We start from the raw sequence: 144179 nt of genomic DNA, 5'->3' as shown, positions 1-144179 counted from the left end.
ATAGTAGCTCTGGGTGGAATGTAGACTGATGCGACAGTGAGGCTCTCACCAGCAATTGTTATATGGCAAGCAACAATTTCTATACCATCAATTGCTGGAAGAGGGATTCGGAAGAATGGGTGGCATTTTTTGATACCAATGAGCACTCCACCATAAGAGTTTCCGCGGTCTAACCGGATGATATTGAAGTTTTGAACGGTTAGTGTTGTATCCGTTGATAACCATGTTTCTGATAGCGCGAAAATATCGCATTTGCTATCGTGAAGCAGGAGTTTAAATTTATTTAATTTGGGGGTCAAGCTCCTACAGTTCCATTGTATGATCCTTGTTGTCGATTCGTCACTTTTGTTGTCTGATTTAGACATCGAAGGATACGAACGCGAGGAGGGGCCATTTGGTGCTTAGTTGCTTACCCAACATGCAAATTGTTGGAAGCCAAGCCGAAATCATACTTTTAAGAGAATCGGATAAACCAAAAGTGGTAAATATCCATTCAACGATCATTTTGAATGAAATACATCAGAGGACGGTTTTTCAGATTCCGATGACAATTTAGCTGTGGGAACAGCTCGTTTCCCTGGGAGCTTAGGGAACTCTTTATCGCAATCAACTTTGAAACCTGGTGGTGATGCTCTAGCATTTTGCTTGGAAGTGGAACCACGAGGGGTATCATTAAGCGCCTTCTTCTGCTCCTTTCTAGGGAGTTTAGGAGAAGAAGCACTTGGCCGTTTTCGTACAGCTCCGGTTGATAGCAGAGGTTGATAATCCTCTTCGTCATCATTTGAATCATCGTTTTCCAAACTGGAGTAACGATTTTCCTCCTGCTGTAACGCTGTCTTCAGCATCTGTGCGAAAGACTGCTTACTGCGTTGTCTGGTCGATTTTTTTAGTGCGTCAGAGCGTAGCTTATACTTTGCGCACTCTTCAATTTTGTGTGGGTTGCCACCACATAAGGAGCATTTTGCTTCCTGTTCGCTACAAGTGTGGTTATTCTCCATTATTTCACCACACTTGCAACATTTAGTCTTATTACTGCAGTAGGCTTTCGTGTGCCCTAACTGCAAACAATTAGTACAGGTCATTACTTTCGGAATGAAAAGTCTAACCGGTAGTTGGAGTTTGAATAGCTCTAAATAATCCGGAAGCACTTTTCCTTCGAACGTCACTCTAAACGAGTCGTTCGGGGAGTATTTGCCCATGTTGTCTTTAGAATACATTCTCCGGCATTCTAGAATTTTTATTTCTGGAAGGTTTGGGGTTTTAAAACGTCCAGTTCCTTCCAGTATCTTTTTCTCTGTAGGATCGGGTTCTGTTATCACGCCCTCGATCTCAATAGCGCGTGCCGGAATATATACCCGGTACTCAATGGTAAAATTTTGATCTTCAACGACCGCATTTGCGTGTTCGAGATCAGAAAATGTCACCTTTAATTTGTCAGCTTTGACTTTATATACCTCGATTAGGCTGGTATATCTCAAGCGCAAAGTTTTACAAATTTGCACCACTTTCAGGGGTTTGTTTTTGGGACGAATATATACAACCCAGCGAAGTCCAGGTTGATTCTTCTGGTACTTCTTTACTCGAATTGGTGCGTCATTGGTGGATGGGATAGGCGAAGCAGTGTGACGAGGTCTCTTACGTTTTTTCTTCACTTCAGAGAAACCGTCCACACTGTTGTTAGGGGTGTCAGAGAAATCCATTACGGACTCTTCTCCCTCTGAACAGGAGGAAAGGTCCGGGGGAATAGACAGTCCACCCACCGCCATTGGGTCGTGAACTGTCTACCGCAGAAAATTTTATAAAAACGAGTTACTTATATACACAAAAGTAATGAAGATGATTTATATAATATAAAGTAGAAATAGGGAAAATAGGAAAAAAAAATATGTATATAAAGATATGCCAACGAGAATTAAATCGTAGTATCACTTATCTTATACATATATCGATGTAAATCCGCAACACTGGATACGCTGTCGCTGTAACCAGCGTTGCCAGGTATCCAGATTTAGCTGGATTATCCAGATTTTTGAACATGTATCCAGGTAGACAGCTTTGTTGTCCAATTATCCAGATTTTTCATGGATGATCTAGATTTTATCCAGATTTTATTTTCTCTGTTCCGCAAAAAGGTCATCACTTCAATTTTGGCGCGAAATTTTGCAATTTTGTCACCTCAAATTTTGCGTACTTCAAGACATTAATCCGAAAAATTAACCTTTCACACCACGATATGACCGCCAGATTTTTTCCAGATTTTTATTTTGCCTTTTCCAGATTTTTAAAAAAATGACCTGGCAACGCTGGCTGTAACTGCGTAGCGGCGGCGCCACTTGCTTCTCCCCAGTCGGGGTTGCCCCACAAGTCACAGCAATTCTCTGTGATGCGGGACGGGCAATCCGAAGTTAAATCTGCACACCTATCAGCATACGCGCCAAGTACACCACTACCACAGCTGCACTCCCCTGCTGCGGGGCAATCCAGACCAACGCAGTATATACGGTTGATCATGCCGCTCTCGTCTGCACGCACAGCGTACCACTACCAAAAAAATTGCACTGCACACGCGAACGCCAGAAAAAAGCGGGAATTAATTCGGTAAACTGCAGAACGCAAGAAACTCGACTTATCTGCTCGGCTGCCGAATAAGCAATGATGCCGAAATTATGTATAGTTTTTCCGAGATCATTTTGCTTTTGATCGATCAAAAGTGTTTTGTCATAGTAAAGTAATCGATTTTATACATATTTATTCATCTCAACACACCTTTATTCATCTCAGCACTCTTATCTGTCTTATTTGTTGTCAAATTTGACTAAATTTTGACGTGGGACTACGTCTTTGTTTTCGGATGCATTTTGTAAAATTGGAAATGAAACTAGCAAATGTTGCGTCAAATTTCGAACGATAATAGCAGCATAACCACATGATGGATAACAATAACCGATATGTTGTTGGATAGATAAAATGTTCAACAATATTATAAAACGCCAATAATGAAATTATTACATGGCTATGCAGAAAAAAATGATGAAAAGTTTCAAAGACAAACTTACGCGAACAATGAACCAATAACATGCGAGCATTCCTAGCACAGACGTGAATGGACAACAACCATTTCGTGATATCCTCTGTATCAATATCAAAAAAGAGATTAACAGAATTTCCCCGTCACCGTCATTTTATGTTTGCTTCTAATGAACTTAGAATAATTTGATGTCTCGAAGGTAAAGACTTTTCGACAAGTTTGAAACAACCCTTCGTCTTGAACAACTTCTAAAGCTGCTGTTAAGCCTGTAGTACACTCTTTGTCTAATGGTATAATATTTGACCTTCTGACATAATGGTCAAATTTATTTGACATCATGGTTGTTGTTTGCCCGTGTTTGCCCCATGTTAAAATTGGAGAGTGACAAATAATTATCTTTGACCAAATTTTTATCTGTCAAAAAGTGACAAATATTTGACGCTCGGTCAAAGAGTGTACTACAGGCTTTAGAGCGTAATAAAAACTAATGTCTTGAAAGAAAACATGCAACATGGTATGAGCAACAGTACCGTACAGTGAATGTGAAGCAGGGCGCCGCAGGTCTCTATTTCACCGGTACCGTAGAACGGGGCGAAACAGTCTGCGATATATCTTGCAGTGTACAAAAAATACTATAATGTATAGAATGAATATAAAAGTTTTAAAACATGGGTCTTGCCTTCCTTTATTAAAGGTGTAACGTCCATTTTGAATAAAATGAAATAAGTAATTCATTGTTTTATTGAAAAAATGTTGCATGTTTCTATTCACCCCGCAATGGGGCGAATAGAAACACTCGCCAATAAAATACGTTTTCCTTGTTCTGATAGAAAATTCTAGTTTTAATTTGAAGAAAACAGAACAATTGCATCATATTTATTGATATGAGAGGCAAGAAAACGATATAAAATATCAAAATAGTGGAAATGTTCGGTTTATTACTTCATGTTTGTTATCTTTTGAATGAATATGTTCTATAAGAGTCCTCATTAGGAACAGAAGGACTCGGGTTGGGTCAAGCATTTCCACCGGTCTGACATTTTCCGGTGTTTCATCTAGGACACGACATCCGGGAACATTTTGTCTTGGTGGAACTGAAACCTTCATGTCATGTCGAGCATCATGCAGCAGATAAATCAGACTTTCATCACGTTTTTTGAAACTAGCGTGGTTGTCTACTGGATTGAAGTCTAAAGGTAACATCCGATTTATCCGAGTAGTTGATTCTATATTTCGTAACCGCTTGACAAAAAAACAGTTTTTTACGCTTTTGGACTTTTTTGTTGGTAAGTCCTGACCATGGGCTGAAAATGCACAAAACATGTTCCACATCATTTTACTTATAAAACATTATAGCATTTCTCAAATCTATATGTTTTGGTACAAAAAATAGCCGCTACGGCGTTGTTTCTATTCGCCCCGTTATTCTGAAAACCGCGAGTTTTCCATGAAACATAGGTAACGTGGTGATGAATACCTTACGGCAATTCCTTAATTCAGCGTAAAAACTTGAAATGCATAACTACCGACCCAGTATATCACACGAACAAGTTCTAAGTGAAGCAGAATGGCTTCCACAGACAAAGTTTTTTAGTACTCGGAAACGTTCAGAATTTGAACCCCCATTTTGCATTTTTTTAAGCAAACCGACAGTAGTGCTGCTAACCCAAAATTGGGTTTGCAGGACTTGTTTACTATTGAACTATATAAGAAAATATTTTTTGCATGGTTTTTAAATGTAATCGAAGACTTAAAATCGCTTTTTTCGAGTTCGGAAGTTTTGTTTCTATTCGCCCCACTGTTTCTTTTCGCCCCGTTTTACGGTACACTTCTATTCTTTCATTCCTATTCATGTGCAATCGAGGAAAAACTGCAATGCTGTTGCTGATGCCCGATCAACCACTTTTTATGCACCTTTATGAAATGACAACAACTGAAATCAATCGATATAGGTTCAAAACTAATTGATAGCGATCGTTCTCGTTTCATGAAGAAACTTAAAGAGTGGTTGGTCGGGTGGCGATTAAAAGTTTATCTCATGAACATGATTACCATAAATTACTCATCATGAATTGAACATTTTTGCAACAGTTATAAGTAATAAGTTATTTTTATTTCATTTCATCTTCGATATTCACTAAACAATTGTGACCGGCATATACTAGTGTAGCGTGGGATGGCGGTCCGCCCCGGATGTCACCCTCTAGGGGGTGACATCCATGAGGAAAATTTTCATACGTATCACCTTCAAAAAGGTGACATCCGTGAGATTAAATATCAATTAGGCGGAGGTCGAGGTAAAACCCTCGAAAATAATATGAATTTGTTCCTAAGAGTATAGTTTCAACCAATTTTTCAAAAATTGGTAAATTGTGTGCAATTGAAAACGAGTGTTCTAACTCTCACACAACTCAAAAAAAAGTAGAAGCCGGCGAATGCTTGTGAATTTTTGGTCCATTTACTAAGGTTTATTTACTGAGATTTTTAACTTAACATTTTTTTGATTTTTAACTTAACAAATATTATAGTAGTATGAGCTGTCTTCGTAGCACAGCGAATTTACCTTTTTTAGAATTGTTGATTGCTGGAACTTGTTGATAGTTTTGTTTAACATAGCTTTATTTGTTGCCTATAGACTATTCTACGAACTGACAGGTGTCACGGATTCTGCTGATATTGAATGTTGCTTTTACGTGCGTTAGGTCAGCGGTTCCGAGTTTCCTGTCAAAATTTCATTCATTAATTGAGTTCAGAAACGTCTCGTAAAATGGTCTATTCCGGCTTCGATATTATTTTCAGAGTAAGATTCATTTAATAAGTTTGATTTAATCAGAGTTAAATAAGACAAAACCATTCAATATGATAACGTATTATTGGATTTATTTATTTATTTATTTATTTTTTTTGAGGAAATAGAGTTAGTTCTGATTAATGCGTCTAATTAGGAGAAATTCTTGGTGCTTCTTCAACAACAACGACACGTTTGTACCTTATCAAATAAATGGTGTTTGCACAAAAAAAGCACTTCCGCCAAGTGTAAACGATATTTTTTCAATTGTTGTTAATTATATTTCAAATAAAATTAGAGGGCGCTTGAGAAAAAAAATACATATGTCACTGCACAAACGAATTGATTCTGTCTGCGGATTCTGTAGCATTTGTAATAAAAAATCTCTTTTATTACAAAATCTCTTTATTTACAGTGTTTAGTCCCACCACGGTGCTCCCACAGACCGTTATTATCAAACAAAAAATACCATCAAAACGGTGAATGCCAGTTTGTTCGTTATGATGTCCTTCATCTGTGGGTAAATTTTTGGAAAAATTGTTGGTGGCATTTTTGAGTTATGTCCATTCTATGTTAAAATGGCCGATATCCTTAGTAAATTCATATCAGTTATTGGTTTTAGTCTCAGATTTCAATGGTAGTTTGTAGGTATAGATGTCTGCCCACCTATAAACAATTTACATAATCTAAAAAACAAGCCTAAGGGCATCTTCAGCGGTGGTCTATTTTTGAAACAACTTTATACTAGATTTACACCAGCGAAACCTAAATAGAACCAGCTAATATAGACCAACTTTTCGTTCTCCGCACCGGTGTTGTATATCTTGTTGTTTTAAACCGCTGACATCTGTTAGGGCATCTTCAGCGGTGGTCTATTTTTGAAACAAATTTATACTAGATTTACTGATGCGCAATGTCACCCCAGCATTTTGAACGTTTTCAGTTCAGTGTCTTCGAGAAACATTTTTCTGGCCTTTCAAGGCCTCCTCTAGTCCCACTACGATTAACAAATAGCCAACATATTTATCATCCTGGTAGCTGATGGTTGCAAACCAACTAGTTGAACCTGCGGTTATGGTCTTCCAGAATTCCCCCTTTTGCTGGTCGGTTTCCTTGAAGCCAAAAACGAAAAACCTGTTCCTTTTCTTCTTCAGAAAAACCACAAAAACATATTGTGAATTGTCATGAAAAATCTTTGTTTTGTTTATTTCTCAACACTCGCAAAACATTTATATGGAAATAGCTAAAATGAGGTATTCAATTAAAATATGACATTTTACCCACCTATTGTTAGCGTACAAAGGGTTTTAGAACGATCTATTTCTTGTTCCAAAAAGTGACAAAAATAGACCAAAACGTATACCAGTTTCAAATTTTTTCAATTTAGATCTGGTATAAAACAAAATTTACACCACCGGTGCAGCAGTGAATTTGAGTTTGTTCCAAAAAAATTAAACAAAACAACGATTTGGACCACCGCTGAAGATGCCCTTACACTGTCAACAATTCAATACCCCATGCTATCAGTTAATGAGACTTGTTATAATAAAAAAACACCCAATATTTAACAAACGGAAATTCGATAATTTTTACGCACATTAAACGATTACTTTGGCAAGACACTTTATATCCACAAGACTTTATGGATTTGACGGTTTGACCCGAGCGTCAATGACATTTCTCAGGATGGATTGGTATGATCTAAAATTTCTGCTACAAGTAGGGTTTCGGAGGATAGCGTAAAATATTTGATCGCGTAGGTCACATACTGCCAGTTATGCTTCAAGCACAGACTAACAGACGTAACACTGGAACCTAGCTCCATCGCCATCAAAAACGATCATTTCAAATTTTCATTCAAATAACAGTCGTCGCGCAACAACGCCGTCTGGGGCGCTGTCATGCAATCTCATACATATTTTGTGGTTCCCCACTTGACACATGCAGTAACGCTAGCGCTGATGTCGAAATACATGACGCAGCGCGAACACGGTACTAGATGGTGCTAGTGTTACTAACGTAAAGTACTAGAATCTTTTGAACGATGATTTTATTGAAAATTTATTTGAAGTGTTATGTCTGTTAGTCTGTGCTTCAAGCTTAAAAGGAGCAGTCATTGTCATTTGCCCTGCGGCTCATCTAACCCGCAAAGTTGAAAAATACGAAAAACGAAACATAACGCCCTCAGCGATCATTTAGTTTTGTTCGAGTTGCTCGAAACGAAATGCGCAATGTCACCCCAGCATTTTGAACGTTTTCAGTTCAGTGTCTTCTAGGAACATTTTTCTGGCCTCTTAAGTTCTCCTCTAGTCCCAATACAATTAAGGCGACGGTTATGGTCTTTCAGAATTCCCCCTTTTGTTGGTCGGTTTCCTTGATGCCAAAAACGACAAACCTGTTCATATTCTGCTTCAGAAAAGCCACAAAAATGAATTGTGACATACTGTCTGCTCAATGAACTTGCGTGTTAACGGAAAAAGCCGTTGTTAAAAAAATAGAAATTCAGTTCGAAAAAATGAATTGTGAGTTGTCATGAAAAATCTTTGTTTTGTTTATTCCCCAACACTCGCAAAACGCTTATATGGAAATAGCCAAAAATGAGGTATTCAATTGAAATATGACATTTTACCCACCTATTGGCAGCGTACAAAGGGTTTTAGAACGATCTATTTCTTGTTCCAAAAAGTGACAAAAATAGACCAAAACGTATACCAGTTTCAAATTTTTTCAATTTAGATCTGGTATAAAACAAAATTCACACCACCGGTGCAGCAGTGAATTTGAGTTTGTTCCAAAAAAATAGAACAAAACAACGATTTGGACCACCGCTGAAGATGCCCTAAGCTTTGGAAAGGACATAATTTTTTCATTTCCATATAAGTTATATGAGTGAAAGGTCGCTCAACCGAATTAAACTCAATGAACACATAAACAATAAACGGTAGATAGATAAATCCTTTTTCAACTTCATTTTACGGTTGTAGGATTCAACTGCTTGTACCGAAGATAAAGTTGAAATGAAGCCATTACCCAAAAATATAACCTTCAACTACGCCACTGTGATACCGACAAATTATTTGCACGGGAATTTACCTCGAATTTGAGAATCATCATTTACAAATTGGCATAATTCTCGAGTTTAGTATTTTGGAGTTTACAAAGAATAAATTCATTCTTGCTCACCCTCTTCCTGCCCACGCTAATCAGATAGACAAAAACTGTTGCTTTAGGGTCTCTATGTACCTAAATAAATATTCGAATTATTAATTAATAAATGATGACATAACTTATACTCCCCTCCTTATTCCATTTTAATACGTCACTGAGATATACCAAAGTCTCAGATGACACAGTAATGCCGCAAAACCCCGCCTCATACCCAAAAATTGCACAGTTATCGTGGAGGATGTTTTTAAGTTAACTAAATACAAATAACCCCCCCCCCCCCTTACCAACGCTAATGAGATAGAGCAATACAGCACTCGTGCGCTAATTGCACGAAAGTTGCAGTGCAACTAGCGGATGGGCTTTTTAATTGCATGAACTCAAAACTGTCAAAAATTTTTAGGGGGTGCGCTAATGTTTGGTTTTCGTGTATCCGTTTACGAATCAATTTCGAACCAGTCAGATTTTTTCATACATTGCAACTTAGTTGGAGTGTAACGAACATTACTGTATTTCAGAGAATCCCACGTTTTCAGAAGCTGTTCAGTGTGTGGACAGCTTAATGCGACATTTCAGTGAGGATTCGACACAAGTGATCAAATTGAAATTAATTAGATCGACTATAATTGAAAACAAATTGGGCAAACGTGCAATGTAATTATGTATATTTGTTATTTAGTACATACAACCGGAATCTAAAATAACAAAATTAAAAATATTGAATTTATTTTCAGTTAATTAAATATTTCGCGCATTCAGTATCCCCTCGCAAAACTTGACAGAGAGACATTAGCTTCAAAAACCACGTGTAGTTTGACGCAAAACTGCTTTTTAATTGCACTTTCGTGCAACTAACGGACGTGCAATTAAAACGCAGTGCAACTAAATCGCGTGCAATTAGCGAACGAGTGCTGTACCTTAATCTAGAGAAACATTTCAAAAGATCCCATCTGCTTTGATCGATTTTGTCAATCTTTTAATTTTGTCAATGGTTCAGCATTAGCAAGTATTCTGAGAGTAGTTTTAATTCAATGGGTTAAATTTGACCCTCCACTATCAAATTGAGCAAAGAATATATCATAAAGAGTGTTCAATGTGATCCAAACTCTCTCTCTCTCTCTCTCTCTCTCTCTCTCTCTCTCTGTCTCTCCCTCCCTCCCTTTCTCTCACTCACTCTCTCTCTCCCTCTCACTCACTCTCTCCCCATCTCTCACTCACTCTCCCTCTCACTCCCCCTCTCTTTCACTCTCTTTCTTTCTATCTCTCTTTCCCTCTCTTTCTTTCTATCTCTCTATCTCACTCCATCTCCCCCTCCTCTCTCTCCCTCCCTCTCTCCGTCCCTCTCTCCCTCTCACCCAATCTATCTTTCACTCTCTATTTCACTCTATCTCTCTCACTCTCTCACTCTTTCACTCTCATTCCCTCTCTCGCTCTCTCACTCTCATTCTCTCTCTCACTCTTATTTTCTCACTTTCATTCTCTCTCTCACACTCTCTCTTTCCCTCTCCCTCTCTCTCGGATTCGAAATTTACGTGATTTTTTGGCGTATTTTTCCCTGAAAAGTAGTTTTTCACACGTTTCACGTTTTTCGCATGGGCGTGTTTTTTATTTTGAGTGTTGTCTTCGTTTCTTCCTCCCAGGTCTACACACTGAAAAAAAATCACATGCTCACACCAAATGCTCTTTACACATGAATACCAATAAACCAACCCAACCGTTTTAACCGGTCGACCCATATCGATTTTTAATGGAATTCACGGTATTTTGAAGTGTTTTGGCATTTGACGGTTTCTACCATTGAAATCTGAGTGTAAAAAGATTGATTTTGGTATGTATGACATGGCAAACCGAAGTGTAAGACACTTGATTTTGTGTTGTGAAGTGAAACGCAAGTGTATTCCACTTAGATATGAAATGTTTCATCTATTAGCACAGAAGTAAGTGGAATCCACTTGGCAGTAACGTGTCGATTTTTATAGTGTATAGATCTATATAGTGTCTATGGAGTTGACCTGCGATAACGCACACATTTATGAAATATGACAACAGTAGATCCAAAGACTAACAGACGTACCACTACATACACAATTTTTAAAAATGTGGTTCTGATTAACTTGCGTGACACTTACTGGACATATTCTGGAAAAGATTAACTTCCGTCATTTCTAGCAACCATACCCTTATCTGTTGTTTCTGGCAGCACGGCGTGCAATAACTGTCAACTGAGTCCAAAGGAAAAAAAGGACAGTGTCACCACTGCTGCGGCTGGAATATTCCGCGTAACTGAAAACCATTTTGACTCCCGGTGTTTTGACCTACGAAAATCAATTTCGTGGTACGTCTGTTCGTCTGTGGTATATTCTGCCTGGATTGTGCCTAACGAAATAACACAGCTGTCATTGATTTTATTTTCGAAAGTATTTAGCAGAAATTATTGAAACTTTTTACAAATATAGGTTTTTAGGTGGATTTCAGAATTTACGCTTTTTTTAACGTGGACTCCGGAATTTACGCGGTTTTCGGTTTTTCACGCACTACGCATTCCTGCGTTAAAAGAGAATGTAACACTAGTAATAATTTTCAAACTATGTAAATCTCTTACAGTGTTCATTAATTCGTTTATTCTAGATTCAACAAATTTGTTCACGCGAAAATCGTTAGTCAAGCATCTGGAACTGGGTGAACACAAAATTCCATCGGTTTCGCTACAGCGCCAGCTATGTGTCAAATAATGATTCTTCATTTGTTTGCAGAACGTTTTTTGTGAATAGCATTTTATTATGAGAGCAAAAAACAGGGATACCAGATGTAAGCATTTGTCTGCATTGCGAATTGCAGCCATTGGAGAGCTTGTTCTTGTATACAAATATCGATTAAACATTGTTTCATTTGAAGTTTTGCATATTTGAACTTAATTTAATCTAGATTCATGCAAATTGTTTAATACTTTGAGTAAATTTGTAAAAGCATGCTTTTCGAAGTGTGATTACTATTTTCTTAAAACTTCTGGCATCTCTGGCGAAATTATGATAAACGTCAGTTTACAGTTGGCGTCAGAGCTAACGTCAAGTGATAGTATTTTTGATCTCGAACTTTACATGAATATAATCAATTGAGGAGCGTGTGCCGGTAAAATTTACATACAACAGCATTTGTATCCTGCTCTTATATTGTACAGTTTATAAAAAATAATAGTTTTAATAGTACTCATGGCCGGACTAGAATCGATGATTGTTGAAGATAAAACTCAACCCCAGAAAGCAGTTGACCGTGAGAAGGTATATTTTTTTAAGTGTTCTCAGCGAAGCCAAACAGGATTTGCTTTTCATACATTAAAACCAAGTTCAGTTGTGGTAGGAATGGGAAAAAGTTCAACAAATCAGTACTGATTGCCGACCAACAATTCATAATAATATACATATAGGTTAAGCGCGAAACTAAAAAAAAAATAATTTTAATTTTTGTTTTTGTTTAGACATGCCCATTGTTACTGCGAGTGTTTTGCTCAACCGGTCGGCATCATTCAGCCAGCGAGTACAATCACGGAAATGTTCCTTCCAATGAACTGCAGATTTATACTTGGATGGACGCCACGCTGCGGGAGCTGACAACTTTAGTCCGTGATGTGAATCCGGAAACTCGACGCAAAGGTACGTACTTTGATTTCGCCATAGTTTCACCTGATCGCGGTTCTCAGTACCGAATGCGTGAAATCGGAGTTACCTGCTCCGGTCAAAAGGGTGCGGATGATGGAAAAACCCTGTTTCATGCTAAGTTCAATATTGGAGATTATATGGATATCAATATCACTCCACCAAATCGTATGCCGCCGCCGTTGAGACGGCCTCGTCATTACTAGGGTCGGCAGAAACCCGATTTTCGTTGGGCCGGAAGCTCGACGATCGGGAGAAATAAATAACAATGCATTTAACACGAGAAAGTTTTTCGCGAGAGTGGAGTTTGTTTCAATTCTTTTCTTTTAATTAGAAAGTTTAAGTCGTACAATTATAATAAATACAATCCTAATGACGAAAATAGCACCCTGACGTGAATCGAACCGCACGAGTAAATTTTTCGAAGAGAAATCCTTACTAGAGTTAGTACTTCGTCGAAGAGGACAGCCTAAAAATATTAGTTTCTATTAAACTGGCCCTGGGCCGGCCGCTTTGTTTTGCCGGCATTGTTCCTGAGCTGTATTTCATCTTCCAACTCCTCTTCATCCTCTTCGTCGCGCTTATTAGGGTCGCACAGGATGCCAGTCTCATAACTGTATTCACGTTTTTCACCGTCGGGATCAACATAACCATAGCGTCCACTAAAAAAATTAAAATAATTAGCTTGACAAATTAAAACAATAATTAAATTAGTCCTACCGAGTAACACAATCGATGCCGATGGTTTCCTCTTTGAAAGAACCGTCGTCGTTTTCAAAGCCCCACGTGATAGAACCATCCTCGTGTTCCTCACGCCACTTACGCAAAATTTGGGCAACTGGCTTGCGTCGGCGTTCGTTATCGGAGTGCTGTCGGCTGTTGTGCGGTCGATTTTCATCATCTAAATGCTGCTGGTGGCGGACTGGGGCGGGCCTTGAGATGACTTGTTGCTGGGCTGGACGGTACTGCTTTGGAGCTGGAACTGGTGCGGATGGGCGCTCGGATGGTACGTTGAATCGCTGCGCATTAGGTAATACCTCCTTGTCCGTTGAAAAGAATCGCTCTGGAATTTGGGCCCGTGGAATGGGGGCAGGTCGGTTGTCCTGTGAGTTGAATCGGGAAAGGATGTTTTGTTGAATTTCACGTTCGTCTAATTCTTCGGGTATGGAGTGCTGTTGGGGAGCAGGAGAGGTATGGATGATTGGAATAAATGGTTGGGAGTTTTCGTGCTCTTCGCGTTCTTCGGTGACGGGTTTATGCGCCGGCTCGAGAAACTTAGGGGTTGAAATTTGAATCGCATTTGGAATCTGGTTTGGACGGATCGAACCCGGCCGGCGTACTCGCAGCACTGGGACCTGGTGGTGGGAAAGCACTCGTTCTTCACGGATCGGCACACCACGTACTATGGGTATCGGAACGGCACCGGGGATGTTGATTCGGGGCGGTTGAGGTCCATATTGTGCACCGGTCAACGATAAAAGCCCTGCGAGAGGGATCTGCAATGAAAAGGGATAAACAGGTTCAATTTGTACAGCATTTCGCAATTGTTGACGGTTCTAAGGAGGATAATGTCATTACCGTTCCGTTAATATCAAATAGGTATGTTAGGATTCATTGAAAAACACACGAAGTGATGAATTTGTTAAACACAACATTCACATGTCAATTTATATTATTTCCTATGTAAATTTCTGAACCACCATTATAATGCAAATAAGTGAAATTTTTGTTATCTACCCAAATTGATCTATTGTTGTCGGGGTTCCCCAAACAAAAGCACACAAGGTGTTGGGTACACATGCTTAGAATACAAGTCACATCCGAAAGCAGTTCATCAGTGCCATGCCCCGCGTGACTTTGTTCCCATTGATTGAAAACAGTTGCATAAAGAGGCGAAATCAATTTCTCACCTGTTGCCGGATTGGTGCTCCGTCGGCAAACATTGTAGCCATGAGCAGTTTATTGGCAAATGAAGATCGCTTTCTATTCATTTTATTCATGTTTTGCATGTCGTGTCGACGTTGTCGATTTGCATTATCCGGTTCGATGGACTGTCAAGGTGTGGAAAATTGCAGCAAATTCGAAGCCAATGCGATCGATCGTCCAATGTTATAAAAAACGAAAGTAATAAGCCGGTTTCACTAGTGCAGTTCACAACTGGCTTTCAGCCTGGTAGTGAGCCCACAAGAAAATTCATACAATTATGCAACTCATCCAGTCGTATTTATTCACCGCAACTAGAGCGCGGGGCACGCTAAAAACAAACGGTTCAATATGTATACCATTCTTCCGAATTTTTACAGTTACCGAATTAAAATGAATTTTCCCATTAGTACAATTTTCCAACAACAGTTTTTGTACGGATACTGCCAGGAAAACAAAACCTAATTAGACAACAACCAACCAATCACTTCATTATTGTTATTCATTTTTCGTACCAATCATGGCCCACATTTTACAGCCCCAGTGAATTGCCGGCCCGACGCGACGACGCGGATCATGCATGGATGGAGATTAAGGTGTAACGTACATAATTCGTTGTGTAATGCAGTATTATGATTTGTTATCAATTACGAAACCGGTCTGGGTTTTTTTTATTTTTTGCTTAAGAACATAATGATTTGATGAATAGAGTAAAATCAATTTGATTTTTTGATAAAATTAGGTTCAAGTATATTTCTAACGAATTCGAAAGTGTGTAGGCCCATGATAAAAACTCAACGGAAATTCCGATTTAGTGTCGTTGTCAGCTATACTTAATTATAATAATTTTGGAATCATTTCTTATGAGCCACTTCCTTGTTTTGAAAAATTTCCTATTAAACTTCTTTATTTTATTCTCGTTAGCAATCAATTTTTGCTTGCCATTTTCTTTTATTCATAAGTTTAGGCTGTAATTGGATCATTTTCCTTTTTGAACTTTTCCTCTCGTTAGAATTCCCTGATTTGTTCAAATCAAATATTATAATCATTTTTTTAAATTTTTTTTCTGGGTTCCAGAAGTATTCACAGTCGTTTTTCTGTTCCCTCGAACGGTTTTTTTAAATTTCTAATTGATTTCTGTTGTAGCTTTTTCGCTGTTTCATGTTTTCAGGCATTTTGACAGTATTTTGATTATGTAATTTTCAGGTCGTTCTGTCTTCTAGAAGTTGGAGATATATTTAAGATCATTTTATTTTTATACTTTCTAAACCGCGTTAGGAGCCATATTCCTTAGCGGTTTGTTTCACCAAGTTATTGAAGTTCTTCCATTTTGTTAAGGGTGCATTTTTTTAGCTTTCAGGAGGCGCTTAAGTTAAGTGTAACCAAATTGAGTAAATTTTAATGTCTTTTCTGATTAATATAGGTGTTTTGAATTTTTGGAGATATTTTGAAAATCAATTTTTAGCTTACTATTGTCTACTTCTGAACAATATCTACAGCTTTTTTGGTTTCTTCTGTTTTTAAGCCACTTTCAGCTAGATTTAGTTTGGCCGATTTTTTTGTCTAGCATTATTTGTTCAGATATTACATCAACTTGCATCACGGAGAAAAAAAATGTTGTAGAAAATTACCTAATTGACCGACCCTTTTCAAACTTTCAGACAATAAAATATAAACCATTAGTATGTTTTTGGCATATTTATTTCATTCAACTTCAATACCATAACCGTACGCTAGCACACACTCAACTTTACTCATAAGGTTTTCTATGCACTAAGGTCGCTTTTTACGCAGGTTATTTTTACGCGGATTCCGGAATTTACCCTTTTTCCCGTGGATTCCGGAAATTATGCGGTTTTTTACGCGGATTCCGGAATTTACGCGGTATTTTTTTGCGTGGATTTCGCTGGATAGTGTATATGCATATTCTGGCTCCCACTTCTTCTGACGGACACACACTTTTTCTTCATGTCTTGGTCAGATTTGACCTTCCTAGGATGTTCTGTAGTGCCTGCTTCATAATAACCCATAGTATTTTTCGATGGGCTTTAGTTCCGATTAGGGTTTGCAATCTCGGGAACGATTTCCCGGGGATTACCTTTTCCCGGGATTCCTGGATCCCGGGAACAGAAATATTGATTCCCGGGATCCCGGGATTCTCGAGTCCCTCGAAAAATTTCGCAATATTTAATATAGTTTCCCACATAATAGTGCAATAAAACTAAATATCGTATCGTAAAGCGAAACTTATGTTGTCAAAGAATATAGCAGCTTTAAAATGGGCACTATGCGAAGTAAATATTTGCTTGAAATGACGGCCAATATTTGCTGGCCGTGTACTAACAAATTATTTGCTCCAATTATTCGACAAAAATATTTGTTGTCTTGTTCAGTGAACGAAAAATTGTCAATTTCAGTGAACGAAAAATGTCCAATGTCGTACTATGCCAGTAAGTTCACTACTAAGTGAATGGTTGCTCGATTTTTTTTCTTCATTGATACAAATTTTCGAATCCTGTAGGTTGATGGAAAAATTTAAAATCCGTAAATCAATGCGACCAGATATAAATAATGTGTGTGTGGAACCTTTCTAGATCCCACTGTCTGGCAGTGATGTAGTGAAAAAAAGACAGTTGCAATTATCTTTCATTTCTGCAACTATCTTTGTTTCGGGATCTAGAAGGTGTTAGCTCTACCGACCTTCCAAAGACCCTTTACAGAATGACTGAGTACTTGCAGTACATTCCGGAGTAATTTTCCAATCGGTAAGCCCCGCCTTAAAATAATATTAGAATCTTGCAGATTTTATTATTATTTTCAGACTTTCAATTCGTTTGATACATTTGTATCAAAAAAATTGACCCGTATTTAATAGCATGTTATATTTATTGACAAGAGGTTGCAGAAATTCAACTGTCGTTCTGCACCAATATTAAACACAATCATAGCGAAATGCTAAGCTAAAAAAGAACGCTCTCACCATTTAAAATCAATCCACATCCTATTCATTGATGCCCATCTGTCGAGTATCATTCAGCCTGGTTGAAGTTGCAGAAAAAATTCGTTGGACATTCAGTATCCTTGGCTTCTGTTGGGTAAATCTCTCCTTATGGCGGCTTCGAGATCTTTCTAGAAGATCTGCAGAATTTTTTTGTTCATGCTCAGATTTTTTTTCCTCAGTTTCAAGAGACACCACTTCTGTCCTAGCCTCATCTTTATGAACCGACCTGCATTGTAACACTTAAATACCTTTACCAAAAACAATAAAGAGAATATTTCCAGCGAGAAAACTGTGACGCAGGAGAAAAATCACGTCCGTTCCGTGCAACACTACCTACTTGTTTACTAATAATAACTGTTTGTAAAGTACGCAACCAATAACTACTGGGTTACCTATAATATCTGTTTTCGTATATAAATACGATTGCACTTCTCCAGAAGTGTTTCTAACAGGTTGCTTTTTGTGAAGATGAATAAAGTTCCAATGCGACCAGATATAAATAATTTAATAAAACTCAGTCAGTGTAACTTGGGTCGTGGCCGCAATTTCACATCAAAAATCATCTTCGCAGGTTGGTTACGTAGGCATTCCAATGCTCTAGAACTGACTTATTTAGGGTCGTATTGAAGTGATTATTTAGTATTCTATCATTTCCTTTCGGTTTGTCTCGATCTTTTACAAAAAAACCGTCACGTGGCCAAATAACATTCTAGTTAAACAATCAAAATTCTTATACGGAATCCTGCTCTTTAATCAATGGTGATACCAATTCCAAAAGGGTTTGAGGTATTTCTCTGTCAACAAAAACTAGATTTGCGACTGTTTTTTTAAATAATTCGCATCGTGTAATGGGATAGCAAATATATTTGATAAAAAATTATCAAAAAGGCTATGTTACCGTTTAAACAAACAAAGTTGTAAGCAAATATTCGTTATAGTGTAATAGTATAGCATACACTAGCCCGAAGAAATATTATGGTTAAAAAAAATCAGTATCAAATAGCAAATGTTTTCCTCGTTTAAGGCCTGCCTAACAATCAGCTAACTCTCCAACAAACTGAAAGTATTGGACAATGGACACTCCAGTTTCTATTGAAATGTAGCAAGAGCTGGAATCGGTGATTTAGAAGTATTATAGAAATCGAACACTAGCGGTGATTCAGTGGACTTAAGTAGAGTTTTACAGAAGGAAAATACATTATTTAGGGTTAAAGGAAATTTTTAGCGGATCTGAAGCGATTGTTTGACGACTTGAAAACCCTGAAAGCCACTCTTCTGCAAATATTTGCAACACAAATCGATGCGAATTTGAATAAGTTTTATTTTTTAACTGATAATTGATAATGAAGTTGTAAACGATTTTTGAATACCTTTTATTAATGAACTTTATTTGAAATTTAATTTCTTCTATGAAACTATTTCTCCATTCCCGGTTTCCGGGAATTCCAGGGAAATGAGATATTTCATTCCCGTTTCCCGGGAATATTGCAAACCCTAGTTCCGATGCGTTGGGGGCGCTTATGTCCTTGGGTACGAAAAAGTCCCCGTTGGCTTCGTATCACTTCTGTTAACGGCCTTTTCGTTAAAATGGAACGGTAACGAATGTGAGACGTTTTGGTGTGGGTTTTGTAAAATTAAATGTTAGATGTACTCCTGGACATAATTTGAGTAGTGGCACGAAGCTAGATCCGGCCAGAAAATCGCAGGACCCATATGCTGCTTCAACAAAGAAGGCAGACGCTTCTGTAGACACTCCTTGAAGTAGAACTACTCGTTTACAGTACCGTATTTTTCGTTCAGCACGATTAGTCATTTTTTTTGTTAAGGAATTAGACTTTCGTTGTCCATTGATGTGAACTTTTGTAATAAGTCATCTATGATAAGGTTTCATTAGCATCTGGGTGTACAGTATCCAAGCATATAAACATATATATCCAGGCATATAAAAAAAGTGACATATTTTTTCCAATCTTCGAAAAATTAACAGCAATTCTTTTTTGACGTAGAATTACGTCTTACGGCAACATATACAGGGGACCAATTTCATTACAGGGATCCAGTTTCAAAAACCAAAAACATCGAAAGCGTCACAAAAATTGTCCATTTTCAACCGTTTTAAGCTCAGTCAGTTTCCAACCGATTTTCATCATTTTTGCAGCAATCGATTGGAAAATCAACCAAGCACCCGTCCAAATGCAGAAAGTTGTAATCTGATTGTTCGAACGACTGTACTATTGAAAATTGTCAAGCCTTGTCGAAACGCAAATGTCGACCTCTGATTGGTCGCACAATGCTTCTTTCCCTAACAAGGTCGACAGAATATACCTAGTTGACTAAGAATGCGCGCTTTGTGTTTTATGTATAATTCATTCCATGATTGTGCCGATACCACACGGACGTTGATTGCTGATCGTGAAGAAGAGAGAAAAGTTTCAATCTCTGGCTGATCGTTCTGGGCGCGTTGATACTTAAGCATCTGTCTATCTGGCGGCTGTTATGGAGTTTTCGGTAGCTGCAGAATTATTGGAAATGGTAGGCAATTCTACTAGAGAAAACGGGAGATCTAGAATCATCGGCGAATCGGCGTTATCCGGAATGATGATAATTGAACAAACTTGCCAGTGTTGTTACTGTTGTGAAATATGATAGCACCTTTTGGAGCTCTTCAACTATGTGATTGAAGTAGTTAAAATTTTTCATCGTGTGTAACAGACGGAAAACCGCGAATTTCAGCATTTGCAAGCGAGGAAAAATTCAACATTGCCTCAAGAACGTGTTGGTGGCCCTGAGAAGGACCAGTTATAATTTATACTTGTTCTCGTGCTGGATGGCAGCAGATAACAGAAATGCAGCACTTACGCTCTTGCGTCTTAAATTAAAACGGTTATATTTTGATATCTCAGCAGAATTTTGACCTTCATACTCATGTCTACCATCGGCAATGTCAAACACGCAATAATCTGCTTTCATACGACACGGGGACGGGAACATTTTCTTCAACCAAGCTGCGCAGCACGACACAAAACATGTTATTTTGTTGAAAATTCAATGAGAATGCTATCGATCCGGCTCGACAGAATGTCCACAATAAATCATTTTTGTACAAACGTGCTACGAAACTGAGAAAAAACTTTAGAAACTGATAGAGGAGGTGGAGCTTATCAAATGATCGCTCTGAGCCAGAATGAAGTCACAAATATTTTTCAAGTTATATCATTCCACCACGTACGAAAAATAATTCATTCCTATTTTCATCCCTATATAAGAGCCTGTTTAGTCGAAGCCGCTCATAATAGTTCAGAACAGCGACAACAGCAGTCCTCCCTTAGTAGCAGCGGGAGCGAGCAGTGGGTACCATCGATAGCGGATAGCGGCCACAACTGTGGCATGGCTGCGGATAAGCGTAGCAGTTTCAGCGGATCTCACCATCGATAGCAGCTGGGCCAGCAGATGCAGGTACAGCGGATACCAATGGCGGCCACAACTGTGGCATGGCTACGGATAGCGTTGCAGTTGCTCAGCAGTTGGGCCAGCGTACAGCGGCCACAACTGTGGCATGGCTATGTATAGCGTAGCTGTTGCAGCGGGTATATCAGCATCGATATTAGCAGGGACAGCTGATGCAACGACACTCCCTTCACTAAAATGCTGTTTCAGTGTGGTAGCGGGAAGCATCAGCAGCAGGCTTTCATGAAGAGAATACATCAGCCAGCAACTTTCTCTAAGGCCTCTGCCATAGTAGACGCGAAAAGCGGCGCGAACCGATACGCTCGGCTGTAGGTTAATGTACAGCTCTACTGATGGCTTAACATTAACCTACTGCCGAGCGAATCGGTTCGCGTCGCTTTTCGCATCTATTATGGCAGAGGCCTAATGGGAAAGTTGTACCATTTTGTTCAGAAGAATATTGTCGGTAATATTACAGAGATGCGATTGCGTGAATCCGATTTTGAATTGAACAATTGTTCTTTTGAGAACAAATAAAACACTTATTTGAAGAGTTAATAGCTTTTGGTACCAATAGCAGTATAGTGACAGCCTCAGCAGTAAATGCAGATGCAGCCGGTACTTCCCTGAGGCCGATGTAAAGGTAAATGGGAGCAGCACGGCGAAACAGTTCGGGTTATGCTTAGACGCGCGTCATTTTTCGTTGTTGATATTCCCCACATGAAATGACGCGCTTTCGTATGAAAGCGGCGGTATTAGCGGTAGATGCATTTGCCAACACTTCCTCCAGTAAAGCCGTGTCTAGTTTTCAATGTGAATACACCTTTCTTATTGTGTTGACCATGCGCCTTAGTCCTCACTGTCAAGGTAACACAGAGATGTAAGATAAACACTACATCCTATGATATATTGAACAAATGTCCTGATAAGGACAACAAATGAATTAATAAAGATTTAATTTTGAAGTAGAATACTTCTCCCAGGAAGTTCGGCTACATAGGGATGTAAAATGAAAATCTAAAACTGAAAAAAGTGAGAAAAATTTCAAATGCTAATAAATCGGTTAGTTTTCGATGGATTTCCTTCGTTTTTGCAGCATTCGATTAGAAAATCTTCTAAGATTCCTACCAAATGCATGAAATTGCAATTTTATCATTCGAACTATTGTACTATTGAAAATTCTTAAGCCTTATCAAAACACAAAATTCGACCTCTGGATGGTCGTTATACGATTGCTTTCCCAAGCACGGTCAGCAGAGTTATGGACCTAGTAAATTGGGATGCATCATTTGGCCTATATAAGAGCTTCATCAGATAAGAAACAGACATTTCATCGGATATTAAATTGAGCAACTGAAATTTGAAGAACACAAATGAATATTTGAAGAGTTTAAGGGTTTTAGAAAAGTCATAACACTTCATTAACAGCAGTATCAAACACGCAATAATCTGCTTCCATTAAAATGATTAACCCTAATCGAGTGTATTTCCAAAGCTATTGCAAAAAATTATTGACATAAGACAGGCTGTCGTAATTCTACGTTAACCTTGCGGTCGTTTCTTGTAAACAACCTCTTCCACTTTCTTTTATTATAGAGACTTTCAGTCTTCAGACTGGTTCGTCTCTTTATACTGACAGCGATAAAATTATAGTGTAAACAATACGCTTCAGATCGCTTCTATCTAAGATTTCAAGAGAAAATACCCAATGGGTGAGTTCCTACAGTATTTTTCCGTGATGCCATTTTAATATGGATTCTTTTGGACGCTTCTGGTCATTTTCAGTTAAACTTGAAATTATGCACTTATATTTTTCGTAAATGCTTAAAAATGGTTCCAACTGAATTCGGAGTTATTCTGTTTTCTTTAATTAAATGTTGAAATGCGTGTGATAATATATATAAAGGACAATTGAAATTCGATTGTAAATTATATGTTGTCTATCGTGAGTCTATTATTATTTAATTATTATTCTATTTATGGCAATAACTAATATGAGATCAACATTTCAGCTCTTTTTTCGAGAAAATAGGGGGACGTGGGGGTTTGGTCGTTGTCTACGACTATTTACTGGGGAGACTTTTTGATAGATTATCGTGAAATTTGGATTTCTGAATATTTCCACACAGAGAATTCACACAATCCTTCTTCTGCATTTATTTTGACGTTGTCAAGTTTATGTAGGACGCTTTGAATAAAACATATGTCGGATTCGTTTTCGCGGTGTAGCTACACCGCTCCGGACTACACTTTGCAACTTGAAAAATTCAAGTGCGTTGGAAGGGGAGGGGTTTGGATTGAAATCGACGTAGCATTTATTTGACAGACTGTTTTTTTTTCGCAGGAAAAATGCATACAAAAAATACACTACAACATTACACAAAGTTTTGCAGCGAGAGCTGTCGGCATCTTTCCGGCTGTAGCATTCTGAAATTTTGTGTAAACACACAATCTGTTTTGAAAACAAAAATCGTTGTTTATTTGTGGTTTTCAATAGCTAAAATAACAAGAAACTCATATCTGTTCAAAACTGGTGATGCAGTGATTAGTTTCTTTTGCGAATTTCAGAATATTTTCTGTTTTTTACAGACATAGATCATACGAAGTTGTATAAACATCTTTCCTCCTCGTACCAAAGCACAATCTCTTTGGAGCAGAAAACATCAATCCATAGCGAAGTTAACATACAAAGGAATGCTGTCTCCAGTGTATAAGTGATAGGGGAACTGCTCCATTATTCATCTCATTAAGCCGATATTCACGAAGAATGCACGGATTAAACACAAAATTTTCACGGAATCATTGAACAAATAAACTAAATATGCTTACGTACTCTTATGGAATCGTTTAGCATTTTATATTTAGTAAAATTAGCTAGATTTCTCCTAAATTTTGTAAAATAAAATTATTTTTACAACGCTTCCATATCCATCTCAAAACTTGAATCACTGCTCAATTATTCATCTCACGACGCCCCCATATTCATCACACTGTTAATGATGAATGAAACACATTATCATGAATGAACGTAGCCGCAGCCCGTCGTAGTAGGTTACCTAGATAGCCGCTGCAGTTGTTTACGTGCAAAACTGGTAACCTAGGTAACCACTACAGTGCTGTAAATTTATATCAATTATGTCGGAATAATTCAATATTTTCAGTATGATTTTTTCGTATTAACAGGAACTGATTTGGCAACTCTTGATTTTCTTCAACGCAGTGAAAACAGATGAAAGTACATACAGTTGAAATTTAGGAATTGTAGAAATTCATCTCATATATTTCTGCTAATTCAAGCTTGTTTTAGGAAATTTGAGGTGAACATTTTAAAGATTAAAGTATTCTTAGTGTAGTGAGTGATTTTGTTTAGTGATTGAAATAAAAAGTGGTCCGCTAGTGATTAAAAAAACTTTGGTTGGCTGCTGAACGAGATCCGTTGTAGCCGTATAGAACAATGCGTGGATTTTGTTTTCTGAGGTAGGTGATTGAATTAAATGAGTTTTCGAGTGCAGATGCCCGACTAAAATATCAAATTTAGTGCTTTTAAGTGAGTTTTTGGGGATTATACTTTATGTGGAATCTAAAGTGAACTAAGAAGAATCCATTCCATGGATTACAGATTGGTTTAAGAAGAAAATATGCGTTTTATCCTGTTTTCAATTGTGTTTACATGTTGAATGAGATGAATATACGGGCTGAGATGAATAATGGAGCAGTTCCCCTAAATAAATTGAATTAGACGCGGTGATTTTTTTTCAAGTATTTTTTCAAGTTGTCACTTGTTTAATTTGACTATATTATGTAAGCGATTTTCACATAGATGTCATGATTGTCACATACGGTATTGGACAGAACATTTGCAACAGGAATCGTTCAGAAAGCATTGGCGACCCCTCCTTTTCTTGGAGTTCAGTTAATTTCAGTTCGATTTCGACAGTAAAATTAATTATGATGAAGATGATACACAAAAAAAATGTTTACGCGTCCTTTGTTGACATCATTCTCTCATAAACTGCCTGAGTTAGATTTTACAAGCCAATTATAGAAAATTTTTCGAGCATTCATGATTAAATTATAAAACTTAAAAATGTTACGCTATTGCGCTATTTTGTTTCAATTCAATTTGCCAAGGATACATTTTATGTCGTGGCATTTGATGTAACACGACCACCTCTCTTCGTTGCTGTTTACATGTGCAAATCATGATGGATTGAACTGTTAATTTTTTTTCCAACGTTTTCACTTAACAACCGGCGTTCACTGCCCATGTTGAATTTCAAATATGACACATTTCCGACATGCTTTAAATAGGGTAATCAATTTTCGACTGCGAACAGCTAGAGGACGCCCAATTGTTTTAGACTTCCTATTGCTGTTGATACAATGGAACAGTTTTGTTGAGTGTTACTTTTTCATTTGTCTGTAAACGGTATGTAGGTACATATCAGAGTGGCGCAGTGTGCAGCCTGCAGTCAATGAACCGTTACGAAAGTGCGCCATGTCCACAAGCGAACTTATTGATGGCCCCGCGCGGCGTGCGTGCTTATGGGAACACACGTGTGCAGGGTCTTTAATTGGTAGATAAACATATAGCACTGAATGGATGGCGTTTGCCGGTTCAACGAATTTGGTTTTCAGTTCACACCGGCGTCAAACGATCATTTCCCGTAAGACACTTATCATGCAGCACCAATCGAGCTTTTAAGTTACCGTTCGCTCACATGGGGCATGACACCTAGTAATCGAGGATTGCAGCTGTGCAATCAACTTTCAGGGGAAATTATCGAAGGAATGCAGCAACCGTTCAATGCCGCTCTACGTCGCCATTGCACCGTTTTCTTTAACTGAATGGTCACGTAACAGGCATGTAATTTATAATCTGACCGGCGCATACCATAACAGCGACTGGATGGAACTTGATTTTAAAAGTGCATTTCGTTGACCATGTTACGAATTGTACAACCCGGTGGCACACGTCGATCGCGCCATATCTTGGGAGATGCATTGTGGCTCGGCCATAGCCGCGCGTACGGGAGTTGCTTTTCTGGATGAAAAAATTACATCGTGAAGAAACCGCACGAAAATCGGACATTCAAAAAAACAAAAAAACAACAAATTGAGGGTAAGAGAATATTTTGAAATATCGTGAGAGCGCAGAGTCAGATTATGAGGCTCTGATCCAGTTGGTTTCGAGAAACGATTATTCGAATCCCGGTTTAAGAGAGATTGCCAGTGTCAGTAGAACCGTAACACTCGCTCCGCAATTTGTCGAATAGTTGCCAGGCAAAATCCGTGTTAAAGTGAGATAACAAAATTAACAGGACTATCAAGGCTACAAGGCATAAAAATTCAACGGGTGTTATCAGCCAAAAATTGTAAACATCGTTTTCGAACACAATTTTCTAAAATATCAGAAAAACTCACACCCACGATGATGAATAAAAAAAAGATAAAAAATTGAAAGGTAAAAAAAAGCGTTCAAAGCGTTGAGGACATCCTATTAACATGCAACGACTAAAAGACTGATGATCATAAAATAACAGCTATTTCGGAGTGGAATGTTTAATGTGATAAAGTGACAGATAAACGATTTATAAATATCAACCCATATAAAATGGTTCCAATTTAGAACAGTAGAATTACAATTAACTCTTTTATAATATTGCATATTGAAACTGATTGAAATGAACGATAGTTTTTGGCAGAGCTAGACAACGGGAAATTTTTCTCGAAATTTTCAAAGGTTGTCGACCTAGATAGCGTTTTTTACGATTCATGCATTTAAAGTGCATGGAAAATAACCACAGTGTAAACGTATTCTGAAAATCCATGCTCCTGATTTTCAGCGAAATCGATAGGCATCATACCTGCCACATTGACGAGTTCCCTAAGGTTGTAGAATGATGTTAATTGCAGTAACTTTTGCAACATTAAATTGTATAACTTTGCCCCTGTATGATGTACCTACATTGATTGTGTGAATTCTTGTTTCAATTGGCAAGGCTCGGCCGAAATCCACCACAGTCAAACATGTCGATTTACTTACCTAGTTCGTTATTTCGAGCTGTCGATACCCATCAAAAAAAAAATGATGTAACACTATCGAGGATCGCATTTCGATACGATCATGTTGGAAGTTCATATTTTGCTGTTCACCTGTGCTATTTTGAAAAATCAAGCTTGATCCGAAAACGAACCAGTGTGAAATTGATTGAAACCCCAAATCAGAGTAGGTTCATACAAAATTAACACTCAATCTCTGATGATAAAGCAAAACTGGAAAATTGCATTTCGTAACTTCTTTCATGTTTCATACCTACTTGAAATGGTTACATTGCTCGTGATTTACAGCTGCTAGCGTAATTACGTTTACATGGTCCAAAGCCTTATAGAATATAAAAAACCACAACATAAAACCTTCGGCCGTCTTGACCAGACGATTCGTGTCACAAACAAACCATGGAATGATTAGGTTTAACAGCTAATTAACAACACAGCTTGCCGTAGCGATCCGTGCGATGGGTACAATACCGAACGTCCACGCGCCGGCCTGCAAATGTGCGGAATACCCGGCATAAACTGCAGCTCCGTTTCATCCCAGCAGCAAGTCCGGTATGATAGGCAGCTGTTAAGCCGTATACTTACCTGTGCATGTTGCAGTCTTCATGATGATCTTCAAGCGCCGCCGTCTCTCGAGCGTCTGCCGACTTCGAGGCTAACGAAGAGGGACAAAAAAGAGGCTTTTCCGGTACTGTAACCTTGGGTTTACGGTGAACTAGCGTTTACCGGTATGTTTATTATGGTTTTTTTTTTCTCAAAGACAAGCCAAACCTGGTTGTTTTTCTCACAGTGCAGGTGATACACATGTTCACAAGTTCCCAGATATGTTTAGAAAGTTGGCCGTTGTTTGTACAATGGAGAAGAGAAAGTGCATTCGCGATAATTATGTAACAGATGTAACGATACTTATATAATGACTTGAATGGAACTAATTAGTTTCCATTTCAATGGACGAGTTATTTGAATGGCTTAAAAATTTAAACTAACTTGGAAGATGGTTTGATTTGTGTTTATAATTGATTTTTAAAAATTACGCATTAAATATGTAAATAGTAGGTATTGTCCGAATAATGTATTCTGATATATTTCGGATGCACACACAATAGTGAGATAGCAAACATCTAAGGTAATGTTTACCGGTATCATTTTGAGTGTTTGTACTAATGTTGGTTCAAGAAAGATTGCTTGTGCAGCTTTGTGCAAAATGAAATAAAAATGTGTGTGAATTATACAGACGCAATGGTTGATTGAGGCTCGGAATTTCGTGTGTACTATTTGGATTGAACTGTGATGAAATAGTCATATGATATCAACACATATCTAAAGTCATCCCAGTATTATGGGCCAACTAATATTATGGGTCAGTCTACACTTTGTATTGGTATTTACCGTATTGGTTTTTACCGTATGTCAAGTCAAATTGAAGATTAATAGACGTTAACAACATTTCTCTATATGTCTTTTGTGCGAAATTCCTGCACTAATTAGGTAAACTCTTAAGTTTTCCAATAAATATCGGTAAACTCCCATCAACTGATAGTTTGTTGTTATTTTTCTTGAAAAAAATTTTTGAGACTTTAAATCATTGGTATGTATTCATCGAATTATGAAATATCCGCTCTATATTTCGTATTTACAACATTATTATACGCTCTTAAACATTGGCCCATAATGCTGATAACAAATCTCGGTTTTCCCAGTATTATGGGCAACCTTGTAATATGGACTAGGCTATATTTTGTATTGGCTTTTAACGTATGCCAATAACCTTTAATAGTCAAATTGAAGTTAAGTGAACGTAAACAACATTACTCCGCAAGCCGTTTGTGCCTTTTATGTGAAACCTTTGTACTAATGAGCTCTTGAATATATTTATGCATCGGCATTAAGTAGTATAGAGACTGGTACTAATGCATGTTCATCCTGAGTTTCCATGACTCTGTCCTATGGTCGATATAAACCCTGTGGGACAGTGATTTCTAACCCTTTCCGACCGAAATTACTCTTCAAAATGTCGTCTGGCTTTAAATAACACTTGGAAAGTCAAAAAGTTGCCCATAATAGTGAGAATCGGATAAACATATCATTTTGTGAATTTTGATTAAATAAGTTGTGTATGAACGGAATTATAGCTTCAAAATCAATTCTGATGTATTTACCAAAAGTTAGTGAAAAAACGAAGGTTTAATAAGATATTAATCAATGGAATTGAATTGAATTGGGTTGTTTAGCTATATCAGTTTTTCGTATCATCTGAAAGAGCTACATTTTCTAGGCAAAACGTGATTTTCAAAATTTTTTTATCGCTGTCCTTCATTTTTTAAATTACGAATTAAATCTGCCCGATATCTGCATATCTGCTCGAATATATATATATATATATATATATATATATATATATATATATATATATATATATATATATATATATATATATATATATATATATATATATATATATATATATATATATATATATATATATATATATATATATATATATATATATATATATATATATATATATATATATATATATATATATATATATATATATATATATACCAACTGTCATTGTAGCGATTTTGGAGCGATTTTTATTCTTCATTTAAAAATCGAAGGACAATGATATAAGATTTTTAAAAATCACGTTTTGCTCAGAAAATTACACTTTTTTAGCTGATGATTTATCCGTATTTTCCGCATCGTATGCTTGCTCGAAATCTTGAAGTTCACGTGAATTTCATGTCATTAACGATTTTAATCTCCTCCTCCCTTCTTCTCCGTGAACAACAAAAGTTATATAAGTTCAAACCCCCCCTCCCCTCTCCCATTCTCACTAAAGCTTTCCACGTGGAATTTGAACGACCCCTTAAAATGTCTCAAATAGCAATACTCAGAGGGAGAGATATGCGAAGAGAATGTTGTGAGCCAAACGAACATGTCGAAATCCGAGTCGAACGAACAAGAAAGGTAATACATTGAGAGGTATTGCAATCGGGTACAATAAAGGATATTTTTATTTTCACACGTTTTTCGTGTTTTATTACTAAACAATTGATTGAGAATGCTCCAAAATTGCTTTATCACACTGATTTTTAACCAATAGTTCATAAACCTTTTTATGGTTTATTACAAAAGTTCAAGAAAAAATTTTTTCTAAGCCTAAAAGTCACACCTTCTATTCCCGTTCATTTTCGCATCCTCGCAAACTGCATACATTGCCCGCTTTACTAAACAAGAACTGTCAAACGAAGGGAACATACTTAAAAGCTAAGGGGTGATATCTGGCTTTTCACTCTTCTTACTCACCCAGCTCCATGATTCCTGTTGTATTTTTCTTAAGTGATGCCATTCACTCGGAAAATACTTAAATGTTTTCAACGCTTTTTATCAGCATAATGCACAATTCCTCCTGCAGGCGATAGTTTTACCGTCTGAGGGTTACCGGAGAATCTGCATCTTTAATATCCTTAAAATCAAATGTGTCATCCATCAATGATTATGATTCATTCACTCAATCTTCAATTGCTACGATAAGCTCTCTTTATAGCCAATAAGTTAGCAATTAAGTTAGTTGTTAGTTTACTTTCCCTTTTCTGACAAGTAGGTTTGAATCCCTACGAATGATAAGTCCTAATTGCGAAAGCAAACAAATTCTAACAATTAAAATTACAAATTTCTAACAGTGTTGAGAAGTCACCATTTGTGATTGGACACACATACTCAATATTTGTTTCGTTGGGATCATCACCGCCTAATTTTATTTCTGTTGAATTATCGACGTTTATCGGTGAGAAATAAATTAAAAGCCGGAAATTTGTGGCTTTTAATTTATTTCTCACCGTTAAACGTCGATAATTCAACAGAAATATACTCAATATTTACTAATATTAAGGCTGATACAAATTTCGAATTCTTTTTATGTCCAAGGTTATCAAAGTTAGCAGAGGGGGTGGCGAAAAATAAATAACACTGAGACGAAAAAAAAGAAATATCTTTGATCAAAGTTTGTGTGCAAGTTATGACGTTTGTAACTTGCACTCAAATAAATTTTGAAAAATAACACTTTATTATTATTATTATTTATTTCGCTTGCCTTTCGACGACACTCTCGCTGTCACCTGACTTGTTTGTTGCTAAATTAAGCATTTATGCTGTCGGAAAACCAATAAAATGAACAAAACGGTTTGAGCTTTTTTTTCTTCCCCTTCAAATATTCAAGATTTTCGAAGGGGGGTGACATAAAATGAAAATAAAATTTGTAACGGCCTAATCATTAAAAAAAAATTTCATTCATTGACCCATCTGAATTGTCCTCCGCATGAACAATATTATATCTTTTGGTAATTGATATAAGTGATGAGCCAAGTCTGATCGCTTACTACACCCGCATTTGTACGCTTTGTACTTTATTTTGAATGTTCACTTGGGAATATTTTAGATTATAACAGGTGACATCATAAAAACATAAATAAAAACAACGAAACATGTTGTTCAGCAACACTGGCAGCAAGCCTGATTATAAATTTTAACGCACTCGGGGTTTTCAATTTCAACCAATCAGCGAGTGGTTCCCAAAGTGGATGCTAATCTATACCCAGTTGTCTTTCCTTAGCTTTTAATTTGTTTATCTCTCATACACTTGTGCCGTATGGCATCACCTGACATCTAAACTTTGATTGTAACTTAACAATTTCAATTGCAGTTTTCAACAACGAAACTATTTAATACGGTTAGAGAAAAAATCTATCTACAATATGCGAAACAGTTTGTGTCAATTGTGCATGTAGTTGCTGAAATATGAGTTCGAAGGTCACTTTCGAGGTAAAAACTGTTTTTTTTTTGCTTCAAAGGGTTTGTGTTTTGGTACGAGAAGGAAAGATGTTTATACAACTTCGCGTAATCTATGTCTGTAGAAAACACAGAAAATGTTCCGGGACTCGCAACAAAAAAAAAATCCATGAACTTACCAGCTTCGAAAAAAAACGAGTATCTTGTAATTTTAACTATTAAAAGCCACAGAGAAACAACGATTATTGTTTTCAAAATAGATTGTGTGTTTGGAAATCCAAGCGATTGTTAATGTAGCGAAACTTTCAGAAGATTTCAAAAAGCCACAGATAAAAAGATTTCGACAGCTCTCGCTGCAAAAGTTTGTACAATGTTTTAGTATATTTTAGTATACATTTTTCCTGAACTTTCTCTGAACATAAAAGTTCAATATACGTTCCGCGTCAACTTTTCTGAGTTACGAGTTCAAATGAAGTTTTGCATGGACTTTTTCTGAAGTTTCAAGTTAAAAAGAGACCTCTTCATGAACATGAAAGTTATAAGTAATAAAGAAATCAGCACACAGGACTGGAGCAGTGGTATGGAGGTTACAAAGAAGAAGGGGTCGAGTTAGAAACTTGTGATAACGTGTGAAAATTCTTTAAAAATAATAATAGGTCATTATTCTTCTGGTGAAGACTTCCGGTAAGCTTACCATGGATTGGCCCAACACACGAATGCTATAGTTAAGGAAAAGTTCAATTAAAATATTGCTAATTGTTATTTTCTTTAATTTTGAGTTTATTGAACTTCTTTCATCGATTTGAACAGCGTTCTGTACGGCGAAACCGAATTGTATGCCAAATTTCATGCTCGGTTAAGAAGCTGTTTTCCATGTCTCTCGAAATTTAATCATCAAATGTAGACTTGGAAGTACGGTTAGTTACTTAACAATGAACTGAATAGAGTTCTATGCATGATCCTTCATTCGACTGATTAGGCTTGAAAATCTACTTTTATTGGAGCTTTTGATAGCCTGGGACTCACTCAAGTTGGAAATCTTTCAATGGTCATATTGCTTGTCCGTGTAAGCTCTGACTATTCACTTCTCAATATAGAGAGTTTGAAGATATGTGCTTATTTAAGGACTTATTTTAACGACATGTTCAAAATTCAGTGTAATTTTCAAATCATTATGAAAATCCCTCTACTCAAAACGAGGTCGAAATTTAAGCTATACAGGGTGTTCAAAAGTCTTTTCATCGTTAAGTAGGTGCAGAGCATGTGCATTTTGTGTATTGGTATTACTGTCAGCTTTAGCCTCATATATAGAATAACCGACGCGCATGTTGTCGATTTGCTGACATTTGTTGTTTGTTTACTCCGTTTGTTTACTTATTACGTCCTTCGACAGAACGATGCACCAGTTCAAACGGCTAATATCGTCCAAGCGTGGTGTCGGGAGAATTTTACTGATTCTCTCTATGAGGCTTCGTGGTCTCCCAGCTCCCCGGACCCTAATCCTCTGGACATTCATGTATAGACGACCATCATCAAGTAGAGCGAACATAAAGTGAGTCTATTGACCAAATTAAAATGCTCATTTCTAAGATCTGGGATGAGATGCAGATTATCTGATGGTGCGTGCCGCGTGCTTTTATTTCGAAAAACGTCTCAAGCTCGTCATACAACACAAACTTTTTGCCTTTCTCCTAGAAAGGTATAGCAATCACTGAAAAAACTAGAGGTATAAAAGTGCTCAAAAGGGCCGAATGTCGTATATCACTCGACTCAGTTCGACGAGCTGAGCATTTTCTGTATGTATGTGTGTGTGTGTGTGTGTGTGTGTGTGTGTGTGTGTGTGTGTGTGTGTGTGTGTGTGTGTGTGTGTGTGTGTGTGTGTGTGTGTGTGTGTGTGTGTGTGTGTGTGTGTGTGTATGTGTGTGTGTAACGCTCTCCCAATCTCACTCGATTTTCTCAGAGATGGCTGGACCGATTCCAATGAAATTAATTGCAAATGAAAGGTCTAGTTGCCCTATAAGACCCTATTGAATTTTATTGTAATCGGATTTCTAGTTTAAAGGTTATGTATCAAAATGTAAAAATCACGAAACATCAATATCTCAGAAACTACGCAACCGATTTGAACAAAATTAATTTCAAATGAACGGGCTACCTGAAAAACCCTTAACTTTTGAATTTCATTAAGATTGAACATGTGGTTCAAAAGTTATGGAAAGAAACGTGTTCTCGAGACTATTTACTCACTCACTCACTTTTCTCAGAGATGGCTGAACCGATTTGCACTAAATTAGTGTCAAAAGAGAGGTCCAGCTGTCTCATAATACCCTATTGAATTTAACTGTAATCGGACTGAAACTTCGTCTGTAATGTATCGAAATGTGGAAATCACGAAACTTCATTATCTCAGAAACTACACAACCGATTTGAACAAAATTAATTTCAAATGAACGGGCTACCTGAAAAACCCTTAACTTTTGAATTTCATTAAGATTGAACATGTGGTTCAAAAGTTATGGAAAGAAACATGTTCTCGAGACTATTTACTCACTCACTCACTTTTCTCAGAGATGGCTGAACCGATTTGCACTAAATTAGTGTCAAAAGAGAGGTACAGCTGTCTCATAATACCCTATTGAATTTAACTGTAATCGGACTGAAACTTCGTCTGTAATGTATCGAAATGTGGAAATCACGAAACTTCATTATCTCAGAAACTACACAACCGATTTGAACAATATTGATATCAGATGAACGGGCTAGTTAAGGGTTAACTGATGAATTATGATTGAACAAGTGGTTTCATAATTCGGCTGCTCTATACGTTCCCATTTCATTCGATTTTTCTTTATTCTTCGACTTATTCAACATAACTAGCGTCATACGAATGAGTTATCTCCTAAACTTACAAACAACTAACTTCACAACAACTTTATATGTGGTTCAAAAGTTATGGAACGAAAAGAAATTCAAAGAATATTTAAAACTATACCTGCTTTGATTAATATACGTGGACTCAACATAATTTAAATGCAGTTTCGTACTATTTGAACGTTCCCGGTATCGCTCGTGATGAAATTGTTCGAAATTAAGTCATTTCTCTTATTTCGCTATTTCTTAAGCACTAACATTACGTCAAATTTTATATATTATACTTCAATTACAACATCAATATTTTAATACCCAAAGAGTGAATATACTTTTATTGGATTGAAGCGTCCATGTAAATCTGTTTCTACAAATAATAAGTTTGAATGAGAAAGGCTGGGTCTGACCGCTAGGTGGATTAATTTAGGTTTTTTTGAAAATGATCGTTCTCAGCACTGCCACTGCCGATTTGGGAAAACATGGAATATTGTTCAAGGGGAATAGTTGCTCTAAGTTTTGGTGAAGATACCACCCCGCTGGACCCTCCCTTTTTCGGGAGGGGCAAATATGTCTGTGTTTTATTCTTGTTTTTCAAACAGATTGAGAAAACGATGCGAATTTTCATACGTATTATTTGCTCCATGTATCAAATCATGTCAGGAAGATGAAATATGGTATGTAAGAGAGATTATTTCAGTGCAAAACCACAAAATTACGTCTTTTCATAGAAATTCAAATAAGATTATTGCCCTTTTGTATACTTAGAATAAGGTCTCCTGAATCCATACGCGATTAAATATTTGTTTAAGTTTGCACAGATTCTGAGAAACCCGAGTTTAAATTCACAAAAGTAAGTTTTTTCGTGAAAACCTGATTTTCTCAGTCTCCCTCGATAGATTTGAACTTAGTTCATAGTTCAAAATCTTGCCTGAGTCAATCCAATGTCAAGAGGAAGTAATAATATTCAAGTCAACTTTCAAAAACTTTAATTTAATTTTTTATTTTCAGTATAGTAAACTTTTCATATATTTTGACAATTTGCGATTATACGGGTCATTCATACAAAAAATTACTCCGAAAACACTATTAAGCTAGGATGAAGGTGAAAGGCGCTATGGAATTAGGTTCCACTCTTCTGCCTTATTGGACCATTGTGCATTGTGAAGAGTCATATGTCAATTTTAAAATGACATCGTTCAACAATGAAAATTATTGTCATTATTGTCATTATTGTCATTTAAACAATGAATTGGAAAATATCATAAAAACATCAAAATTTCAATGGAGTATTGAAAACGTATTTTGGACCACCACGTCTATATGTACTTATTTAATTATTACACACACCAAGTCTATAGTTTGGCCCATCATATTTAGTACCGTGTGTGGATCTTTTTTCAGATCATTATCTTTTTGCCTTTCTCCTAGAAAGGTATAGCAATCACTTGCAAAACCGAAAGTATAAAAGTGCTCCAAAGGGCCGAATGGCATATATCACTCGACTCAGCTCGACGAGCTGAGCATTTTCTGTATGTATGTGTGTGTGTGTATGTGTGTGTATGTGCAGATTTTTATTCTCACTCACTTTTCTCAGAGATGGCTGGACCGATTTTCATGAAATTAATTGCAAATTTCATTGTAATCGGATTTTTAGTTTAGAGGTTATGGTTCAAAATGTAAAAATCATGAAACATCATTATCTCGAAAACTACACAACCGATTTGAACAAAATTGATTTCAAATGAACGGGCTACCTGAAATACCCTTAACCTTTGAATTTCATAATAATTGAACATGTGGGTCAAAAGTTATAACAAGAAACGTGTTTTGAAGACTACTTAATCTCACTCATGTTTCTCAGAGATGGCTGAACCGATTTTCATAAAATCAGTGTCAAATGGAAGGTCTAGTTGCCCCATAAGACCCTATTGATTTGTTTTGCAATCAGACTGTTACTTTTCCTGTTATGTTTAAAAATGTGAAATCCAGCTATGAAAAGGAACATATTCCGAAGACTACTTGAACTCACTCACTTTTCTCAGTGATGGCTGACCCGATTTCTACAAAATTAGTGTCAACTAATAAGTCTAGCTGCCTCGTAACACCCTATTGAATTTTACTGTAATCGGACTGTAACTTCGTCTGTAAAGTACCGAAATGTGAAAACCACGAAACTTCATTATCTCAGAAACTACACAACCGATTTTATCAATATTAATATCAGATGAGCGGGCTAGTTAAGGGTTAACTGATGAATTATGATTCAATATGTGGTTTCAAAGTTTGGCTGCCCTATACGTTCCCATTTCATTTGATTATAATTGTACTTTAGCCATCGTTATGTATTAAATTGTTAATAAAACAACGAAAGTCTATTATTTCAAAGATTACATGACTAATTTGAACATAACTAGTGTCATACGAAGAAGTCATCTCTCAAACTTACAAATAACAAACTTCATAACAATTTGATATGTGGCTCAAAAGTTATGGAAAGAAGAGAAATTCAGAGGCTATTTAAAACTATACCTGCTTTGATTGATATATGTGGTCTCAACATAATTTAAATGTGGTTTTGTACTATTTGAACGTTCCAAATTCATTGATTCCTTGCGATGTGTTTAAAGTCGGCAAATGCACGACGAATCGGCCATAGGATATGATCAAAGTCAAAAGACAAATCGTTTGAAATGAATGGTTTTATCGAAATGACAAAATCTTCGACTTTTGGCTTTGGACTTTAATTCTGAATATATTAAGATTGGGTGGCATTCGGTCATTTTCAGCAGATTTTCTGGCATCAATCTGACACCGGAAATAGCCATATTAGGAGGTATTCAGTTATTTTGGTTGTTTTCCAGGAACTAACAGTGGTCGTCTTTAAATTCAAAATGGTGTCAAAGGTCAATGTTTGGTTTCTATGCATCATCTCGATTACGGAAATATCCATGTTGAGTATTATTTGGTCATTTTCGACTGTTTCCTATAAGTTACCATTTAGCGATTCAAAATGGTGCCTGAGGTCAATTGTTAGCTCATTGCATCATTCTGGTTCCAGAGATATTCATATTGGATGGTATTTGGTTATTTTAGGCTGTTTTTCACGAACCGGAAGTCGCCATCTTGGATTTCAAAATGGTTTTTAAAATAATTTCTGGCCTCTGAGCGTCATTCTGGTTGAAGAAACACCCATATTGGGTGTAATTCGATCATTTTCCGCTGTTTCCCAGGAACCAGAAGTCGCCAACCTAGAATCCAAAATGGGGTCTGTGGTCGATTTCAGCAGCTGTGTATCATTTGTTACCACTAAAAACATTCACCTGCCAAATATGGTTCCATTTAGTTGATTAGTTCGCGACATGTGCAGAAATTTGTGCAGACACATGTCCTTTCATAAGAGGGAGGGGCGTCGAACCATTATGGACATATTTATTACACTTCAAAACATCCACATGCCAAATTCGGTTTCATTTGCTTGGTTTGTTCTTGAGTTGTGCAGAAATGTATGTTTCGTTTGTATTGGACCCCTCCTTTCCAGAAGAGGGAGGGGTCTCAAACTATCATAGGAACCTTTAACGGGACCAAAAACCCCTACATACAAATTTTCACGTCGATCGGTTCGGTAGTTTTCGAGCCTATATGGATCAAACAAACTGACAGACCGGACTACATTTTTATATGTATAGATTACAACATCAATATTTTAGGACCTAAAGAGTGAATATACATTTATTGGATTGAAGCGTTCATGTAAATCTATTTTTACAAAAAAAAAAAAGTTTGAATGAGAAAGGCTGGGTCTGACCGCTAGGTGGATTAATTTAGGTTTTTTAGAGTAAAAACAGTGGATTTGACTAGAACATCCTTCTGTCGTTAAGTTTTCGTTATATTAGGCATCTGAAAATGAAAAAAATCGGGTTAATAGTGGTTTTGCAGAAATTTGCAACCATTTTCGAATCGTTAAATGTGATAAGTTGGGAAACAATTATTTGTAAATCGCTACAACCTGCCTCTCCGTCCAGTGTGCAGCGGCCGAATAATAAACAAAAAGCTTTTAAAGCTTGGTCAGGCGACATGGCAAAAATATGTTTGCTCTGGATAAAGACGAATATTTTACGGCCATACCTCTAATTAGTATTTTAACTTTTTTCCCTAGTAAAAGTATACAAACTGTATCTATGGTATCTAATTGATGTAATTACAACATTGAATTGTTTCAAGAGCACACGTGATTGTCACAATACCCTATTTACGTTACCCTATTTGCGCCACACGAAAACGGGGAGAGGGTTGAATCAGGAAAGAATATATTGTATCTTAGATTTTCAACACATTTTTAAAGTGTATTCGAACTTATTGAACACCCTGTACATTTAGTAAAACACTTTTATGTCTTGTTGCGCGTTATACTGCAGCTGTTGAGAATAACGAAACTGATACAGATAAGGACAAGTAACGGCCCTAAATCACCTTTCTGCGTAAAACTAAACTTATTGTAGAAGTTACGAGATTCGGATGCAATCTGTTTTAAGATATAAAGAATTAATAGATAAGTACGTAACATTTATACAAAATCGTCAAAAGCACCTATTAGACTTCATATTAACGATAACCATGCCTGTGAGCGTCTGTGTGAATTAATTTTTCGTGGCAATTGTTTACCGCAATTCGTTTTCCATGATAAAAAATGTGTACTTATCATCTGCGTGTTCTCTATTTCTGAATAAATTAAGGCACCTTCGGTTTTTATTAGTTCAACAAAACAGAAGGCGCAAGAAAGCAGCATGCATATTACTTTGAATGGTTGCAGACGAAGCATCACTGAGCTAGAGCCACAAAGTGTTTTGTGTTGCTTCATGTATCCATTGCTTCCATGTATTCGTTCTATTCTCGAACGTTTCATGGAGCGAAAGAGCGTGGATCGAGTGCCTGCAAGCTGAACCAGAAGGTGTTGAGAACCGTCTGAGCAAACCTATCGGCTCCATTATCGTCAGATTTTTTTCCGATTGTCGTCAGTGATGTCATGGAGAACTAATATTCTGCAGCAAAATGCTCTGCGATATGAAAAGCCATCATGCAAGGAATTAACACTCTAGGACATCATTTACCTCCCTGACGATAGTTGGACAAACCTGACGATAATAGAGCCTATACCCTACCTTGTGAGTCCATAAGTTGATGTTCACAACAAGCACATTCAGAGAGAAAAGAGAGTATATGTAAGCTCTCTCTCTGCTCTTCATGTCAGTTTTTTTTTTGTTTTGTTTATACATGCTAAGTTTGGTTCAAAATGGCGTCCAAACAAGAAGCATTGTGCAAGCGCTTTATACAGTTCTAACTGAACTGCATAAAAATCATGGCAAAAAGTTCACGTTAAACCTTCCGGTTTCAACTGTGTATAATTTTCTGCAAACTAAATTTACCGGCCAAAGTAATGAACAGAAAAGGGCTTTGTTCTTCTTGTCTAAATCATAGTTTGAGCCCAGTGGTTTGCCTATTGATCAAGATGCGTACTAGAATGAATGTGTGGAGAACATTTTGATTCCATTTCTTTTAAAACATTATGTCGATGGAAGGTATGAGTTTTGGACAGATAAAGTATCATCACACAACGCTACTAAAATCACAAACATTACTGAACAACCACTCTACCCCATTAGTACCAAAAATACACAACCGAACGGCTAATCGAGGATTTTTTGGAATTTTAAGGTCCTTGGTGTACAAAAATCACAGAAGCGCAACGAACTGCAAACAGTAGATTAGTGCATTCGAAAATTGGACGTAAAGGTTGTACACCGCTTGTGTTCCGGCATCATGGAAAAGCTTCGTCGGGAAGTCCATTCTCAAATGTTCATTTTTTCGCTAATAATGAATGTATCTTCAGGAAAAATAAACCAGTTTTTCTTTGAGTACATCTTGCTTTAACAGCAGTAGAAATCCAAAATTTCAATTGTCTTCCGTTAATTACACAATGGTCAAGCCCAGGAAGCATATGTTGTGGCGTTTAGGGACGTGAAAAAAATGCTATTTTTTATTGCTAACTCAGTTCAATGGTATCAAGTGCTGAATTCTATTGTAAAATAAGGTGGAGAATATAGATCCAAAACGATTCTTTATTTTTTCGGCCAATTTATACTGCAGATATGTGAACATTACGATCCCGGTACTTTAATTCCCCTTATAGCGCAAATAATACTAGCCTTAATTCAACAAAGAGAGACACTGTTTTTAAGGCACTTCAAACCAATGGCTGCATTAAAAAACAACTCAAATTACTCACTTTTCGCATCCTTTTATTCCTTTGACATTATGAGAATTTGCAAATGTATGAAAATGAAGGAAATATGCAAGTGTTTGCGATTAGTGTACATTACGCTAATCTACGATCAGCATTTGATAACTGAACCCATATTTTTGTTCAAAGAGTTGAAGTACATAAATTGATTTTCAAGAATAATTCTTAACACCAAGAGCAAAGCCTTGGTGCTACATTCCGATTCGAAACTTGACCTTCTGTTTACTCATACACAGACTTCGTAGCCGACTGTTTAGTGTACAGGACAATTGCGGGGCTAGCGCTACGATCCTACTGACACTATCAGTCTCTCCCGAGCCGAGATTAGAACCTACGACGACTGGCTTGTTAGACCAGCATCGTATCTCGAGACCATCTGGGAGATTTAATTCTTAACATCATTGTGCATAATTATGCTTCTTGATTTATGGTTCTCAGACATTTTTTATTGAAAATATTTACAGTTGCATACCTAGACTAATACGCTAATGCATAGTTTTTAGGCGATACAGGAAAACTATTGATAATTCTTGAGAGGTTGATTAAACCGGTTGTAAATATCAGTACAAATAAGTCCCAACCACCTCCGAAGGACGTACCCTCAACTGCCTTTGCCAATTTTAGCATGTTGGGTAAAACTATTAATTACAAACATGAACACTAGTCCTTATGAAAGATCCACAATTTGTAACTGTCCTACGGTTGCATAAAGACTTGAATCTTGTGTTGCGTAACAAGGAACAAGCTGCACCATACCTGAGGTCGAAATGTTGGGCACTCTACGAAGCATTTTTTCAAACCGTGACCGTTTATGATGGGACTGCTTGATGATGGGTGCGGATAACCAATCAAGCGTATCATATATTTTAATATTTCTGACAATTTCCACGCAATATTTTCAAAAGTCTACCACCTAATGAATAGAGTGTGTACCGTGTGGTAACACGCAGCCTGTTTTCCATTAGTTAAAGCGAGCACAACTAGTTGACCAAGAAAAGTGAATGTGATCAGTGATTCGTATACTTTTTTAATAAATAACCTACAATAAAAGCAGTGTTTCACGTGGCAACCTTCTCTCCGGTAGGTGAACGCCTATCGCTACCGAGTACTTTATTGATACTTTCAAAGCATAAAAAAACTAGACGAGAGCTCGATCCCTATATTTCTGAGCGTTCAATATCGAAAAGCTATGTTAACGCTTGAACTAGCTGACAACATAGCCTAATTACTACGTCAATCATTTGCTGAGTAGTTTGACTAGATATCCAAAATTGATAATTGTTTAGTTTGGTTCGGTTGAGTTGGGGTGAAGGGTGAACAAAAAAAAACAACATAAAACTGGTAAATTTACTCAATTCGTCACTGCCAGATTCTGCTTAATTTCCTAAAGCTACTATTACTGAACGTAACCATGCGGTTATGTAGTTGAGCTGGTTCAACCAGTAATCTTTTTTTTTTTTTCAAAAAAGTATATCAAGCCAACCACGATCACAAGACGGTATTGTATCCTTGAGATTATTAATCATCATTCCCTTTTCTTTCCATTTCGTTGCTTTCTGCAGTATAATTTTCTGTTGAAGTCGTTTTTATGTTTGCTAAGAGAGTATAAATATTACTTTTCATACCACAACGAGCATTTTCTTTTACATTTCCTCCTTTGTAAAGCAAATATTTCGTTCAATTTCAAAAAGGAGCTAAAAAACCTACCAGCAATAATGTATGCTTCATAACCCGTTCTCAATAACCTCGGTGGTTGTAACTAGTTGCTCCGGAATTCACTGACACTTTTCCAGATCACTACCGTGTACACAAAACTCAGGTCCGCTGAAGTCACTCGCGACGATCCCGAACTGCACTGAATCCTTGAGCGGTTGCAATACGTGATAGGAGACAGCAGAAAAGTAACGATAGGTGTGGTTACACTAGGCGAGAACGCGTACCAGGCCAAGATCCGTCCGATCGTCGAGGCTTTTCGAAAACAAATAAGCTGCTGAGGCCCGTAACGCGTGGGTCTTATACTAGAGAGTATTTTTATTCAGGCGTGTCTTTGCCCCCGGTGTGCCGATCAACGCGCCTCGGATCGCCATGCGGAGTGTTTTTCTCTTTCGGCTCCTCTAGCGGGCCTCTAGTGTATGCATGTATATCATGTGAATTCGGCTCAACGTCGACGCTGATTGTACGGAAACCGTCAACGAATGCACACCCCGAAGTGGGCAGGGTTGCCATACGATGTCGGTTTGTATCGGTGAAATTACATGTAAATTGCCAGCTGATTGATTTTAACTAACCAATTTGACCATTTTTCGTTTTTTTTTTCGAGGATTCAGCAGCAAACTTGTAAAAATCTTTACTGAAGTTTGCAACTGTTGAGTTCACATGAATTCGGATAAAGTGTGTAGAAGTATAATAGCAGTTAATAACTGTTTCGATGGCGTTTAGCATCATTCCTCGCACTTCCTTCGAATAAAACTGAACCAATTAGATTTATATGGCCCATTTCATCGCATATTAATCTATTTCAAACTGTAACAACTAAACTAAAGTTCCAGTAATACATACAATATAGGTGCTTATGTAGAAGTTTTCCTCTATAATCAATCTCTGTGCAAAGTATTGATTCAAAGTCTACTACGTTAGTCAACTCCTTCAGTACATAACCGGCCCGACTGCGCCGACCGTCGCTAACGCTTTCGTGTTTAATTCATAAAACACACAAAAAACGTTTGCACTACTCAATTGCTGGCAACTCGGCAATCAAACCGCAATCAATTACAAATTGCAGCGATAAGCCTGTCTCGACACCGGAATGTGCAAGTAATAACAACAGGCCGTCAGGCTGACTAAATTACAATACAAAAAAAAAACGGATCAGTTCACCGTCTGCGGTGTACGAGGTTCACCGGGTGAAAGAAGTACCTATGACTACACCCTGATCACGAGGGTAAGCCGAGAATGAATCATGGACAAAACGAACAGAATCTTGATCTGACGGTTAGCGTACGCAGCGCATGTTGGCATAAAGTACTAGCGCTAATTTCGATCGGTTTGCGGTGTTGAAATATATGCAAAAATTTGTTTGACACAGACTGCATTCATCCTTCGCCGCAGTCACTTTAGTGATGGTGCATTTATTAAGTGGGTTGCACTTTATAACTAGGTATAAAATAATCCGTTCAACATTTTGAATAAACTCCCACTCGAAACAGCGATGTAAAACAGATCTTTTTCATAATTAAATAGTTTCAATACATTTTCCCCACTTTTCGCTTGGCTCGAAACGATAAATAAATTGCATTAAAAATATTTAAACAGGAGGGGCGACCACCTCAATCGGACTTCAGAAAGCATGCCTTAAAGCGGATAAAGTGTCACCTTTTCGGCTTTCTGGGAGAGTCTACCAGCTCTGAAACTTTCTGACTTTCCAAAAAAAAAAAAATTTCAATTCAACGCCCATATTCATCTCATCGCTCTTATTTATCCAATTTACCGTCAAATTTTACTGTTTCTTTCAAAGCAAAATTATTTTGACTTGATTTAGTCGAGTGTTCGGAAGTTTTCCTATCAATATAAATAGTGAAATTCGACGGTAATTTGGACGGATAATAGCGATAAGATAAATATAGGTGTTGAAATGAATGTAGGAGTAACTCCCCTATAACAAGTTTCGACGATTTATGCATTTATTTATTTATTTATTTTCAAAGCATTTGGCACAAAAAATTCCAATTCGAAAAATTCATGCTTTTTTATCGGTCAAAAAAGGTAAACTTTTACTGTCTCAAGCACGACTTCTAGATTGCAAAGACTAGGTTGATCTTTAATACAATTGCCAGAGACTTGTAATACATAAGTCCCCGAACAGTCGCAAAAAATAACGACCACCCGGATGCAAGTATGTTACTAAAAGGATTTTATTAAACAAATTCTACTTAAACCTAGCCTACTGAAACCCCAGAAAGAAACAATTCTTATTTTAGATTTTTCTCCCAGTCCTTTTCTAGTTTTTTGACATATAGACACCAAGAAAGGAAAACGTTATCGTTACTCTTTTTTTCTTGCTGCCATACAGTCCTTGTTTCACTCACGAGAAACAAGGTGTCTAGTATCAGCACTTTATTCCGGCGAAGGAATATCAAGAGAGTATATTATTCCAAACTACGCAAAGGAAGGTTGCATATAACTGGTTCTGTGAAAAAGGCAACAGCACGAATGAGTTGAAATTTTGCAATTGGCACTTCTTTCGTGTAGACCCAATACCAAACGAAAATCGAAAAGTCGATTTCCATTGGTACTCTATGCCATGCGATAAACAACAATTCGAGTTGACTAAGCTACAAAACGGTTTATTCCAACATCACGTGCGTTGCACAGTAGGCGCTATTACTAGTGAAAGCAGGAAAATCCTTGATCTTTCACGTTGTTTTCTTCTATTCTCTTTCTACAATACTTTCCTCACAGAGTGAGTGACGTGCACAATTATCTCGGCAAACTTCCCAACTGATCGAGCTCGGCGAAGTTTTTTACAATCTTTCGACGAACATTCAGCAAATATATCGATCTACCGTAAACCAGCATGTATTGACATTTTGTTTGCCGAAGTTCTTGAAAATTCTACTGGAAACTTGAAGAGCATTTCGCTGAATTTATCAGCTGTTGAGTTCTCGGCATTGGACAAACAAAAATGTTTATAAATCGGTCTTTTTTATAAAAAAATCCGGTTTCTTTGTCAAGTTCAGTTCGTACAGAACAAACGTTGTCTTTCTGTTTTTAAATGAAAATTAAAATCTGCTCGGAATGCCTTAAATGACAGTTGTCCGATATACCGGACATGGGCGAACTGTCATTTAAGATATTTCGAGCAGTTTGTTATTCTTCATTCAAAAATCGAAGGAAAACGATAAACATTTTTTTTAAATTGCGTTTTGCTCAGAAAACGAGGCTTTTTATCTTCTATCTATACCTATAAAAATTCAGTCCGGTCTGTCTGTCTGTCTGTCTCGCTGATCCATATAGGCTCGGAAACTACGACTCGATCGACGTGAAAATTTTTTTTGTGAGTGAGTGTTGTGTGAAACACAAATTTCTGCACATCTCAAAAACTAACCAAGTGAATGGAACCAAATTTGGCATGTGGATGTTTTTAGGAGTAACAAATATGTCCATATTAGTTTGACACCCCTTCCTCTTCTGGAAGGGAGGGGTTCCATACAAATGAAACACCAATTTCTTCACATCTCGAGAACTAACCAAGTAAATAGAACCAAATTTGATAGGTGAATGTTTTTAGTGGTAACAAATATATCCATAATGGTTTGACACCCCTCCCTCTTCTACAAGGGAGGGGTCCCATACAAATAAAACACGAATTTCGCACAGCTCGAGAGCCAATCAACCAAATACAACCGAATTTGTTATGTGAATGTTTTATAGGTAAAAAATATGTCCTAATGGTTCGACTCCCCTCCCTCTTCTGTGAGGGAGGGGTTCCAAACAAATGGAACACCAATTTCTGCTTATCTCGAGAACTAACCAACTAAATGGAACCAAATTTGGCAGGTGGTAACAAATATGTATACCCATAATGGTTTGACACCCTTCCCTCTTCTATAAGGAAGGGGTCCCGTACAAATGAAACTCAAATTTCGCACAGCTCGAGAACCAATCAAGCAAATATATCAAATTTGGCAAGTGAATGTTTTTAGATGTAACAAACATGTCCATAATGTTTCGACACCCTTCTTCTTCTGGCATGTCTCCAAATACCATTTCGAAATTCCCAAATGCCATTTTAAAATCCAAGATGGCGACTTCCGGTTTCTGAAAAACAGCGGCAAATGACCAAATACCACCCAATATGAATATTTCCGGGATTGCTATGATGCACTGAAGCCACAAATCGACCTCAGACAACATTTTGAATTGTAAGATGGCGACTTCCGGTGTCTGGAAAACAGCCGAAAATGACAATATACTACCCAATATGGATGTTTCTTTAACCAGATTGACGCTCAGGGGCCAGAAATTGTCTCCAAATGCCATTTTGAAATCCAAGATGACGACTTCCGGTTTCTGAATAACAGCGGCAAATTACCAAATACCACCTAACATGGGTATTTCCGGAATTGGTATGATGCACTGAAGCCACAAATTGACCTCAGACAACATTTTGAATTGTGAGATGGCGACTTCCGGTGCCATGAAAACAGCCGAAAATGACCAAATATGTACCACCCAATATGGGTGTTTCTTTAACCAGATTGACGCTCACAGCCAAGAAATTGTTTCCAAATGCCATTTTGAAATCCGAGATGGCGACTTCCGGTTTCTGAATAACAGCGGCAAATTACCAAATACCACCCAACATGGGTATTTCCGGAATTGTTATGATGCACTGAAGCCACAAATCGACCTCAGACAAAATTTTGAATTGTAAGATGGCGACTTCCGGTGTCCGGAATACAGCCTCAAGTGAACAAATAACACCCAATATGAATATCTCTGGAACCAGAATGATGCAAGGAGCTAAAAATTGACACCATTATGAATTGTAAGATGGCAACTTCCGGTTTCTAAAAAACGGTCATTCCATACAATATGAGTATCTAGACCAGAACCAGAATGATACACAGGAGCTAGAATCGACCACAGACACCATTTTGAATTCAAAGCTGGTGACATTCGGTTTCTGAAAAACAGCCGAAAATGACCAAATAACACCCAATATGAGTGTTTCTTAAACCTGTCTAATAGAATGCAAACTGCCCTAAACTACACACTTAAATGGTGTAAGCAAGAAGGACTAATTGTTAATCCTTCTAAAACAGTCATTATCCCATTCACAAGAAAGAGAAAGTATACTATTGCAACTCTAAAGTTGGGAGAAACACAGTTGGAGCTATTCAAGCAAACCAAGTACCTAGGTGTCATGCTTGACCATAAGAATACTCCAGATGGTCGATCCAGTTAAGACCATTGACTTAACTGGATCGACCATCTGGAGTACGCAATCCCAAAAGCCAACAATGCTCTTTGGGCTTGCAGCAATACATTTAGTAAGAAGTGGGGACTCAAACCAAGGATGGTTCATTGGATGTAATTGGCTATAGTGAGACCCAGAATAACTTATGCCTCATTAGAGTGGTGGCCCAAAACTACACAAACATCAGCTCAGAAAAAGCTGGATAACCTACTACGTCTGGCATGCCTATCAATAACTGGAGCGATGGCCAGTGCACCATCCAAAGCCTTAGAAGCTCTTTTGTATTTTCTACCTTTGCATCAATATGTGCAACTTGAAGCTGAAAAAGGTGCTATCAGGCTCAAACGCGTTGGACTTCTTCAGGAAGAGGATCTAGAAGGACACTTACGAATCCTCAAAGATTTTCAACTGAACAACTTAGTAACAATGTATGAAGACTGGATGGAATCAAAGTGATTGAATCCTCTCGCAGCGAATGGGAAGAAGGAGGTCCTAAAACTCGCCCAGGATCACTTTTGTTTTTCACAGATGGCTCTAAAATGGGAGAATCTTCTGGTGCTGGGGTTACTGGATCAGGAATTAATATATCAATTCCAATGGGACAGTGGCCCACAGTCTTCCAAGCTAAAATAAATGCTATCCTAACATGCACAAATATTTGTTTGGCTATGAAATATAGATATGCTAATATCTGTATTTTCTCTGATAGTCAAGCAGCTTTTAATGCACTTAAAGCCTACACATGCCAGTCGAAGTTAGTTTGGGATTGTATTTTACCCTACGACAACTGACTGTAACAAACGATGTAAATCTATACTGGGTGGCTGGTCACTGTGTTTCAGAAGGAAATGAAATAGCCGATCTCTTAGCAAGAATTGGTCCTTCAACTGCATTCGTCAGACCGGAGCCATTCTGTGGGGTTTCTACATCGTGTCTGAAATCAGAGCTCAGAGGCTGGGAAGCAATGATGATTGGTGCCAACTGGAGGGCTACCTCCAATGCAAAACAATCTAAACTATTAATTACATTTTGTAATAGAATCACCCGCAACCTCCTCAGTACAAATAAAGCTGATCTGAGTACGTTGACTGGCCTACTGACTGAACACTGTCCGAGTAGGTATCACCTTAAAAAATAGGTAACCTGACAGAAGACATCTGTAATCTTGAAGTTGAAGCTTCGGAACACCTGCTGTGCCAATGCGGCGCATTATTTCAGCAAAGACAGCGTATTTTTGGAAAAGGTGTCCTTACGTCTAACGAGGTATGGAATGCTGAACTAACAAAGGTAATGAACTTTATCAAAGAGGGCATTCTTGGGGGGAAATGCAAAGTCCTAGGGCGACCGTCTTTGATACCCATAGTGATGGAACGAACTGACAGCGCATATATATTAACGCGGAGTATACCACAGTATATCTAACTAATGGTAGCAGTGGTCATAAGCTCCTACAAGGGAAAAACCAGAATGACGCTCAGGGGCCAGAAATTGTCTCCAAATGCCTTTTTAAAATCCAAGATGGCGACTTACGGTTTCTGAAAAATAGCCTGAAGTGACCAAATACCACCCAATATGAGTATCACCGTATCCAGAATGATGCAAGGAGCTAAAAATTGACCTCAGACACCAGTTTGAATTGCAAAATGGCAACTTCTGGGAAAAAGCCGAAAATAACCGAATACTACTACATATGGATATGTCCGTAATCGAAATGATGTAAAGAAGCCAAGCATTGACCCCGGACACCATTTTGAATTCGAAGATAACCACTTTCAGTTTCTGGGAAACAACGAAAATAACTGAAATGCACCCAATATATTTCCGGAATAGTTTGTAACGCACATTTCCCGATTCCGGAAATGTGTACATATCTTGAGTGGTGTTCTGCCATTTTTTTATTTTTTACAGAAACCGGAAGTCGCCGTGATATTCAAAATGGCCGCTAGGATCGTTTTCATGTCCCTGGACGTCATCTCGATTCCGAAAGTACTCACAAGGGCTGGTATTTGATCAATTTTGACTGTTTTCCAAAAACCGGAAGTCACTACCTTGAAGTTCAAAATGGCATCTGCAGTTGATTTTCGGTCTCTGGGCATCATCTCGATATGGATTTTATATCCATATTCGATGGTATTCGGTCAGTTTTGGTTATTTTCCAGACACCAGAAGCCGCCATTTTGGTATCCAAAATGGCATCGGGGTCGTTTGCAGGTCTCTGGACATCGTATCGATTTCGAAAGTACTCATATGAGATGATTTTCGACCAATTTTAGCTATTTTACGGAAACTGGAAGTCGCTATCTTGAATTTCGAAAGGCGTCTATAGTTGATTTCGTTTTTTTTTTTAGTTATAGTTGATTTCGGGTCTCTGGACCTTATTCTGATTCCGGAAATACCCATATTCGATGGTATTCTTCCAATTTAGATTCATTTCCAGAGACCGGTAAGCAGGTATTAGACGAAGCAAATATTTGCTGTTTTTAATACAGTTTTAATTTTGTGCAAATAAAAATCGTACCAGAAATAGCAAATATTTGCGTCGTCTAATACCTGCTTAAGTCTATGTAAATCGAGTGTACCAAACCAAGGAGAACGTTTCAAAACCATTTTCAGAATTTTATTCTGAATCCTTTGAAGTGTTTTCTTTCTTGTTAAACAGCAACTTGACTAGATCGGTACAGCATTAAGCATTGCTGGACTAAAAATTTGTTTGTAAATCAAAAGTTAATTCTTAAAACAAAGTTTAGAATTCTTGTTAATGAGAGGATATAAATATCTCGTATATTTGATGCACTTTGCTTGTATATTCTTGATGTGCTCTTTGAAAATAAGTTTTTTATCGTAAATTTGTCCCAAGTACTTGACCTTGTCAGACCAACTTAAAATAACCCCATTCATCTTGACAACGTGATTATTGTTTGGCTTGAGAAAAAAGGCCCTAGTCTTATGCGGAAAAATTATCATTTGAGTTTTAGAAGCATTGGGAGAGATTTTCCACTTTGCAAGTAAGAAGAAAAAATATCTAAACTTTTCTGCAATCGACTGCATATGACACGAAGACCTTTTCCTTTTACGGAAATGCTTGTGTCATCGCAGAACAATGACTTTGTACATGCTGGAGGTAAATCAGGAAGATCTGAAGTGAATATGTTGTACAGGACTGGACCCAAGACTGAACCTTGAGGCACACCTGCTCTGATTTTGAATTCTGTTAGACAACCTGCAGACTTTGATCAGTTAAATAATTTTTTAAAATTTTGATTAGAAAAATTAGAAAATTGAGAATTGAAACCTTTATACCAAACATTATCGAATGCTTTTTCTATGTCCAAAAGAGCAGCTCCAGTGATGAAAGGGTGTTTTTCTTGTCGAGCACATAACGATTAATATGCTGACTACCTGTGTATAATCAGGGGTTTACTTAAAATATCGGGTGTATTTTTAAACCGAAGCTAGCGCCTTGGTTACTATGCTGCGACAGATTATTTTATTTATTCAAAACCGATGGAGGCGGCTTGTTGATCACGGATACAGTGTTAAGAAAATTTTCTATCGGTTGACGCATCTGCTGGAAAAGTTTAATTAGGGTAGCCGCAACCGGAACTAATGCACGCGGTCAGGTTGGCGAGATTGACCGTTGTATACCGAAGCGATGGTCTCGCGAAGCGATGTAGACCCAAGCAGCTGGCGACTGTAAACCCCAGGGCAGCGGCTGGAGACGGCGGTGTTGGAATGGCGTCGTAGCGATGGAGACGGTGTTGGCGATGAATGTGGGCGATGGTTAAAGGTAAAATACACCAGGGACGTGGTTCTTAGAGACTTTACTTAGCGTCGAGTGACTACTGGTCCTGTGGCTTATTGTTATTCTCAGCCGATTATCACGTACAGTCGAATCCCTTCATAGCGACATCGCATCCTGTCGTTTTAAAAAATGTCGCTTTGGAGGGATTCAACTGTATTATTAACATCTGCTTCTAGACCTTTTTGCGGTTGGAATTCGAATGATCGACTCTTTTTAGCTGTACTAGCTCTCGTGACCAGTAGTCTAAGAGCGGTGAGAATTTCACTAGGCAAATTTGTTCCATTTTCAACTTTTCCATTTTTTTGAGTGGGATGGATCAGTTTTCTTGTGACTGCTTGTTACATCAGAGACAGCATGGGAGGGTTGCGTGCAGGTAATTAGATACCCCCTGAATTTTTTCGAACATTTTTTTTTAAATTTATTCGCATGATGATCTCAAAGATATAAACAGAAATTATACCGACAGTCATACGTTTTTTAATAATTTTCCGGAGAATAACATCTGAATAATCGTCAAAAAGCTAGAAAAATATAGTTTTTTTTTATATTTCCGTTACGTTAATCCAAGAATACAGAAAAAATAAATTGTGAGGATAAGGTAATGAATTCAAGAAGTGGTAGAGTGTTGATTAATGATAATTAGGTTGTCGTTTTTTCCAAAAACAACTCGGCAACTATGATCTTTATTTTATGACGTGGTTATTTTCGGTTATATTTATGTCTTTGTCTTTGATCGTGATGTGATTATGAAATAAGCTGTAAATTAAACTTCGTAGTAGTAATCTTCATAACAAAACATCCGGACTCAAACAATTGTTTGAAGTAGTGTCATATTTTCGATCCCGTTTTTCACGTTTTAAATGAGTTAAAATGTAATGATAGAATATGCTATGTGTCTGCATATTCCATAATAAGTGTCTATTTTATGTTTCATTCGTGTGGTCGATAAAGATTTTAAGTTTTAGGGTAAGCAGAACTACATATACTTCGGAGTCAAAAATTGTCGAGTAAATCAAACTGAACAGTAAAAATGGCTCTTCTTTTGATCTACTACAATAATTTTCCGTAAGTAAAGGGTAAAAAATATTCATGAAAGGCATTATTCCTCCACCATACAAAAAAAAAGACAAAATGAAATTTTTTTTTCAACTTTATTTTCTTATTCGAAAGTGTAATAACTCAACATAAATACAACGTAAAATTACATATCATGTACAAATAATACTTTAAGTAGCCAAGTTTTGAATACTCAATGTAAAATAGCATATTTTCAAACAAACAATGTTCGATGCCTAACAAGTTTGTGCATTCTTGCTGTAATATCTGTATGATCCTACTAACTGCCCATGTTTATGTCTTATTCTAGAAGGTCCACTATAGGTATACTGTACAGTGTATAGAAAATATAATACATTACTCCAGTAGTGGCATATACACGTACTAAATTCGTTGGAGTGAATTTTGATTAACATATAAACAAATAATAAGATTAACATTTATCGAACACTAGTTATATTTGCAAGGATGGATGGAATTAGTATATTCATAGAAACATGCTTAGCTTACTACTAGCGTGAGATGATATAAATAAGGTCGAAAGCCTAATGAACACTAGCAACCCCACTTAATCCACTTGTACTTTGTATCATGTGTTGTTTCTGCATATTCAGGTAGTCAAACTATGAAATTTTGCTGCGTGTAAGGGTCCAAGTTAACTGAGTTTCCAAAAAAGGCATTTGTTTCTCTTGATAATTAGCTTTGATACCCCAATTTTTTTTTTCAAGACTGCATAAATGGCGTTCAAAGTACCATTATTTTTATAACTTCAACCTCATATAACGCAATTCCAATTAACTTTATCAGTAAAGGTGTTTGATCTACACTAATAAACATGTCAACCTGTGCTTGCGAGTCACCCTGTCTGCGCTGCTCTCCTGTACGTTCAACATACTCAAACAGCTCTGCAGCTATGTGTTTTCTACAGAAACATGCTTTCATTCTGCGTGAATCCAATGTTGGTTACACCGGCTTCGTTGTTGTCCTTCGGAAAATGTTTGCCAATGCGCCTGCAAGTAGACAACAAAAAATTAGTTATAGTTCCAAGACAAGGGTACTGTTTCGAGCAGTTTTGAGGTTGTGGTCTTCGGTGGGAGCTCGAGCAGTTTTCATTGCTCATCTAAATGGAACTGATTGGGTTGTTCAGCTATATCAGTTTTTTATGTCATCTGAAAGAGCTGCATTTTCTAAGCAAAACGTGATTTTCAAAAATTTTCTATCGTTTTTATTCACTTTTTAAATCACGAATTATAATTGCTCGAAATCGCTACAATGACAGTTCGCCCATATGCCAACTGTCATTAGAGCAATTTGTAGCGAATTTTATTTTTCATTTAAAAATCGAAGGACCATGATACCAAATTGTAAAAAATCACGTTTTGCTCAGAAAATAACACTCTTCCACCTGATATATAAAAATCAGAAATCCGTGAGTAGCTAAACAACCCAATTACTAATTTTTATGTGATATCGAGGTTAATTGATAATGATGAAGAAAAAGTATACCTTGTTTGGTCGTCGGCGGACACTGTGATCACACTAGCCACACTTTCGCTTGCACTGTGCTGAAGTTTGTGCTTTTTACTGGTCTTGTCATTCAGGGCCAGTAGCGAGGCGGCTCCAATTATGCTGCAAGCTCCCATTAACGTTAACGGCAAGTATTGGTCCGAATGTTCCTGTGAAAGATGAATAGAAGTTAAGTTTTCTAACATGATTTATCCATATTTATTTCGAAAATAAGAGAGAAAAACTTAATAGAGCCTGAAATTTTTGAAAATTTGAAATGGTTGATGGATGTGTAAACCTAAATAGAAACTCATTTGTTTTACAAATAATATGCAATTCGTCACGAGCAGAATTTCGTCCATCTTGCAATTACTGTCGACTGTCTACAACATCCTATAACAACTGCCGGTATGAGAGTCTCCGGGAACTGCTATTCGGTTTGTTACACTGATATATTTTTCCCATTCACATTGTACAGGTCAGTTTGCTAATCGGTGAATAATTTCTATAACTGGACGACGATAGTAAAAATCATTACATCATCATCTATATCAGCGTAGCATTTTCAACGCGACAATATAATATGTAAAGTAATTTTACATCGCCTAGGCGTGAAGCATGTTTTTTCCGAAGAACTCTAAATTGAAAAGAAAAAAAATATTGGAGAATAAGTTTATAGCTTTGAGTACTAAATTTCGCATAGTTACTTTCGACTATATTTTAATTATATTTGATTGTATTGAACGAATTGAAAATGATGAACAAAATTTATCAGAGAATCATTGTAAAATTTAATAAATCAAAATACATAGTGCGGCTTACGATTAATGAATTGTACGAAACGAATGTTACTCTTCACTTCGCAGTCGCAAGGTTACAGAGTTCGATGTAACAACCGGATGGTTGTGGATTTAAATCATAGTAAAATCATTCACGCCCAAGTAAGGGTGTGTTTTTTTTCTCAGATAAGTTTGGTATAAAGTTTTTTTCATCTAAAATATCAAAAATAATTCACGATAGAAAAGCATAGTAAATTCTAAAACCGTTTTTAGGTAATTTAATTGCTTCATTGGTATATTCAGAAAAAAATATAAATTAACCGTGTCTGTCCAAACATTGAAATTGACTAGCGTATAGTTAGTCCATCGAATTAATTATCCACAACTGATTGTGTATTTATCTAGCTTAGTAAAGCTGAGAAGTCGCATATTAGATACAGCTGGATCGAGCCGCTCAAGTGACTTGGCCAGAAAAAATAGGTCATTCAAGGGCTGTTTGGCTTGGCATGTTGCTGTTAGTGGCACTGGAAGCGAGTAACCTATGGATAACACAACCATCGAACACAATCGTACCCGTGCATGCAGCTGTAGATCAATCTACTGCTGTTCTGCTTGATTGCCGACGATTAGCTAAAACTTGTGTAGTGTTGTTTTTTGTAGTTTGAACTGCCTCTTGCTTGTGTCTGCTCATGAAATTTTTCTTAAATAAAATAAATAATTTGTCGTTTTGGTATTGATAATTCATCAAATTCCAAAACATTATACCAAACATAAACTAAAGTTTTGCAGTAAACTTAAATTGATAATTTATCACAAAATATGCAAAACATGTGCCAAAAATACTTACGAGTAACCACAGGTACGGCACAAGAATGAGAGCGATTCCAGCAGCCAAATTTCCAGCGCCCACGCCAAGGTTCCTCATCGTAGTTGGATACTGGTAGGCCGTGAATGTCGGAATGATTGCGTTGCAGGCACCGATAGCACATTTTACTGAAGACAAAGAACAAACGAAACGAAAAAAAAAAAGATTTTAGACTAACGAGCGATAGTCAAATTTACGTTTGAAATTAGGTATCTCTCAGCCACAGAATTATCTCGTGTGTTGCATGTCAAGAAGTGTTCAGCCGGTCATGCAAATGTTAAATGTGGTTAAGCTACCTACCTGCCACTGTATGTATACCACTACTTCTAGTGAGACAACATTGAGGTTAGGTAATTAATTAATTTGGATGGCAAGCAGTGTCACGTTTTCCGTCGGAAGACCCCAATTCGTCGTTGTGTGAGAGGAAATGTTTTTTTTTCGGTCTTGTAACCATACCTTGGCCCGTTGGATACTCGAATTTCCTTCCAACAGTTTTACCACCCTCTGCATACGTACAGTGAACGAGAGGTTAGCCAGGTTTATTCTTAAATAGCTAGGGTCCCCAACAGCATCCACTATTTGTTTGCCTTCGTGTACTGCTTCAAAAGAATTAACTCACCTATCATAGCCAACAAAATAATAACCCAAAGGTTGCCGTCCGGGACGAAATTCATCACAATGCACGACAGGCCAGCAACTGCCATGTACAGGAATAAATTAACCCGTAATCCGAGCTTTAGCACGACCACGATGCTCAGGCAGATTGCGATCGATTCAACAGCACCTGCAAGGACCTGTATGCCGTAGGGAACGAAACAGAAGAAAACGTGATTAGCAGTCTTATTTCGCGCCTGTGTGCCTAAACGCATTCGTGGAAATCCGCTGTAGCAGGTGGAAATTTGCTGCTCATCGCATCCGTGTGGCCGGATTTAATGTAATCGCAATTAATTAGATTCAGATTGGGTGCTATTCTTATGAAGGGAGGGGCGAGGGGGAGGATGATATAACTTGATTAATGATAGCCTGTATCGATCTCAAAGCTAACTGCAGCGGAATATATATCTTATTACATCTGTAATAAATTGAATTGTCTGATTTCTTTGGATCACCACGAACAAAATCTCCATTATTACAATAGATAAAAAAATGCACCAGCTCAGCAGGATTTCAATGGTGATGAATATAAAACACGTACCGTGTTCAGATAAATGTCTCCACCGAGATTGCTCAAATGCAACGTAATGCCGAAGTACAACACAACGATAGCGAACCATACGATCAGCATAATCAAGGTCGTTCGAACGATTTTTCCCTGAAATAGATCAAAAACGGACACCACATCTTTGCTGCATTCGGAACCAGGGCTGCTTAGTGTTTTCTCATAGTTCAACGGTAATCTTCGTCCATTAACCCTTGCTGCCGTATCGATAAGACGTTTCAGTTCCTCAATCTTCCCTTTCGCCAGTAGCCATCGGGGTGACTCCGGTACCCAATACCACATCAGAAGCAGCACAGCGCCAGGAGCAGTTATAGCGAACTGCATAAGTCTCCATTCGCGTACATAGAATGCAATCCCCGCGGTAAGCATGTAGGAAATCGCCACCGGCAGGATGTTCAGGATGCCGATTACCGTTCGTGGTTTACCGCTAACCAGTTCCACGACCAGCACGAAACTTACCACGGTGACGGACATCGAGGCAAAGCCAAGGATCGCGCGTGCTGCCATGAACATTTCCAGCGAGTTGACAAATCCTAGGTAAAAGCCTGCAGAAGAAATAAAAAATTATACTTTATCCAAGATTGCAAAATTTACGGATGTGTTATTTCAAAAATTGAATCAGTTTGGCCTGATGATAACTGAATTATTCCGTCAATTAAACTGTGTGATTAGAACTGATAGAGACAACTCATTTTAAATCCTAGTACTTTGTGTGGTCACTCAGATGTGTAGTAGATTTGTTTGCTTTTTTTTCCTGTATGGGCTTACTCACTGCGACCAGAATCGTAGATCTATTGTGAGATATGCCCGGGTGTCTGCTGTATCCCGCACTTCTGTTAATAGCAATACCTCTATTGAGAAGTGGCATGCTTATTATTATTGTTCATCAGTGCTTGTGTGTAATGTGCTACTCTTCCTTACACGCTTACTGTTCTACTATACCAATACTCGTTCCTCTTGCCAAATATCACCAATTATAATTCCCTGGAGAAGTTTCGTCGTGCGTCCTTCTGGCCAGTTTTATTGATAAGAGGGAGTTATTTTTTGTTAAGAGGAAGTCACGTAAAGGTATTGTAGATTTCAGCGTAAAGGAAGGGTAACTGGTGAGGAGCCTGAGAATAAACCCATGCTTAAGTCCTTTTTGACATCGGATGGCCTGATTCTACTAAGATTCGAACCCATGACCATCCGCTTGACAAAGCGGACTCTGTAACCTTGCGGCTACGCATCTCCCCGCAGCTCCCTCCCCTGTTTGCTTTTACAATCGTGGTTAATTTATAGGGATTTAAACCTTTTTATCTAGGATAAGGAACTAATTTTATTAGGCATTGTGCACAAATTATGTAACGCTAAAAATTTAGATTTCAGACCCTCTCCCCCCTATATAACAATAAATAACGCTCGAAATAACTCCCCCCCCCTCCCTGAAATTAAGTAACGTTGAACATCCTAATTTTGGGCGAACATCACAGTTACGTAACTGTCTCAACTACCCTCCATCCCCCTTTGTAACAATAAGTTGTAATGCAGACTCAACCCCCCTCTCCCCCTTCATGAATTATGTAATTTGTGTACGATGCATAACTAACTTTATTACTAACTCATTTACCAAAAAGACAGTTTACGAAAGAATTTGTGGGTTTCAACGATTTTTGTTAACAACTGGTAATACATAATTCCATTTGACATAGTTTCTAATATTTTGATACTAGTAGGCCTATGTTCGATTGAACCGAACCTTGGAAGCTGCTTCAAATCGCATAGTACAAAATTTATGATTTTTTTTTTTTATTGTAAATATAGGAAAATTTTTATAGTCCAAATCATGCCAAACACAGTCAAACACTTTTTATATGTTTAAAAGAATAGCAGTGTTCGGTCTTCTCTCAAACCAGCTTGCTCTGCTCTTTCGGGTGTTTTCTCAGGAGACGTTTGAGAAAGAGTTACTGACTATTGATGAAAAAAGAGTAAATTCATGTTATAAACCATTTTTCCTGGATCATTGATACGGCACTGGACGACGAACAGTCGAAGCGTAGCACTAAACTTCATGAGGAAAATTCCGATGATTTGCAATTCTCGTTCCTCCTGACACCGGGGAAGGAGGGAAGAGATCAAAGTGCCACGATTGCCTACTTGAGCTGACACAATTTGATCATTGGGCACGTTCTGACTGTCTATCCTAATTTTTCACTGATTTTTTTCTTCGACAATTCGGCGGTTGGTCTCTGACTGTCCCTTATCGATCTATTATATCCGTCAACTCTCAGAGATATAACCGCTTAAGAAATGAGTCTTTCTGTAACCTGCAAAGCCAGCGAGTTACTCGAGCTCGTGATTCATTCTTCGCCGGCACACACCTTTCTGCACGCCACCGAAAATGGTTCTTGGCACCCGTCGGTCGAAAACTCCGAGTGCTCGCAAGTCCTCCTGTTTATTTATTTAAAGGTGGCGGGGAAATCTACGAACAGATATTTGAGAAGAGAACTCAGGGTGGGGATCAAACTAGGGAAGAGATGCTGGGGTAGTTACACTCCCCCAAACACCTACTGGTTCCTGTCCTGATCTCCAGCCCTGGTCTTCCCGGAACGACGGTTGAGTATTACATCGGAGACTGGCGTTTGTGCGTGATGCACCCTCTTTACTTTTATAACCTCCTAGCTAACTACCTGGAGACTGGCGACTGGCGTGTTGGAGGTTGACCCGCCACACACGTTGTAGCTCCAGGACGATCTGTGAGGCGTTGGCACAAGCCGCGCTCCAGATGTCCGGGTGGTCGCCGGAATAAGTCGGTGCGTCCATCGGCCCTTTGTGGAGTTAGACCATTCCCGTTGCCAACGGAGCATCGAGAACGGCCTTCTGGTACCTCGTATGCCCCTTGTGTCACTTTGGTCGAAACACTCTCTGTCCTTCTTGATGGTGATGTTGATAGGCATCATGCCGGACAAGACACAGATTGCATCGTATGACACAGTACGATACGCACTCGCAACTCTCAGGCACATGAGCCTGTAGGTACTTTCCAGTTTACCACGGTAACTGTTAGTACCTAACGCTCTGGACCGATCCGATTTACGGTTCTTCACAACCGTGACCTCCGTCTTATGATGCGCTAGCTCCAGTTTTCTGAAGCGCATCCAGTCCTTGACCTTGCGTATACAGTGCGCGGCCGTCAACTAAACCTCCTCGATCGACTCGCCGTAAACCGCTAGCGTTATGTCGTCTGCAAAGCCGACGATCACAAACCCTACAGGGAACTTGAATTTCTACACCCTGTCATACATGACATTCCACAACACCGGGCCCAGGATAGAACCTTGCGGAACTCCTGCGGTTTTTGGGACGCACTTCTGATCATCCTCCGTGTTGTAAACAAGCACTCGATTCTGGAAGTAATTTTTCAGAACCATGTACAGCGATACCGGTACATGGATGCTCCTAAGCGCGAGCGCTATGGAGTCCCAACTGGCGCTATGAAACGAAATAGCATCCAACGAAATAGCATCTATACGAAATAGTATCCAACTTAGACCTGCCCTTCCGGAAGCCGAACTGGTTACTTGCCTCACCAGTCTGTTGAGGATAATCCTCTCAAGCATCTTGTCCGCAGTGTCCAGCAAGTAAATGGGCCTTATGCCAAGGGGTCCCCTGGCAGCTTCCCAACCTGCGGCAGTAAAACCAGTCTCTGCCACTTCCAGCTGTCCGGAAAAAGACAGTCATCCAGGCACCTCTGCATGACTGCCCGGAACAGCCCGGGGGCCGTTTTTATCGCCAGCCTGACTGCCAGGTTAGGGATACCATCCGGTCCCGGTGCCTTGTTTCCCTTAAGGGATTTGGCGATCACGATGAGTTCCTCATTCGTAACCCTTGCCTCCCCTCAACCTCGACACGGCTGTCGTCACTCACGGATTGGATGTTCGGCAGGGATGGCCGACCATCCCTGGTCTATGTCTATGTGAGACTCGACCATCAGAGACCAAAAGCTTGGCTCGTGGCGTGGAAAGAGTCCCTTGATGATACGCTCCAGCATCGCTGGTGATCGCTCTGCAGGCGCCAGCGCGTCTTTGCTCTTGGCCTTTACGATCCTGTAGGCGTCACCCCACGGATTCGTATTGGCACTTGCACATAGCCTATCGGAGCAGGCCCTCTTGGTTGCCTTTCTCGTATTCTTTATTTATTATCGATCTCGCAAAACCGAATGCTGCGCGGCGCTCTGTTCTCTTTCGTCTCGCAAGGAGACACGCACTGCGAAGGTCGGCGATCGCGTCCGTCCACCAGTAAATCGGTGGCTTCCCATTCCTAGGTTGGCGAGCCCTAGGCATGGTGGCGTCACACGGCCGCGATAGCATGGCAGCTAGTTGATCAGCAGTCGGGCGGAGCCAAATGCCCCCTTCGCGCTCTCTTCTCATCGCCTCTTCGAATACCTCGGCATCGAAATGCGATGTCTTCCACCCGCTGACGGTCGGGATGTTGGCTCTACCCGTCGCTTACCGCCTTTAGCTGTTGTCTACACTGTAGTGAACCAACTAGTGGTCGCTATTAGTATAGCTATCGTCTACCCTCCTGTTCTTGATCAGTCTTGGGCTGGAAAACGTCACGTCGATGATCTACTCCGCATCATTTCTACATTTGTTCCCAACGTTGGCCAGATCTAGGTTGAGCTGTGCCAAAGCCTCCAACAAGATCTGACCCCTCTAGTTCGTGAAGCGACTTCCCCACTTAACAGCCCAAGCGTTGAAGTCGCCCGCCACCACCAACGGCGTTAGGCCCGTTAGCACCATGGATAACAGGTCGACCATCTTGGTGAACCTTTCGGTAGATCAACCTGGCTGAGCATAACAACTGCAGTAGAACACTCCGTACACCTTGGTTACCACGTACCCTTCTTCTGAGGTTGAAACAACCTCCTAAAGCGGGAACTTGCTCGTCGTACATATGGTCGCCATACTGGACTCATCTGAAACCCAGTTAGTGAGTTTTCGGGAGGGATGCGGTAGAGGTTCGATACGATGACGATGTCCGACAACGACTCAGTGGCTGCTTGGTGTAGCAGCTACTGGGCCGCGAAGCAATGGTTCAGGTTCAGTTGCGTCACCCTTACGCCCGTGGTTTCACAGCCGGCTTACCGATTATCCGGAACATACCATACATTTGGGAGACTCCCATTAGTCCTTCGCTTTATGGCTTGTACCACCACGTCGCCTGTACAACGAAGACGTCGGGACCCTTGCAGATCCAGGACTTATGTCATCCATCAAAGCATAGAAAGTCCATGTATCTTGCTCGTAGAGTATAACCGGTCTTAAGCCTATGTAAGACTAACCGCTACAGCAGTTCACCGCCACCGCTCTTGGTGCAAAAATAGAGAAGTTTCTACTTTTTGCCAACCATTCTCAACGATTGTCAACTAGAGGAACTGCTCCATTATTTATCTCAGCCCATATATTTATCTCATACAACATCAAAACAGGAAAAAACGCATATTTTCTTCTTAAACCAATCTGCTAATCCATGGAATGAATTCTTCTTAGTTCACTTTAGATTCCTCATAAACTATAATCTTCAAAACCTCACTAAAAAGCACTACATTTGACATTATAGTCGGGCATCTGCACTCGAAAACTCATTTAATTCAATCACCTACCTCGGAAAACAAAATCCGTGCATTGTTCTATACGGCTACATCAAGACTCGTTCAGCAGCCAACCAAAGTTTTTTTCATCACTAGCGGGCCACTTTTTATTTCAATCACTAAACAAAATCACTCACTACACTAAGAATTTTTTAATCTCTAAAATGTTCACTTCAAATTTCCTAAGACTTTCTGGAAATTCTGGAATTAGCAGAAATATATGAGATGAATGTCTACATTTCTTAAACTTCACCTGTATGTATTTTCATCTGTTTTCACTGCGTTGAAGAAAATCAAAAGTTGCCAAATCAATTTTCGTTAATACGAAAAAATCATACTGAAAATGTTTAATTATTTTAACATAATTGACATAAATCGAAAGCACTGCAGTGGTTACCTAGGTTACCGATTTTGCACGTAAACTACTACAGCGGATATCTAGGTAACCTACTACGACGGGCTGCGGCTTCGTTCATTCATGATAATGTGATTCATTCATGATTAACAGTGTGATGAATATGGGGGCGTCGTGAGATGAATAATTGAGCAGTGATTCAAGTTTTGAGATGGATATGGAAGCGTTGTTTAAAACGGTTTGTTTTACAAAATTCAGGATAAATCTAGCTAATTTTACTAAATATACAATGCTAAATGATTCCATAAGAGCACGTAAGCATATTTAGTTTATTTGTTCAATGATTTTGTGAAAATTTGGTGTTCAATCCGTGGATGCTTCGTGAATATCGACTTAATGAGATGAATAATGGAGCAGTTCCCCTAGGAAATTGTCAAATAAAAAAATGTGCGCTTCTTTTTTGTTCCACACGAAAACCATCAATAACGTCGACAAACCACCACTGAAAACGGTCGTCTAGTGTGATTGAGAACAGAACGGTGACAGGCAACCGGTTAACAATGATAACCAATGCAACATTTTTTTCACCTTGGCTTCTATGTATGATTTTTTGATGTAGTATGTTGCAAATAAAAAATTCCACGAGTTCCACGAGTCACCTTAAGGGGCAACAATGGCACCAATTTGAATTTTTGAGAAATCGGACATTTCCGATATTCTTTCGACGCCATTTTGTTTGAAAGAAGTTCTAAGAGTTTTTCCACATATTAGGATCTTTTTACCCGTCTTTAAGAAAACCGATCTTAAATCGGACTTTCTACGAAAACGGTTTTGGCATTGTTTTAGTATATTTCACAAAGCATAATAATATCGAGTATGTAGAGCATTGACGGTAATGCGCTAATATCTAAAAGTGAGAGTCAAATTATGTCTTATATTGAATAAAGAAGTCTCAGAAATCGATTGGTAGGTATCTGATCCACGTGAAATGTCAGCAACATGTAGATTTTGCCCCATTTCCCTCACAATACTAAAATAGGTTCATCTCGACGTTAAATTAATTAATTTGAAATCTGTAAAATGTAATATCAAAAGTGTAAACGATACTCAAAGATACGATAATAATATGTCTTCACATGGTCCTACCCCTTTTGCGAGGAGGGGGTCTCATTTTTGGGCAGGACCGGTCAAAACATAAAAATCTCGCTTCAGCTATGAGACAGAATCATCGCGTCTTCGATTAATTTTAAATTACCAATAATGCTCTACATAATGCTTCGTGAAATATACTAAAACGATGCCAAAACCGTTAAAAAGATGCTAATATGTGGACAAACTCTTAGAATTTTGATATTTGGCTTTAAAACAAAATGGCGTCGAAAAAACATCGAACAACTCCGATTTCTCGAAAATTCTAAATGGCGCCATTGTTGTCCCTTAAGATGAAATGGGTTCAAACTCGAGTACACTGAGGTCGCTTTTTACGCGGTTTTTTTACGCGAGTTTTTTTACGCGGCTTTTTTTACGCGGATTCCGGAATCTACGCGTTTTTCACGCGGATTCCGGAATCTACGCGTTTTTCACGCGGATTCCGGAATCTACGCGTTTTTTACGCGGATTCCGAAATTTACGCGGTTTTTTTTACGCGGATTCCGGGATTTACGCAGTATTTTTTTTGCCCGGATTTCGGTTCCCCTTCACTCGGAATGCAGAATTAACGCTGTTTTTTTACGCGGATTCCGGAATTTACGCGGTTTTTTTACGCGGATTCCGGAATTTACGCGGTTTCCGGAATTAACGCGTTTTTTTTTACGCGGATTCCGGAATTTACGCGGTTTTTTTATGCGCTTTTTTTTCACGCGGCACGTATCCCCCGCGTAAAAAGCGACTTTAGTGTAAATTTATTTTTGCATCAAACTACTTAAAAAAATTATACATAGAAGCCAAGGGAGAGGAAAAAGTAAATTTTTGTTACACTGTGTTGTCAAACCGGTCATTTGGTCTATTTATCCGAGTTCCGAGAGCGGCAAAATACTAATATCAATTCCGTAACACCCTTCTCTCAAGTTTATTTAATAAGCAGGTTCAATAATTACATGGTTGATCGCAATCTTCTGATCTTGAAGTACTTCAGGTCGCAAAAATGAAAAATAGATTGCACTGTTTATGATCTATACAGATTTTAGACACATTCGTTGTTTTGCTTTCGTCTTGATTAGACGCAAATTGTTTATCTCCGTTTGATTCGCAAAATAACAATACACGAGTTATCGTACGGGTGTTTTTTTTTTTCGATTAGTTTTTGTGTGCGATAACAATAGCCTGCAATATATCGGCAGATACATCTTCTGCACACTGGTAGGGGCAGGCTACCCCGCCAGTGATCTGATACGCAGCTGATATATCAGCAAGAATAATTCTCCCGCACCGCTGTTACCCCGCTAGCAGCACGGACCATCATACGATCGAGCGAGTGGAAGTCAACCACAAGTGGCATCTACAAGGTCGAGTGTAAGATACGGCCACTGTGTCACAACACGAAGCTGGATCGTCATTGTTTGTTCTGCGGAGACACTCGATTAATCCAACTATCAGCCGTGAGGTCGTGACTTAGACGTTCGGTGAAGTATTCACTTTAGAATTTTTATCATTTATATTAATATTATTATTATTATTGTTATTATTATAATTATTATTATTATTATTGTAATTATTATTATTATTGTTATAATTATTATTGTTATTATTACTATTATTACTATTGTTATTAGTATTAGCATTACTGTCTTTTTTTTTATTTTGATCCACTGTAGTTTAAAAATTGTTTTTACAATTTAATATCAACTACTTGATCCCCCCACCCCCCCACATTCGAATATTTATCGTTTGTGTGCGGTAGAGCGTAACGCTCCCGCAAAATGGACGACATGCAGGTGCAACTATTCCTGGATGTGGAAACAAATGGGGAAGAGATTGAGATCTCCCCCTCTACCTTCCCCGCTACCTAGCCCCGTACCAAGGGTACCGGTAACACGGGTGAAAGCTTACCCAGATGCTTCGAAAGGTCCGTTCGTAGTTTACTTTTGGCCCATAAAGAAGCCTCTTAACATTATACAAATAGGAAAGGACCTGGCAAAACAGTTTTCGGCCGTAACCGAGATTACGAAGGTGAGGCCGAACAAACTGCGAGTTGTCGTGAGTAGCTTGAAGCAAGCAAACGAAATTGCTAGCTACGAGCTCTTTACAAGGGAGTACCGCGTGTACATCCCTGCCAAGGACGTGGAGATCGACGGTGTGGTTACCGAAGGAAGCCTCACGGTCGATAACATTTTGCGTCACGGGGTTGGCTGCTTCAAGAACCCCCTGATTCAAGATGTAAAGATACTGGATGTCAAGCAATTACATTCAGTATCCATCGAAGAAGGGAAAAAGAAATTCCTCCCTTCGGATTCCTTCCGTGTAACATTCGCCGGATCCGCACTGCCGAACTACATCTCTTTGGACAGGGTTCGTCTGCCTGTTTGTGCCGCGGGTCATGCATTGCCAAAACTGCAAGCAGTTAGGTCATACAGTCACCTACTGCTGCAACAAGGCACGCTGCAGCAAGTGCGGAGGCAATCATGCTGAGACCGCTTGCAGTGAGGATACTGAAAAGTGTCTTTACTGCGAGGGAACTCGGCATGACCTTTCGGCGTGTCCCGCGTACAAACAGCGCGAGGAAAAAATTAAGCGTTCCCTTAAGGAACGATCAAAGCGCTCTTTTGCAGAAATGCCTAAGAGAGCTGAGTTACCCTCGACAGGAAACATCTTTTTCTTTTTGCCAACCGATGAGGGTACATCTGACGATCCCGTCGAAGGGTGTTCTTATGCCTTGCCAGAGGGATCTAGGAAGAGGAGAATGCTCAACTCTCCTAATCTTTCTCGCAAAGGTCGTAAGATAACCCCTAGCGGAATGACCAATAAGACAACACAGAAAGGAAGCGGTGAAGAAAAACCGAAGCAAGTACCCCCCGGTTTTAATTTCAAATCAAACCAGGAGTACCCACCGCTTCCTGGGGCACCAAAAACCCCTCGTGCACTCATTTCTCGATCAGAAGACATAAAAGAAACAGGGTTCATAAAATTCTCTGATATTGTGGACTGGATATTTAAAACATTCAACATACCAGATCCCCTTCAAAACATTCTTCTTGCCCTTCTCCCTACAGTGAAAACCTATTTGAAGCAACTAGCAGCAACTTGGCCCCTCATTTCAGCTATCGTATCTTTCGATGACTAATACGTCGAAAGAGGTTAGGAATTTTGTCACTGTGTTACAGTGGAACTGCAGAAGTATCATCCCCAAATTCGATTTATTTCCACATTTGATAAACACATACAATTGTGATGCGTTCGCGCTCTGTGAAACTTTTCTCAATTCAAATGACCAACTTAATTTCCACGATTTCAACATCATTCGTCGAGATCGAGACTCACACGGTGGAGGGGTACTTTTAGGGATCAAAAAGTGCTATTCTTTTTTCAGAATCGACCTCCCCTCGATCTCGAATATTGAAGTTGTTGCCATTCAAACGAATATGAAATGAAAAGACCTTTGCCTTGTTTCGTTATATATTCCCCCATCCGCGCGGATTGAACAGAAGCAACTCCTTGATTTAGCAGAATTGCTTCCCGCACCTTTTTTGATTTTGAGAGATTTTAACTCTCACTGTTCGCTATGGGGGTCGCTGTACGACGACAACCGATCTTCTTTAATCTGTAACTTGATCGACGATTTCAATATGACAGTTTTGAATACTGGGGAAGCGACACGCGTACCTAATCCTCCAGCACGTGAAAGCGTGCTTGACCTATCCCTCTGCTCGACATCACTAGCGTTAGATTGCCAGTGGAAAGTAATCAACGATCCCCACGGTAGTGATCATCTTCCAATCGTTATATCAATTGCTAATGGTTCAACTCCCCCGAACCCAATCAATATTTCCTACGACCTTACACGTAATATAGATTGGAAGTGTTATGAGTCTATTATAGCGCAATCTATCGAGACTCACGAGGAACTTCCTCCGGAGGAAGAATACGCGTTCTTAGCTGGCTTGATAATCGACGCCGCGACTCAAGCTCAGACGAAACCGATACCCGGGGTAACGATTAGACAGCGCCCTCCCAACAAATGGTGGGACAAAGAGTGCTCTGAGCTGTACGTGCGAAGGTCCGCGGCGTATAAGGACTACCGGGAGTACGGCACTGTCAACCTGCTTCGAAAGTACGAGGCACTGGGCAGGCAGATGAAGAGCTAAGTAAAGGCGAAAAAACGCGGGTACTGGCGGCGGTTCGTAAACGCGTTGTCGAGGGAAACAGCGATGAGCACTCTTTGGGATACCGCCAGGCGCATGCGGAACCGTGACGTTTCGAATGAAAGCGAGGAGTATTCAGATCGCTGGATACTCGATTTTGCCAAAAAGGTCTGTCCGGACTCTGTACTGGAACAGAAAAACCTTTCGCGACGCGTTATTAGTAACTACGGAAGAGCCTCCATTTTCGATGTTGGAATTTTCAATGGCTCTCCTGTCGTGCAACAATAAGGCTCCAGGGTTAGATAGAATAAAATTCAACCTGTTGAAGAATCTACCCGACTCTGCAAAAAGACGCTTGTTGAATTTGTTCAACAAGTTTCTTGAGCTAAATATTGTTCCGCCGACTGGAGGGAGGTAAAAGTCATTGCTATTCGGAAACCCGGGAAACCTGCCTCTGATCACAATTCATATAGGCCGATTGCGATGCTCTCTTGCCTCCGGAAATTAATGGAGAAAATGATCCTCTTACGGTTAGACAAATGGGTTGAAACAAACGGGTTACTTTCAGATACTCAATTTGGCTTTCGCCGGGGCAAAGGGACGAACGATTGCCTAGCGTTGCTTTCTACTGAAATTCAACTAGCCTTTGCTCGAAAAGAGCAAATGGCTTCTGCGTTCATGGATATTAAGGGGGCTTTTGACTCTGTCTCTGTAGAAGTTTTAAGCGCGAAACTTCATTCGCAGGGACTTTCACCAAATTTGAATAACTTTTTGCTCAATTTGTTGTCAGAAAAGCATATGTATTTCTCACATGGCGATTCGACAACTTCCCGAATTAGTTACATGGGTCTTCCCCAGGGTTCATGTTTAAGTCCTCTCTTATATAATTTTTACGTCAATAACATCGATGAAAGTCTTGCAAATTCATGCACGCTAAGGCAACTTGCAGACGATAGCGTTGTATCCATTACTGGTAGCGAGGCTAGCGATCTGCAAGGACCATTGCAAGATACCTTAGACAATTTGTCTGAATGGGCTCCTAAGCTGGGTATCGAATTCTCTCCGGAGAAAACTGAGCTGGTCGTTTTTTCTAGGAAGCATAATCCAGCTCAGCTGCAGCTCCTACTAACGGGTAAAACGATCTCTCAGGTTTTAGTCGCTAAATATCTCGGGGTCTGGTTCGACTCTAAATGCACCTGGGCTTGTCATATTAGGTATCTGACACAAAAATGCCAACAGAGGATTAATTTGCTTCGTACGATTACCGGAACCTGGTGGGGAGCCCACCCAGGAGACCTTCTAAGGCTTTACCAAACAACGATATTGTCTGTAATTGAGTACGGGTGTTTCTGCTTCCGCTCCGCAGCAAACACACATTTGATCAAACTGGAACGAATACAGTATCGTTGTTTGCGTATTGCCTTAGGTTGCATGCAGTCGACCCATACGATGAGTCTTGAAGTGCTAGCGGGTATTCTTCCGTTGAAACATCGTTTTTGGAATCTCTCTTACCGGTTGCTAATTCGATGCACAGTTATGAACCCATTAGTAATTGAAAATTTCGAGAGGTTGGTCGACCTTCAATCTCAATCCAGATTTATGACTTTATATTTTGACTATATGGCTCAAGATATTAATCCTTCTTCATACGATTCCTCCAATGTCGCACTTTTAGATACTTTTAATAATGCTATATTCTTCGACACCACCATGAAACAAGACATTCCTGGTATCCCGGATCAATCGCGACCCCAAGAGATCCCTAAAAATTTTTCCAATCAGTTTAAACATGTTAGTTATGATAAAAGGTTTTACACTGACGGATCTAATCTAGATGAGTCCACTGGCTTCGGTGTTTTCCACGAAAATTTTACCGCCTCCTACAAACTCGATGCTCCTGCTTCCGTGTACGTCGCAGAACTTGCTGCCATTCAGTACTCTCTTGGGATCATCGAAACCCTGCCCATAGACCACTACTTCATCTTCACAGACAGTCTCAGTGCGGCTCTGCGATCGATGAAGACTGTGAAGCACACCCCGTATTTCCTGGGGAAAATACGGCGGTTTTTAAGTGCTTTAACAGATAAAAATTACCGGGTTACCTTAGCGTGGGTCCCTTCTCATTGTTCCATTCCGGGCAATGAAAAGGCTGACGCTTTAGCTAAGGTGGGTGCTATTGATGGCGATATTTATGTAAGACCAATTGCTTATGATGAATTTTATAGCATTTTGCGTCAGAGAACACTCAACAGTTGGCAATCATCATGGAACTCAGATGAACTGGGACGGTGGCTACATTCCATTTTTCGTAAGGTATCGACGAAAGCATGGTTCAAGGGGTTGGATGTAGGTCGGGACTTCATTCGCGTGATGTCCAGACTTATGTCCAATCACTATACGTTAAACATGCATCTCTTTCGTATAGGGCTTGTAGACAGTAATCACTGCGTTTGTGGCGATGGCTACCATAACATCGAGCATGTTGTTTGGTCGTGTACCGAATACTGTGGTGTTAGGTCTGAGCTTATAGATTCCCTTCGGGCCCGAGGAAAACAACCGAACGTACCCGTTAGAGACATTCTGGGAAGCGGTGATCTCCAGTACATGACACAGCTATACGGGTTTATAAAAAATGCTGGCATTAAAATTTGATTTCTTTTATCTATTTGCTAGAATACAATTTCTGTCACAAACTGAAAGAGAATGATACACCCGGCTGGAGACACTAAAACGAAGACTCGGCATCTCTATGTTTACGCAGACACCTCAGACCAAAACTGCTCAAATAGAACATCACTGGTTAGCCACGTACAAATGAATACATTCTGTAATATAAAATAGTTAAAAACAAAATTGTAACACCCCTCCTCTCACCTTAAATCCCCACTAGCTCGTAGTCGGCCGCGAGAATAAAAAAAAGGCCTCCCACTGTTCCCTGCTAATTTAGAATTTAAAAAAAAATGTACTTGGCTCAGTTAAACATAAAGTGTATCGTGCCGTGTCAAATAAACTATTTAAAAACGGATTTTAGACATCTCTATTAAAACTACTCGTCAGACTGACGTGATGATATTTTCAAGCTATGTATCAGGGTTTTAGTTTTTATAAAGTCGATCAATATACAGTTAAACTGTAGCCGTTGTCGCGAGATTTGTTTTTATTGCCAATTTCAGATGCGAGATGAATAGGAAACACATCTCTTTTGACACGTGCTAGTCTCTGATTATGTACTTAATGTGCTCTGCCTTTTATATTTACAATCATAGATAGGAGGTTGGCAGCACGGTCAACAATCAGTACGCGGTTCCTGTTTGCTGTAGTTTTATTTTGCAAATTATGCGTGTTATTCACAAAAAGAAATAGCAAAAATAGTACGTTATAGTAGAACTATGTGTGCCGTGTACGAATGTGATGGACGGACCTCGTCTAAGTGGATTATATGGTTAAATTTTATCAAACAAACAATCAAACTTAGGGCCTATTTGTGTGCGGTTTGGAACTATAGGTGTGAAAAAGATAGCACAAGTGTGTTTTTGCGGAAAGGCGGGTGAAAAACGCTATAGCTTGCATAAATACAAGCAACATGACCAAGAGAGTGATAAAAAAGTGAGAGCGAGACAGACAAAACCAGCTAAGTATCCTATGCCTTTCTTTTGCATTATCTGCATTTTTTGATTTGCTGCGACGGCTGACGAAAAAAACTGTCAGCCGACATAACACTGATGCACAGGTTGATTGCTATGACGGTGTTTTGGTAGTGGTGTTCATGTTCACTACGCCACTAGTTATTACTGTGTTGGGACTCGTGTGTGGGATGACGATTAGTTTTATATGTTCATTCGAATGTTTTATTGACGTGAAACTCATTAATAAGTTCTCTTAGAAACCCATTATAGGGAATGGGCATAATTTTATTGTGCCTGCGCGACACTGTTCGTGTTTTGTGAATTCTCTAGCTTTTGAAATTTTTACTCCTCGGTTAGTTTTTAATAATTATGCAAAATTTCCGTCACGAAACACACCCGGAACGATAAAATAAATAATGATTGCTTTGGCATTTGCAAATAGATTACGATAGTTGTATTGTATTGTTTTGCGTTTCCTACGCATTTTATCTAACTATCGGGCTTTGAATGCATGCATGTTGCCAAATTTTCAATTCAATAGGAATATTTTTTTTGCGCCAAGGAAAACGACGTCACTTCCGATACGTTGTTACCATCCCTGTCCTTGATAGTAATATTTCGGGCCCCGACAAACACAAATTGTCTACATGAAAAAATTGTTCGTCGGATTTTCTACTCACCAATTTACGCGAAATAAACGGATTTATATAAACTTCGGCCATTATTCGTGTCTATGGCGCGCTTAGCATTTACCATAACACTATGAATTTGTCGAGCTTGATAGCTTCGGTACGGTGAGGAAAATTTGTTAGATCGTACGCTAGCTAATTTTGTTTTTTTTTTTTTCTTAATTAATCTTGCATTCATGACTACACTTGTTTTTTCCTTAGTCATTCGTTACTTTTTAGATAACATTCTGTAAATTAATAAACCAGAACCATTTTAACCATAATTCAGATTACTGAAAAATACGTTAAGACCAGTCGAGTGTGTCGAGTGTGTGTACCCGTGCGCTCGTATAGCTTTTTACAGTCGATACTTTCCAAGGATTGTATTATCTAAGGATAGCTCAACAACGCGCAACAGATATCTGTATAAAGATGGTCACTTTACGTGGATGTAATATGAGTGACGAGGCGTCAGCGTGGATAGAATTTTGGTAAGATTGTGTAGTCGACTGGAATAAATGAATAAATGATATCTCTCGGAAGTAGTATAATGACCTCGCGCGGAGATGTCCGAATATTTGAGTTTGTTCAAAATTGGTAATATGTCCCGTATACTCGCGCGTGCTTTATTTTTGCGGTGATACATTAGCAAACAGAATAAGTTAGGATCGCATTACGACTTTCGTGGCGGATATAACGGACCCATAGGCGCTCGAACTCAGCGCGCCGTTTACCAAAACGGACCCTGCTGCAAACCCTTCCCTTATCCACAACATCCCAGTGATTTTTCGTGGAAGTGCAGAGGTGTTCTCGGCTTCCAACAAAGCGAATATCACGTCAACATATTCCCATACACAATCCTTCATTGACCTGCATTCGGATGCGGCCGGCGCTGGTATTGCCTAATATGAAGATTGAGGTCATCAGTTTTTACACATTGAGGATGCATGTTAGTCCCAGGCATCATCTGTTGGTTCTCTGTGTAATTACAGCTGATCTGGCAATAACGGAGTAGCAACCGCGGGCGGTCAATCATGTTCATGTTCATGTTCATGTTCTGCCTTTGATATTTACAATCATAATTTAAACTTCCTGACGTGTCATGCGTTGATTTCGTATGGTCACCGTTCAATCCACTTTAATAATTTCGGCAGTAGCCCACATAAAACTCTATTCATGCTGAGCACGCCTCGCAGGACACGTGGACAGCATGCATTGTACCGTTTTAGCATGATACATTGACGGGTGTCCGATCATATCTTTCAATCGTGCGTTTCGCATTATAATTTTTCATGCATTAGGATTATGTTAAATTGGTCACGCGGAACTGTAAGAAGCATTAACTTTTATATCCGCTTCTGATGATCTTTGATCTTTGATGATCTTAAACCAATTGGAGGTTATTTCAATTTGAAACATTAACCACATCCCTTAAACGGCAAGCACCGTGAAAGGTGTTTGTTAGCTGGTGCTAAAAGTCAATTCTCAACGTTTCCTTATGTATGGTCACGAACTGGCTACCTAATCACGGAACGTGAGAATTTTATGGCGATATCTGGCGGTAGCTTTGAGTCGATTATCAAAAAAATGTTTGTTCTGTCTTAGTGTACATCTCGTATGCATGCGGCTGAGTAAACTTTAATTATTACAGCACGTCGAGCTTGATGAGCGATAAAGCTACGACACTGCCTAATAGTCGTTAAATTTTGCGGTGGACTGTTTTAGTTTTGAAGGCAATATAACAAATAGAAAATGTTCGAATATATTTGATCGGTTAAAGAAATATGATTCCGTCACGCAAAAACGCTAAACAGACTTTATCGCACCACTGAGCCCTAAAAGATTACTCCTATGTTGTTTTTCAACAACCGCAAGTTTTGAAATGAATGTTCAAACAATAACGCTATAAAATCAGTGTAACGTGAAGTTCTTCGAATTGTTGTATTGATTGTCATGAATCCGATTCGTCATGTCATAAAAATGTATTGTAGAAGTTAGTTCCACATAAAAATAGCAGAAACCATTAAAACGTGATATTTGGTGACATACTTGCGCCCACTGCACTGTTGACTTGTCGCCATCACGTTCTACCATCTGTACAATCAGAAAATGCACGCTCTGGCAGAGTATAGCGCATAACCAACTAATCACTTTTATAGGCAAACTCACCTGTAGCAGCTTGTATAGTTGCGAAAGCCATAAGCGTGTGTCGTCGACCAAATTGATCCGAGATCCATCCGCTTCCCACGCTACCCATTGCAGCTCCAGCAAGGAAGCACATTTCCACGATGCTGTTCATGTGCTCCCGGTCGCAGACCAATCCAAACTCGCTGATAATGGTTGGGCCGAAAATGCGTGAATCGAACTCGTAACCACTGCAACTGACCTGCTCCAGCGAGGACGCATTCACCGTTAGGAAATAATCGGTGAAGTTCAGCTCGGTTAGCTGATGATAGGGAGCGTTCACGAGCGAACATCGACCCCCGTCCGGCTGCGTCAGGTTGCGCCACAGCTCCAACGGTATTGCGCGTAGATGATCGGGTCGAGCACACCAGTAGTCGCGAACGGCGGCCTGTCAAAGCGTTACGGAACGAGGGAGAGGGGAAGAACACAAACAATTAATCATCACACTAATGGCGAAACAAATTTGCTGTATTTATTATAAATTGTTGAGCGGAAGTCGTACAATTAAGTGTCGCGACGGAAGTTTACATGAAATCTTCGATAGTCGCGAGGGGCATGATCCTTATTGTGCGCTGAGAGATCGGCTTTTTAACGTGTTTTACATCAATTTCTAATTTCATTTGTACATTCTCTTGGATGATTTTTCTACAGTAAAATTGTTACATTTTGAATCAATTTCATCAAGCACATTTTCGAATCTTTATAAAATTAAGTTCTTTAATTGCTCAAAACGCTGTTTATTTCTTTTTGAATTAGATCCTGCTGAAGAGTGGTAGTCTCATAAATTGAGTCTAGAATGGTATTTGAAAAAATAACGAGCACGTTTACAAGTAAATAGAGTCAGGCGGGGGCTTCAAACGTAATTATTGGCTGCCGGCTTTATTACGAAAGCGGATATGTACAAGTCTATTAAGTGGGACATTTACTAAGATGTCTCGTTAAAATTCTGCACTCTAAGGTCAGTTCTTATATTGCAAGACACGCCAATATGATTCAACTATCATTCAAATATTACATTAGCAGACCAAATTACCGTTGGATATTTTATTTTATTTATCGGCACAGTTGCCGTATTGATGATATTTTGAAAGATGAAATTTTCTTATTTTTTAGATTTTCAATATGTGCTTAAGTGAAAATAACATTAACTCATACGTACGGCTGTGTATGTATTTCATTCTGAGTGATAAAGACCACAATAAGAACTATTTAAAATGTTTGACAATGTCATAAACTCATGTAATACTTGAATTGGATTGTAAATGCTAAGAAAGGATGCTTTATTTCGAGTGAAAATAGTTTTATCAGGTTTGAAAACATAGATACAAAATGTAGTGAATTTCATTTTTTACCTAAATGAAGCTTTGCACAAATTATTCATCCTATTTATTTGATGTCAACGAATGAACTGCGTTGTATCGATTACATATTTGTTTGTTGCTTGAAAACCACAAATGACTTACAAAAGCGTAACTTCATAAAAAATTGAGATTACATTACATTGAAATATCTATAAACAGTTGCACGTAGATAGTTAGTCGCCAACACCTTTATGATTTGAGACTACTCTTAGAATCATATTGCTTCATTGGAATTCGACTATTCTGACTATTAATTAGTTCGAAACTTGTTGCTACTAGAGGCCGGATATACTCCTGCTCACTCCACAAGCATCACAGGAATGGAAATTTTGTGTTAGTATTCTAAATACATGAGGGTCGTTCCATACGAAGTGTCCATACCACTTGGACACTGCCATCACGGATTTGGCTCAAAATTAGGGAAAATATTCATCTATTCATGTCCGATCTACAAAAAAGGTCATCGCCTGGACTATAGCATTTATCGGGGCATAACTCTTCTCAATACCGTGTACAAAATTCTCTCCCGCATCTTGTTCCACAGACTGAGGCCGTTGCAGGAGACCTTTGTTGGCGAGTACCAATGCGGTTTTCGAGGGGGACGCTCCACGACGGACCAAATGTTTACCTTGCGAAAAATCCTTGATAAATTTCAAGAATACAACTTGCAGACGCACCATCTGTTCATAGACTTCAGGGCAGCGTACGATTCAGTCAAGAGAAATGAGTTATGGCAGATTATGATGGAACATGGCTTCCCAACAAAGCTGATTAGGCTGATACGTGCCACCCTTGAAGGTTCTACATCAAGCGTCAGGATAGCCGGTGAGATATCGGACTCGTTCGTGACGTTAGATGGTTTGAAGCAGGGTGACGGGCTGTCGAACTTATTGTTCAACATCGCATTGGAAGGTGCTATACGGAGGGCTGGTGTGCAGAGAAGCGGCACCATCATTACGAAGTCGCACATGCTTCTCGGTTTTGCGGACGATATCGACATCATTGGTATCAACCGTAGAGCTGTGGAAAAGGCCTTCGGACCTCTCAGGAGGGAAGCTGCGAGATTAGGGCTTGTCATAAACTCTGCCAAAACGAAATACATGGTGGCTGGCAGAGTGCGTGGTAGTCCGTCGGAGGTTGGGCCTGCGGTGGTGCTAGATGGGGAAACATTTGAAGTAGTCGACGAATTTATTTACCTGGGAACATTAGTGACATGTGACAACGAGGTTAGCCGTGAGATAAAGAGGCGAATAGCAGCCGCAAACAGGGCCTTTTGCGGACTACGTAACCAGCTAAGGTCCGGCAGTCTGCAAATCCGTTTTAAACTAGCACTCTATAAAACTCTCTACGGCCATGAATCATGGACGCTGAAAGAGGCTGATCGGCGAGCTCTTGGTGTTTTTAAGCGTAGAATTTTACGTTCAATCCTTGGCGGCAAACTAGAAAACGGTGTTTGGCGCAGACGCATGAACCATGAAGTGTACCAGGCATACAAATCGGCGGATATAGTCAAGCGGATAAAACACGGCAAGCTTCAGTGGGCTGGGCATGTAGCGAGAATGCCGGATGAGCGTCAAGCGAAGGCTATATATAGCAGGAATCCCGATAGAGGTCGTCGACTTCGGGGTAGACCCCGCACTCGTTAGATGTGTGCTGTCGACGAGGATGCACGCGAAATAGGTGCTAGGGGCGATTGGAGGATAGCAGCCCAAGACCGAGGGACATGGTAACGTATTCTGGATTCGGCACTGGATCGATAATCGGTCTGTCGCCTTAAAAGTAAAGTAAGTAATTCATCTAGGTTCACATTTAAAAAACCCTAATATTTGTGTCGATCAGAATGCCCCCTGCTCTGTGGAACCCCCGTCTTCGTTGCAAAGTCACACATTTTCTGTCCAAAATCTCTTTTTTCTTTTTCTTAAAATTTGTACACGTAAGATGTCCGAAAAATACTGAGAAATGATTTAAAAAAAAAATAAACCAGGAAATCCAGAAAAAATACAAGTTTTGATCGGAAGTGTTGCCAAATAGATTGTTTTTGTATTTGAAAACTAAATTTACAGTTTTTAGCTAATGTAACCATTTTTTTCTTAAATTTCATAATTCCATCGTGTTCTTTGGAAAATTTCACGTAAGAAACACTTATCGTTCTGAGGTAATATGAGCCAATCTCGAGTTATAAAATTTTTGTGAAAATAGTTTAACATTTCTTAATTAGTTTTTCTTACAATTTATAGACGTAAGACATCCGAAAAATACTGTTAGGTGAATGTTGAAGCAAATTAACCAAGGAACCCAGAAAAAATATTATTCTTGACCAGAAGTGTTGCCAGATAGATTATTTTTGTATTTAAAATCCTCATTAGCATTTTTCGGCAAATGCAGCTAATATAAATGTCACTTGACCCAAGTGAAATTTTGGAGGAGGAAGAAATTATGGTATGGAGAGGATTTTCATATGACGAGAAGCTTCCTACCTGTTGGATCACCACCAAAATCAATTCAAACAGCTACTGTAAGCTTCTGGAAGACGTTCTGGTTCTATACTTGGTGGCTACTATGTATGAACCGGTTGTATTTCAGCAAGACAACGCTTCTAGTCATGTTTCCCAACGAACCAAGGCCAGGTTTTCTAAAAATGACATCGCCGTTCTTGATTGACCAGCATGTAGTCCGGATTGCAACCCGATCAGGACCCGATCTGCAGGAGCTTACGCAAATGAACACCAGTTCAACATAGTAAACGACCTTAAATCATGCATACGTTCATGCTGGCAACAAATCTCTGTAAATACTCCCCATAACCTTGTCAATTCAATGCCCAGGAGAGTATTTGTAGTTATTATTAGTAAGGGAGGAGCTACAAAGTATTAGCCAACTGATTGACTCAGAAAATTTGAGCTTTTACTACGTTGACTTGAGGTGCATCTAAACGAATGCATCAGCTTATTTTGAATTTTTCACATGTTTTTTATTCTATCAAGTGCACTTTTTTGAAGAAACGATGCTGTTTGTTTTAGTTTATGATAACAAACAAAAATAAGTGATGACATTCAAAATTCAATTAGTTTTGAAAGAAATACCTATGGAAAACATGGTGCGTCTTAACGAACGCATGTCACTGTACAAACGTAATTTATCTGGCAACACTTCCGGTCTAGAAGAATGATTCTTATGGATTGGATTATTTTCACCTGCCACCTACTTTTCGTACTTTTCGGACGTCATGCGTCTATAAATTGTGAGAAAAATTAATTCAGTAACATAGAACGATTTTCGTAAGGGAACATACTTAAATGACGTAGCGTTTTTTTCGTGATTTTCAAACCCCCCCTCCCCCCTCGTAGCATTTGGTTACGAAACTAAACAAAAATAACCTTGTCACAATTTGTCACAAAACGATGATATCCCCCATCCCCCCATGAATCCTACGTCATTTAAGTATGGTCCCTAAAATGTTATAACTCGAGATTGGCTCATAATACTTCGGGATGATGCGCGTTTCATACGTAAAATATTCCGAGAAATACGTTGAAACTATTAAATTTCAAATAAATTTAGCTGGATTTGCTTCAAAAGTCACCTACCAGTATTTTTCGGACGTCTTACGTCTATAATTTGTAAATAAAAAATAATTGAGAAATGTTAAATTATTTTCATAAAAAGGTTATAACTCGATATTGACTCATATTACCTCAGGACGATAAGTGTTTCATACGTGAAATTTTCCAAGGAACACGATGGAATTAACGAATTTAAAATAAAATTGGCAACATTTGCTGAAAAATGTGAATTTAGTTTTCAAATACAAAAATAATCTATCAACACTTCCGATAAAAACTTAGATTTTTCTGAATTCCCTGGTTGAGAATACACTCAATTGGGGTTAATTGATTTAATAGCCTCTTTGCTCCAGATGACGTTTACCTCTGTAGCCGGCACCGCGGTTTCACTTGCTGCCGTATCCAAAACAAGAATGAAATTGAATTGTTTTGTGGCTGTCTTTTGTATCAAGTTGCACTAAGATCTTAATTTAGGCAGTGGCTACGATGAGGCTATAGACAAGGCCAAATAGTGCATTTTCCATCTATGATATAATAGTTCAAATAACAATTTTCTGCATTTTACGATAGCTTAGATAATTTTACAACTGATTGCTGCAGGGCTAGTGGCGAACTTGGAGCAAAATAATAGTGACTTTAGTGACTTTTTTCAATTAAATAGTAACCAAATAGAGACCAAATAGTGACCAAAAATATACAAGAGGGTTTTGAAATTTATTGTTGAACCATAAATAAATTAAATGTTATCTGAAATTTATGTTTTTAGAACATAGGATGTGCAATGATTTGTTCTCATAGAAAAAAGTCTAACTAAAATCTGTATCATAATTTCACATTGAAATGGTTGTAATAATGTTCAATATATTCGAATACAAGTTTTCGATTTATAAGTGTTAATGAAAGTACGTGAACGAATGTATGCACTCTCGAATACGCATTGGTGTGTTGGTGGTCTGTCAGTTGTATTGAGTTCTTGATGTGCGATGTAACAAATCCGGAAAGTCGTAGTGAAACGATTTTTGGTCAGTGACTACCCTTGCACAATATTCAAACATCTCAAATCATGTGAAGCTAGGCGAGATTTCGTTTATTAAACCATCGAAAAATACAAGGAAACATTCTCTTTGGAGATCGTTGAAAATTCTGTCGGCCACGATCAGCAAGGATGCCGCAAGTCGTAAAATTGTGACTGTTATGAAGAAGCGTGTCCGGCGAAATCATAACGTTCAGTTTGTTATTCCCACCCATCTTAGTATATCTATTGAATCGGTCCACAATATTTTGGCCGATTCTTTTAGAAAAAGAGGCTCGATAGAGTGAAAACGATACTTTCACAACTCGCTGTTCGCGAGTTCATTGTTTCTGATGAGAAACTATTTGGCCTGGAGTGTGACTGGTTACGCAAAACAATCGAATGTGGGCAGCAGCAAGAGACAACATTTCAGAGTTCTCAAGGAGTGTTCCTCGATTGCAGAGTACAGCTTTAGTGATGGTCTCGGGAGCAATTTGCAAGCGAGTGAACTTCCTCTGATTTTCATTTACAAAGACGCCGAATTTAATGCTGTTTATTATAAAACGGTAGATTTGGAAAAAAAAAGTTAACCCGTGTCTTCGAAAACTCTTCAGAGCTAATTACTATATGTTCTAGCAAGACGGTGCATCAGCGCATACTGCGAACTTGACTCAAGGTTGGTACAGGGACAATTCGAGGGACTTTTTGAATAGAAATAAATTGCCGTTAAGTTCACCTGATCTCAACTCAATAAACTTTTTTTTACAAAATCTCCAACTTGTAAAGCGGTTAAAGCGGTTATCCAGAAAATCTGGGAATCCGTGCCGCCTGTGACAGCTTCGAAAAGCGTTTGAAGTTGGTTAAGCTAACTAAGGGAGGGGGTTTTCAAAATATATTAAAAATAGCATTGTTCGTTCTGAAAATCTGCAAAAACAATACTAAGCCTGTTTGTTCCATCAATGATTTTCGACGCATATTTAACCCACTTGACATTTTCTAATCAAATTCGTCCCACTAAACACTCGTTTGTTTGATCTGGAGCATGGGACAAATATGCGTAGAACGGGTTATCATTATGGAATTTCGAAATGGTATCTGGTAAACACCGGTAGGTTCGGATGATTGAAAGCAAAATCCTACGAATTGAGACCTCAACACGACTATGCACAATATAAGCTCGAAATTTTTGAATCCACTTCAACCAGGAGGAACAGTTGATTTGGGACAAGCAAATCAAACTACAAACGTAATTTCACGCACAACACTGGTTTAAGACGCGAGTAGCTTGTAGAATAAACCTTTACATTCCTTTGCAGCTTTTAGACGATTCGTTCGTAACTATTCTGCACTGTTCACTTCGATGTGAAATTTGAAAACATTGCCTGGCATGAAACTTCTATGATGGAAAAGTTAACAAAAAAGCCTTACAAACCGAACTGTCCAAATATTCTGTAAAAGAGAAGCAAGCTTTCTAAAGTATGTTGCAATACAACAATAGGTCATTAATACATTTAAAGCTAAAAAAGTGACTTTAGTGACCATTTTGTCGTAAAATAGTGACTTTAGTGACTTTTTAGCGTAAATGAGACTTTTTAGTGACTAGGCTCAAAATAGTGACAAAGTCACTAAAAAGTGACTCGCTACTAGCCCTGATTTCTACAATTAGTAAGACTTGCGCGAAAAATTATGTGATTCTGGCTCACTAGCTCAGAAATTCTTCAGATAAACTTTGAGGTTAATTGTGTTTGTCAATGCCATTTATTGACAAGTGAATATTTTTTCAACATGGTAAATTTTTTACTTAGTTTTGGATGATTTACAGTGATAATTAAATTCTACATGAGGTGATTTATTAGCAATTATGTATACACTAAAGTCGCATTTTACGCGGGGGATACATGCCGCGTGAAAAAACGCGTAAAAAACCCGCGTAAATTCCGGAATCCGCGTAAAAAAGCCGCGTAAAAAGAAAACCGCGTAAAAAAAATCGCGTAAAAAGCGACCTTAGTGTATATGAAAATTTCAATCGCTATACTGCTAGCCACACACGCTATATAGCAAGCCACTCATACTATAAACTATATAGCATATATAGCAAGCCACGCACGCTATAGACATGCACATACACGCTATAAACATAAACACACGCTATACAGCTAGCCACGCACGCTAAATAGCAAGCCGCGCACGCTAAATAGCAAGCCACACAAGCTATAGGCATGCACAGACACGCTAGACATGCACACGCTATATAGCAAACCACGCACGCTATATAGCAAGCCACACGCGGTGGCGGCGGCGGTGGTGGTGGTGTTGGTGGTGGTGGTGGTGGTGGTGGTGGTGTTGGTGGTGGTGGTGGTGTCGGTGTCGGTGGCGGTGGCGGTGGTGGTGGCGGTGGTGGTGCCACACGCGCTATAAACATGCACACACGCGCTACAGACATGCATACACGATATAAACATACACACACGCTATATAGCAAGCCACACACCTTATATATTAGGGACACACGCTACGAATATTCACACACACCCTATATATATACATACGCTGGATTAGGGATGGGCGATACTTGTATCGATACCATTGGAGCCGAAGGATCGAGTATTTTGGCATCGATACTCGTTGCCAGCGATGAGCAGCGGTATCGATACTTTGCCAACGATACCTTGAAACGATACCGATATCACCGATGCCTTCTATTGGAGATAGGCAATACCAGTATCGATACCAACGGTATCGATACTTCGGCCAAAGGCATCGAGTATTTTGGCGTCGATACTTTCTATACCGATACCACGATACTTGGTATTGTTTTGTGCAAAAGTATTCGAGTACTCAGGTATCGATACTTCAGACAGTATCGCCCATCCCTACGCTGGATGATGGTGGCTTCTCAAACCACCTGGCGGTGCGAGTCTCTTTCAGTTTCGGGTTGTATCCACCCAACGATATCTGAATCGGATTACCACTGGTGGGGTCCAACTCAGATCGAAGGGAAGCCGAACTGAAATAGGTAAGAACTGCAGCTAACCACTACCACCGCCGCTGTTGCCCGATGCTGATCCACTTCGCCTACTGCCATCGGTGTTGATGTCCGCTGCTGCTGCCTGCTGCTAGTAAACTGATTTGCTTGAGGAGAAACAGTCTCTCATACAGCTTGAAGAGTACATTCCCGGCTAACTAGGTACTCCATTCTGTCGTCCTTTTTAGGGAGCGTCCAATCAAAAGTCGACATTTGCGTTTCGACAATGTTCAACAATTTTCAATATTACAATAGTTTGAACAATCAGATTACAATTTTCTGCATTTGGACGGGTGCTTAAATGATTTTCCAATCGATTGCTGCAAAAATGACAGACATCGGTTGAAAACTGACTTGGTTTAAAACGTTTGAAATTGGACAATTTTTGTGACGCTTTCGATGTTTTCGGTTTTGAAATTGGATCCCTGTATTGAAATTGGGTCCCTGTAATTGTTGCCGTAAGACGTATTCTACGTCAAAAAATTTCTCCATCTGTGAAAATATTGATCTGTGAATGCAAATAAAAAATGGTAGGTATTCGATCATAGGTCATTAGGTGTGATTTTGCTCAATACAAAAGTATTACAATGCATCAGTGCTGATAAAAATCATTTTGACTGTCAAAATTCTTCGAAAATTGCGATCAATTGCACACTTTCAGCTAATTAATTAGATTTTCATCTGTCGAAAGAGCTTTCATACTCTGAAGTATTTTTTTCTGAAAATCCAGCTAATTTTCTATACCGTTTTTTAGTAAAGTGAAAATCAAAATCAAACAACAACAACGCGAAAATTGATCCAAAAGCGGACTTTCCGAAGCCGGTTACGTTCGAGGTAGTATTTTTTTCCATCCAGCACCAGCCTTGTAATACCAATGTACAGTACACAAACCGAATCCACAATATTACGCAACGAAACACAGAGTAATTTTCGAAAATTTGGAACGGTGAAAATTAAGTGAAAACGTTTTCACTGCGACTGACCTTCTCTTTTTTACGAACAATAAAAAACGAAGGAAGAGAGACGGAACATTACATGAGAGGGAAATATTCTCTTGTAATGGTAAATATAATTACCAGCGTTTCACTTTCATGCAAAAGCGCAAAAAATGCCAGCTCTACAATATCCTACACTAAATAATATACAGCCTCCATTTTTTTTTTCAATGTATATAATTGGGTGGCAGTGAAAATGGTCATGTCAAATTTCTGATACCGATCATGTCCATTGTACATATTGTTTATTGACCCACAAAAATGATCTATGCAACATTTCAGCTCAATCGGACATGATTTAGAGGTGCCTCCAAATATGCAAAGTTTGAATGTTTCGGCCCTCGAAAATGGACATCCCTAATAAATCTAGTTCAAGATGCCTAATAAACATTAAAATGAGCCACTAAAGAGCGTCAAAGTGACCGATTTGTGTTTTTTGCTATTAAACGATAGAACACCTATAGAACACCGATAGAACGACCTATAGGCACCGAAATTTGATCAAAAATGTGAAAATAGCGTCATTAATTCACGAAAACGAAATGACGTAACCGCCATTTCTACTCTACGTGACTTAAATCCAACCCAACTATGTTTGCGATACGTTTATTACTCAGGAGTTAAGAATTGACCCCAGAGACTATTTTGAATTCTGAGATGGCATCTAGTGGTTTCTGTATAACAGACCAAAATGGTCAAATACCACCCAATATGGGAATTTCCGGAACCAGAATGATACCCAGAGATCAGATATTAAGCCTTTTTGAAATCCAAGATGAGGACTTCTGCTCTCTGGAAAACATCCGAAAATTATCGAATATCACTCAATATGTATATTTCCGTAATCAGAGTGATGCACGAAAGCGTTCAATCGACCCCAGAGAAGACCGTGGTAATCTCCGTCCACGGATTCAACTAGCGGGGTTGAAATCGAGGTAGTTGACAAGTGCGTGCACCTAGGCTAACTGGCGATACCGAGAACGACATTAGCAGAGAAATTCGTCGAGGTCCTATGGCGGGACATCACACCATTTTTGGGCTCCAGAGGACGCACTACTCGAATAAAATTCGCTGCGGCACGAAGTTGGCTATCTACAAAGCTTTGTTCATACTGTAGCTCTCTAAGACCACGAAGCTTGGTCCATGCTCGTGGACAACTAAAGCGCACTTGCTTTTTGTACGGAAGAAGTGCAAACGGAAGATGGCAGAGGCCACGAATGCCATTATATTCTAAACCAAATTCATTTCCGAAAAAGTGTTCTCGAATCGCGACTATTTAAACTGGTTATGAAAGAAATATTGTTGAGCGACTTGTTGCTTACTACAATGGATGTACGTCAATCGGTTGCAGAAACAGTGAAAAAAATCGCTATTTCTACAGCAAAGTGACGTTGGTAACATAACTTCAGTTAATAAATCTTTTTCCACAAATCATACGTTCGGCAATGTTTTGTGATTATATTAATGCTTGATGTACAGATCAGATTGTTGAAATTCGTCCTGACACTTATTATACAAATGTTTTTGGGAAAAGCTTCGTACTGAAATTTTTACTCGCTGACGCATACGTCAGTACGGCAGAGAAGGTCGAGTTTCGAGTCTATACATTGGCGGTGAGCCGCCAAAACTATCGTCAGCAGGGAATCGGGAAGAGGTCGTTGACTCCGTGGTAGACCTCGTACTCGGTGGATGTGTGCAGTGATAAAAGATGCGCGATCTGCTAGTGTACTAGGTAACTGGAAAACGGCTGCCCAAGACAGAAAAAGCTGGACATCTCTAATTCGGATTTCTGAATATGAATGAACACCTTTTTTATTCGCCAAGTAAGCACTTAGGCAAAACCCGACTTCTATTTTCTTATATGATCTGGTTTTTAAGATGATAGGTGAAAAGGAAAAAAAATATCTGTTATTTTGCCAAATTTGCACAACTAACTTTTCCTCTATATTTTAACTAAATTGCGAAAAATTGTTAACCACACAACGAACATACTCAGCTTCGCTTCTAATCTTAGTCTTAGTCCTTTGGAAATATTTACAAGTTTACTGTATAATATTGAAACCTAAGTGATCCTTTTGCATCATCTGGCAATAGAAAAAAAACTAGATTTTCTATGATACAACATTCATGACTTATCGTCCATATCCATACATATCTACATTAATTTCAATTTTATTTCCACTTTCGAATTGCAGCTTTATGAAGTAGAGAGATCTTTTCTCTGCTTCGGCGATCGATGGCCATATAATGTAAATATAAATATTCATTACAGTGTTTTTATTCTGTGGTGGACACCACTCCCGGCATCCTGATTAGTAGATCTCAAGCTATCTCGTTCAATTATCTATAAAACAAGTGTCTTTATACTCATCAACAGTGAGCTAACCAATATTGCACCTTGCAAGCAGAAATGCCGTTAACAATTAAGCGCATTAAACATATTCACAAATATGTGGTGCTATCGCTCTTTAACTGCATCAGTTGGATTGGTAGAAAAATTCAAATTAGAAGAACATTGTTTATTCATAGTTCACAGTGGGTTGGTAACTCTGAGTGTACCCTAATGTCAGGATAGTTTCAGAGTATGCGGGTAATATTGGTCCCCATAAAACAATTATAATTCACCGCCAATTTGACGGAGTAGAATCAAACAAATAGTATTAATTGATGCATTCTAACAGTTACAACGTAATTAGTGTTCATATCTGATCAAAGGCTTTGAGTGAAATTAATTAGGAAGAAGATTATCATTTTATAGTATACAATTAACATAATGGAATGTGCATTTCAAGTTGAATAGTAGTGATGTAAACATTACAGCTTAATTACCAACACTTGCGATCAATTCCAGAGTTATCCGCGTTCTATCTACGCAATAATGTATTATTGAAATTGCCCTAGGTAGTATGACCAGATTTTGTAGTGACATCGTAAATTACCACAGGAAGTTGCATCAGGAAAATTTCTCACCACTTGTCAAGTGTCAACCACGTCTAGACGTGGTTTTCTCAGTTGTACGCTATTCATATTCAAATTATTCTATCCAGTTTTAATGCGTACTAAAATGGTAGTTTAATGGTTTTACTATTTTGCGTATCCTCAGCTACCGGACTGGATAGTAAGAGAATGATAATAATATGTTGTATGAACCGGTTCGCTTTAATCTATATGAAAAAAAAAAGATCTGAACCGAAAATCAGTGCAAAACTATTAACCGAGTGGGAGAATACTTCCTCCGCTATAAGTTCAATGTCGTTTACTTTTTTTGTTTCAACAATTTAATTTCCGATCTGATTGCGATCAAGTGCCTGTGGGCCTGGCAAACACCCCGACCATTTACGCGACGATTGATCTGAATATTAAATTATTGCACGACAGAGCGGCTAGCTCTTTGTAAACCGCACCAGGGCTTAAACGATGATTTATCTTCAGGATTTTTTTTAGCGAAAGATATATAATAACAGGTAACTACAAATCTAGGCCATCAGGTTCGGTGCATTGACTTCATTTTGTATTCTGCTATAACAAACCAATCGAAGCGGATGATTTTGCCAGTTGTGTCATAGTCATAGCTGAGTAAATATAGGAAAGTTATGGTTCACGAATTAAGCTTTTTAACGGAAGGTGACGCGAACCAGAGGGCCCAAGGAATGTGCCTATTTTTTTTTAATTTCACATTTTTATATATAATACAGTCATGTTTTTTTTTCTCGGGGGATACATACCTCGTAAAAAGTTCGCGCAAAAAACCGCGTAATTAAAAAATCCGCGTGAGAAAAACCACCAAAAGAGCCTTTAAAAAAAAAAAAACCGAGACGATTTATGACCAGTACTCAAAATTGTCCTCTTGCATAGTCATTCCAGATCTTTCGGAGGGCGGAGGGTTTTTTTTAACTAAGTCTTTTACTCAATAAACACTTAGACGTTTTCGGTTTCCAACCCGCGTTAATTCGGAAATTCGGATAAAAATATTAGAACCAGTGCGAAAAAAACGGCAATAATTCAAAAATCCGCGTAAAAACGCGTTAATCCAAAAATTCTCCCAAAAATCTGCGAAAAAACCGCTTAAAAAACCTGACTGTATAAGGATGTATTTTGTCTAATTTTCATTTATGTCTTGTCAAGACTAACAATTATCGATATATTAATCAGTATTTCTTTATTTTTTTATTTTTTCAAAACTGAGGCAATGCTAAAATCTGAAACAGAAATTGAAAAAAAAATATAACCTAACTAGCTTGAGTTTTTACTTTAGCGCTCCTTCAGGTGATGAAATTTTTTGACAGCAGTTTGTTGTGGAATATTTTCTCTTTCAGTGCTAAAAAGTTAATCATGACATATTTTGTTTGAAATTTGTGAACTGAAAACTAATTTGGGACCCCAACTTCAAACATCCAAGTGGTCAGGTGCAACCATCACGAAGTCGTTGAAGTTGATCGTACGCTGCAGCGCACAGTGGAACACTTAGAACATCAAACCTGATCATAATTATTTTAAAAAAATTTTTGCACTGAAAACGTATTATATTGTGATAATGAAAACAAATGATTGGATTTGGATAATTTTTTGCATGGAGTAACCCACCTTAAAGTGATGGATGATATTTCTTATAATGAAATTTAAATTCAGTCATAGTCGGGTCAAAATTCATCCAAATACTTGAATTTATCATTAAATGACTTTTCAGTACATATTTCAGTCGTTTGACAAAGTTTCATTTGGGTAACCAAGGCTACAACTATCCAAAAAGTGAAAAAATAAAAATTTCTTGATTATTTTCACATAGCGATAAAACACGAGACCGGCAGCATCCGGAAGGTTTTTCTTCACCATTGTAACCACAAATATTGGCACTTTTACGTAATATAAACCGTTCAACCGGATTTTGTCGGAAACATAACTTATCCCATTTTGAGTTAACTTATTAAAACAAAGATTTTGGGTTTTATTATATTGATTTTGACAAACACCTGGGTATTTGGAGAGACTAGCATACATTCTAAGTACACATTTCTGTTCGATTAACATTCTTTAACAATCTCCATCGTTGTTTAATTTAAAAATCACTTGTTTATCTTCGGAACGTTATATTTTAGCTCACGGTATCAAAGCGTCATTATCATGCACAAAAAACTGTTGAATTGCGGTCGGTTCAAACCTCTCGTTAAGACCGTAAACATAACTTTTGGATGTTGATGAGCTGTCAAGTGATCAAGCATACATCACACTTCAAAATGAAACACTTCAATACAAAGTTGATTTACTTTGAATTTTTCACTTATGATCAGGTTTCAAACGTATTTAGTTCTATGTGCAGCGTTCTGAAATAATTTCGTGGGCGACATACTACCGATCAGCAGGATTACACCTGGTACCGACTGGTATACGAGCAACCAAGGGAAGATCGGATAACCAGTGGGAGCTTGGTCGTATGCTGACAGGGAAAGAGGAGCTGTTCTCCTAGGAGTGCAGCTTGCCTGAGCGTCTGTTCTCCATGTTAGGGGCGGCTCAAACAGCGTCTGATCCGGAGCGGACGGGTGAATTATGAAATGCGGTGTCTCGTCAGCTACACCCAAGACGGCAGCCTCATTGAGAGACTAGGTATCCATGCATGCCGGAAAATTAAAATACTACGAAGTTTAGGAATGGAATACGAACCGGCGACGATATAAGGACGACGATTGGAAGCTCGCTCCATGGAACTGTAGATCGCTGAACGCCACGGGTGGCGACCGGTTTCTGCTGGATCAGTTAGAACCCCGCCACTTCGACATTGTTGCACTCCAAGAGCTTTGCCGGAAAGAAGAGAAGGTACGGAGGATTTGTGGCCACAAGGCACAGCACTACCAGAGCGGCGGCACAACCAATGAGCTGGGTACCGGCTTTGTAGTGCTGCGCAAGCGGCAGAGTCGTGTGATCAAGTGGCAGGCGATTACAAAGGAAGAGAAAGAAGCGTTTTACGCACAGCTTGAAAAATTCTACGATAGCTGCTCGCGTGGAGACATCAAGATCGACATCGGGGTCATGAACGCTCAGATCGGCAAGGGAGACATATAAAACCTGCAAACCGCGACGAACGACTACGGCCAGCGATCCGCCAACCTCGCGGCTTCCCGACAACTGGCAGTTCGAAGTACCTTCTTTCCTCGAAAGGACACCCACAAAACTGCCTGGAGATCACCTGACCAACGTACAGCAAACCAAATTGACCATGTTCTCATCGACGGTTGGTTCTTCTCAGACATTACAAACGTACGCACCAATCGCGGTGTGGATATTAGCTCGGACCACTACCTAGTGGTGGTATTTTTGCGCTCAAAACTGCCGACCGTATACACGGCGCGACATCGCCAATTCCCGCGGCTCAACATGAAGCAGCTCAGAAACCCCTAGACTGCGGAGAAATAAGCGCAACAGCTCGAAGTGGTACTATCCAAGGTAGAGGGGCGTGGCGCATCGCCTCTCGAGGACGGTTGGTGCCGCATTCGCACAGCTATCAGGGAGATCGCAACTGTGATACTAGGGTTGAAAGCACCGAGTGGCAGAAACGACAGATATGACGGGGAGTGCGAGTTTTAACCTGGACGATATACAAGGGCAGGTCAACGAGAGAGTAGATGGCCAATTACAAACGCGCACGGTACAACATGACCACGAAGCGCCGGCCAGAAGATCGTGAATATGAGGAGTTGGTGCAGCTGTACCGTACCAGTAATACGCGGAAGTTATATGAGAAGGTAAACCAGTCTCGCAGAGGCTATGTGCCGCGAGCCGACATGTGCAACGACGCAAATGGGAACCTTTTCACGGATGCCACCGAGGTAGTCGATAGGTGGGAGGAGCACTTCGATGGACTCCTGAATGGCGATACAGTAAACAGAAGCGGAGCACCAGCAGCAGATGACCGAGTACCAGCTTCAGATGTTCATGAAGTTCTCTGTGAGATCGGGAAGCTAAAGAACAACAAAGCCGCAGGTAAAGACGCACTGCCAAGCGAGCTTTTTAAACATAAGAGAGGGGCGCTGGCTAGAGCACTGCAATGGGTTATTTCCAAGATTTGGAAGAAGAAAAAACGACCATACGAGTGGATGGAGGGAGTCGTCTGCCCCATCTACAAGAAGGGAGACAAACTGGAGTACCGCAACTACCGCGGTATCTCGTTTATCAATGTCGTCACAAAATACTTTCACAGATCCTGCTCCGTCGTCTATCACGTTCAACCAAGAAGTTCGTGGGCCAATATCAAGTGGGCTGCATGGGAGTCCGTGCCACCACGGACCAGATCTTTTCAATCCGACAGATCTTACAAAAATTTTGCGAGTACAACGTGCCCGCACATCACATCTTCATCGACTTCACGGCGGCCCATGATAAAGTCCTTCGAGAACTTCTTCGGCAGATCTTTCACGAGAACAGATTTCCGGATAACTGACTCGACTGATCAAAGTCACGTGTTTCGGGGATATTATTCAACTTCTTTGAATTGCGCTGAGGGTTCAGCTTCTGGACCTCGCGGATGACTTTGACATTATAACACGTAACTTCGCGAAGGCGGAGCATACTTACGCTCGACTAAAAGCCGAAGCCGGACAAGTCTGACAGTGAATAAATGCGTCGAAAACGAAATACATGCGAGCAAAAGGCTACAAGGAGTACAACATCAGCCTCCCAACTCAAGTCTCTGTAGACGGTGATGAGCTTGAGGTGGTCGACGAGTTCGTCTATTTTGGGTCACTGGTGACCGCCGACAATAACACCAGCAAAGAGATCCAGAGACGCATCCAGGCTGGAAATCGAGCCTACTTTTCACTTCGGAAGACACTTCGATCGAGTCGAGTGCGACGACGCATGGAGTTGACGCTGTACAAAACCCTGATAAAACCAGTAGTCCTCTACTGAATAGAGACAACAACGCTTCTCGCAGAGGACCTTAACGGCCTTGGAGTTTTCGAACGGAAGGTGCTGCGGACTATCTACGACGGAGTACAGACAGACGACGGAGAATGGCAACGGCGTATGAACCATGAGCTGCACGCGGTGCTTGGAAAAAAAAAACCATTGTACACCTAACGAAAGTCAATAGGTCGCGGTGAGCTGGTTATGTCGTAAAGATGCCGGACGACAACCCTGTGAAATCACTTCTCTTCAGCAACCCTGCCGGCACCAGGAATAAAGGGGCGTAGTTGAACTAATGATCGGGTGCTGCGTATGAAGGTGTTGGACAAGATAGGGACAAATGCTGTCGGATTAGATAACGCCAAAAAAAAAATAAATGGTAGCCTGAGCCACGTCAAAAAGATTCATATGCAAGAAGGACTTGTAACTTTTCGGGCCAGTAATCAAACAAACAGGACACTGAAGCAAAGTATAGTGACCGGAAAACGTATCCTCAGGTACAATGAGGTTCTTACGAAGTACGAACGATGTATCCTCATGAACGACGGAACGTACTTGAAAATGAATTTTAACCCTCTCTTTACCATGGTTGCTCTAGAGCACCACAAGTTTGGATATATGTATCGTTACGAATTATTTAGCAATCTCGCTCAAATTTCGAAAATATATTCTTGCACACCTAACTTATGTTCCGGCAAAAAATTATCCAAAAATGTACAGTCAATAATTTATTAGAGTATCAAACATTTGAAAAAGTGCCGTTTTTTTTTTCGAAAAATAATTCAATATTTTCTATTGTTCATGAGCTATAACCATTCTATTGTTGATCCGTGCAAAAAATATTTTCTTATTAATTAGGTGTCACAACACTCCTTAAAACAAATTGTAGTCATTTTTCTCATTTTAATCAAGTTTTATGAATGCTCAAACCTTGGTGCGCCAGAGCACCACTGGGCGAATAACAACAAAAATGAAGTTGTTCCCAACACGTTTGAAAATTTAGAATTATCGTTCAAAGTGCTGTTTTCTAAAGAGTGACTGAAATAGCACATCGATGCCTTCAATACAACACCGACGTCACGATATGCGACTTGATGAAACCAGAATTACGTTGCTGGACTTTCGTATCGGAATTGCAAACTGGCTCATTCAGCGTGAAAAACAAATAGTAAAGCGTAGAGGTCAACCCCTGAAACAGATGCCTGTAAAAAAATCTCGACTTCCGCTGAAAGCTCCCGAGTTGAACTCCAGATTAGATGGCGTTGCTCACTGGCCTGTAGCATGAGACGAGCGATCACGTTGTTACCGTTGTGATTCTCGTAACCATTTCACATATTTCTGTTGCTCGAAATGTGGAAGGCCGTTATGCCTTTTAAGAGACCGTAATTGCTTTACAGCATAGCATACATAAAAAGAGCGGGGGCCTAGTGTGGTTGGTAACCTCTCCGCCAACCACGCTCGACGCCTGGGCTCGAATCCCACCGCCGACATAGGTGTCGATGGTTGTGAGGTGGCGTGATCCACTCGCAACCAACCAAACTGGTCTAGATTCAATCCTAGCCGACACCGGGAGATTTTCTGAGGCGAAAAATCTCTGGGATCACGCCTTCCATCGCATGAGGAAGTAAAGCCGTTGGCGCCGGTCCGTTGATAAACGGGTCGTGAGTAGGGTCCTGGGTGGAGTCGCCTCCCTGGGCGTCGGTGATTGGCACAACAACAGTGGCGGAGCTAGACCGACGGAAAATAAGCGAGAATAAAAAAAAAATAGCATACATAATATAAAATATTATTCCGTTCTTTTTTTTTTTACTTTTTATAAGATATCTAGACAAAATAAAGTTAGTTGTTGATTTTGTATTGTTTGTAAAATGTGACTCGTAAGACCCAGTGGTGCTCTACAGCACCATTTAGGATTTTATTTTTTTTTTCGTTCAAACTATAATTTGGGATAAAATAAGAAGGGTTTGTTCAAGCGCTTTCGCTAAAAACCTGTTTTTCGATTTTTGTTTGAGTAAAAACCTTGTGGTAAAGAAAGGGTTAAACACATCCCCGGACCCGAAGTTCTATACAGCCAGAATATCTCTGACAAGTTAAAGGTGGTCTTAATATTGTCTAGAATTCCTATCTTTACAAGAACAGTACAAATCTGCCTGCATACCATAAAATGGGGTTCGCGTTAACCTACAAGCCAAAGAGCATTCAGTAAAAAAAACTCGAAATTATCGGGATTAAAGTTATAATACGGTTAAGATTTTCTTAAGTGGTAGTGCATTTGATATTTCTGTAACTTTAGGTCTTCGTTTCAATTAATAAACTTTTTCAAGAGAAAATTCTTGATAAGCAGTGAAGTAGAAACGTAAAATAGCATACACTAAAGTCGCTTTTTATGCGGAGGATACGTGCCGCGTAAAAAAAAACCGCGTAAAAAACCGCGTAAATTCCGGAATCCGCGTAAAAAAACCGCGTAAATTCCGGACCGCGTAAAAAGCGACCTTAGTGTATAAAAATTTTTTTAAACAGTTCATCTATCCAATAACATATAGATTATTGCCATTAGAAATCTAATATCTATAGCCGGTTTCATTTTTACTTTTGCATACTCCAGTATAGAAAATAAAAACGTAGTCCTGCGTCAAAAAAAAATGCGAATTGTTTACAGCATTAAGTGGAATCATGCACAAATAACTTCACCCAACGATCCTATCACTCGCTTCAAGGTCGCAGTGCGGGTGGGTGGGTGACCAACTGTAGAATCAGTCGCAAGTTGAAGGCTGCTGGCGTTACAAGAGCTTTCACGTTACCGCTTAACCGACTGACTTGTGGCTATTTTGTTTACGCTGTTCTGGCCACCCGTCGATCAATTAGTTGCCCAAGAGAGAATGGGCTTGCCGGCATTCGTTCGTTCGTTCCTTCGTTCGACTTGGTGGGCTTTGGTTCCGCAGCAACGCAATATCGCCTCGGTGTCTAGGCACATTGTTTTGATGATTTTCTCTTTGGCTTTGTTGAGGGTACTATCTAAGCTGTTTTTATTATGAGCTTGTAAATCGTTAACCAGCTTGCCGTTGACTGATTGCCTCTGTATGGGCAGATCGGTGAATGAAAAGCTTAGAACTCAACGGGTCGGTTATGTTTAATACGCATTAAATCAATTTCTGTCAGATCGTGTTACAATTTGAAACAGCAACGTAATGGATACAAGTCAGGCATGTCCAGAATATCGTAAAGAATAATTATGTGCTTCAACGGTCATCTAGGAAAATTTCTATTACTGCATTGATTTTATTAGTTTCACTAAGAGGCGTTGCTAATTGTTTTTTATGCTGCAAGTTTAGTGCTACTATGACTGGTTTAGTGCATGTAAAATGAAATATACACCAAATTATCCAATTTCTTAAAAAAAAAAAGAGTCGACCCTAGAAGAATTAATTCAGACGACCAATTTTCGACGGTACGAAATATGATCGATGAAAATTTAACCAGCTGTAATGTTACCCTTGTCTTGCCGTGCCGGCAATAATTCTACCGTTGCAGCACACTTTACTTACTAACAACGGATTGTCGCCGGTGTTCGTTCACCTTATTGTTCGCGAAGTGAAATTTTATAACCGTTCAGCTACGCTTGCAAATTGCCGGTTACTTCATCATTACCGGGCCTTCATGAAACGTTCGCCGGCAGAACAGTTTTGACCAAAAATACGTGAAAATTGTGACTGTATCAAGGTCAATAGGTTTGGCTCTTATTGTTTGTTTTATTGTGCTGACAATGTCGTTGAAATGTACTTCTAGGAGCTAGCCGGTAGGTACTTTGGTAGTAGAAGCGATATTTTATGATTGATGGCAACAAAAAAGGAACACTAGCTAGTGATGTTTAACCATTCTCATATTAGTAACGGAGATGACATTATGATGACGGTAAATCGAACTGACTAACGACGTGTTTTGCCTTTCTCCTAGAAAGGTATAGCAATCACTGGAAAAACCAAAGGTATAAAAGTGCTCCAAAGGGTCGAATCTCGTATATCAATCGACTTAGTTCGACGAGCTGAACATTTTCTGTATGTGTGTGTGTATGTGTATGTGTGTGTGTGTATGTATGTAACGGTCTCCCAATCTTACTCGATTTTCTCAGAGATGGCTCGACCGATTTTCATGAAACTAATTGCAAATGAAAGGTCTAGTCGATTCTGTGCCGAACACGCATCAGCATCGGTTGTGCTTCGAAATCGCTCCGATAAATTTCAATACGTGTGTGCAAGTGGTGGCATTTTTTGACCGGTATCTTTTGTCTAGATTGCTGTATCGCAAGGTCAAGCGCCTTTGTGTTACCGTGTCGCTTTGTAGCTGCCTGCTGTCGAACGATTTGGTGGTGAGTGCAGTGCACTCCAACACGAAGGAGAAAAAGGAAGGAAGGTACGTGCTTCTTGTCTGTCCCATCGGCGCGCTAGGTTTAGCGCGATGGATGTAGACCCCCCACCTCCCGCACCTCCATCCTCGAATCCCCTCGACCCTGTCCCTCCTGCCCCCCCTCCTAATATTAATTCCTCAGCTCCCCCACGTGTCAGATTGTATCCAGATGGATCGACTCTTCCGGTGGCAGTTCACCTCAGGCCTGAAGCGGGGCCGAAATCGAAATCTTTAAACATTCTACAGATTTCGAAAGACCTGACGTCACACTTTAAAGCTGTGACTGAAATTTTAAAAATCACGCCGAACAAGCTCCGTTTAAAAACAACACATGTCCCGATGTGAAGGTGCTCGACTGCAAGCAATTGCGGTCGGTATCGATCGTCGGTGACAAAAAAGTTTACACTCCGTCAGACTCGTTTCGAGTTACGTTCGCCGGGTCTGCACTACCAAGCCACATCTCGATACGTTCCCCGCGTCATGAACTGCACTCATTGCAAGCAGCTAGGCCATACAGCCGCCTACTGCTGCAATAAGGCACGTTGTGGCAAGTGTGGGGAGACTCATGCGGAAGATTCTTGCAGTGTTAACGCTGTAAAGTGTATTCACTGCGGGGAAAATCTGCATGAGCTCTCGACATGTGCGGTGTACATGCAGCGCAGGGATAAAATAAAACGGTCTCTCAAAGAGCGTCCCTACGCTGACATGCTGAAGAAGACCGTTACCACTTCTCCCGTTACTTCGAACCCCTTTGATCTGTTGTCCTCTGATGAAACCGATTCTGACGATTCACCAGCGGGAACATCTTATGCCAATCCTGGGGAGTCTAGAAAGAGGAAAAATATTTCCTCTCCTAAACTTCCCCGAAAAGGTCCTAAGATTTCCCAAAGTGAAATGAATGGTACAAACAAACCTAAAAGTGCAGCGGAAAAACCGAAGCAAACCCCTCCTGGGCTTGCAAATTTAAAGTCCCAGAAGGAGTTCCCAGCACTTCCTGGAGCATCTAAAACCCCAGTTGTTCCTTTTGCACATCCAGTTGAAAAATCAAATGCTGGACTGGTGAAAATTTCTGACATTGTGGACTGGATTTTTGAAACTTTCAATGTACCCGATCCAATAAAAGATTTTCTTACAGCATTCCTCCCAACAGTTAGAACATTTTTGAAGCAGTTGACTGCTCAATGGCCCCTCCCTGCAGCGATCGTATCCTTCGATGCCTAATTCATCTGCTTATGTGAAGGATTCTATCTCTGTCTTACAGTGGAATTGTAGAAGTATTTTACCAAAAATTGATTCGTTTAAAGTTTTGATAAATAAAAACAAATGCGATGCATTTTCCCTTTGTGAAACTTGGCTAACTTCGAATACTGATCTAAACTTCCATGATTTTAATATTATTCGCCTTGATCGAGACACCCCATATGGAGGAGTACTAGGGATTAAGAAGTGCTATTCTTTCTATCGTATTAACCTCCCCTCGATTCCAGGCATCGAAGCTGTCGCATGTCAAATGACAATACAAGGTAAAGAGCTTTGTATTGCCTTAATATATATTCCTCCCAGAGCACAGGTTGGGCAACGGCTGCTCTTTGATTTAATAGAACTTCTTCCCTCGCCACGCTTGATTTTGGGAGACTTTAACTCTCATGGCGTGGCTTGGGGTTCCCCTTCTAATGATAACCGCTCCTCTTTAATTTATAACCTTTGCGATAACTTCGACATGACTATTTTGAACAACGGTGAAATGACACGTATCCCGAAACCTCCAGCGCGCCCAAGCGCTTTGGATCTATCCTTATGTTCGACGTCGCTACGGTTGGATTGCACATGGAAGGTAATCCTCGATCCTCACGGTGGCGACCATTTGCCAATTCTTATTTCAAATACCAACGGGTCAACTCGCATGCGGCCAATTGACATTCCGTATGACCTCACACGGAATGTTGATTGGAAGTTATACGAGGAAATGGTTTCAGAAGCTGTCGAGTCGATTCAACATCATCCACCACTTGAAGAATACAACCTCTTCGCGGGCTTGATTCTCGACGCTGCGTTGCAAGCCCAAACGAAGAAATATCCCGGTGTAACGATCAAAGAACGGCCTCCCACTCCGTGGTGGGACCAAGAGTGCTCCGATGTCTACACGCAAAGATCCGACGCGTTTTTGGCCTATCAGAAGAAAGGTATACCTGGCGACTATATACGGTATTCGGAGCTTGATACTAAGCTTAAAAGCTCGGCTAAAGCAAAGAAACGCGGATATTGGCGTCGGTTCGTGAACGAGACGTCGAGGGAGACATCGATGAGCACTCTTTGGAACACAGCCCGAAGGATGCGGAATCGCGTAACGGTCAACGAAAGCGAAGAGTCTTCAAGTAGGTGGATATTTGATTTTGCCAGGAAAGTATGTCCGGACTCTGTTCCTGCGCAAAACTTTGTTCACGATGCGTCTCCGGGCCACGACGCGATAGAATCACCTTTTACGATGGCAGAATTTTCAATTGCCCTCCTGCCCTGTAACAATAACGCGCCTGGGTTAGATAGAATCAAATTCAACTTGTTGAAGAATCTACCCGGCAATGCCAAGAGGTGCTTGTTGAACTTGTTCAATAAGTTCCTGGAGCAAAATATTGTACCGCAGGATTGGAGGCAAGTGAAGGTGATCGCCATCCAAAAACCGGGAAAACCAGCCTCTGATCACACCTCCTATAGGCCGATTGCAATGCTATCCTGTATCCGGAAATTGATGGAGAAAATGATACTCCGTCGTTTAGACCACTGGGTCGAATCAAATGGTCTACTGTCAGATACTCAATTTGGTTTCCGCCGTGCCAAAGGGACGAATGATTGTCTTGCGTTGCTTTCAACAGATATCCAGCTGGCGTATGCTCGCAAAGAACAAATGGCGTCTGCGTTCTTGGACATTAAGAGGGCTTTTGATTCCGTTTCTATTGACATTCTTTCGGGCAAACTTCACCGACAGGGATTTTCTCCAATTTTGAACAATTTTTTGCACAATTTGTTGTTCGAAAAGCACATGCATTTTACGCATGGCGATTTGGCAACTTTTCGAATTAGCTACATGGGTCTTCCCCAGGGCTCATGTTTAAGCCCCCTTCTTTACAATTTTTATGTAAATGACATCGACGAATGTCTGGCAAATTCATGCACGATAAGACAACTTGCAGACGACAGCGTGGTTTCTGTTACAGGAGCCAAAGCTGCCGATTTGCAAGGACCATTGCAAGATACCTTGGACAATTTGTCTGCTTGGGCTTTACAGCTAGGTATCGAATTCTCTCCGGAGAAGACTGAGATAGTAGTTTTTTCTAGGAAGCATGAACCTGCTCAGCTCCAGCCACAATTAATGGGTAAAACGATTTCTCAGGTTTTGGTACACAAGTATCTTGGTGTCTGGTTCGACTCTAAAGGCACCTGGGGTTGTCACATTAGGTATCTGATGAAAAAAAGCCAACAAAGAGTGAATTTTCTTCGTACAATAACCGGATCATGGTGGGGAGCACACCCGGGAGACCTTATAAGGCTTTACCAAACAACCATATTGTCGGTAATTGAGTACGGGTGTTTCTGCTTCCGCTCCGCAGCAAACACACATTTGATCAAACTGGAGCGAATACAATATCGTTGTTTGCGTATCGCCTTAGGTTGCATGCAATCGACCCATACGATGAGTTTCGAGGTCTTAGCTGGAGTTCTACCATTGAAAAACCGCTTCTGGAGCCTGTCTTCTCGTATTCTTATCAAATGTGAGGTCTTGAACCGTCCTGTGATTGAAAATTTTGAAAGGTTAATCGAACTTAATCCTCAAACCCGTTTTATGACATTGTATTTCAATCACATGTCACAAAATATTAACCCTTCTCTGAATATTCCAAATCGTGTCAACTTATTAAATACTTCTGATTCTACTGTGTTTTTCGATACATCCATGATCCATGATCCACGTAAATGATCCGTCCCGGATCATTTACGCGTGCAGCAGATCCCCAAAATTTTTTCCAATAAATATCGAAACATCAACTGCGACAATATGTTCTACACTGACGGATCACTTATCGATGGGTCCACTGGCTTCGGTATCTTCAATAACAATTTAACCGTCTCCCATAAGCTCGATAATCCTGCTTCTGTTTACGTCGCAGAATTAGCTGCAATTCAGTACACCCTAGGGATCATCGAAAAAATGCCCACGGACCATTATTTCATCTTTACGGACAGTCTCAGTTCCATTGAGGCTCTTCGATCGATGAAAGATGTTAAGCACTCTCCGTATTTCCTGGGGAAAACACGGGAACATCTGAGTGCTTTATCCGAAAAATCTTTTCAGATTACCTTAGTGTGGGTCCCTTCTCACTGCTCGATACCGGGCAATGAGAAAGCGGACTCTTTGGCTGAGGTGGGCGCTACAAACGGTGAAATTTATGAAAGACCAATTGCTTTTAATGAATTTTTTGCATTTGTACGTCAGAATACGATCATCAGATGGCAAAATTCTTGGACCAGAGGGGAACTGGGAAGGTGGTTACATTCCATTATACCCAAGGTATCGACGAATCCGTGGTTCAAGGGGTTGGATGTAGGTCGAGATTTCATTTGCGTGATGTCTCGGCTTATGTCCAATCACTATAGATTTGACGCGCATCTCCGTCGTATTGGGCTCGGAGAATGCGGTATCTGTGCCTGTGGTGAAGGTTATCACGACATAGAGCACGTTGTTTGGTCATGCCCTGTCCACCGTGACGCCAGGTCTAAATTAGTAGCTTTCCTTCAGGCCGGAGGTAGACAGCCAGCTGTTCCTGTTCGTGATGTCTTGGCGAGCCGTGACATACCCTACATGACCCTTATACACATTTGCCTAAAATCCATCCATGCCCCAGTCTAGTCCCGTTCCCCTCCGTCTACACCCAACAAAACGAAGAGGTTTTGGAATCAACAACTGCACCCCACACGAATTCACCAGGACCTAAGAACCCGAGGCCTTCAGTGATATCTTGGCTCAGCGGCACATACCATAGGCCACTTGAACACCAGCGAACAACAACAACGAACCATAACCAGCAACTAGCCCCCGCACAATACCTTCAGGACCCGAGAATTACAAGCCCCTCTTCCAGCTCATGACATCGTGGCTCAGCAGAACAAATCCATACATGCTGCATATTCATGGCCATTCGAAGAGCATCAGACGACCATCAAACTACAAAACAGTGATTGAAAAATACATCCTAGTTTTAAGATAGACTTTATTTCAGCTCGTAGTCGGCAGCGAGGATAAAAAATTTGCTTTAAGATTTTAAGTCTTCAGATATAATTGGCGCCGTTAAACATTAAATTATATTTGTGCCGTGTCAAATAAATGATATGAGGAAAAAAAATGAAAGGTCTAGTTGCCCCATAAGACCCTATTGAATTTTATTGTAATCGGATTTTTAGTTTCGAGGTTATGTATCAAAATGTGAAAATCATAAAACTTCATTATCTCAGAAACTACAAAACCAATTTGAACAAAATTGGTATCAAAAGAACAGGCTTGTTTTTTGAACCATTTGTGAAATGATTTTATAATGATTGGACATATAGTTCAAAAGTTATGCAGAGAAACGTGTTTCAAACACTGTTTAAACTCACTCACTTTTCTCAGAGATGGCTGGACCGATTTTCACAAAATTAGTGTCATATGGAAGGTCTTGTTGCCCCATAAGACCCTATTGAAATTTATTGTTATTGGACTTTAACTTTGTCCGTTATGTATAATAATAGGAAATCAGGTTATGACAAGAAACATGTTTCTAAGACTGTTTGAACTCACCCACTTTTCTCAGAGATGAATGGACCGATTATCACAAAATAAGTTGCAATAGAAAGGTCTAGTTGCCTGATAAAATCCTATTGAATTTTATTATAACCGGACTGTAACCTTGTCTGTTATGTATCAAAATGTAAAAGTTATGAAACTCCATTATCTCAGAAACTACACAACCGATTTGTACAAAATAGGTATCAAATGAACGGGCTGTCTTTAAAACTCCTAAATAACGAATTTTATGATGATTGAACATGTAGTTCGAAGGTTATGAAAAGAAACGTGTTCAGAAAACATTATCAAATTCACTCGTTTTGCCAATGATGGCATCACTGATTTCAACAATCTTAGTTTTAAATTGAAGGTTTAGTTGCTTTATTGGTACCCATTTAATTTGATTATAACACTGGTTGACAACATCGAAAAAAATGCTGCTCTAAAGCTCATAATAGTTGCCCTAGAAAGAAAAAAAATCACAGGAAAAGCTATAATTTTTCATTTTTTCTTAGTTTGACCTTCAGGGCAGCAATTGGGTTGACCAGTGTAATCGGATTTTTATTTAATCCATTATGTGTTAAATTGTAAAAATATTGAAAATCTCTTCTTTCAAAGATTATACGACTTATTTGAAGAAAACAGGTGTCGCAAATTCGGATTTCAAAATGAGGTATGAAGTTGATTCCTGGTCTCTGAGCATCATCCCGGGTACTGAAAAACTCACATTGGGTAATGTTTGTCCCTTTTAGACTGGTAGAAACCGGAAGCTACTGTCTAGAAATTTAAAATGGTGTCTGAAGATGATTTCTGGCCTCAGGGTATCATACCGCTTCCCCAAATCGTATTGGATGATATTTGTCACTTTAGGCTGTTGATCGGAAACTGTCGCCATCTTCGCCATGGAAATACCTAGAGTTCGGCAATTTTATGATGGATTTTGTATGTATGTATGTATATTAGGGCGGTTCGATTTGTAGGGGATCAAAAAATCGCTTAGGCACATATGATTTTCGGATTCTAGGGATCAAAATAAGATACTTTGCTCAAAAAACCATACCTCTAAAATGAATTCTGATGTCCCTTGTACTAACGTGTAGGTACCCAAAAGGTCAAATTTCAAAAAATCCTGTTTTGACCCATTTAGAGTGCCCCAATCGAGTCCAAATGTATGACCGACCCCCACTAACTTTGGAGGGCCGACCCACCCATGCTAGTGTTACCCCCCTGGGACCCCCCTAGGAAGTCTCCCATACAAAAATATCAAAAAATATCAAAAAATCACCATTTTTGGCACTTTATATGACAAAAATCAGTGAAATGGCTATTATTTTTCCGCACAAATGAAGTTTCTAGGAAAAAAATGTTTTTTTTTTTTTGTTTTTGGATTTTTGTTTTCTCCTGCTTCGCATGGGATTCGGTCCTGAGTCTTCAGCGCATACATACACAATTACACATATTTCTGAGCCATTCTCATTGCAGATGGCGTTTGCAGTTGGCGTCCTTTTGAACATAAAATCGTATATCACTCTGTTACATCATATGTAATATTTTTATTTCGACCAGTCAGGCGAGCACCGCTGGTATGCTACCACAACGGCTACCACGCACGGACGCTCCGTTTCCACTGTTCCCACGCACACTGTAGAACCAGAGTGAATAAATAGAGTGACGCAGAGTCTGAAACCAGAAAAACCAAACGAACACTGCAAAGTCGGGTGTTTTCGTCAATGAAATAGTCTGCTGGGAGGCAACAAAAATCCATCCACTGTTTCCTCACAATCGGATTCTTCGGGAACCGAAAAAAACTCACATTCCTTACTGCTTTTGTTATTACACAAAACGCACTTCATTTTATCTATCTCTATCAAACTTTATCAAACGAACTTGTTTTAAATTTAAATACAATAACTATCTTTTCACTCTGACAATAACAACACTCCGTTGAAGTCAACTGGAACTTGAGCAAAAAGGGGCTGCCAGAAAAATATTTTGGTGGATACATAAAAAAACCGTGTTGCTGTTTTAACTGAATTTCTCTCTGCGTCACTCTATCTATTCACTCTGTGTAGAACTAGTGTAGGTTTCGTATAGGATAGAAACGTCAACATAAATCATTCTACATCGTCCGCCAAAGAGTCAACACCTAAAATAAAAACCTGAAAGTGAAAGTGAAAATTGTTAAAGTCAAAATATATTTTTTTTAGTTTACAATGAACCCGCAAGATGAAATAGCAACAACATCATCAGCTATCGAAAACCCAATGAGTCATATACCCAAGCATGATGTTGCTGTTTTTGGTGTGTCTTCTGATTTGAATGATATTAATTTACCAACCGATCTGGATATCTTGAGATATTATTTTTACTTAAGCGAACGTGCAAAAACAGAACAAAAAAAGTTTTCTTATAAACAATTCTCTAATCACGTAACAGATAGGTTGGTTGGAATTTGGGAAAAACTTGGTATGGAAATAATTTCAAAAAAATATGTTGCTGTTAAATTGAATAGATTGGTTGACAAATACCAAGCCGAAATTAAGAAGACAAATAGAGACCTTTTAGTGTTTACCGGTACTCTGAACGAAATTTTTTATATTGGAGCATGTAAATGCGATTTGACGGCAGCTCAATGTAACTGCGGTTTGGTTCCAGAACGCCTCAAAGAATTTATGCACGATCAACATAAACAGAGAAGACTAACAATTGATGCATTTCTGATGGAAATTGAAGAGCAAGGGACATCAATGCCAACAATGCCAACATACGAAGATCCCGATGATACAACATACGTAGACGTACCGATGACGGTTGATGAAGATGTTATGAATAGAAGCACAAGTTCACAATACACAGAAAGATACGATTGTTTTGATTTTGCCTTGATGTGTGACAGATTTGGTGTGTCTGATAGAGTAGCGTCAGCATTGGCAACCAGTCTTTTCAAAGATTTTGAAATGAAAGATCAGCATGGCGAACCTCTCATCATGGATAAATCGAAAGTTCGTAGAGAAAGAGAGAAATGCAGACGAATAGTGCTCCGCAAAAGGTTTGATGATTCCAGTTTCAGGAAAGTGCTGAATACAAAACAACAAAATTGAATGAATTTTTCAACGATAAAAACATATCTCTGGATGCATTGATTGGCATATGCACTGACGGTGAGCCAACAAACACTGGCACACACGGTGGAATTATACGAAGATTCGAATTGCTGCTAAAAAGACCATTGCATTGGTTTGTTTGCCTTCTACACTTCAACGAACTTCCGTTTCGACATTTGTTTGGGGTTTTGGATAAATCATCCACCACTGGACCAACATCAACAACCGGGAAACTAAGCAAGCAAATTGAAAATTCTGAAGCTCTTCCGGTAAGTCATCGCTATCACTCATTTATTATAATTTTCAAACATTTTGAATGGTGAAATCATAATAAATTTATTTAATTATTATATATTTTTAGGTGGTGAGCGACTTTCAGAGAATTGCGTTGGAAAATATGCCTCCTGTTGCAGAACAGCACGAATATTCCACCGATTCGCAGTACTTATACGACATGGCACATGCAATTTCTAATGGCGTGGTTTCTGTGGATCTGGCTAACATAAAACCAGGGAAAATTGTACATTCTCGCTGGCTCACCAAGGCCGCTAGATTATTACGATTATAAGTGACAATGAAAAAACCACCTAAAAATTTAAGAATTCTGGTTGAATTTATAATTAAGGTTTATGTGCCAATGTATTTTAATATCAAGTATTACAGCTCTGTCGTGTACGGTAGTGTTTTATTTTTCAAGTACATTACTTGGGCACAATTTCTGGAGCCAAATTTACGCACTGTTGTCAATCATGTAATTAAAAATAATCCATATTTTGCACATTCGAAAAATATCTTGCTATCAATGTTGTTTGATGATAGGAAAGAGGTGCGCGACTCTGCTATCAAGAAAATTTTACGATATCGAGACAATGTTGAAGACCCATCGGAACTTAGAGAATATAAAAAACCAGATATAAACTTCCATTGCTTCGATTACACGAAAATGATCGATTTGACTGATAAAAATAACGTATTTGAACCACGATTCACGCGAATCATTCCGTATGAAACATTGATAGCATATTTAAATGAAGATGATTCACCATTTACTGATCCGCATATTCCATTACATATACAAGGAACGGAACAACACGTTCAACTGCTAGCTAGCGTTTCCAAACGAGTAATATCGGAAAATGTAGAGGCTGTTATGGAGGCGACATTAGAGAGCCGTGCGAAATTGCCCAGTGTTGAAACCAAAAAAGACTTCAAACAATAATTTTTAGTTTCTTTCCTATGTTCTGATCGAATAAATTTTTAAAGAGAAAACAAAAATCCAAAAACAAAAAAAAAACTTTTTTTTCCTAGAAACTTCATTTGTGCGGAAAAATAATAGCCATTTCACTGATTTTTGTCATATAAAGTGCCAAAAATGGTGATTTTTTGATATTTTTTTATATTTTTGTATGGGAGACCCCCTAGAGGGTCCCAGGGGGGTAACACTAGCATGGGTGGGTCAGCCCTCCAAAGTTAGTGGGGGTCGGTCATACATTTGGACTCGATTGGGTCACTCTAAATGGGTCAAAACAGGATTTTTTGAAATTTGACCTTTTGGGTACCTACACGTTAGTACAAGGGACATCAGAATTCATTTTAGAGGTATGGTTTCTTGAGAAAAGTATCTTATTTTGATCCCTAAAATCCGAAAATCATATGTGCCTAAGCGATTTTTAAATCGACCCACCCTAATGTATATGGAACAACATTTAATTATACATTATTTGAAATCTACTGACTAACGTTGACTTAAAGAATCTGAATATTTATAGGCAGTATATGAGTACAAATCGATTATACCACAATCAAAAACAAAATCGCATCATATAGTTGAAAGCATCATATAGTTATATTCATATCGCCGGTTTCGTGCAACACAGGCATAACTCAAAAAACATAGTTTCGAGAAAAACGCGTTCGAAAATCTGCGTCGAAAATTTATTTTTCGATTTCTCAAGAAAACTTTTAAGTTTAAGATTACCAATCCTTATTTAACACCTTTAGGTCTATTATGCACATATTACGTGCTCACGTTGTCCAAGTTAAAACCTTATTTTTACTAACTTTATGGAGAAGTTTCGATTTGTGCAGCAAAGGCACTTCTACTCATAACTCTGGAATTTTTGTGATTTTCGAAATGGGGTTTCGTGTGATAAAACTCAACAGTATTTGGCATCGTTTGCCATCAAAAACTCAAAAATGCAAAATTTTGAGTTGTGCTAGTGTTGCACGAAACCGATGATATGTTAAATTCTAAATGTTCGGTATAGTTGTGCTGGTGGCTATCAAAAATTTGTTGTTTAGAATGAATAACAAATCCAGCAGAAATAATCAAGGTGTATTTTTTAAGTGTTGGAGTAAATCTATTTTAACAAATTATAAGTTCGAAGGAGAAAGGCTGGGTCTCACCGCTAGGTGGATTAAGTTAGGTTTTATTGTTACTTAAAGTGAATACTTCGGATACAAAAAATGTATCAAAGAAATTCTGTGGTTTAAAATTTCACGTGCATTATGAAATATTTAACCCATTCTACAGAGATGTTAGTAAATTCTCTGATTTTCTTTTTTTTTTGAATGAAAAAAAACTGTGCAATTATACTGGAATTATACTGGAACGAAAATTGAAGTTTCAAATATGGGAAATCTGTCTTTTCTTAAAAATTAAAAATGTTTCGTAGAACTAAAAAGTTTTGGTATGGTCACTCGTGTTTTTTTTTTCAATCTTACAACTGACATTTTTGGAATCAAAATCGCTAGACATTTTTTTTTTTCAATTCACTAGTGAATATTACAGGTAATTTTTTAAAGGTTCATGCTAACAAGAATATGTCAACAGTCAATAGTCAACAAAATTATTGATTGTGAGTAACGAGATTCAAAAAAGTGTTGGATTAAACGCTCGATCAATACATAACCAGTTCAATAGAAGATAAGTTATTACGTAGAATCCAAGTTATTACGTTTGAATGTTATTCCAAGCATACAGTTGAGTGTTTAGAGCAATGCAGATAACATACTGCCGTGAGATGACAAAGTGACGTAAAAGCCATTTTTTCGAATATGGGTTTTTCTTGCCAATTTGTTCATTATTTGTAGACCTATCTTTTGGTATCTTCTTTTTCGTTGTTTCTTATTCGTACGTTGTATAAAATCAAAAAAACAAAGTGACGTAGGCACTCATTTCAATACAAAAGTGGCGAGAAATTCATTCGTTTTTTGGCCATACTGAAAAACTGATCACTTGGATCTACGTCACATTGTCATATCACGGCAGCATAGGAGCCTGGAGTTTTGAATGAAGGAATATTTAAAAAAAAAAACTCTGTTAAACAACATGTTTTCGTCATCTAAACTCATTTTTCCTTCAAATGTTTTTCTATGATACCCAAAATATTGTTATAGATTTTGATCAAATGGTTTATCAAGATACCTGAAAAATAAGTCAATATAGATACTCCGAATTAAAATAAACAAATGTCCTTGATGCACTCTACAGATATCGGAGTTCAGTTCCTTTGCTAGGTCCAAACGATCTTCCTGTCTCTATCATGTATCTATCGATACCTCTCAGCACAACATCAATCAAAACACGCAAAGCGATTGTAGTTAGCGCACTGCAAAAGTATATTATATTCTAGCAGGCGACCAGGAAGGATATTTTATTTATGTCAGCGGGCTGTCATCTAACAAAGTTTTGCTTTAAAAAAATTACGTACTTCTGGTCAGCAAAAACTGTTCGTTGTGCTCAAAAACAATGAAATAATTAAATTGAACACAGGGATCCCGAGTGCCCATTCACTAATATAAGCATTAACATGAACTCAGTAAATATAAGTCAGAGTATCCCGTTTCGAGACCACAAGGAAGTGAACGTTCGTTTCATAGTAGTAATCATTAAGTCAATCAGGCTATCGCTTGTTTTTCGGGAGGCCGAGAGGCTGGTGGCACATGTTTCTTTTTGCTCGCAAGATCCACGAATTGAATCTGTGTCACAGGTTTTCCATTTGTTCGTATGTAAATCTCATTATGCAAAACAGTATGCTATCAGGTTTTTTCAAATTGTTAAAGGAAAAGCTGAGGTCGCCCTCACACAACTTGTAGAACAGACAGCTCGCAAAGTACTCATGCACGAAGGCAAGACGGGAACATTTTCCGTACAATAAGAATTAACTAAATCGTGACGGAGGTGCATATATATTCTCAATGCGATAATGTTCCATGAATCCGTTTCCACAGTTGTGTCTCAGGGTTCAAGAATTTAGCATACCATGTCACGATAAATGTTACAAAACCAAAGCGTTAGCCATTCCATTTTGAACATACACAGCAAAAAAGTTTTGCGTTTTTTCTCTTTAGTGCGAAAATATAAACATTATTTATTCTATTAAAATGAGGTAAAGTGTTAACATAGATAGAATATCAAAATCATAGAGTTTTCAGCTGCCAACGTAAAATTGCATAATTTGAACATTATTCAGTGTCTTTTTTTTCTACGTGTACCCCCTCAATCACAACTTTTAGTTACCACAGAGTTTCGCACGGCACGGCACGCTCTGAATTAACATAAGGTGTGAAAAATAGTCAGCTGTGCTGGAAACTGCTGGATGTCCAACGTGACGAGAGGGCGAAGGGAACCGCTCACATCCAGGAATAGGAGAAGTTTCACCGATGCATTTGCAAATAAGGGTACCTACCTAGATTTGCACTGGTTTGCATTGAGCCGGATACTTAATTGGCGTTCTTATTGTTTCTTTTCCGCACTGCCATGCTCTTACTCAGAGTTGGATGAGAATTAAAATTTAAAGTCTTTTTCATCATAATCTCAATTCTGGTCATAATTACTGAAACGTTATATAATTCGATAATTAGAATTTGATATAAAGCCACGTTGAACCGTACTCTATTGGAAAATTTATTATCAGCATTCGCAAATGATAACTATTTGAATTAAATTTGATTTTAAATCGAAAGGTGTTATGTTAGGTGTAATGTTTACATTTGGGATTCATACTTTCTACAATTTGTGGAAGGGATTTCTCACTGAAATTTTCTGTACTATGCAACAAACAATTACAACAAATTATTTATACACAAACCTGACGTTATAACGTTGTCTCGCAACGCAAAAGAAACGTTGGCAAAAACATGGGTAATTTTTAACAATCTAGACAATTTCATTGTTTTATCTTTTATTTTGCGTGTTATCAAACACCGGCAGAATCCAGATTTTTCTGTAATAATAGTATTCTTGCCAGCCTTTTTTTCTTATCCAGAACTTCTTATCCAAAAATTTTCACAACTCTTTTTTAATGATATGTAGCTCTTATGTTTACCTTTATCGCTAGCAGTGTTAGTTTTGCTAAGTTTCACATGAAATAAATAAAATGATGACTCTATTGTTTTCTTGTAGGTGTTGAAGAGCACCGTTCGCATCCGAAATCACAGCAGGCCAAGGTTGGGGCCGGGCAAGAAAATATTTTATTTACGAATACAGTAACAAAAAAAAAAAAACGATTTATCGATCATCTCGCCAGATTCACGGTGAATTTTTTTGACCATGATAAAATCGAAGAAGCACTGTATCCATAATGTCAGTGTCATTTTGCAACTGTTGAGATACAGGCCATGTTCGATTTTGACAACACGTCCAAATTTAAACTTTTTATGATGCCTACCGGACTGAAGAGAAAATTCAATAGCCAACCCAAGTAACAATTTCTATGCTTCAAAGCCGTTAACATATTTTAAGAAAGTTTTGTTATAGTCATACCTAAGTCTATAAGTTTTTACACAGCAACGTATTGCCTTGAAATAAATCAAAATCAGGACGTCTTGGAAAGGCTTTCAGATGCCTCCTAAGATTCATGTTTTTCTTCAATGCGTTATTCACTGTTTATCAATGGGGATATGAATGCACGATAGAACTAATACTTAGAACTACATTAAAACTTGTGTTAAAGGTTTCTCTTTGCCTTAAGATAGTATCGAGAGACTATCAAGTTTTTAAAGAGGACATGTAGGATCATCATTAAAACTGTTTGGTCCATTGTTAGTTTTCGTGAGGTCATTCATAAAATCGCAGATGGCTTCAATCATGGCCGATAAGTGGAAAAGAATTAAAAATAGTGGTAACTTCAAACGGAAAAATAGGAGAAATTATCTTAAAATTCTTAATTCTCCTCTTGTCAATTTTCAACAACGGCACGAAAACAATACAAGTGCCTTTGAAGATACTTTAGAGCTGAGAGCGGTTTCGCAGTCTGGAAAACCCAACACCTATTATCAATCCCCACAAGTCGCTAAGCGTTTTGGAGTATTTTCCGTTGCAGTTAAAACTCAACAGCCAGTCAGCATACCACAACCCCCTAAATCCGAAATATTTCAAAATGAAATGCTTTATACTGACTTGCAGAATTGGGCTGTAACGTTCAATATACGACAAAATGCTCTAAAAGAATTGCTAAACATTTTTGATAAGCGGCTACCGGGTGTTTTTCCTCAGGATCCTCGAACTTTTCTTAAAAATAACCGTTCCGTTCAAATTCAGTCTATGGGAAATGGACAGTATTGCCACAATGGATTTCGAGAATGTTTGGACATTCAAAAAAACCAATAGATTAACACTTTTCACTAATCACCTTTAATTTTCTCACTTAGAAAGCACAATCAACACGTTAAGTTGCAGACGGAACACTTTTGTTTACGTTTGTGACAGTAGCATCAGAAAAAAAAGCTGTTGAGTGTATTTGATCTGGTGCCGTGCTGCCATAAAATTATTAGTTTTTTAACAAAGACATATAGCGCAGATTAAGAGTAGTATTTCTGGTTTCAGTTTTATTAAGGTATCGTGATGGGAAAAGAATTCTAAAGAGGCCGTAATAAAACCAGTGCATAGCTTTTTGAGCTTAAAGAGTTTAGGCGAGACCTGAAGTACTTACCACAGCAGAATCCATTACTATCAGGAAATGTGTAAGTCGCCGAGTTGCTGCTCGGTACGCCATGATATATTCTAAAATCGAAATGATTCAGAAAATTCACCTGATATTCAGAAATTCGTAATGTAAAAGGCGTAATGTCGATTGTGGTAGATGATATTCAAACTTAGTACTAATTTAAAAGATTCAATGACATATCGCTTGGTGCTTGGTCATTTTTCTTCAGAAAAATTTAAATGTAATTTCACAATGTTATCAAGGGGCTTGCTTTATTTAGTAGTGTAATAGTAAAATTCACCAAAAAATTATCCTGGCATGCCCATTTAAGCTCAATATTACAAAAAAAAAAAAAGATATTTATTCATGGAAGTAAGAGAATATTGTATGTTCATGAGTTGAACTTAAACGGTTTCATGATGGTTTTAAGTTGTTTCAAAGATTCAGTTGATATAATTTATATTTACATTTTTTGTTTTTGTGTTCGTCATTGTCTACAAACGCAGGTTTTTTATAATCCCAAGCGATCCTTTGAATGACGTCTTAAGTTCACTTTTATGTCATTTAAGTTCTCAACAGACACTCTTAAAGCTGCGTTAAGAATTTCCGACTAAAACGTATACTCATATAAATGGTTTTAAAATATATGCTCAACACCCTCTTGTAGCGTGGGCCCTTGTAGCTGTAACAAAGTTTTTTCATAGTTTTATCATAACCATTAAGATTTATCCTGCTTAAAAGCAGATTTAAGAATACAGCCATTACAACGATGTCGAGGGTATAAAAAAACTTTTAATGTTACTTGGGAATTATATAACCAATCTGAACAGAGTTGTCCGATGCCTACCGAACTGAAGCGGTGGCAACACGTCCAAAGTTTTTATGTTGCCAAAATTGAACCGTGCCAAAAACGAAACGTGCCAAAATCAAACGAGGTCTGTAGTAGAGTACTATGATTTAAAACTTTAATTTAATGTTTAATCTGAGGACTTTTCTTATGACCTATTTTATGATTTCTCTAGCCTTTGAAAAATACGATTGCTCATAGACAAGATTTGAATGTTGACTGTTAAATCGTATATGATTGGTTATTATTAAACAAATAACGTAGCATTAAAATTAAGATTACAAAACCCCCCGTGAAATTACCCCTTTACCAAAATATTCGATTTCGAAAAAATATCACAGATAACGTAAGGGAGCATATTTAAATGACGTAACTTTTATTTTTCATCATTTTCACAGGAACGCAGAAAATATTCACGAATTCGCAGAAAAATACGCTGCACCAACCAACTTTGAAAACAAACGAGTATCTAGTAATTTTCATTACTAAACGGCGCGCGTTGAGAATGCAAACGATTATTTATGTGCTAGAAGAGCTTCCAGAAGCTTGCTGAATGCCACAGATAAAAAGATTTCAACAGTTCCCGCTGCAAGCTTTGTGGGATGTTTTAGTGTATTTCTAGTGTACATTTTTTCTGCAGAAAAAAAGTTTGTCTTTCCAAAATATTTCTACGCTGATTTGAACCCAGCTCCTCCTTGTCACAGATTGTCAAAAAACAAACATAGCATCCCCCCTCCCCCCATGAATGCTACGGCATTTAAGTATGTTCCCTTGTGAGAATCACATGATCTAAAAAATCACCAAAATTACCAAAAACCTACACCAACGTAGAATATGGGATCACAAACAAAAAAGATGAACTGTGAGGAAGGCAGCGGATTAGGCGAAAAACCATGCTTGAAGTTTGTGTATACTAAAATGTATCGTGTAAACACAAACCATGACATTTTTTGCTTGAAGAGGGATCAGAAATGATCTTTATTGTGTCTACGTGGTTTACGGATAGCCTCTCCACAAAATATCCCCTCAATACATTTTAAAATACAAAAAAAAAACAACAAAACTTGTCTTACATTTTCCTTTTTTAAGAACTTTTTTATTCTAGCGTTATTTTTATCGTTATTAGCGAAAAACTAGTAGATGCACCATATTGTAGATGCATTCTAATATATTAGGGACTTGTTTTACAAACACAAAACCCAGAGAAAATCCTATAAAGAGTCATATCATTAATTATTACTTGAAGAAGCTTTCAAAATCAACCGCACTTTTCATCATATGGAACTGTCACTTTTGAAGAATGGCGAGATTTTGGAATGGCGAAGGTACAAGAACCATCAAAAATATAGAACTTTGTCAAATAACCTTTTCATTTCAATAGATAAAAAATAACAATGTTCAACAAAAACATGCATTTTAGACGGCAAAGAACTTTGCAGAATGTTTAAAAATTCGAAGAAATCTGTCAAAAAAATCACAAAAAATTGGGATTTTTAGCACCTTTGAGACTCGTAATATGTATAAGAGTTATAAATATGATGTTTTCGGCAAAGTTTCTTGTTTAAGAGTCATCTAAAACTTTACTGGACACACCCCGCCACAGTGGGACAACTCCATACAAATGCTGGCCAAGCAAAAAATGTCTTCAATTCAAGGAAAATTCATGGTTTTTATATAATTATGGAACGCTGAGTCCGAATTCGACATTATTTTTGCATGAAAATGCGTACTTCTGAATGCCAGAGGAATTGTGTTTTTTATATATATTACATGAAAAATAATTTTACGTCGGTTTCGATGTTTTGAAAAATAAAATGCATGATGCTTGAAAGACTTTTATATGCTACAAAAAAACATAAAAATTTTGTTGTTGTTGAGAAAAAAAATCAATTGAAAAATATGCTTCCTGTTGAAAATCTCTTATGACTTGTTTTTTCAAAGTGACTATATTACATTGCTTCTGTTTATCGCGTTCTTCTTTTTATTCACCTTCCACCTTCATCTTCATTTATGTGTTTATTTTTAATACAGTTTTAAAATCTTCAAAGAGAGTTTTTTAAATGCAGTTTCTAACGTCTAAATAATAATTCACTATTTGCTCTGTAGAAATTAGCAGGCGATTTATTATGTCATGGTTTGTGTTTACACGATTGTTTTTACATGTGACTGATACGAACCTAAAACATGATTTTGGTACTCAGTGCTGGTTATCCACAACATCAAAAATTATTAGCTTTTGATACTGTGTAAATATCGGAATATTGATGAATTAAACTTGTGAGCCATTTGTTATTCTGTTGACGGTTTTCAGTGTCAATTTAAATTTACATTTTTGAAATCCAATATGTGCTGAACACTTGTTGTTTCTCTTCAAAAGAATGGTACTCTGCGCAACTCTGCGCAAGATCGGAATAGATACATATGAAAGCTTTTTTTTTTCAAGCTATATTTGTTTATATGACGACTGAAACGGTTAGTTTGATGGGTTTATCGGCTTAATCAGTCCGTGTATACTAGCAAAAACGATTTGTTTTTTTCTTATTCCGACAGTTTCGGTGACTTTATTTCACCTTTTTCAAGGAGATATACATTGTGTGTTGTTTTCCTCTTTCGTTACTGGTTTATGTTTTATGTCTGTGTTAGCTTACTTACAGAAAGGATAATCGTTCTATTGTTAAGTGTGTTGGTGTCCAACATCGGTTGTCTGGTGTGTATTACAAATGGCGTCCCACTTTGGCTATATGTAAAAGGTATTGTTCGCTTTAAACAGATTTGTAACTTTCCTCTATAAACCGTACTTACTGCATGTGTACCTATTTTTGTGTGCTACACTGTATAAGCTTCTAAAGCTTTTTCTAGCACTTACTTTTTTCAAGCACTTTTATGGCAATTTCACTTTAATCGGGTAATAAATATTCTAAGCTGTTGGTTTTGCGTCTTCCTCTGTAGTCTACTAATTCTTGACGGCTTGCTAAGGGTGTGTTTGAGAGATTGTACAGCTTTGAGTTGTGGTGGTAGTGGATTGGCTGTCATGGTTGTCTGTTCTGTTTTGGTTGATGTTCTTTATCGAGTGTATAATACCAGCGTATATGGTGTTCAGTCCCTCAGTGTCTGTGCGTTTGTTTATGCTATTTTCTGTGTTGGGATTATGGCAAATTTCTAAAAACGGGAGTACTTGTGGTTTGTTGTGTCTGTCTATAATTTTTGTTTGTTGAAAATCAAACCGGTGATTCTGTGTGATACTGTGATGCATTAGTGCTGTTTTTTCCTTAAGTGCACTAATTTGGGTATCTGTTTCGTTGTAACCTTGTTGCAGTAGTTTGTCCCAGGTGTTATAGTGCGTCCGGTGTCCACTAATTCTAGTTTTAAGCATGTTTGTTGTCATTCCCACGTAGCAGGCGCTGCAGTCTTTGCACGGTATGTTGTAGATGACGTTGCTCTGGTGTTCATGTTAAATGGGGTCTTTAACATTTGTAAACAACTGTTTAACTGTTTTTATGTTGCGGTGTGCAAGTCGTATGTGTTTGTAATCGTTTTTCAAGCTATATTTTAAAACTAGTGCCAGAAATGCCAAACCTGCCGTCTAAACTGCGTCTGTTTTATGCAAAAAATACGTAATTTTTTGATTTCGCTTAATTTTTTGAGTATTGCAATGAGATTATACATTATCCAATGATGAGGTTTTATTCTACACTATTTTACAGACAACTTTTTCTTAGACGTCACCAAAACGAAAATATAACTTATGTGTTCCTTTTAAATGAAACATACACATTTGTGCGTGGCCCCAACCACCTTTTTATGATATATTGGTTTATACCGAATCCTCATCGTACGATACATTTTGTGTCTCACTAAGGTGCGTTACCCCAATAATATTCTATCTGTTAGCATTGCATTGATCTGTTGGTTTGAATCGGTCTCGAATTAGGAAGTTAAACGAATGTATGCGCTATTGAAATAAACCACCCAAAATTGCGCTTCTCTAATTAGCCGGTTGAGCACATTGGGAGTATACAAGCAAAGTGCATCAAATATACGAAATGTTTATATTCTCTCATTAACAAGAATTCTGAACGTTGTTTAAAGAGCAAACTTTTGATTTACAAACAAATGTTTTGACCAGCAATACTTTTTGCTGTACCGATCTGGTCAAGTTGTTGTTTAACAAGGAAGAAAACGCTTCAAAGGATTCAGAACAAAATTCTGAAAATGATTTTGAAACATCCTACTTGGTTTGGTACACGCGAATTACATAGACTTACCGGAGTTGAATCTTTATAAGCTGTGTCATATAAAATTATTACCAATTTCCGACAAATATCGTTGCAATCCTTAATTGCTAAGATAAGCTCTCTTCATAACCAATAAGTTAGCAAGTTAGCAAGCTAGTTGTAAGTTGATTTCCCTTTTTTGACAAGTAGGTTTATGACGATACGGAACGGAATCCAAGCATTATTTTATCATTGTTAACAGTACATGGTTACCAAATTTTCAATTTTTTTGATGCCATAAAATTCAACAGAATCATAACAATTTGAACATTTCTATATGCTAGCGCAGCCTACTGTTGGCACTACTTCTAAGCGAAATTCGAAAAGTCGAATTTCATTGCCACCCAAATATATATGTATGATCGCGTTACCCTCTGACAAAAATCTCTTTCCTGTAACTTTTGTGGAGATGCACGATCTCCAATCAGCAAAGGTCACACTAACAGCCCTTCCCTTTTCCCGCTTGATTGCAAGGACGTGGCCGGCGCTGATTTCCTTCAAATCACTGAAACTACAGTTATTCAAGCAAAATAGCACATATATTATCTTCAAGACCTTCTATTGCTTGGACTGCAAAATCTACGAGAAGTTCAACGGCTCTGGAGTGAAGGAATGCAAAATTGCCTGCGTAAGTGGTGTTGAGGTTATCTACATCTGTTCTGAAGTTAACTGTGTTTGGTGTGTTCTGGATATGACACATTTCAAGTATTGGTAGATCAGAAGCTTTGTAACTGCGGTCTATTATTTTGGTTTTGCTGAGGTTGAATGTGTGTTCATGATCGATCATGTGTTGTGTGAGAGCTGTTCGTTGTTCGCTGGGCTGGTATGGGGATGCAAGCAATTTGTTGACATTGGATTTGTGTTCACTGATTCTTGTCTTCAATTGATTTTTTGTCCTCCCTATATATGATTTGGCACAATCGTTGCAGGGAATCGAATAGATAACATTGCTGTGTTGTAGTGGTTCTATTGGATCTGTCACTGGTCCTAACAGATTTCTCGTTGTTTTGATGGTTTTTAATGCTATCTTAACTAGGGGATAGTCTTTTTTCAGGATGCTAATTAGAATGGAGCTGAGTGTCGGAATGTTGACGGTAGGTGATTTCAGGAACGACGTTGTCTCCCGGTGTGCTGTTGGTGGTTGCTGTTGCAGGTGCTGTTATCGGTTGTTTGATGCTATTAGTGAGGCGGTTTATCAGAGCGGATGGATAGCTGTTGCGGCGGAGATGTTGAAAGATGATGTGTTTTTGTTGTGTTATGCTGCTGTTGGTGGTCAGACTGGTGACGCGATGAACGAAGTTAGTTGCGACGTTTATCTTCATTGCGAGTGGGTGAAACGAATGGTAATTGAGCAGACGTCCTGATGCTATTGGTTTCGCATACCATTCTGTGCTGAGTGTTTGATTGGCGGAGTGAATGATTTTCGTGTCCAGGTACGGCAGGCTTCCATTGGATTCTTCTTCCATCGTGAATTGTAGGTTAGGATGAAACTCATTGAACTTGCAGAGAGTGTTTTGGGTTTCATGTTGTTGGAGAGCTAGTATCAGATCATCTACGTATTTTTTGAGGACTGGTGGAACGAAACTAAGTTTTTTAGTTGTATTGCATAAAAGGTCCTCCATCACCATGTCGGCAAGAATTGGCGATAAGGGGCTCCCCATGGCGGTACCCGTCTGTTGCAAATAAAATTTCCCTCTGAACTGGAAATAGCTACCTTTCAGGCAAAATTCGGTCATTTCCAGAAAAAGATCCAAATCTATGTGAATGTTTTCGCTTATGCTGGGCCAACTGTCTTTGATGGTTTGTAATATAAGATCTTGGGGCACGTTTGTATACAATGAAACGACATCGAATGATACGGGAACGTGATTCGGAGGAAGCGTGATCGTATTGATATATCTCGTGAACTCGAAGCTATTGGTTATGTTGTACTCGCTTGTGAATGCTTTCTGTAGTATGCTGGCAATGTATTTGGAAAGCGCGTATGTGGGGGCGGTGACGTTGGGGACAACGGGGCGAAGCGGCAGGTCGGCTTTGTGAGCCTTTGGCTGACCGTATATACGAGGACAAATGGCTGTGTAGGTGCGTCCTTGTTTTCGGCTTTCGCATGAGAAGGTTAAGGAAAAGCTACTGATAAATTCTATCTTTATATTAAATTGTCCAACAATCAACTCGATATGTTTATATAGCCATTAAATTCATCAGCTGTGGAAGCTTATATTACTAGGTCAGTCTAAAAAAAAAATTTGGGTATCGCAAGTCAAGTTAATCCGGTGACCATGAGAGACAGTTAACAATGCTCATTAACAAAAATCTTTACAGCGTAAACCAATTATGCGGCAAAACCGTAGGGCCATACAAATCGACAAACTGTGCCTTACACAAAAATATTACCATAGCCATGAGCTAAAACTTTGCAACATAAGCATACCGTGACAGAAGTTGTAATAACAATCGAACCATTTCCTGCCCGTCACAGTGCAAAACCGCAACAGGCGACCGGGCGCTTAATCGTTTCACTTTTCGGTTCAACTGCCTCCTTTGCATCGGATCAACCCGGCCCAGATAATCACGTTTTGCAAAAATTAAATTTGGCATTCACTCGCTGCGCACAGCTTAATACCACAGGTGATCTTGACATCCTAGATCAACCCGAGATCAAGCTGTGTTTTTTTTTCTCTCCGGAGATGTCAATTCCGGCGTGGGTTTTACCGGGTCAATCGATCGTTGAACGTGCAATAATTAAGAATGGCTAATGGAGGCATGTGCGGTACACATTATGTTTCGTGAGTGTTACTGTGAGAATAGCAAAACTAATATGTTTGAGTTAAATAGTCCCAAGTTTAACTTCATCCATTTACTTGTTAAAAAAAGTCGTGTTATGTTTTGTTAGTAGATACATTATTAAATTATTATTATTGAATTTATCTAAATGTGCAGTCTCTTCTCGGTTAAATGTGCTCTCAATTTCCCAATCGTTACAGATTTTTGAATAACAATAGACAAGCGATGGAGTGCTTCACGTTTGATGTTATTCAACCACTTTCGGCATGTAGGATTTACTCGTATTCGCTCTTGAGTGGGGTAAGTGGTCCCATGACCAGTGCTGCCTAGTTGCTCCTCAGTTGTTTCCAATTTGGATTCCATTTGAAACGTATATATTATATTTACTTTTACCTTAATTTCGTATTTCGATCAGGAGTATCTGATCAACTTGAATCTGATCGAAATGGATAATTTAGCAGATTATTTTACGTAACTGGTAGCACTGAACCCCTAACTATTGTTTTACTTAAATTGAGGCAAAAACCGCAGAAAAAGTGGAACTAATCCGCGAATATGGGCAAAGCATAAGAGGTTAGAGATAGTTATTCAATATGATTATCTCACATTTGTGGTATTTATGTTACCGGGTTTTCGACTTCGATCATGCGAGCGCATGGGTGAATAACTAGACAAGCAAAAACACTTTCGCTTGCCCACTTGTGCCCCACACAGTCGTGATCACAACCGAGAACGCGTTGAATTTGCGGGAACCAAGCGTAATGGGGTTTATTCACCTTCGATGGTGCGAGCTTTTCTTGCTGAACTTGAAATGTCCACAAATGCCAACCAAACAACCGGCTAGCTGCGCCAACGCACACCAAGCGGTGATGCATTGTGCCCGCCTGTTCGCATGTGCGTGTTGTCATTAGCAAGGACACGGTCATGAATATCGGCGAACAGTCAACCTGTTTATACGAAAGTTCAACCGGTAACGGCAAAAGGTACGCGAGATGAAAGCGAAAGTGAAGAAACATTGAACACGGAAATTACAGCGAACGGCATCGCGGTGGAATAGAACGAATTGTGGAGAGTAATTATTCTATTCCTCCATTGGACGAAATCGTTCGAACCTAAAAGAAGAAGGAAACAATTCATTAAGCTTCCTTTAACTTAAACGATCACGTAGGATAGATAACCTTCCGCAAAAAAATCGCGCATCGACATATCTAACCTATGTATCGTTGTCAAAACTTCTGTTGTTCGCTACTCTATTTACAATGTTCCATAAAATAAACTGAAAATGACTAATTTTGGGTTGAGACGCAAATTTTTTGCGACGTTTTTCATATGATCTGAAATCTGAGTGCAAATTGCAAAGATACAAATAATGAATGTATTTTGCAAAACGAAAGTTAAGAAAGACAAATACTAAAGTTTACTTTTTTTCTAACTCAATCTTAGCAATCAGTTCCTAGAAAAAGATTTGTACTGAGATAGTCAAACCATAAAGTTTTGTCGGAATTGAAGCAGAGAATTCCGTTTGTATCTAGGCAATAGTCATCGTTGAATTAAATTTAGCTATAGCGTAGGGGAACGGCTCCATTATTCATCTCAGCCCATATATTCATCTCATACAACATGAAAACACAATTAAAAACAGAAAAAACGCATATTTTCTAACTAAATAAATCTTTTAATCCATGGAATGGATTCTTCTTAGTTTACTTTAGATTTCACATTAAGTAGAATCCTCAAAAACTCACTTAAAAGCTCTAAATTTGATATTATAGTCGGGCATCTGCACTCGAAAACTCATTTCATTCAATCACCTACCTCAGAAAACAAAATCCGCGCATTGTTCTATACGGCTACAACGGGACTCGTTCTGCAGCCAACCAAAGTTTTTTCATCACTAGTGGACCACTTTTTATTTAAAACATTAAACAAAATCACTCACCACACTAATAATACTTTAATCTTTGAAATGTACAGCTCAAATTTCCTAAAACAAGCTTGAATTAGCAGAAATATATGAGATGAATGTTCACAAATCCCAAATGTCAACTGTATGTATTTTCATCTGTTTTCACTGCGTTGAAGAAAATCAAAAGTTGCCAATCAGTTTCTGTTAAAACGAAAAAATCACACTGGAAATGTTTAAATTTCCGACATTACTGACATAAATCGACAGCACTGTAGTGGTTACCTAGATTACCAATTTTGCACGTGAACAACTACAGCGGATATCTAGGTAACCTACTAAGACGGGCTGCGGCTACGTTCATTCATGATAATGTGATTCATTCATGATTAACAGTATGATGAATATGGGGGCGTCGTGAGATGAATAATTGAGCAGTGATTCAAGTTTTGAGATGGATATGGAAGCGTTGTGAAAAATGGTTTGTTTTACAAAATTCAGGATAAATCTGGCTAAGTTTACTGAATATACATCGTTGAACGATTCCATAAGAGCACGTAGGCGTATTTTGTTTATTTGTTCAATGATTTTGGGAAAATTTGGTGTTTAATCCGTGCATTCTTCGTGAATATCGGCTTAATTAGATGAATAATGGAGCAGTTCCCCTATATTGTTTTGAAAAACTTTGTGGATAGGACACCCGACCAGTCGAAAATATGAACATTATAACAAATCTTGATATTTGTTACGAACTTTTTGTATTAACTTGTGTTCTAAACTTGGTCTCGTTAACAGTTAAAATATCAAAATTACTTACTGATTATTACAATTTACAGCAAGTTGCAATTTACAGCAAGTAAAGTGTACAATATTTTGTCAATTGAATAACAAATTCTGTTATAAATATGTTTTAAAAAACACACTTTTGAACATTCAAGTGTATGATAACAAAATTTGATATAATTCTGTACTTTTTATTATTCTGGCATATCAACAATATTACAGGCTTTATTATTTCTATCATTTCAATGCCAGAAGACCAAGAAAGAGGATTATAGTCGAGGATACAATCTTTTTTAATATAATATGTTTTCTTTCTGTATCTCAATCAATTCCACCTACCGGAAAGTTTAGTTGAAGTAATTGGCCATAATATAGGCTTAAAACAACAAGGCTCGAAGCAGTAAGCGTAAATGGAAGGGTAAATAAGCAATACACACAATCACGGATAATAGTTTTAAGAATGTCACGTACTATTAAAAGCGAAATTGCTAATAATAGAAGACCGGAATACAGCAAACATCGGGACGATATCACAAAAGATCAATATTTCTGGTCACATTAATTTGAATTAATTTAATTAATTTCAAATGTCAACAATGAACTTGTCACAGTCGCACCAAAAGGGCAACTGAGACCATGCCTGCCCTCAATAAGGTCCCAGTATTAAAATAATTTCATAAAGGTTCGACTTCCTACAGTCCATTTACACAAAGTATAACAAGGCACGAGTCTTTATCGTCTGAACATTTTTCATCGTAACGTATTCATAGTACGCAAAGTTCATTCCCTACCTTCTATCCATGCTAGTAGAGATTGCGATTGACTATTTTAAAATTTCAACTGCACTGTTTGCTTCTAGTGAACGGATATTACCGTACAAAAACTACACAGCTTTAGCTTGTACAATCACCGCTTAATAGTTCCATTTTAAAATAATTGCTGTACGGTATTACGATTCCTGGCAAAATTATTTATTTGATGATGATGATAAACTTTTCACAGTTTGTGATTACGGTTTCAGTTCATAATATCGAAATCAGCATTGTTCTCTTAATGTCAAGATAAATTCACGACGTATTTCGCTCCAAATAAACCAGAGCCCCCTCTCAGAATTCAATTAAACTCTATGAGTATGTAGGCTTTATCAAGACTAACATTTGAAAAGGGCATACGTTTTTAATTTTTTTATAAATCGATACAGGCGAACTTCGATTAAGGTACATTTTGATTTTCAAAAGGTACTTCATATCGAATTGTCCCTTATATCGAATCATAAAACATCTTCAATTATATTGCTTTAAATACTTCATTTTGTTGTCTTTTGTCTACGTATAGTTTAGTTTGGAATTAAAATCCAACTATAAGTGTGAAACAACATGTTTGAAGAGCAATTTAAATCACATAGTTTATTTTTTTACTTTTTAGGGAGACTTCTAAACTCGTGTGTTCGTTTCCAAAAAGTAAGTCATCTTGAGAATTAAAAGATGAAAAATTGCCAGCCATCATGATATTATTAGGCGTCGTACACAAATTACGTAACGCATGGAGGGGGGGGGGGGGGGGTTGCGTCTGCGTTACTTATTATTATGTAGGGGAGAAGGGGGTAGTAGTTACAGTTACGTAACTGTGTTGTTTGGTCGAAATTGAAAATTTCGGCGGTCTGAAATCTAGATTTTTAGCGTTACGTAATTTGTGTACGACGCCTTACTAGTTTTTTTGTTCAACATTCATTTGCGTACATATAAATTTATACTGAAACTATTTCTTTTTTTTCTTCTAATATTAAATTTACTTTTTGGTCGATGTAGAAGAACCATTTGCATACGGATTGAAAAATTTTACAGTAATTTCTTCGCCCATTAGCATTTCTGAATCTGCATTTTCTTCGTTGAATTTTAAAATGACCGTATGATCTTAAACTTTTCATTACACAGTTTTTGAGAAAAACTGATTTTGGAGAATTTTTGAAAACATTTCTGGAACTTTGAGTTTAAAAAATAGTTGTATTAAAATTTCCAACAGATTTTTCAGAGACCAAAATTATCATAATATCCCATACATGTTAAACCACGCTATATCATGTTTACTGAGCAACATTAATTTTTTTGCACGGTTTTCCGTTAAGTGTAGCGTAATTGATGGACACTCACTAAATGATCAATAGTAACCTGAGATGTTGACAAGATAACTAATGTATTGTTTATAGAACTTTTAATATCAATTTCGGAGTTATTTGTAACTTAAAAAAAATATATACCTTATATTAAGGTAAAATGTACTTCACATCAAATAACACTATATCGAGGGTACGTTATAACGAGGGTATCTTGTATCGAAGTTGGCCTGTATGTCTAAATAATGACAAGAGATAAGAGATAGAGAAAATTTGTCCAGAGATTACTTTTCTAAAACTGTTGGAATTTTTACTTAATGATACTGAAGCTCATTTTTTTTCAAATTTGAAAACTTGAAAAAGTTTTTTCTAGAAAATTTTTATTCTCAAGATATTACAAGAGTTTCATTTTTTTTAATGTTTAAAAAAATGAGAATTCAGAAAGTTTCCTAAAGGCCATTCCTTGACAACTCTTTTGTATCTCCCGTTGTTATTCAGATATATCGATTTATGAAGAAAGAAAAGAGTTTGCAGAATTGCTTAGTTTAATACACCCACAAAGTTCCATTTGAAAAATAAGATGATCGTTTTTTAAATCTCCTTTCATTTTTAATTTTTTTTTTCAGTGTAGTATCTCAAATTTATTTCTCTAATATTTTTAAATGAGAGCTCAGACAGTTCGCCAAATGTCATCCCAGGTCGTCTTTTTTGTGTATCTCTTATCTTTATTTAGATGCATCGATTTATTAAAAGGTTAAAAAACTATAGATCCTTACAAATGTTAGTCTGGATAAATTTCCGTGAAAAATATATGCCAAGTTGCTTAGTTTGGTAAGGTCTACACACTCACAACGTTTCATTAAATTCTGAGTGGATACTGCCAACCCTTCAATCAAGTTGGTACGAAATCCGTCTAAGTTTTAAAGCGACTGGATTCAATTTGCTCATGTAAATTTTCTTGGGAGGACTATTAATATTATATTATTTATGTTATCAGCCAAGGCAGTCAATATCGAGCAAAGCGGGATCTTCGCGTTGCAAATGTTCAAATGAATATGTTAAGCCGATAAATGCATAGTAATGAACTTCCCTCAATTACACCACAAATCGCATTTGACGACATACGCGTGCGTGCTTGCAGAACTAACTTCCTATCGACAAGCAATAAAATCCAATCGAACCGTTTTAATTAACAAGATCTTACTGCATTTATATTCTTCTAATTTCAAAATTAATTTATTCAGATGAAAACAGCTTAACTGTGTGATTTTTTCGAAAAACCCCAGATTCTTACCTGAAACACCAAGCAGAAAATATGGAAGGTTACCGGAATCTGGAACAAACAGAGCAGAAAAGTCCAACCGAATTGCCATCGGCCGTAATGACCGATATACTCTGAAATTATGTCACTATCATCGTCAGCGGCCGTTACATTACTGCCATTGTCACTCCTATCATCACCGCCGTTATACAAAGCTTTACCCCCGACAGGCGAACCTTCGGTCGCTTTCTGGTAAATATTTACTATCCCATAATCCGGAGGTCCATAGATGGTACCACCAACTTCGTCAGTCCCTTCAAACGCAACGTTGGCCATTCCTTTAGGCCCACCGTCTTTGGTTCTGGAACTTATCTTGTGTACCCCGTCTGGGTCAACTCGCGGTCGGGTGTTCATTTGTTGAACAAAATAATGACGTTTCATGTAGAGAACCTTGTTCTTTGTAAGCGCACACTCAAATCGGTACGATTGGATATCCACTTATGTGTGATCTTATCAATTGCACTTTATCACGTTCATATCACTTGTGTCGTGTTCTAATCTCTATCTTCAATGTAAACCAAAACTAAATTCATTGCCATAGATTACTGAGAAAAGCGATCATTGCCCCTAATCTTCGTCCCATCAAATGTCAACAAAGAACTTGCTGCATGTGATAAAAATTAATAACCCACAATCACAATCGCGTCTTATCATCACACATCGGGAAGGGACACTGGCTTCTAACATCACAATCTTGCAGACCGTTAATTTTTTTTTTTTCTCTGTCGTCGAAATATATCGCAAATTAACGATCAGAATAATCTAATTTACATAGCCGAAATAAAAATCGAAGGAACTCGCGAATTTACTTTCCGTCGTCGATTATCGAGCGCAGCAGCACTTGCTCAGTTCGGAGTTACTATAGAGAACTCCAGCAATTGTGTATGCACATGGAAGGAAGCGTTAGCGTACACTGAGCTCTGTCAATTCGTCAGCAGGCCGTAATATACCACGGCTCACAATAGCACTGGAGAACCAATGGTATAGGCAAATCGGTAATGCTATGACGAGAGTCAGCTTAGCCGAATGCACACTGCGCGTCGCTAACAGCAGCAGCGACAGCCAGCATTCGGCTCAGCAAGTTGCTGGCATGATGGGGTGGAGCTTCGGGTAGTTTTGTTACGCACTTATAGCGTATCGCTGGGTTATTTTATGACCAGAAAATCACCGTTTTCGAAGATATCGTTTTAATTGAGTATTGAAATGAAGAATTACATTAGTTTATCAGTGTTGTTGACAGTATACTGACTGTATATATTTGCTAATATTTTGCAACCATTCTTGTTTTATAAAACCAAAAATTGAATGTTCAGTACATACTGATTTTTTTCTAACCTAACGCCCGGATGTTATTTCAAATTTGGATCAATATTCCATGAGATGAATATATGGGCTGAGATGAAAAATAGTACAAATCTCCTACAGCAATAAATATCTGCTGCAATTTCTTGCTAATCCGAGGCTTTACATAGACCATCGCACGGTGAGGTTACGCACCTGAGTTTGACAGCTACTGGTAACTTTGTTTACCTTAAGGTGATGCAGTTTTTTTTTCTCAATTATAGCAAATCATTTCAATTGTGACCAAAATGCCCTTTAAATGTTGTGCGTGAGGTGCTAATATACTAAGAATAATTACAAATTGAGCATAATTTGCACTACGTGCTTTACCAGAAAAAAGCACAAAGTCCAAAACATGAACAAAGTTACTACTGACTGTCAGAAAAATGAGGTTAAAGAGGTTCGGTGAGATAGTCTATAGATATATTTTTTCGGAGTTACATGATCTAGAAAGTCATGATATGCACATCATGAGTTGCTGTCAAGTGTTTGCTTCTTCAGGCTTTATTTTCCACGACCTAAGCATTGTTCAGCATTACCCAATATTTTGCAAATAACCGAACTACATCAAATACAGTGAAATGTGAACAAAGCACTGTGAAGAGATATTTGTGTGTCCAAATTTTAGAAGGATAAAAATCATCGAATTTTTATATAGGAAAGTGATAAAGAATTGAGAAGTCGTCGAACATAAAGAGAAAAAAACGGATAATCACCTCTCTATTTGATGCTCCGGATCCCTTTTGCGGCATTTCGATTTGTACAATAAAATGGAACCTAAATACTGGTAGAAACGATGGGTGACAGCCAACTGGATGGCTGTCAGAGGATGTCACCAGTCAAAACGGGTTATATCGCCAAAGGCAAAAATTACAACAAAGTTATTAGAGCTCAATAAGTGGGCGCTCTGTATCTACACACAGGGATACCATCCGTCCTGATTTAGCAGAACATGTCCTGATTTTGAGATCCATTTGGAGCGTCCTGATTTATTATTCATATTTTAGCATTTGTCCTGATTTTTCTGAATGATGCCGGATATTCAAAAAGGAAGCAAACTGTTCAGTACTTTCATCTTGACTCCGGGAAGAAACGAACTTATTTTAAACGATTTCTTTCTTTGGTTGAATTTTAATGAGAGAAATTGTCTAGTCGTTGAAATCGTTAAACGTTTTTTGACAATTAGGTTTATTTCAAACAGTTTACTAGTGTTGCATTTTTTTAAGGTATCTACTAACGTCTAGTTGCAAAATTGAATCGTTCGAGAAATACGTTAAATATGACGCTTCTGGCGTATTTTGAAGTGCAAATCTCAAATTACGTGTTTTATTTATTGATACCCCAAAAATTAACAATAGCTTAGAACAAATTTTTGCTGGAAAAAATTGTCCTGATTTTTAACTCCGACGAAATGGTAACCCTATCTACACAGGACTAATAACCGGGCACTGTCCGAGTAAGTATCATCTAAAGAACATTGGTCGAGTTCAAGGATGATATCTGTCGCTTCTGTAGCATGAAAAGCGAAACCTCGGAACATCAGCTTTGCAGCTGTGGTGCGTTATACATGAAAAGAATCAAATTCCTCAACCAGAGTTGCTTACAATCTAGTTAATTACGGTCTGCTAATCCTCGGAGGTGATTGGCTTCATAGAGCACATTATACCTGACTGAAAGCATGCCGAGGTATGATTTTTTGATGTATTTTGTCGCAAAAACAAATTCCCCCGAGTTTGAACACATTTCACCTTAAGGGGCAACAGTGGCGTCGTTTTGAATTTTTGAGAAATCGAAAATTTTCGATGTTTTTTCGACGCCATTTTTTTACACTACACTTTTTTCGCCTCACTTTTCAATTTTATTACTTTTCACTTATCACTTGCAAATGCGCATTTCAACGCTTACATAGCGCCTTCTTCAGTGCTCAGATGGACTAGCGCCTTCTAGCAGTCCATCTAAGCACTGAATAGGGCGCTGTGTAAGCGTTGAAATGCGCATTTGCAAGTGATAAGTGAAAAGTGGAAAAGTGATAGAATTAAAAAGTGAAGTGAAAAAAGTGTAGTGTGAAATTGTGGAGATTCTGTCAACATCTCGCGTAAAAATTAGGGACGCCATTTTGTTGTAAAGACAAATATCAGAATTCTAAGAGTTTGTCCACATATTAGCATTTTGTTTTCTTACCCATCTTAAAAAACAGATCTTAAATCGGACAAAAACTGAGCTCAAAACGGTGATTCTACGAAAACGGTTTTGGCATTGTTTTAGTATCTTTCACAAAGAGAAATAATATCGAGTATATATGAGCTGAGCATTAATGGAAATGCGCTAAAATCTAAAAGTGGTAGTTGAAAACTGTCTTATATTGAGTGAAAAAATCTCAGGAATCGATTGGTAGGTATTTGATCCATGTAAAATGTCAGAAAAATTTCAATTTTGTCCCAATTCCCCTACAATACTAAAATAGGTTTATCTCGACGTTAGATTAACTTATTTGAAATCTGTTTAATTGAATATTAGGAGTGTAAGAGGTACTTAAAGTTACAATAAAAATTTGTCTTCCTTTTTGCGGGGAGGGGGTCGCATTTTTGGTCAGGACCAGCAAAACAAAAAAATCTCGCTTCAGCTATGAGACAGAATCATCGCGTTTTCGATTATGCTAAATGTAAATCTTTTATACTTTTTTGTACAATAATTTTTTGATTTTTTCATACTCACGAATACCAGGATTTCGAAAGTCTCCTGAAACAAAAATCTAATTGTTGAGCGATTCTCGCTAAAAACCGTCCCAACTGGTGATCAGTGATGGAAACGAAACATATATGATGCAATCGTCGTTTATTCATCATGTGTGCACTTCACGAAGTGTACAGGCCGCGACTAAACTCGAATCCTCTCAACCCATAATGAAATGATGATAGGGTGCATAGGTTTCTGAGAGAAAACAAACACATGACTAGACTACATCAGCTCTGAGAAGCGATTCGATCGTTGCGTTTGTCTCTCCATAGGCCGGTAGTTACGGGAAGAAAGGATAGCAACAGGAGAAAATCATGTCGCCTGAACAGCAGCAGAGGTGTGGTGCGGTGAGAGGGAATGTGTGGGGGAAGGAACTGCTTCGGCAGCGGTTGAGTTTAAGCGAGAGTAGGAGAGCATACACTGTCATTTTCTTTCTTTTTCTGACAAAAAATCATATTCATAAGTCAAAAGTATAAGGATATAACAAGCAGTGCTGATAAAAGTCATTTTCCCCAGCAAAATTCTTCGAAAATTACAGCCAATCATTTTCATTTTTCACTTCCAATGATCGCAGCACTCTTTCAGATACACTAGATTTTCGTCCTAGTAACGTGCTGTTATACTCAGATGAAATAGATCGCGCGCATCGTTCACGGTTACGGAATAAAATTTGACGACAAATCCAACCAAATGATCTTCACTTCAAAGTGAAAAAGAAAAACGAACAGTCCACTCAACCAAAATAAACCTCACCGAAACACTTTTTCACTGACACTGACCGATGCCTTGACAATCTTCGTTAACTGATAAACTGATTTTGTTGTGTTGCTTTCATCGCATGAAATATAATGAGGTGTTTTGACAGTTCATTTCCATGCAAAAAGCGGGAAGGGAGAACTCTGGAAGGATTGTAAAAAAATAACGTTTATGGATGCTTTTTTTCATTTTCACCCAAGAGTGTCAACAAATATCAACCCTGAATTAAAAAGTTCTGATCGCTCTCTGTAACAGAGACGAATAAATTCATATACCGAGTTGTGCACATTGAGAACCACGTGTTGTGGTGTACACTAATGAATAGAAATATATCGTAAAGAGGAAAGCAAAAAGAGTGCACCAGCACCGATACTTTGCATACTGACGACGATGTCGACGCATCCCAGGCTTGTTTTATATGTATTCACTAGTTGAACGTTCCCGGCGATGCTCGGGATCAAAGGTTTCAAAGATAGATTTTTCATATATATCATTGCTGCATTAGCTCAACTCACTTCAAAAATATAATTCACATCCTATATTTCCATCACTTATTACTTTACAATATCACTTTAGAAGTCATAAATTTGCATGTTTCACGTAGTTTTGTGAATAATATCTCAAATTTAGTAATCAGATACTTGTTATTTTTCTTCAAATGTCTTTTCTGAACGTTAACAAACATTTGAATGAAAAAAACACACATGTCATCGCTATAAAATGACGCATGAAGTTCTACTTTCGGAAGTATTGAAATTTTTGGCCAAATATCACTTTAGGTTTAGGTTTCCAAGAAACCAGAAGTCGCCATTTTTAATCCACAAAACTTCGTAGAAAAAAGGAAAATAAAAGATTTTTAATGCTTAAGCTGCCTCTTAATCGATATTCAAACCAATGAATCGTAACCGTTCTTTCAGCTAGAAGTCCCAAGAGTTCTAGTTTGGATTAACGTAAAGAAGTAAGGTTAAGAGCTGAATGACCTACTGGTTAAAAGCTCTCTAATAAAAACCAAATTCAAATTCAAAAGCACAAAAGTAAATCGAATGCCGTAATATGTAACTATTCACAAAACTACGAAAACATCTGAAATGTAAAATGTTTAGGCTCGATACATGAATTATTCTGCAAAAATATTGTAGATGTTGAAAGAACAACGAACATTTTATTGAAAAAAAAAACACAAATCATTGAATTTTGATTCAGAGGCGAATTGCGCATAAAATGTCAAAATTTCGCATGTATACGTATAATACGTATAAATTAAAAAGAAGTATTTTCAGGAGATTTTCTGTATTCTGTATGCTGTATGTGGTCCTCGTGGCTCTGTGGTTAGCGATGTCGATTGGCTCTCACACGGTTGTGATATCGGGTTCGATCCCCGATCAGGTCGAGAATCTTCTCGAACTGGATTTTTTTTTTCGACTCAGCTCTGGGGCACGGTGTGTCGTTGTGCTTATCCTATAACATGCAAAATGTGCTAAAAACAATATCGATAACGAATTTTCTCAACTAATCTGGTTGATCGAGAACGCTATTAGAAGGCTAGCGTGCAATATTGTTGTGTTGTATACAGAAAATCATCATCAAACATACATTTTGTTTTTCCTCCAATGTCTTCCTGAACGTTCACAAATATTTTAATGAAAAAAAAAATCACATGTCATCGCTTGAAATTTTGATTTAGAGGCAAATTCAGCAAAAAAAAGTCATGAATTTGGATGTTTCACGTAGTTTTGTGAATAAAATTTAAAATTTTAGTAATCAGATACTTGTTATTTTCCCTCAAATGTATTTCCTGAACGCTAAAAAACATTTCAATGTAAAAAAATCACATGTCATCGCTTTAAATTTTGATTTAGAGGCAAATTTAGCATAAAAAGTCATATTTTTGCTTGTTTTACGTAGTTTCGTGAATAAAATGTCATGTTTTAGTATTCAGATACTTTATATTTTTCCCCAAATGTCTTTCCTGAACGTTAACAAACATTTTCATGTAAAAAACCCACATATCACCGCTGATTTTTTTGATTTAGAACGATTTAAAATGATGGTGTTGACTGTACACCACTGAGACGGAGGCAACAACATCAATAAGATCAAGCGTTACGGAATTCCATTTTTATATAGTAGATTAATCGCTAGAGGTGATTTTTTTCCTTCGCTGCTGGTGACACAAGGCCTTTAAAAAAGAGTTGTGTCTGAACAATTGAAAGGTGAAAGAATTAGTAAACCACTTCGGTTAGTTCATATTTATGGAACCCTCGGGTACTAAGGGATCGAACGGTTTTCAGAAAATTTGTGTCTTGAGCAATTCTTGATCTTCTAACTGATTTTTTTTCTCTTGAACTTGTCATTGAATCATTGAATTGAATTGAAATGTCGTTTTAAGAATAAATCATAGAGCTTTCATTTGAAGTAGAAAATTCTGCCATCTGGAATAATTTTTGAAAAATGCATCAGAAAGTGCTAATTTTTTGTTGATTTTACTTAAGCTTTTTAGTTTATAAACACTGGAGATTTGACGGTTACGTTTTTGGAAGGATCACTAAGTTTTTTTAGTTTATAAACACCTGAAATTTTACGAAGTATCAAATGCTATATGATCTAGAAAAAATATTACCACTGCTGGGATCGCCGACCATTATTAGCGTTTCGAGGTCAAATTTTTTCACGACGCTAACAGATTCAAAGGTTGGTGAAATCACTAGTTGAGCATTAACGCCATATTTTTTTTATCTTAATCGATAAAGTGTGGTTTATCAATAATAAATACTATAAACAATCACGACAACATTGCACAAGGTAAACAACACAATTAAAAGAAAAAAGCGACGTTGTTCTATATTTTTGTTTATGTTGCGGGTAGCGAAATTGATTATGTTTACTTTGCTGGTACGTTTAAAAAGTTTTAAAAGTCGAAAAAGAGTATGTGTTGTAGTATGAGGCTGGCGACAAAAAACATTCACCGCATATACATTTCGATCAATGCGGCATTAACATCGAAAACCCATGCTGAGGAACAGAATTTGTAGCCGGGTGAGCATCGAATTGTTAATGTGAGATTAGAGAACATAAACACGCCCTGCGGCTTGTTTTTTTTACAGAAGCGAAATGAATCCCAACAGGCGATCTATTGCTGCACTGTCAAACGATGTCAAAGTTTGAACACTTGCGGCGAAAATCGAGAAGCAAACAAGCATTGGTTTTCAAATGTCAAGGAAGAATGATTATGTTAGAGTAGAAAAAATTGTCAACGTTTGTTTATTTTTATAATTCTTGTACATAATAAATAATTTTTCAATCAATTCTTCGTGTCAGTCACATGGCAACATAATTCAAAGATGTTCGAGGAGAAAAAAAACTTTTATATCCAAGAAATAAACAAAAAGCTTTTCTACTTCTTTAAAACTTTCGAAAACTGCATTTTATATAATTTCTGATAATGAAATCTACGTATGAAAAAAAAGGAAAAACCATTCAAAATCACACTACGTAAGACAAATAGAACCACTCTGGCACTCAGCCGCGGTCGAGTAGTCTCAGGGAGAAACAATCGTCTCGACGGTCCATTTTCTTTGATTGTTCGCTCGTTTACAATTGAACGCTATAACTGATTCATTGGCTGTCCGTTCGCCGGCAAAAACCTGCTGTAAGTTGTTACAGGAACACAAAATTATGTAGCCAATGCTTGTTGTGGTACCACTAATAGAATATGCACACCTGCAAGGATACATCGTGACCAGTCAATAAACGGAACGATAAACCGTTCCATAAAAGTTGACGTTGGAACAGTTCAATTTCTGGTTTCATATAATTCAGCTCACAACTCGAATAGTTTGTCTATACGTTTGAGAGATTCTATAATAAAAAGTATCTTTATGTTTTGCAAATGGTTTGTATAGAATCACAGAGCAAAATAGAAAGCGAAGAACATAAAGTTGCGGAAAAGACCGAACACGCGATCATTGAAACGATCATCATATCCCGCACGAATGAGAAATCAGCGTGAGAAGCGTGGTTAGTTCGTGCTCATGTTTACAGCAGGTAGAACCGGACAAAATAATAAAGCGCTGTCTCAGCTACGATAAAAACGCTCTGCGATCGAATGGGGTGACCACATTATTCAGTTCCTTTTTTGATAAACGCCAGTAATGTTTAGCAGGGGACATACAAACCCGCAGCCGCAGGCATGCATACTTGTGCTACACACTGCACAGCTTGTCGTGTTGCATTGCGATGAAGCCGGCCGGTACACATGACGCTTGTCACATCGCCTGCTGCCTGTGACAAACTTGTAGCAAATCCGCGCGTGTGCGCGTTAAAAGCTTAGATTATCGCAAACTTGCAAGGACAATTAGAAATAAGTGGGCTACTAGCCGGATGTTTATCGTATTATCAGTTGATTATGACTTTGTTAAATAAATATGTGCAATTCGGTTTTTGATTATGAATTACTTAATTTGCCTTGACGTCAATATTGCATGTACATACTTACCGATTATTACTCTCGACATTTACTTCAACCTGACCGAATCAGGGAAAAAATCTAACAATAAATGTAATCAAAAAAAATTTTTTTTTCAAAAAGAAATACACTCATTTAAAATATAACTAAACCTACTGAGAATTGTTTTGTAAAATTATGTGATGAAATACAAATATTTTTTTGCCGTTTGACGCAGGCCCACAGAATGCTAACGCCACACCGGTGAATACGTAAAATGTGAACGAAATTCTATAATCGCACTGAACTCACGGCAGCCCGTACATATCGATAATTATTTCCGATGATATCGCTCGAGCAGACTGTGTCACTTGATTTTGTCACGTAGACTGTTTCCACACTTATCACAGTTCTACTCTACCCGTAGAACACATTTCTCGAGCAATCAGCTAATTAACCTTCGGAATCAGGCGTTGCAAACGGCGGTAGTATCTATAGTACATATATCTGCGTAGACACGAATGTGCTGCTAAACTATTAAAATCATGTAGGCTAGCAGCACTTGTCGAGTGAGGTTGATAGAGGTCAGATCGCTTATATTGTTTATGTCGCGTTTCCCTATCAATTAGCGGGTGCGATTCTTATTTATAAAACCCATCAATAAAAACAAGGTACATACCTTGGCATAGTAAGAAACGCTCTCCTTTGTTTTATCTTAACGATGCAATCGATTATCCGGATTAGTCGTTGTTTCTACGATAGTCTCACGAAAGATAACACTTTGAGTTTGTCGCTTTGAGTGGTTAATCCTTCTATGTGAAATTGCTTATATTTAAAAAACGTATGCACATTTCATTCCATTCTCAAAAAAAACTGAAGGTTACAGAAACCGCTTTGATAAGTGATTGATTGTGATTTCAAATCTTAGTAGAATCAGACCGTTCGGTGTAAAAGGGACTTTTACGCATGAGTTTATTTTCAGGTTCCTTCCCATCCCCCCACTTTCACCCTTCTCTCACGCTAAAAATAAAATGAAAATACTCAGGTAATTAGAATTGCCGTACTTGGCAGGAGTAATAACGACTCGGGTCGGGTACGGGTAACTCATAAAATCAGATTACAGGTTCGGATTGGGTACGGGTTTGAAAGGTTCCAATGAATCGGGTACGGGCCCCGTACAGGTATGAAAATTCCCACACCCGACCATCTCTAATAACGAGGCTCGGTAAATAAGCGCAGTGGAAAGTTTATAAGCGTGTAGACTCGGCAAAATTTGTCGCGTCTGTTTTTTCTCCTTATTCAATCAATTTTGAATTAATTGGAGATACGGCTATTTTAGATTGATTCCACATACTTCCAAAGATTGAGCTTGCGATTGGATTATTATCATTTATTCATTTTTTTATTTACTTGGCATTCCGTCATAATGTCATGGCCTGATTCGCAAAGTTTCTCCAATTCACTCGGTTATTGGCTGCCGCTCTCCAATCCCTGGGATACCGTGTACATTTTGCCCGCTGCGCTCCTGGTCGTCTTCTCTCTACCGGATTTGAGGCATACATCATCTTTGCAGGTTAGTATCCGTCCAGCTTTAGCCACCATTTGAATACTGGGTTTACCCGCTGAGCTGCGCGAGCTTATAATTCATCCTCCGCCTCCATATTCCGTTCTCCTGCACGCCGCCAAAGATCGTTCTTTTTACCAGTCGTTCGAATGCTCCGAGTGCTCGCAGGTCCTCCTCGAGCATTGTGTTTCATCGGAATGAGAACATCCTTGCCCTTAAATTTGCCCTAAAGTATCGTTGCTTGTCGTCGTTACATTAGATTCTTAACGGTCAATCTTGTCTCATTACATAGTTTTGAGGCCGTCCACATCCCACGATATTGGAAAAAACCCTCCCCGTCCTCTTCGTCCACGTGGGCATTTTTTTACAAAGAAAAATTGAAAAACGGTTGTTTCTGTGATAAAATATAGAAAAATGTCAGCAAAAGAATAACAATAATAGTTTCAGATTTAGCCCACATCCACCAAAAAAGCCATTACTGGAAAGAATCCTATCAAAATTCAGACTGAAGGCTGAGAATCGCATCAGGTCAAAAAAAGAAAATGCAGAAAAAGTGATTCCAAAGTTGGAAGATATTTAAAAGAAAAATAATTTCAAATATTACTAGAATGTTGATCTCATGTTGGTGCTTGCATAAATTTGATAACTTCTCTTCAAACCAACAAAGGATTTCAAATACTTGAAAAAGCCTTTATAGTCCAAAAGAAACCGAAAGAACCGCGAGAAAAACAACACAATAGACTCCGAAATCTACTCTAAAATGACTTCTAGCAAAACAAAATTCGAGGCCAACCAGAAAATAGCCAAAACTAAGCCCCAAATTCCTGAAACCAAAAAAACCATGCAATGGCCACAACAAAAACTATTTCTCATATAGTTCTAAACAGTTCTAAAAGATCATAAGAGCCCAAAACAAAAAAAAATTCAACAGTTAGTTAAATATGGATGGAAGCTTCTGTAGAAGCTGAAAAGATAAAATTTTTTTTAGAAAAAAATAGAAAATTTTTTTTTTATTTAACTGAAATGCATGAAAACGCTCTGAGAAGCCATCTCAGGAAAATAGGCAAATCCGAAAAATTTAGCATCAGGATAAAGTCGAAAGCTACTATCGAAAATTTATTCAAAATTAAACTCAAGAAAACTTAAAAATGTCTCTTAAAGGTATAAAGAAAGCATGCAAAAGTTTATGCTGAAAAACATCCCTGAAATCTAGAAGAGACAAAAAAAATTGAAAAATGAAAAATAATGGTGTAATTCTTTGCTTGTGAAACATTCGTTATTTTTAACATATTCCGTAATATCACAATATCTAAACAATGTACCAAAGTAAAATGTGTTACGTGAGAGACGAATATTTCACTTCACAAAAATGACTAATTCTTGCTTAACTTTTCAAAGAGATCGAAGTTGCATTCAGAGGTAATGAACTACATACGTTTTATCCTTTTTTTACGGAGGATACGCAGTCTGCATTGTATTAATACTCTGCATTCGCAAAGTAGGTGTTCAGAGGTTTCATTCTCAAGTCCGCAGAAGCGGCATTTCTCGTCATTGAGTTTGCCCATCTTCTTCAGATGGTACTTACTCGGACAGTGACCAGTGAAAATTCCTGTTATCGTACTTAGGTTTCTTTTGATTGAGCCTAAGTAGCGTCATGGTTTTTGCGTAGTTTGATTTTATGAATTTTTTTGATTGCCGTAAACCAGATACAGTATTCCAATTTTTAGTTATGACCATCCTCTCCCACTCATCTAGTTCTATTTTTAAAGCTCTTGATGAGACGCCACAGACGGGTTCTGGCCCTATAGAGTTTTCAGCAGAACCTTGTCTTGCCAGTGAGTCGGCTTTTCATTGCCTTCAATTCCGCAGTGTCCTGTTACCCAGTATAGTAAAACCTGTTTTTTTTTGTGCTAGCTGCCGAAGTGAAAGAATGCATTCCCACACTAGTTTTGATTTGCAAATGGGTGCTTTAAGCACTTTGAGTGCTACCTGACTGTCGGAGAAGATACAGATATTTGCGTGTCGGTAATTTCTCTTTAGACAGATGTATGCAAATTCCATGATTGCGTATATTTGAGCTTGAAAAACTGTTGGCCTGTTTCCCATAGAGATATATTCATTTATTCCTGGCCCGGTGATGCCAGCTCCGGTGCCTTTATTCATTTTTGAACCATCGATGAAGAAGATTATTGAGCCTTGTCGAACTGCTGGACCTCCGGTTTCCCAAGATTCCCGTTCGGTCTCAATGATTTTATAGGGAGTGTCGAAATTTGGCTTATTTTCCAGCCAGTCTTCGTTTCTCACTATAAGTTCATTTATATGAAAATCTTTCAGTATTTTGATGTGACCTGTTAGATTTTCGTCTAGAAAGTTTTTGTGACGGTTCAGCTTTTGGGCACTCTTTACCGCCTCCAGTTGCACCGTTTGATGAAGTGGAAGGAAATGAATAATTGCTTCCAAAGATTTCGTCGGAGTACTTCTCATAGCTCCACAAATTGATACGCCAGCTAACCTTTGTAGTTTGTCTAACTTTGTTTGAGCGGCCGTTTCATCCCAGCCTTTCTCATTCACAGAGGCGACGCGTGACTAAGTGGGCTACCTGTTCAATCAACATTTGCAACACTGAAACAACAGTATCGTGATAACAGTTTCGAAAACTTTTATCTCTCTACATTTATATATATATATGGCAAAAAAATTCTAGGGTCTATTATGACCGCGAGTTTTCCGATAATTTTCTCGTAGAATAATGATATCTGCATCATTTCATAGAAAAATCTTTATCCACATTTATCACATCATGATTCTCAATGATCGGATTTAGTCGTAAATAACTCTTGATCCGTCGAAGAACTAGAAAAGTTCGCTCGACGGATGGCGTTGTGATATGCAATGTCAGTATCATTCAGGTTTTGTCCAACGATAATTAAAATTATGTTTATGATCTTTTTGCCTCTAAACTTTCGCATGAGTAAAAACCTATCTTTGTTTATCAAATCTTAGTTCAATGCTAAAGCGTTTCCTTTGACGATTTTAAAATTTTAAACTAAAAAGAAAGCAGCGCGTAAGAAGACAAACGTATACTATGCGAGGTTCAAGTTTTCGAATGAACAAAATGGGTGTAGAGGTTTGAATGAAACTATACATCAACGGAAGAATTCCACCACATTGACAGAAATAATGAATGAATTTGCTCGTTTTTCATTTGCACTACGAAAGCTCTGAAGATGGATCTGCGAACTCTCGCGGCCACGTGGTCTCTCTCAAATTTCAATGACGTCGAGAGAAGAAACGGAAAGGCATAACGAAACAGATTACCAGACACTGAAGAGAGGTGGTGTGTAATAAATGTTTTCTCTCGCTGACATCGGTTTTGTTCAGCAGAAAGTTTGAACCAAAAATGTCATTTTTACGCGAGGCGTCGCATTAGTAGTGGTGAGCATAAATGACTGCGTCTACCCTGCCGCACTTGAAGGTGCAGAGAAGTGTTGAACGACGGTTAGTTCAGGTGAAAGGTCTGAACAAACGGTCGTCATTATTGCGTGTGGGTTGCGTTGCGTGTGAGTTGTATGGCGTAGTCTGAAGTGTAGCCCATCAGGTTACATTCTTCACGGTGCATAAATTTCCACTACGTAGAAAATAAAATAAGGATGTTCGGGATAACATTGAAATTACAAATAAACTACCTTCGATGATTTTTCATCCACTCTACAAATATGAAAAAATCCCTTTTTTCTGAGATTGTCTACCTGTCCTATGAACAGGTTGAACAGGTCGACGAGACGCCTCTGCTCATTCAAACTTTTATTTGTAAAAATAGATTTACATGAACGCTTCAATCCAATAAATGTATATTCACTCTTTAGGTTCTAAAATATTGATGTTGTAATCTATACATATAAAAATGTAGTCCGGTCTGTCTGTCTTTTTGATCCATATAGGCTCGAAAACTACCGAACCGATCGACGTGAAAATTTGTATGTAGGGGTTTTGGTCCCGATAAAGGTTCCTATGATAGTTTGAGACCCCTCCCTCTTCTAAAAAGGAGGGGTCCAATACAAATGAAACATACATTTCTGCACAACTCAAGAACAAACCAAGCAAATGAAACCGAATTTGGCATGTGGATGTTTTAAAGGGTAATAAATATGTCCATAATGGTTCGACGCCCCTCCCTCTTATGGAAGCACATGTTTCTGCACATCTCGCGAACTAATCAACTAAATGGAACCATATTTGGCAGGTGAATGTTTTTAGTGGTAACAAACATGTTCCATAATCGACCTCAGGCAACATTTTGGAATTGTAAGATGGCAAATTCCGGATTCTGGAAAATAGCCAAAAATGGACTATTTCCACCCAATATAATAATATCCGGATAGAGAAAGATACACAGGAGCTAAATTCGACCACAGATACAATTTTGAATTCTGAGATGGCGACTTCCGGTTTCGGAAAAAACAGCGGCAAACGACCAAATACCAACCAATATGGGTTTTATGGGTTTTTTCGGAATCGTAATGATGCACTGGAACCACAAATCGACTTCAGACACCATTATGAATTGTAGGATGGCAACTTGTGGTTTCTGGAAAACAGCCAAAGATGGCCGATTTCCGTCTAACATGAGTATCTCCGAATCTATAATGATACACAGCAGCTGAAATCGACCACAGACCCCATTTTGGATTCTAGGTTGGCGACTTCCGGTTCCTGGGAAACAGTGGAAAATGATCGAATTACACCCAATATGGGTGTTTCTTAAACCAGAATGACGCTCAGAGGCCAGAAATTATTTTAAATACCATTTTGAAATCCAAGATGGCGACTTCCGGTTTGTGAAAAACAGCCTAAAATAACCAAATACCATCCAATATGAGTATCTCTGGAACCAGAATGATGCAATGAGCTAACAATTGACCTCAGGCACCATTTTGAATCGCTAAATGGTAACTTATAGGAAACAGTCGAAAATGACCAAATAATACTCAACATGGATATTTCCGTAATCGTTATGATGCATAGAAACCAAACATTGACCCTTGACACCATTTTGAATTTAAAGACGACCACTGTTAGTTTCTGGAAAACAATCAAAATAACTAAATACCTCCCAATATGAGTATTTCCGGTGTCAGATTGATGCCAGAAAATTTGCTGAAAATGACCGAAATCATAAAGAATTAGGGCGCCAAAAGCCAAAAATCGAAGATTTTGTCATTTCGATAAAACCAATCATTTCAAACGATTTGTCTTTTGACTTTGATCATATCCTATGGCCGATTCGTCGTGCATTTGCAGACTTTAAACACATCGCAAGGAATCAATGAATTTGGAACGTTCAAATAGTACAAAACTACATTTAAATTATGTTGAGACCACATATATCAATCAAAGCAGGTATAGTTTTAAATAGCCTTTGAATTTTTTTTCTTTCCATAACTTTTGAGCCACATATCAAATTGTTATGAAGTTTGCTATTTGTAAGTTTGAGAGATGACTCGTTTGTATGACATTAGTTATGTTCAAATAAGTCATGTAATCTTTGAGATAATAGACTTTCGTTGTTTTATTAACAATTTAATACATAACGGTTGCTTAAGCTCGATTATAATCAAATGAAATGGGAACGTGTACGGCAGCCAAACTTTGAAACCACGTGTTCAATCATAATTCATCAGTTAACCCTTAACTATCCCGCTCATCTGATAATAATAATCAAATCGGTTGTGTAGTTTCTGAGATAATGAAGTTTCGTGATTTTCACAAGTCGGCACATTACAAATGAAGTTACAGTTCGATTACAGTAAAATTCTGTAGGGTGTCATGAGGCAGCTAGACTTATTAATTGACACTAATTTCGTGGAAATCGGGTCAGCCATCTCTGAGAAAAGTGAGTGAGTCCAAGTAGTCTTCGGAATATGTTCCTTTTCATAGCTGGATTTCACATTTTTAAACATAACAGGCAAAGTAATAGTCCGATTGCAAATCAAATCAATAGGGTCTTATGGGGCAACTGGATCTTCCATTTGACACTGATTAAACAAAAATCGGTCCAGCCATCTCTGAGAAACATGAGTGAGATTAAACAGTCTTCAGAACACGTTTCTTTTCATAACTTTTGAACCACAAGTTCAATCTTTATGAAATTCAAAACTTAAGGGTTTTCTAGGTAGCCCGTTCTTTCGAGACCAATTTTGTTGAAATCGGTTG

The 144179-nt window shown here is 38.4% G+C and overlaps 4 protein-coding genes across 5 annotated transcripts; 1 reads left to right on the top strand and 3 right to left on the bottom strand.

Annotated features, from left to right (window-relative positions):
• Positions 1 to 500: 500 nt before the first annotated feature.
• LOC129728958 (uncharacterized) lies at positions 501 to 1766 on the bottom strand. The gene has a single exon (XM_055687435.1). It carries the CDS (start codon positions 1764 to 1766, stop codon positions 501 to 503), a length of 1266 nt encoding a protein of 421 aa, XP_055543410.1.
• A 10248-nt stretch (positions 1767 to 12014) lies between these two features.
• On the top strand, positions 12015 to 13038 carry LOC129731269 (histone deacetylase complex subunit SAP18). Its single transcript, XM_055691127.1, has 2 exons — positions 12015 to 12259; positions 12457 to 13038. Exons 1-2 carry the CDS (start codon positions 12191 to 12193, stop codon positions 12838 to 12840), a joined length of 453 nt encoding a protein of 150 aa, XP_055547102.1. The 5' UTR covers positions 12015 to 12190; the 3' UTR covers positions 12841 to 13038.
• On the bottom strand, positions 12908 to 43044 carry LOC129731268 (uncharacterized). Of its 2 annotated transcripts, XM_055691125.1 has the most exons (5): positions 14942 to 14979; positions 14834 to 14888; positions 14545 to 14685; positions 13355 to 14130; positions 12908 to 13296 (listed from the first exon to the last, which is right to left on the bottom strand). In XM_055691125.1, exons 1-5 carry the CDS (start codon positions 14962 to 14964, stop codon positions 13113 to 13115), a joined length of 1179 nt encoding a protein of 392 aa, XP_055547100.1. In that variant the 5' UTR covers positions 14965 to 14979; the 3' UTR covers positions 12908 to 13112. The 2 variants fall into 2 exon arrangements, with proteins under 2 accessions (XP_055547100.1, XP_055547101.1); XM_055691126.1 differs by lacking the exons at positions 14545 to 14685; positions 14834 to 14888; positions 14942 to 14979 and adding an exon at positions 42733 to 43044.
• Positions 43045 to 52969: 9925 nt separating this feature from the next.
• Positions 52970 to 128061, bottom strand: LOC129731308 (organic cation transporter protein-like). Its single transcript, XM_055691187.1, has 7 exons — positions 127099 to 128061; positions 74979 to 75381; positions 57208 to 57776; positions 56632 to 56806; positions 55995 to 56140; positions 54369 to 54538; positions 52970 to 53872 (listed from the first exon to the last, which is right to left on the bottom strand). The coding sequence occupies exons 1-7, from the start codon at positions 127504 to 127506 to the stop codon at positions 53785 to 53787; spliced, it is 1959 nt and encodes a 652-aa protein (XP_055547162.1). The 5' UTR covers positions 127507 to 128061; the 3' UTR covers positions 52970 to 53784.
• Positions 128062 to 144179: the final 16118 nt, after the last annotated feature.

This window comes from Wyeomyia smithii, chromosome 3 (assembly GCF_029784165.1).
Source record: "Wyeomyia smithii strain HCP4-BCI-WySm-NY-G18 chromosome 3, ASM2978416v1, whole genome shotgun sequence".
Taxonomy (NCBI): Eukaryota; Metazoa; Arthropoda; class Insecta; order Diptera; family Culicidae; genus Wyeomyia; species Wyeomyia smithii.
The sequence above is the reverse complement of the archived record's forward strand: the minus strand, read 5'-3'. Positions and strand labels throughout refer to the sequence as shown.

Coding starts and splice junctions, on each gene's coding strand:
- LOC129728958 (XM_055687435.1), bottom strand. CDS start 1,766: ATGGCGGTGGGTGGACTGTCTATTCCCCCGGACCTTTCCTCCTGTTCA.
- LOC129731269 (XM_055691127.1), top strand. CDS start 12,191: ATGGCCGGACTAGAATCGATGATTGTTGAAGATAAAACTCAACCCCAG. Junction 12,260..12,456: donor AAGCAGTTGACCGTGAGAAG/GTATATTTTTTT, acceptor GTTTTTGTTTAG/ACATGCCCATTGTTACTGCG.
- LOC129731268 (XM_055691125.1), bottom strand. CDS start 14,964: ATGGGAAAATTCATTTTAATTCG. Junction 14,889..14,941: donor GGAAAATTCATTTTAATTCG/GTAACTGTAAAA, acceptor GTTTGTTTTTAG/CGTGCCCCGCGCTCTAGTTG. Junction 13,297..13,354: donor GGCATCGATTGTGTTACTCG/GTAGGACTAATT, acceptor TAATTTTTTTAG/TGGACGCTATGGTTATGTTG.
- LOC129731308 (XM_055691187.1), bottom strand. CDS start 127,506: ATGAAACGTCATTATTTTGTTCAACAAATGAACACCCGACCGCGAGTT. Junction 56,141..56,631: donor TATTTTGTTGGCTATGATAG/GTGAGTTAATTC, acceptor CTTTGTCTTCAG/TAAAATGTGCTATCGGTGCC. Junction 53,873..54,368: donor TCCGCCGACGACCAAACAAG/GTATACTTTTTC, acceptor GTCTACTTGCAG/GCGCATTGGCAAACATTTTC.